Source organism: Nomascus leucogenys, chromosome 22a, assembly GCF_006542625.1.
Source record: "Nomascus leucogenys isolate Asia chromosome 22a, Asia_NLE_v1, whole genome shotgun sequence".
In the NCBI taxonomy this organism is placed as follows: Eukaryota; Metazoa; Chordata; class Mammalia; order Primates; family Hylobatidae; genus Nomascus; species Nomascus leucogenys.
Window position 1 is genome coordinate 4,853,152 of NC_044402.1, and position 141,557 is coordinate 4,994,708.

General features: G+C 40.8%; 1 protein-coding gene, 4 long non-coding RNA genes, 42 other non-coding genes and 4 pseudogenes across 50 annotated transcripts; 1 reads left to right on the forward strand and 50 right to left on the reverse strand.

Moving 5' to 3' along the window:
- Positions 1 to 4,988: 4,988 nt before the first annotated feature.
- LOC115832536 lies at positions 4,989 to 20,243 on the reverse strand. Its single transcript, XR_004028066.1, has 9 exons — positions 19,969 to 20,243; positions 18,641 to 18,701; positions 17,676 to 17,763; positions 16,747 to 16,833; positions 15,580 to 15,661; positions 14,588 to 14,674; positions 12,767 to 12,842; positions 10,403 to 10,475; positions 4,989 to 6,811 (listed from the first exon to the last, which is right to left on the reverse strand). It is a non-coding gene; the product is annotated as an uncharacterized LOC115832536 (long non-coding RNA).
- On the reverse strand, positions 5,758 to 5,831 carry LOC115832649. Its single transcript, XR_004028169.1, has one exon. It is a non-coding gene; the product is annotated as a small nucleolar RNA SNORD113/SNORD114 family (small nucleolar RNA).
- On the reverse strand, positions 9,982 to 10,055 carry LOC115832648. The gene has a single exon (XR_004028168.1). It is a non-coding gene; the product is annotated as a small nucleolar RNA SNORD113/SNORD114 family (small nucleolar RNA).
- Positions 11,001 to 11,075, reverse strand: LOC115832617. The gene has a single exon (XR_004028140.1). It is a non-coding gene; the product is annotated as a small nucleolar RNA SNORD113/SNORD114 family (small nucleolar RNA).
- On the reverse strand, positions 12,342 to 12,413 carry LOC115832645. Its single transcript, XR_004028165.1, has one exon. It is a non-coding gene; the product is annotated as a small nucleolar RNA SNORD113/SNORD114 family (small nucleolar RNA).
- LOC115832618 lies at positions 14,204 to 14,275 on the reverse strand. The gene has a single exon (XR_004028141.1). It is a non-coding gene; the product is annotated as a small nucleolar RNA SNORD113/SNORD114 family (small nucleolar RNA).
- Positions 15,168 to 15,239, reverse strand: LOC115832614. Its single transcript, XR_004028137.1, has one exon. It is a non-coding gene; the product is annotated as a small nucleolar RNA SNORD113/SNORD114 family (small nucleolar RNA).
- Positions 16,144 to 16,213, reverse strand: LOC115832643 (annotated as a pseudogene).
- On the reverse strand, positions 17,265 to 17,336 carry LOC115832611. Its single transcript, XR_004028134.1, has one exon. It is a non-coding gene; the product is annotated as a small nucleolar RNA SNORD113/SNORD114 family (small nucleolar RNA).
- LOC115832632 lies at positions 18,252 to 18,323 on the reverse strand. The gene has a single exon (XR_004028154.1). It is a non-coding gene; the product is annotated as a small nucleolar RNA SNORD113/SNORD114 family (small nucleolar RNA).
- On the reverse strand, positions 19,554 to 19,625 carry LOC115832620. The gene has a single exon (XR_004028143.1). It is a non-coding gene; the product is annotated as a small nucleolar RNA SNORD113/SNORD114 family (small nucleolar RNA).
- A 51-nt stretch (positions 20,244 to 20,294) lies between the features above and the next one.
- On the reverse strand, positions 20,295 to 33,532 carry LOC105737987. Of its 3 annotated transcripts, none has more exons than XR_004028065.1 (7): positions 32,277 to 33,532; positions 30,421 to 31,991; positions 29,146 to 29,231; positions 28,510 to 28,596; positions 23,737 to 23,823; positions 22,746 to 22,832; positions 20,295 to 20,933 (listed from the first exon to the last, which is right to left on the reverse strand). It is a non-coding gene; the product is annotated as an uncharacterized LOC105737987 (long non-coding RNA). The 3 variants fall into 3 exon arrangements; XR_004028064.1 differs by having other exon boundaries at positions 30,421 to 30,500; positions 31,439 to 33,532; XR_004028063.1 differs by having other exon boundaries at positions 30,421 to 33,532.
- On the reverse strand, positions 20,447 to 20,518 carry LOC115832607. Its single transcript, XR_004028130.1, has one exon. It is a non-coding gene; the product is annotated as a small nucleolar RNA SNORD113/SNORD114 family (small nucleolar RNA).
- Positions 21,381 to 21,452, reverse strand: LOC115832606. Its single transcript, XR_004028129.1, has one exon. It is a non-coding gene; the product is annotated as a small nucleolar RNA SNORD113/SNORD114 family (small nucleolar RNA).
- On the reverse strand, positions 22,333 to 22,404 carry LOC115832612. The gene has a single exon (XR_004028135.1). It is a non-coding gene; the product is annotated as a small nucleolar RNA SNORD113/SNORD114 family (small nucleolar RNA).
- Positions 23,324 to 23,395, reverse strand: LOC115832622. Its single transcript, XR_004028145.1, has one exon. It is a non-coding gene; the product is annotated as a small nucleolar RNA SNORD113/SNORD114 family (small nucleolar RNA).
- On the reverse strand, positions 25,303 to 25,391 carry LOC115832634 (annotated as a pseudogene).
- On the reverse strand, positions 27,008 to 27,073 carry LOC115832650 (annotated as a pseudogene).
- On the reverse strand, positions 28,115 to 28,189 carry LOC115832627. The gene has a single exon (XR_004028150.1). It is a non-coding gene; the product is annotated as a small nucleolar RNA SNORD113/SNORD114 family (small nucleolar RNA).
- Positions 28,744 to 28,815, reverse strand: LOC115832608. The gene has a single exon (XR_004028131.1). It is a non-coding gene; the product is annotated as a small nucleolar RNA SNORD113/SNORD114 family (small nucleolar RNA).
- LOC115832615 lies at positions 29,745 to 29,819 on the reverse strand. Its single transcript, XR_004028138.1, has one exon. It is a non-coding gene; the product is annotated as a small nucleolar RNA SNORD113/SNORD114 family (small nucleolar RNA).
- Positions 30,962 to 31,031, reverse strand: LOC115832628 (annotated as a pseudogene).
- On the reverse strand, positions 31,882 to 31,953 carry LOC115832610. The gene has a single exon (XR_004028133.1). It is a non-coding gene; the product is annotated as a small nucleolar RNA SNORD113/SNORD114 family (small nucleolar RNA).
- LOC115832625 lies at positions 32,446 to 32,520 on the reverse strand. Its single transcript, XR_004028148.1, has one exon. It is a non-coding gene; the product is annotated as a small nucleolar RNA SNORD113/SNORD114 family (small nucleolar RNA).
- Positions 33,533 to 33,547: 15 nt separating the features above from the next.
- LOC115832537 lies at positions 33,548 to 40,957 on the reverse strand. The gene is made up of 7 exons (XR_004028069.1): positions 40,546 to 40,957; positions 40,113 to 40,190; positions 37,848 to 37,934; positions 36,796 to 36,943; positions 35,865 to 35,941; positions 35,051 to 35,137; positions 33,548 to 33,888 (listed from the first exon to the last, which is right to left on the reverse strand). It is a non-coding gene; the product is annotated as an uncharacterized LOC115832537 (long non-coding RNA).
- On the reverse strand, positions 34,646 to 34,719 carry LOC115832631. The gene has a single exon (XR_004028153.1). It is a non-coding gene; the product is annotated as a small nucleolar RNA SNORD113/SNORD114 family (small nucleolar RNA).
- Positions 35,571 to 35,645, reverse strand: LOC115832613. Its single transcript, XR_004028136.1, has one exon. It is a non-coding gene; the product is annotated as a small nucleolar RNA SNORD113/SNORD114 family (small nucleolar RNA).
- On the reverse strand, positions 36,398 to 36,472 carry LOC115832623. Its single transcript, XR_004028146.1, has one exon. It is a non-coding gene; the product is annotated as a small nucleolar RNA SNORD113/SNORD114 family (small nucleolar RNA).
- Positions 37,445 to 37,516, reverse strand: LOC115832619. The gene has a single exon (XR_004028142.1). It is a non-coding gene; the product is annotated as a small nucleolar RNA SNORD113/SNORD114 family (small nucleolar RNA).
- On the reverse strand, positions 38,473 to 38,544 carry LOC115832616. Its single transcript, XR_004028139.1, has one exon. It is a non-coding gene; the product is annotated as a small nucleolar RNA SNORD113/SNORD114 family (small nucleolar RNA).
- Positions 39,703 to 39,779, reverse strand: LOC115832630. Its single transcript, XR_004028152.1, has one exon. It is a non-coding gene; the product is annotated as a small nucleolar RNA SNORD113/SNORD114 family (small nucleolar RNA).
- A 2,368-nt stretch (positions 40,958 to 43,325) lies between the features above and the next one.
- On the reverse strand, positions 43,326 to 120,162 carry LOC105737983. 2 transcript variants are annotated; one of them, XR_004028067.1, is made up of 22 exons: positions 118,111 to 120,162; positions 113,086 to 113,157; positions 112,819 to 112,984; positions 108,832 to 111,088; positions 101,832 to 101,897; positions 100,867 to 101,063; positions 97,728 to 97,799; positions 93,046 to 94,567; positions 66,623 to 68,320; positions 65,180 to 65,256; positions 63,685 to 63,770; positions 61,314 to 61,378; positions 59,218 to 59,335; positions 57,016 to 57,098; positions 55,090 to 55,151; positions 54,532 to 54,613; positions 53,653 to 53,739; positions 52,584 to 52,646; positions 49,173 to 50,213; positions 48,220 to 48,284; positions 45,185 to 46,467; positions 43,326 to 44,893 (listed from the first exon to the last, which is right to left on the reverse strand). It is a non-coding gene; the product is annotated as an uncharacterized LOC105737983 (long non-coding RNA). The 2 variants fall into 2 exon arrangements; XR_004028068.1 differs by having other exon boundaries at positions 43,326 to 46,467; positions 59,272 to 59,335.
- LOC115832644 lies at positions 44,760 to 44,833 on the reverse strand. The gene has a single exon (XR_004028164.1). It is a non-coding gene; the product is annotated as a small nucleolar RNA SNORD113/SNORD114 family (small nucleolar RNA).
- Positions 46,927 to 46,998, reverse strand: LOC115832621. Its single transcript, XR_004028144.1, has one exon. It is a non-coding gene; the product is annotated as a small nucleolar RNA SNORD113/SNORD114 family (small nucleolar RNA).
- On the reverse strand, positions 47,857 to 47,929 carry LOC115832647. Its single transcript, XR_004028167.1, has one exon. It is a non-coding gene; the product is annotated as a small nucleolar RNA SNORD113/SNORD114 family (small nucleolar RNA).
- On the reverse strand, positions 48,738 to 48,809 carry LOC115832629. The gene has a single exon (XR_004028151.1). It is a non-coding gene; the product is annotated as a small nucleolar RNA SNORD113/SNORD114 family (small nucleolar RNA).
- On the reverse strand, positions 49,730 to 49,804 carry LOC115832626. The gene has a single exon (XR_004028149.1). It is a non-coding gene; the product is annotated as a small nucleolar RNA SNORD113/SNORD114 family (small nucleolar RNA).
- Positions 50,668 to 50,742, reverse strand: LOC115832605. Its single transcript, XR_004028128.1, has one exon. It is a non-coding gene; the product is annotated as a small nucleolar RNA SNORD113/SNORD114 family (small nucleolar RNA).
- Positions 52,147 to 52,224, reverse strand: LOC115832637. Its single transcript, XR_004028158.1, has one exon. It is a non-coding gene; the product is annotated as a small nucleolar RNA SNORD113/SNORD114 family (small nucleolar RNA).
- Positions 53,254 to 53,329, reverse strand: LOC115832651. The gene has a single exon (XR_004028170.1). It is a non-coding gene; the product is annotated as a small nucleolar RNA SNORD113/SNORD114 family (small nucleolar RNA).
- Positions 54,220 to 54,291, reverse strand: LOC115832609. The gene has a single exon (XR_004028132.1). It is a non-coding gene; the product is annotated as a small nucleolar RNA SNORD113/SNORD114 family (small nucleolar RNA).
- On the reverse strand, positions 58,416 to 58,487 carry LOC115832638. The gene has a single exon (XR_004028159.1). It is a non-coding gene; the product is annotated as a small nucleolar RNA SNORD113/SNORD114 family (small nucleolar RNA).
- Positions 60,614 to 60,687, reverse strand: LOC115832636. The gene has a single exon (XR_004028157.1). It is a non-coding gene; the product is annotated as a small nucleolar RNA SNORD113/SNORD114 family (small nucleolar RNA).
- LOC115832633 lies at positions 62,933 to 63,009 on the reverse strand. Its single transcript, XR_004028155.1, has one exon. It is a non-coding gene; the product is annotated as a small nucleolar RNA SNORD113/SNORD114 family (small nucleolar RNA).
- Positions 64,506 to 64,580, reverse strand: LOC115832641. The gene has a single exon (XR_004028162.1). It is a non-coding gene; the product is annotated as a small nucleolar RNA SNORD113/SNORD114 family (small nucleolar RNA).
- Positions 65,872 to 65,949, reverse strand: LOC115832640. Its single transcript, XR_004028161.1, has one exon. It is a non-coding gene; the product is annotated as a small nucleolar RNA SNORD113/SNORD114 family (small nucleolar RNA).
- LOC115832642 lies at positions 67,525 to 67,599 on the reverse strand. The gene has a single exon (XR_004028163.1). It is a non-coding gene; the product is annotated as a small nucleolar RNA SNORD113/SNORD114 family (small nucleolar RNA).
- Positions 74,075 to 74,146, reverse strand: LOC115832639. The gene has a single exon (XR_004028160.1). It is a non-coding gene; the product is annotated as a small nucleolar RNA SNORD113/SNORD114 family (small nucleolar RNA).
- On the reverse strand, positions 83,921 to 83,992 carry LOC115832652. The gene has a single exon (XR_004028171.1). It is a non-coding gene; the product is annotated as a small nucleolar RNA SNORD113/SNORD114 family (small nucleolar RNA).
- LOC115832694 lies at positions 109,910 to 109,986 on the reverse strand. The gene has a single exon (XR_004028206.1). It is a non-coding gene; the product is annotated as a small nucleolar RNA SNORD112 (small nucleolar RNA).
- Positions 120,163 to 123,035: 2,873 nt separating the features above from the next.
- Positions 123,036 to 127,658, forward strand: RTL1 (retrotransposon Gag like 1). The gene has a single exon (XM_003276158.3). The coding sequence runs from the start codon at positions 123,089 to 123,091 to the stop codon at positions 127,166 to 127,168; it is 4,080 nt and encodes a 1,359-aa protein (XP_003276206.1). The 5' UTR covers positions 123,036 to 123,088; the 3' UTR covers positions 127,169 to 127,658.
- The last annotated feature ends 13,899 nt before the right edge of the window (positions 127,659 to 141,557 follow it).

Here is a 141,557-nt window from a genome sequence, read left to right on the forward strand (position 1 = left end):
GTGGAGGTGGGAGCAGAAAGACCAGCCCAAGATGAGGGAAGCCTGGGTGGCATGGTGGTGCGGATGGGAAAAGGGACCTGCGGGCTCACTGGAGGTGCTACAGAGGAGGGATGGGTGCTTTGGTGGAGACTGAACAGCAAAGGCAGAAGGAGGAGGCAACTGGGATGATGCCTGGAACAGCACATGCCCAGTGGCCCGGCTGCCTGCAGGATATCACTGTTTCTCAGGCAACCACTTTAAGAAACTCAGAATGAAATGCAGTGGAAGAAAAAGAAAAAGTCAACTCATATTCCAGTCTACCTTTAGTTTGTCATTTGGCAAAATATCTGAAATACTTGGAAGTTGACCAGGGAAGACCAAACCCTGACACTCAGCAGAGACTTTGTTAACAGGTGAGATGCTTCAGTGAAGGAAAGGGCTCGACGGCTCACAACCGCCCAGGTCATTATCAAGCAGAACTCAAGTAACAGCCAAGCACAAACCCCCAGGTCCAGTCATTCCTCTTTCCTCCTAGATGTCCAAACACTCCATGGACCTGAGCCCAGGGGGCCAAAGCCACTGGCCATCTCTGACCATGGCTAGAGTCCTAGTCCTCCTCTCAGGCTGTCCTCAAAGCCAAGGAGAGAAGCAAGGGGAACTTCCTGTGAGCATCAGGACCAACCCAGCTGGCCAAGCAAATGACAGTCCCTAGAGCCATGGCTTCATAGCACTTATCACGAGTGTAATTATATTCTTTTGCCAGAAACATTTGCTTAAAATCTCTCACCCAAGACTTGGAGCTGTGTAAGAGCAGAGGTGGTATCTCTCCTACTTCCTATAAGATAGATGACTTACTTCTACCACCCAGCCTGTAGCACACAGAAAGGGCCCGATACCTTTTGCATAAATGAATGACTGGATGAACACCTAATTCACCTAACATTTCCTGATGTCTAGACCTTCTGTGGGCTATAATGACATAAAAAAACACCTGTCCTCAAGAAGCTCATAGCCCTTTGGGATAAACTGGCAGCTCATAGCAGACAATGTGATGTGGGTTCTGGCATGAGTATGGAGGAGTGAGAAAGGGCAGGTGTGAACAGAGGACAGTGGGAAGGAAGCTAGGGGAGAGGGCACGGGGCTGTGAAGATAGGAGAGGGGGTGACATTTGTGTCAGGCCCAGCACAGGTGAGTAACCAGTGGGAGGGATGGGAAAACTAAATTAATTGTAAGTTGCTGAATGCTCTGAGGTTGTTTTGCCTCATTATCCAAGGAATTCTGTGGACAAGAGGGCAGTGACAACCTAACTCCTCTCTCCTAGATCAGCTTCCAGTCACTAAGCAAACCTCAGAGTCTAGCCCGAAGCCTTCCGTGCTGACACTGCTGCCCAACCTCAGCATTCAGAGGTCTCCCTGCCACCAACACAGCGTAAGCTCTTCTAAGAGGCTGGAGCTCGCCCAGATGGAAAACGGCCGATCTGGAAGAGTCGGAATAGGGGTCCCAATACCCCGAACTAAGAAGGGGGAGTCTACCTGATGTGCTCTGAAGTAGGAAGCCCAAATCAAGTCCTCACGAAGGTGAGGGCAGTATCCACACCAGATGACCAAGAACCAATCGCCAAGTTCAAACGAAGGACGTAAGAACAGCAGTGAGAGATGAAATCCAGGGTCGGGAGCCAGCCAAGACAAGAGAAGACAAGAAATGGTCAGTGTGAGGCATGCAGTGGGCCCTGAATACCTATGTGTTTAATGAAGGAAGGGAGGGAAGGGTAGAGAGGTGAAGGGTGGGTCTTGTGTATGTGTCCTACACAGAGCATGGGTATTGCCAATTCATTTTACTGGTTGTCTGTTCCCTGGTAGAAGGGCGTGCCATGCCATCTTGAAGGTCTGGACTGGCCCAGAATACCATCCAGACTGGCGTTCTTCCTAGAGCTCAGTTGAACTCTCCAGTCTTCTGGAAGAGGGGAATTTGGGTATCACATCCATTTGAGAGCTTTTAAATTAATGCATTTGAAATCATCAAATATAGCTACGTTGGGTGGGGATGAAGAAAATTGGCATGTAACATTTCTGAGACATCTGTTTCCTCCCAGGTACCATGCTATGTGCGTAACGTGTATTAAATAATCTCCTGTAAAGCAGCACATCCACCCAGGCAGGCAGGGATTGTTATTCTCATCTACCAGATAAAGGTCAAGGGGTGCTTCAACCCAATGTCCCACAACTACAGCAAGGAGGAATGTGGTTTGCTTGGAAAGGCATGGAGTGGGCCCACTCACTGGAGGCATAAAAACAAGACCGGATTATTTCTGATGTCCTGTCTTGGAAGAGGCAACGACAGCTTTCAGGAAGACCTAGGGCTTCCATTTCACCATGCCAAGCCAGCATTGCCCAAGGATGGGGCAATGTCCAGGGCAGTCCGAACTGCCAGTATCCTGTCTCACTGTCTGGCACTGGACACAGGAAGCTGGACTCAAGGCAGAATCTGGACTTGCGTAGGAGGATATGCCACAAACCATCTGACACACAGCACACCTCCCCAAAGAACAGCTCCCAGGCCATTCTCAGACGGGCCATCCTGGTTCCAAAAAAGCACATGTATTTTTAGCTATCGTTCATTCATTCGGCAACAATTTACTGCACTCTTCCGAGGCTCAGAGCTGGGCAGGCACCAGAGATACAGAGAATAATTTGACCCAGTTCCTGGCCCCGCGGCACATCACTTTAGTGATGACATGTAAACAAACGCCCACGATAGCGTAGGGTGGATGCTGATTGAGTTATTTATGCTGTGGTGTGAGGCTGGGGCATGACTACTCTCTGTGGAACAGTCAGGGAAAGAGTCCCAGTGTGAGTTCATTCACTCACTGCCTTATGCTTCAATAAGTGACTAATTCACCAATTTATTGACTCATTCACTTATTCACTTACTCATTCCCAGAGCTAATTTATTCCTTGATTACATACTCATTCACTGACTCATTGGCTCACTCACTAATTCACTCTTTTATTCACTAGCTGTAATATATCCATCAATTATCCATCCCTTTGTCTATCTATTCACTCATAATTTGTTTCATTCGCTGACTTATTTACCCAGTTAATTTATTCGGTTGTTTCCTCTCTCTTTGACTTATTCATTTGTAAACTCACTAATTCCTAGATTAATTCATTCATTTGGTTCTTCATTGAGTCATTAACTCATTGATTGATTCATACATAGACTCATCTATTCATTTATTTTCTCATTACTCATTGACTTTCATTTATCCGTTAATTCATAAATTCATTCAAGAATTCGTGGACCCACTGATTCACTCATCCATTTACATGTTCGTCTTTCATTTCTTGACTACTTGACCTATTAATCTTCCATTCATTCACTCAATGACTTAGTCTTTCATCATCCACTCATTCACTTTGTGACATTTTTACTTACACATGAACTCACCCACTCATTAACTCGCCATGCATTTATCCACTTATCACTGATTCAGTCACTCATGGACCTATCATTGATCCATTCACTCATTCATGTACTCCTTCCCATTTTCATTACTTCATTTATTAATTCCTTTGTCTACTCAAAGACTCATTTGTTCATATACTGCTTCACTCCTCCATTCTTTTATTCACCATGTATTCACCTATTCATTCAACAGATGCTTATTGCATGTGCTGTCCATGTAAGGCACAAGGGGCAGAGCAGTGAAGGAGAGGAGTGTGGTCCCCAGCTTTGCGGAGCTATGGACTAGTGAGTCTGTCACTGGCTCAGGAGTCATCTCTTCCACAACTCACCTGACACTAAGATTGAGCTGAAGGCATACCTCCTGTGCTTCTAGAAAGCCCATCTACCTGTTCTATTTTATCAAATTGCTGCATGTATAAGTGGGTCTCCCTCTAGTCTCACAGAGAGCCCATCTACCTACCCTATTCTATTGAATTGCTGCATTTGTAAGTGGGTCTCCATCTAATCTCACAGAGCTACTTGATGAGTGGAACTAGACTAAATTCATATATAAATGCCACTCCTGACATGGAGTCTGACAAGAATTAGCAACAATACTTGTTGAGCTGAAATTAATACCTTAATATTAGTTATTTTAGTACTCTCTTAGATATCAGCTGCCAGAAAAATTTAAAATATGGGGTATAGGGGTTTCCTACCACCACCTCCAAATAAATCAATTCCCTAGAATTTATAACTCAGATAGTGAAAAAAACTTAATGTAAATAGCATGCAAAAATGTCTAAAATATATCCATAGTATATGCAGAATGGTACTATGTACTATTAAAATAAAGATACAAAAGATTAAGGTTTCATTTCATAAAAGTCCACTGTGCAGAACTGAAATACTTATAATCTTTGTTTCAAAACACATTTTAACCACTGGTTCATGATTTGCCCTCTTCCAATTTAGTTTTTCATATACTTATTTCCTTAATCATAATAATCAACTCCATGAACTCACCAAAATACAAAAACAAGAACACTGAATATTTTAACACCTGTTTCTGACCTCATTATACACAGAGAAAACAGATTGACTCTTTTCTGTTAAATGGATTTCAGAGAAGCAGAATTGTGTTGATCATAATTCTTGCTTCATGAAATGTTATCATTTGAATATTCTTGTCCATTCCAGTGTTTTTGTTGTTCATTAATTTAGTCAGTCACTCATTTGCAAAAACAAAGTCAACAACAAAGAATCTACTCCCAAGAAAGAGGGGAGAAATTGACTATCATTTAAATCTTTCCATGACCTCCTCAAACAGTGGTAAAACAGTTAACCCAAGTTAAACAAATCCTTGTTTCATGATACAATCTCCAAATTGGTCATGAGTGGCCATTGTAATTTTACTAGCATACATGCTTTGTACTTGTTTAACTATTTATTATTTTTAATAAAATAAGAAAACCCAAGAGAACCACAACTAACCCAAGAACAAGATCTTTGACTAAGGCTAGAATCTGCCTATAATCTCCTTAATCTAAGAGGTAGCAAGCCAAACCTCTTTTTAAATGGATCTCGTTTTGCACAATGAATTAACCATGACACCTGGCAGGATTCATTCTTGTCATTGGTTCAGGCATGGTCTTCTTGGATTTTATGACTGCATAAAGTCATTTCTCCTTTTTAAATAATAACTAATCATCATCTCTAACAAAAGCCTAAACCAAGAATAAAAACTTAATCTGACTCACCCTGTTCTACACTCTCCTTGGTCACATGGGTAACAGTCAAGATCTTCATCCTTTAAATAATTATTAAAACAGCCAAGTTACCTCTGTTCTGTGGGGTTACAAAGAAGATATAGAAAATAATGAAGTACCCTTATCATTGGTTCATACTTGGCACCCATTTATTTAGTTATACACGTATTTGTTTGTTTAATTTTAATTTTTTTGTCTTAATGAATCAAACATCTGGGAACCCACAGCAAACTAAGAGCAGAATATTGACTATTAAGTACTTCTATCGAGATGCTTCTTACCCAAAGTGGTGACAAATTTAATCTGTTTTTTATTTCTTGATGGACCAAGGTATTTCAGAACTGAATTAATTATATTCCTTGCTTACAACACGCCCTCAGAATTGGTCCATGTCTTAACCTCTTTTTCTTTACTCATGAATATACTTGTGTGTTGATTCACACAAGTGCATCTGCTAATCGTATAAAATCAGTATCTGTGAACCCTCTCAAGCTCCAGAACTAGATTCCCAAACTTTCCTGACATTATTCCCACAAATGTTTAGATATTAGTTCTTTTCGCAGTGGACCTCAGTTGTTCAAAAACTGATTGATCATAATTTTTATTCAGATGCATTCCATTCACATCATTGGTCCAGACATGGCCCCTCTACATTTAATTTGAACAATTTTTAGATATCAAATGAAAAACTTGAACCACCATCCTACTCAACAACTAGAATACTGACTCCATAAATGAGTAACAGCCTTTATCAAGAGAAGAGTCTTTAAATAATCAATGAGACAAACATACAATGTGACATTTAACTACTGAAAATGAATGGAAAAGCTAAGTTTTTTTCTTATACTTCATTTGTGCTAAATTGGATTAATTTCGGTCCATAACACATTCTCATCATAAGCCTATGTATGACCTTTTAAAATTTAATTGTCTTTTTAAATGACAATAGAAATCATGAACTAACAACCCAACTCAAGAACTTTATTACTTACATTACATGATATTCTCCTTACTCTGAGGGATAAGGTAAAGTTCCTCATCATGGGAGAATAATTGAATCAGCTCTGGTCTGCCCATCCTGTAGATGATATTACCAAATGAAAGAAGATATTACCAAATGAAAACACCTAGATTTAGGTTTCGACTTAGTGAATGTGAAGTAACCATCGTAGAAATTGATCACAAACAATGATTTATGCCACATTTTTATCTCTGGTTTGTGAATGGAGCTCCATCTTATTAACCAACATATTATCCATTTTAACAATACCAGGAACACCCTTAAAGGAACCACCCAACATAAGAGCTATGAGAGTTATGTACATCTGACTCCAGATTCCATACCGACAGACCTAAACATGTAGAGCTCTTCTTTTAAAAAGGGCTTCTGTTGTGCAAAACAGTAGTCATCATGAACCCTGATTTATAATGCAATCTTATCATTGGTCCTTATGTAGCCTTCATTGATTATATTATGTATTATTTTATCATACACTAAATACCCTAAATGGACCATCCCAACAATGACAAGAACTTGGATCATTACTCACATGGACCCATAAAGGTCTTCATCATTACAGAATCATTGTAGTGATGAGTGTGTTCATTCTATGGAACTGAAAGCAGATGGTGAAAAAAAGGAAAAATAAATATGTATTCTTTTATACCTTTAAAAATGTATACACAAAATATGCAGGAATATCCCTTACAAAAAGGGAGTGAAAATATCAAAAATTATTTCAATTGATCCATGTTTCCCCCCTTAATTTGCTTAGCTATTTATAATTAGGTATTGATAAATTTGTGAAATTATTTATTTGTTTCTCTTAACAAGACAAACTTGAACTCACCATTCTCCCCGAGCAAAAACGTTGACTATTACTATTCTTTGTCTATATGATCCTTACCAAAAGAAGGAACATTCCTGATTTATTAATTTATTCATACAACTCAGTGTTCTGGGATATTAAAAATATATAATTCCAAAGATGTTCTGATTGGACTCATTCTAATTATTGGTGTGTAACACACTCTCATCCCTGTTCTTTTTTAATTCTGTATATAGATGTAGTCACTTATGCATTATTTTATAATACATTGAATACCCCTGAGTAAACACCCCACCCAAGAACAAGAAGTTTGGGCGTTATTTGTATAGGTCTACAGCCTTCTTTCCCAGAGACTTACCAGCCAAAATCTTCACCAATGATAATCCATTCTGGAGGGTAGAATGCAAATGGTAAAAGGAATGAAACATTCTAAATTTTGACTGTGCTCTAATATTCTAATCAAAAGTGAGCAAGTTTAGATTAATTTTTATAATCGGGTCATGCTCTTTTTACAATTGGCCAGAAATCCCCTCTTTTTTGTCACATTAATTCAATTATTAATTTTGCATTTAAAATGGATGCCTTTGCAATTGCAACAAAAGCAAATTTGACATGTGGAATCTAATTAAACTAATGAGTTTCTGCACAGCAAAAGAAACTATCATCAGAGTGAAGAGACAACCTACAGAATGGGAGAAAATTTTTGCAATCTACCCATCTGACAAAGGTCTAATATCCAGAATCTACAAGGAACTTAAGCAAATTCACAAGAAAAAAAACAAACAACCCCATTAAAAAGTGGGCAAAGAACACGAACAGACACTTCTCAAAAGAAGACATACATGCAGCCAACAAACAAGAAAAAAGGCTCAACATCACTGATCATCAGAGAGATACAAATCAAAACCACAGTGAGATACCATCTCATACCAGTCAGAATGGCGATCATTAAAAAGTCAAGAAAAAACGGATGCTGATGAAGTTAAAGAGAAATAAGAATGCTTTTACACTGTTGGTGGGAATGTAAATTAGTTCAACCATTATGGAAGACAGTGTGGTGATTCCTCAAAGATTTAGAAGCAGAAATACCATTTGACCCAGCAATTCCATTACTGGGTATATATCCAAAGGAACAGAAATCATTCTATTATAAAGATACATGCACACGTATGTTCACTACAGCACTATTCGCAAGAGCAAAGACATGGAATCAACCCAAATGGCCATCAATGATAGACTGGATAAGGAAAATGTGATACATATACACTATGGAATACTATGCAGCCATTAAAGGGATGAGAGCATGTGCTTTGCAGGGACATGGATGAAGCTGGAAGCCATTATCCTCAGCAAACTAATGCAGGAACAGAAAACCAAACACTGCATGTTCTCACTTATAAGCGGGAGCTGAACAATGAGAACACATGAACACAGGAGGGGAACAACACACACTGGCGCCTGTCAGGGGAGGGTGGGGAGAGCATCAGGAAAAATTGCTAATGCATGCCGGGCTTAATACCTAGGTGATGGGTTTATAGGTGCAGCAAACCACCATGACACACGTTTACCGATGTAACAAACATGCACATCCTGCACATGTATCCCAGAACTTAAATAAAATAAATGGATGCCTTTGAATCCAGCACCTGATTCAAGAATGAGAGTTCTCTCCAAAACATGTCAGCTTCAGTGCCTCCACCCATGCACTCAACAACCTAAATCTTTGGGCCTCCTATATGCACAATTAGATTCATCTAAATCCTTGTTTCAGAGCAATTTCATACCATTGAACAATGCTTGATATCACTTCATTCATTCAATCACAAACCAATTTGGCCAATTATTCATTCTTTGTAAAGAAACAGAACAATACGTAAACCCTCAGAAACCCAGAACGTGTCTGATACTGTGCATCTATGTATAGCCTAATTATGCAAACACTTGTAAGAGCCAAAATATTTGCCTTAAGAAGAACACAATCTCCGGACCCAGTTACATCACAACCATTATTTTCAGACATGTTTGCTACTGGCCCTTGCTTTATCCTTTTTAGCTAATTGATTATTATTAACTTATGTATTTGTTCATTATTAAGATAAAATCAGTATCCTTACACATGATCTAGACTATAGCACAGATCATCGTAGCACATGCGTAGTTGATCATTACCAAAGTAATTACAGATGATGTCACTTTGTAATGGAATTTAGTGAGCACAATAGCTCTTGTTATAGAACAAATTCTTGTCACTGGCCCTCTTTAAAAATAGCTTTTTATTTATATAAACAACATCCCCAGTTAGGGATAAGACAACCAGGAAACCAAAGACAACTCAATATAAACATGGACAACTCATGCATTTGTTTACATGTTTCTCATTCTGACAGATTAAAAATCTGACACAATTCCCACTCCCTCAGCAATAGATCAGTACTGTGACTTGCTTCATTACACATGTTATAGTTGGTCGAGGTGTGGCCATGTTTTTATTCACTTATTTTTTCTACCTGAGTTCTTCATGCATTAATTCACTTGTAATAATATAATCATTTTCCGTGAATTACAAAAGCACAAGAATAGAGTAACTGACTTTTTTTTTTTTTTTGAGACAGGGTCTCACTCTGTTGCCCAGGCTGGAGTTCAGTGGTGTGATCTCGGCTCACTGCAACCTCCACCTCCTGGGTTTAAGCAATTCTCTTGCCTCAGCCTCCCAAGTAGCTGGGATTACAGGCACTCGCCACCACACCTGGCTAATTTTTATATTTCTAGTAGAGGCGGGGTTTCACCGTGTTGGTCAGGCTAGTCTCGAACTCCTAACCTTGTGATCTGCCCGCCTCGGCCTCCCAAAGTGCTGGGATTATAGCTGTGAGCCACCACACCCAGCCTATAACTGAATATTTTTAACTACTGTCTACAGGATCATTTCCAACTGATCAATAGGCTAGATTTCTTTTACATTGGAGCTTAAACTTCCTGACTCCTATTACTCATCATCCTTGACTCATACCCACGAGTCATCATCTCTGGACCAGGCCACAGACCATCAATATTTTTCTTCATTTAGACTTTGTCTATTTCATTTATTTATTAATTTACTACTTTATAATAAAGAAATAGACATGAATCAGAAAAAATAGGACAAGATCTGTGATAACCCTGTTGTCTATCTGTAGATCAGTTCCTACAGAAATTAGACGTGTTTCTTGAACTGACCTCATTGTTTCAAACATGCATTACTCAACATAATGTTTCACATCAACTCCACGTTCATTTTGGGACCATGGTTAGTCTTCTTTAATTATATTTTCTACTTATTAATAATGCACTGACCACTCTTAAATGGCCCAAACCAAGACAAGAACTTTGACGATTACTCACATTTTTCTGTAGGTTCCTTAAAACAACCATAGAGCAAGTGGTCATGGCAGAATCAGTTCAGGGAGTGACTGTTCTGAGGATTACAAGGAAGAGCAGAAGACAAAATCTGAGACTGTCTATCCATTAGTTTTTCATTCTACCTTCCATTTACTCTGTCAGTTGGTATTTATTGATTTAAGTTTATATTTGCTTATTTCCCTCTTAATAAAATAAATATTGAACTTACAATCGACCCAATTGACCTGAGAATTGACCTAAAAATCACATAGCCATTGATAACTAATAATCAGTGTTACTGCTCTATCATGGCTGTATGATTCTTAGCCAGAGAGTTAAAAACCACTGGCCCATTTATTATCCATTCCAAATTAATTAATAGTATTTCTTTCCTTGCCACATATGTTAATAGTTAGAATATGCCTCTCTCTCTCTCCATGTTTAATCATTCAAATCTTTGTTTGATTCTTTCATTAATTCATTTATATTAACACAATCACAATCCATGAACTGTAAAATTGGAAGCAAACAGCCCTTGATATCACTAACATCTATCTAAAGGATTTTTTTCAACAGAGGAATAGATTAGATTTCTATTATATTGAACCTCAGAGTTCCAGGCACTTAGTATTCATCATCCATGACTCACACGCCACCAGCTGTCATCACTGGCTCGAGCTTGGGCTCCTTTTCTTAATTCGTGTCTACGTGTTTTTATTGATTAATTTAACAGTTCACTAACAATAAAATAATTACCTAAGAGCCACAAAACCTGGAGAGTAAAATCCTTAAATAGCTCTTATATCTGTCTATGTCAATATTACTCACAGCAATACACCTCTTTCATTAATTAAATTCAATGTTTTCATTAATTAAATTCAATGTTTTCATTAATTAAATTCAATGTTTTATATATATGCATTAATCAACATAATGCTTTATATTAATCCTATTTTTACGAATGGGCCAAAGTTTACCTTCAATGATTGTATTTAACACTTCTTAATAATACTACGAGTATCTTTTTTAAAAAACACTGAAACCAAGAACGTTGACTATCACTCACATTGGTCTCCACACACCATATAATACGTAGATGCAACCATGGATCTTACCATTAAAAAAGAATGATAAAATCAGCCAGAGTGTGTTTATTCTAAGGAGTACAGAGTACAAGAGATGATCAGAAAAGATTAAGACATTATCTGCATTACTCTTTGCATTCTGTCTTCCACTGATTCAGTCATATAGGTTATTTGAGATAACATATATTTTATGTACTCTACATAGCCAGGCAGTATCAGTCACACCACAGACACAAAACATAAACATTCATTATTATTTACCACTGTCTATAACATCCCTAACTAAAGAAATAACAACATCATACCACTTATTTCCTAATGGTATTGGTGTTTTCAATATGTATCACAGATTTTCTTCTCACTCTATTGCCCAGGTTGAAGTGCAGTGGTGTGATCTTGGCTCACCGCCACCTCCGTCTCCCGAGTTCATGTGATTCTCCTGCCTCAGCCTCCCAAGTAGCTGGGATCACAGGCATATGCCACCATGCCCAGCTAATTTTGTATTTTTAGTAGAGATGGGGTTTTACCATGTTGCCCAGGCTGGTCTCGAACTCCTGACTTCAGGTGATCCACCTGCCTTGGCCTCCCAAAGTACTGGGATTACAGGTGTGAGCCACCATACCTGGCCATATCATAGCTGTTCATGCCTCACAAATTATTTTTATAGTTGGACAATGCTTAGTCCCATCCAACATAATTTATTTGTATATTTGTTTAGTGGTTCCTTCATTGATCGAATTATAATAATAGGTTGAAAACTCGTGCTCACAAAGAGCAAAAACCAGACCCTTGCATATTCCTGATGTCTGTCTATAGGATCACTTCCAAAAGAGGGAAAAAACTATATTTCTTTTCTGATGGCCCTCAGGGTTCCAGATAGGCATTCACTAACGAAGACCCATCCAATACCAGTAGTCACGATTGATCCAGGATTAGCTCTGGTGCTCTTCATTCATTGTTACATTATTTATTACTTCATTAATTCACCATTAATAACTTCTAAACACTATCACTCACAAAACCCCAAGAGGAGCCTTGAGATCTCTAATCTGTATATACACTCATCCTCACAATACCATATCCCCTCATTATTACCTTTCCTAATAGCAGAGGACATGCTTTTCATACAAGCATCCTTCAGTGTAACATTCCACATCCATTCCATATTTACCCCTGGGCTACTCATGGCCTTATTGGATTATATTTCATATTTTTTGTTAACGCACTATAAACCTTTAAACAAAACACCCAAGATGAGACAAGAACTTTGACTATTACTCACATTGGTTTCCAGCTTCTAGCACAGAGATGGACCATACAGCTCTTAACTAGTGAAAACCAGCTTCTGTGCTTCTATTCTGAGTACAGAGCAGAAGAGATGACAACAAAAATGAGACCTTCTCTCCATTGATCCTTGCTTTTCAAATATACCTCAAATTAATGAATGTGTAAACATTTATACTTGCTTATATGTTCATTAATTTGAGGTATATTTCATTTTTTTTATGAATAACTGGCCAGATGTGGTGGCTCATACCTGTAATCCCAGCATGTTGGGAGGCAGAGGCAGGTGGATCACTTGAGGTCAAGAGTTCAAGACCAGCCTGGGAAACATGGAGAAACCCCATCTCTACTAAAAATACAAAAACTAGCCAGGTATGGTGGCACATGTCTGCAATCCCAGCTATTAGGGAGGCTGAGGCACAAGAATTGCTTGAACCCATGAGGCGGAGGTTGCAGTGGCTGAGATCATGCCATTGTACTCTACCCTGAGTGACAGAGTGAGACTCCATCTCAAAAGAAAAAGAAAGAAAGAAAGAAAGAAAGAAAGAAAGAAAGAAAGAAAGAAAGAAAGAAAGAAAGAGAGAGAAAGAGAAAGAAAGAAAGAGAGAGAAAGAGAAAGAAGAAAAAGAAAGAAAGAAAGAAGAAAGAAGAAAGAAGAAAGAAAGAAGAAAGAAAGAAAGAAAGAAAGAAAAGAAAGAAAGAAAGAAAGAAAGAAAGAAAGAAAGAAAGAAAGAAAGAAAGAAAGAAAGAAAGAAAGAAAAGAAAGAAAATAAATAACTTTGGACTTGTCCCTGACCCAGAACTTGAATATCGTCAAAATTTATACTGTCCGTCTCATTCAAAGAGGTAACAGGTATGAAGATTTCTCTTTAGTTGTTACCAATTTCAGTATGTATTAATTGTGCTTTTTGTCTTTCCACATTTTTTATAGCTGGACAATGCTTAATCTTCTCCTTTTTTTTTCTTTTTTTTTGACACAGAATCTTGCTCTGTTGCCCAAGCTGCAGTGACGTGATCTCGGCTCACTGCAACCTCCCAGGTTCAAGCAGATTTTTGAATCCTAGGTTCAAGCAATCCATGTGCCTCAGCCACCCAAGTGCTCGGATTAGAGGCACATGCCACCACACCTGGCTAATTTTTGTATTTTTAGTAGAGATGGGGTTTCGCCACGTTGGCCAGGTAGGTCTCAATCTCCTGTCCTCAAGTGATCTACCCGTGTTGACCTCCCAAAGTGCTGAGATTACACGTGTGGGCCACCATGCCCAGCCCTTATTCATCTTTATTTGTATATTTATTAATTAATTCTCTCATTGATCTAATCATAAATGTAAAATAAAAATTCATAAACATGAAAAACAAACACATATACATTCTATTTTTTGCCATCTGTCTGTAGGATCATTTGAAACAGGGAATAGACTAGATATCTTTTGAGACGGACCTCAGAGTTTCAGATACATATTCATTGTATATGAATCATACACCACCAGTAGTCATCATCGATCCAGGATTGGCCCTTCTTTTCTCTGTTATTTTCTACACTGTCTGTTGATTAATTCATTAATTTACTAATAATAACTTTAAACCTTATGACTCACAAAACCCAAAAAGATATCCCTAATCATTCCGACATTAATATGTTTCATGAATTATCCTGTTTTTCATATGTGAATTATCAATATAATACTTCTTTTGACTCCAATATCCCTCACTAGATAAAATTCACCATCTTTGATTATATGACATGTTTTTTCACAGTACATTGAGTCCTCTTAAATAAACCACCCAAAGAAATGCAAGAAATCCGACTGTCACTCACACTGGTACACATGCTCCTTCCTGAGCATGGTGCAAACAGAACACGTGACCATGAAGAAGTCCTCAAATCAGAACAAGTACATCCATTCTAAGTACAGAGCAAAGAAGATAACAACAAAAGAGAGGCATTTTAACTATCAATCCTTGCTTTTCACCTATCATTAGTTAGTCATCTAAGCTATCATTATTTGGAGTAAACTTATTTCATTTCCTCTTTAAAAAAATGAACAATTTCAAACTTCCAATTAACCAAGAATTTGAACATTGTCTATAATTATCCTGTCTATATCACCACAGCCAAAGAGGTGACAGGCATGTACATGTACTTCTCTTCAGACTTCACTATTTTCAATACATATTAATAGTGTTTCTTGCCTCACCAAATTTTTTTTACAACTGGACAATGATTAACCTTACTCATCTTTATTTATACATTTGTTTACTGGTTTTTATATTGGCCAATTACAAAAATAGAATTAAAACATGTAAACACAAAGACCAAAACCAAACTTATCTAATATTCCTGATGCCTGTCTAAAGGATTATATCAAACACAGAAAATGAGCTAGATTTCTTCTGTGATGGACCTCAGAGTTCTAGACACGTATTCATCGCATATGACTCATACGCCACCAGCAGTCATCATCGATCCAGGATTGTTCGTCTCTTTCTCTATTCATTTCTACCCTGTCTATTGATTGATTCGTTAATTCACTAATAGCAATTTTAAGTCTTTATGGTTCAAAAAAATCCTGAGAATAACTTTAATATTCCTAATTTGTATACTGAATCATTCCAACATTGATATACCTCTGAATTAACTATCCTCAGGTTTTTATATATGCATTATCAATACAATGCTTCATATCATTTCCATATCTTTCACGGGGATGCAGGTAGGGACATCTTTGATAATGTCATTCACTTTTATAATACAATGAATCCTCTTAAAAAGGCACCAGAAGGAAGTAAAAAATGTTAACTATTACTCACATTAGTCTTCCTGAGCCTAATCATGACGCAGATGCCTCAGGTGACCATGGAAGAACTTTTCAAGGTGTGTAATTCATCCATTCTGCAGAGCACAAAGCACAGAGGAGTTCAGAGCATACAATGGGACAGTCTCGCTCATGATTCACCTTCATCTAATGAGTCATTTAGGCAATCATTATTTGAAGTATATATCATTTTCTCTTAAGAAAGTTACCGATTTCGAACTTGCCACTGACCCATACCTTAAACATTATCTATAGTTTATACTGTCTACACTATCACTCGCCAGAGAGGCCACAGGCATGCATCATTCACTTTTCCTTGGCTATCACCATTTCAGTACATATTAATAGTGCTTGCTGCCTCATCAAATATTTTTATAGTGGGACAACGCTTAACCTTATTCATCTTTATTTATTCAAATACTTGCTTATTGATTCTCTCACTGGTCCAATTATAAAATAAAATATAAATGCATAACACACAAAGACCTAAAACAAACTGAGTCTGTATTCCTGACATCTACCTATAGAATCGTGTGAAACAGAGGAAACTGACTTTGTGATGGACCTCAGAGTTCCAGACACGTATTCTTTCTATGATTCACATGACATCGGTAGTCACCACTGAACCAGGATTCTTCTTATTTTTCTCTATGCATTTTTACTTTGTCTAATAATTAACTCATTAATTCATTGATAAGTTTAAAATCTTTGGTTTTAAAAATCCAAGAGCTTTGATATTCCTAATCCCTACCTAGAATCATTATAATGTTGATATATATTTTCATTCATTATCTCCATTTTTCATATATGCATTTTCAATATAGTACTTCATATCACTCCTCTAACTGGGAAAGAGTTGGCCATCTTTGATTTCATTCCTATAATATATTGGAATATATTATATACAGATTATATTCCTATAATATATATTTTATATATAAGATATTCCTATAATATATTGTATTCCTATAATGTATTATATCTTTTATAATGTATTATGTCTTCCTATAATGTATTTTATACTACATTATATTATAGAAATATATATAATATATTCCTACAATATATTACATTTTTATAATGTATTATACGTTTTTATAATACACTGAATCCTCTTAAACAAACCACTCAAACCAAGACAAGAGCTTTGACCATTACTTACATTGGTCTGTACGCTCCTTCGTAAGCATGGTGCAAACAGAGCACGTGACCTTGGAGGCATCTTTAAATCATCACAAGTACGTCCATTCTGATGAGTGCAGAGCAGAGAAAATAATAACAAAAATGTGATTTTTCTCATTGCTGATCTTTCCTTTTTACCTATCTTTAATTAAACATTTAGGCAATCATTATTTGAAGTATGAACAACTTTGAACTTGCCACTAACCCAGAACATGAAAATGGCGTATAATTTATACTATCTCTTCATTATTGGCCAAAAAGATTAGATATGTTAGACTTATTTTTGGCTTTCATCAATTTAAATAAGTATTAAATACTCCTCATCACACATTTTTATCATTGGACAATGCTTAACTTATTTATTTTATTTATTCATATATGTTTTATTCTTTCATTGAACCAATTATAAAATAAAAACTCATAAACAAAAAAAGTTCATTCTATATTCTTGCCATCTGTCTACAGGGTTACTTGAAACAGAGGAAACTGACTTCTGTGATGGACCTCAGAGTTCCAGACATGTATTCATCGTATGTGACTCATACTCCACCAGTGCTCATCATCGATCCAGGGTTGACCCTCTTTTTCTGCATTCATTTCTATGTTGTCTTTGAATTCATTCATTAATTCACTGGCAATAATTTTACACTCTGTGATTCACAAAACACTAAGAACAGACTTGATATTCCCTATCTTTATACAGAATCATTCTAACACAGATATATCTGTTTCATTAATTCTTCTCCATTTTTCATATATTCATTATCAATAAATATTTCAGATCCCTCTCACAAATATCACTGGGACATAGTTGACCATCGTTGACTATATAATACACCATTTCATGATACATTGAGTCCTCTTTAGCAAGCCACACAAACCGACGCAGGAATTTTGACTATTACTAACATTGGTCTGCATGCACCTTCCCAAGCATGGTGTACAAACGGGGCGCGTGATCATGGAGGAATCCTTAACATAGCACAGGATGTTCATTCTGAGGAATACAGACCAGAGAAGATAATGACAAAATTGAGACATTTTCAATATTGATATTTGCTTTTCAACTATCATTAGTTAGTCATTCATGCAATCATTATTTGGAGTATATTTAATTCATTTACTGAAAATAAAATGAATAATTTTGAAACTGTCACTGACCCAGAAGTTGAACATTACCTATACTTTATTCTGTCTATAACATCATTAGCCAAAGAAGCCACAGGAATGTGCCATTTATTTCTCTGTGGATGTCACTGTTTCATATACATTAATTGTGTTTCTTGTCCCTTAGTTTTATAATTGGACAATGCTCGAATTTATTCATCTTTATTTGCATTTGTTTACTAATTCTCATATGGATCAATTATAAAAATAGAATCAAAACATGTAAACATGAATACCAAAAACATATACATTCTATACTCCTGACAGCTGTCTGTAAAATAATTTCAAACATACAGAATAGGCTAGATTTTGTTTGTGATGGACCTCAGAGTTCTAGACACGCATTCATCGCAAAAGACTCATACGCCACCAGTAGTCATCATCAAAACAGGACAGATCTTCTATTTTTCTATTCATTTCCACCTTGTCTATTGACTAATTTGTTAATTCACTAACCATAATTTTAAGCCCTATGATTTACAAAACCACAAGAATAGCCATGATATTCCTTAACATATAGGAATATTTATTTTATTAATTATCCTCAGTTTCTCATGTATACATCTTCAGTATAATCCTCACATCATGCCCATGTTTATTTAAGTACAATTGCTCATCTTTGATTATAATATACACCTTTTTATAATACATTGAACCCTCTTGAACAAACCACCCAAAGCAAGGGGAGGACTTCTGCTATTACTTACATAGGTCTCCAGGCTCCATCCTAAAAATGGTGCAAATGGAGCACATGGACTTGAAGGAATCCTTCAATCAGCAAAGTGCAATCATTCTAGGGAATACAGAGCAGAGAAGAGGATAACAAAAGTGAGATATTGTCACTACTGACCCTTTCTTGTCACCTATCAATCATTAGTCATTTCGACAACAATTATTTCATTTCGACAACAATTATTTGCAGTATATTCATTTTATCTAAAGAAATGCATAATTCTGAAATTGCCATTGACCCAGAAATTGAATGTTGTCTATAATTTGTGCTGTCTATACCATCAGTAGCCACAGAGGTCACCAGAAGATACCATTTATATCTCTGTGGACTTCGCTGTGTCAAAAGATATTAGGAGTGCTTCTGGCTGGATGCTGTGGCTCACGCTTGTAATCCCAACACTTTGGAAGGCTGAGGTAGGCGGATCACTTGAGGTCAGGAGTTCGAGACCAGCCTGGCCAACATGGTGAAACCCTATCTCTACTAAAAATACAAAAAATTGGCAGGTGTGGTGACAGGTGCCTGTAATCCCAGCTACTCGGGAGGCTGGGGCAGGAAAATCACTTGAACCCAGGAGGTGGAGGTTGCAGTGAGCCAAGATCATGCCACTGCACTCCAGCCTGGGAGACAGAGCAAGACTCCATCTCAAAAAAAAAAAAAAAAAAAAACCAGTGCTTCTTGCCTTATCATATATTGCTATACTTGGCCAATGCTTCAACTTTTTCAGCTGTATCTATTTATGTATGTGTTTACTGAGCCTTGCATTGACCAGCTATAAAAATAGAATGAAAATACATCAACACAAATGCCAAAAAAATTATGTTCTATATTTCTGAACTCTGTCTACAGGATCATTTGAAACTGATGCAATAGGCCAGATCTCTTCTGTGACAGACCTCAGAGTTCCAGATACGTATTCATCATATGTGACTCATATGCCACCAGTAGTCACCATCAATCCAGGATGGATCATCTGTTTTTCAATTTAATTCTGCCTCATTAGTTGATTAATTCATTAATTCACTACTAATAATTGTAAATCCTATGATTTACAAAACCCTCTGGAGAGCTGTATACATATAAATAATATGTATACAGAATCATTCTAACACGAATATACCTGTTTTATTAATTATCCTCAGCTTTTCATACATGCATTATCAATATAATACTTCATATCACCACCAAATCTATTATTGGGATAGAGTTGGCCATCTTTAATTATATTTTACACCTTTTTATAATTCATAGAATCCTCTTAAACAAAATGCACAAAGCAAGATAAAGACTTTGAATATAACTCACACAGATCTGCACACTCCTTTCTAAGCATGGTGCAAACTTAGCTCCCGACCTCAGAGGAATCCTCAAATCAGCAAAGGCATGTCCCTTCTGAGGTGTACGGAGCAGAGAAGATGATAACAATATGAGACATTCCTACTACTGATCCTGGCTTTTCACCCTGCCTCTGACCCAGAACACACATATTGTCTATAATTTATAATGTCTATACCGTAATTAGCCAAATAGATGACAAATAAAACCATTATTTATCTTTTGACTTCACTGTTTTTTATATTAATAGAATATCCTGCATCACCAGATATTTTTATTATTAAACTATGTGCCATTTTATTTATATGTTATTGATTACTTTCATTGATCCAATTATAAAAATAGAACAAAAATACACAACCACCGAGAAAAATAAGTACATTCTATATTTCTGAAATCTGTCTATAACATCATTTTAAGCAGAAGGAATGTATACATTTCCACTGTGATGGACCTCAGAGTTCCAGACACGTATTCATTGTCTATGACTCATACGCCACCAGTAGTCATCATCGATCCAGGATTGGTCTTCCTTTTCTCCATTCATGCCTATATTTTTGTGATTAATTTACCAATTCACTAATAACAACATTAAGGAGTCTGATTCAAAGAGCTCCAAGAAGAGCCTTGATATTCCCAATCTGTACATGGAATCATTCTAACATCAATATATCTGTTTCATTACCCTCAATTTTTCATATATGCATTATCAATATAATGCTTCATATCACTCCAATATCTATCACTTAAATACAGTTGACCATTCTGTTTATATTATAGGCTTTTTGATAATACCCTGAGTCCTCTTAAACAAACCATTTGGGCCAAGATGCGAATGTTGATTACTACTCACATTGGTCTGCAGGCTCCCAACCATGATAAAAACAGAGCACGTGACCATGGAGGAATTCGCAAATCATAAAAAGTGCATCATTCTGAAAGGACAGAAAGCAGAGAAGATAAAATTGAGACATTCTCAATTGATTTTCACCTGTTATCAGTCATTTTGGCAATCATTATTTGGAGTATATTTCTTTTATTTATTTTCTCTTAATAAAATGAATAACTTCAAAATTACCACTGACTCAGAATATGAACATTGTCTATAATTTATACTATCTATATCATATACCATTTATTTCTTTCTAGATTTCATGATTTTAATATGTTAATAGCATTTCTTGCCTTACCACAAATTTTTATAATTGAGCAGTGTTTCAATCATTTTCTATTTATTACATATGTTTCCTGATTCTCACATTGATTCAATTATAAAAATAGAAGAAAAATTCATAATCACACAGAAAAAACAAACATTCTATATTTTTTAAATCTGTCTATAACACCATTCGAAATAGAGAATAAGCCAGATTTTATCTGTGATGGACCTCAGAGTTCCAGACATGTATTCATCATGTATGACTCATACGCCACCGGTAGTCATCATCGATCCAGAGTGTGTCCTATTTTTCTCTGTGCACTTTTACCTTGTCTAATGATTAATTCATTAATTCGCTAATAGTAATTTTAAAACCTTTGGTTCACAAACGCCTCAGAACAGCATTAATATTAATATTCTTTATCTGCATATAGAATCATTCTCACACTGATAAACGTTTCATTAATTATCCTCAGTGTTTCAAATATGTATTGTTAATATAACGCTTCATATCACTCTCATTTCTATCACTGGGCTGCAGCTGGCCATTTTTGATTACAGTGCAGACTTTTTAATAATACATCAAGTCCTCCTAACTCAACCACCCAAACTAAGACCAGAACTTGATTACGCACGTTGGTCTGCATGCTCCCAATCAAGAGGCAGACACAGCATGTCACCAGGGAGGAATCCTTGCATCAGCACAAGCCATCTATTCTGAGGAATACAGAGCAGAGACGGTAACAAAACTGAAACATTCTCACTAATGATCCTTGCTTTTCACCTTGCCTTTAGCCTGTCCTTTAGGCATTTATTAGGTGGGCTAATATTTATTTCACTTTTTCCTAAGAAAAAGAACAATTTGATCTTGCAAGTGAATAAGAATTTGAACATTATCTGTAATTTATTCTGTCTATATTACTATAAGCCAAAGAGGTAACAGGTATGTACAATATCTCTTTGGACTTCACCGATTTCAATATACATTAATAGTATTTCTTGCCTCAACACATATTTTTATAGTTGTACACTGCTCACGCATTTTTTCTTTATTTATATGTTTATTGATTCTGGCATTAGAATGAAAATGAAACCAAAACAACTTCATTCTATATTCCTGACATCAGTCCATAGATTCATGTAAAACAGAGGGAATGGACTAGATATCTTTTGTGGAGGACCTCAGAGTTCCAGACACGTATTCATCACATATGACTCATACGCCACCGGTGGTCATCATTGATCCAGGATTGGCCCTCCTTTTTTCTATTCAGTTTTACATTGTCTGTTGGTTGCCTCATTAATTCACTAATAATAATTTCAAAGCCTATGATTCGAAAAACTCCAAGAACAGCCTTGATATTTTTGATCTGTATCCAGAATCATCCTAACATTGATATTATCTGTTTCATTAATTATCCTCAGTTTTTCATACATCCATTATCAATATAATACTTCATGTCACTGCCATGTCTACCATCGGGATAACATTGACCATCTTTGACTATATTTCACACTTTTTAATAATACATTGACTGCTCTTAAACAAACCACCGAAACCACAATAAGGACTTTGACCATTACTCACGTTGGTCTCCGTGCTCCTTCCTAAGCATGGTGCAAACAGAGCATGTGACCCTAGAGGAATTCTCAAGACAGAACAAGGATGTCCATTCTGAGGAGTACAGCGCAAAGAAGATAACAAATTTGAGACATTATCACCATTGATCCTTGCTTTTCACATTTCTTTAGTCATTTAGGCTACCATTATTTAGAGTACAGTATATTTATTTCACTTTCTCTTAAAAAGATGAACAATTCTGAATTTGCCACTGACCCAGAATATAAACAGTATAATTATCCTCTCTATATCATCATTAGCCAAAGAGGTGACAGACATGTACCACTTATTTCTCCTTGAACTTCACTATTTCCAATACATGTTAATAGTATTTCTTGTCTCACCACCTAGTTTTATAATTGAGCAACACTTTACCCAATATATCTTTATTTTTATATTTGTTTATTGATTCTCACATTAATCCAATAATAAAAATAGAATGAAAATATATGAGCACAAAGACCAAAAACAAACCCACTCTATGTTCATGACACCCATCTAAAGGATTGTATCAAACATAGAAAACGAGCTAGATTTCTTTTGTGACAGACCTCAGAGTTCCAGAGACGTATTCATCGTAGATGACTCCTACACCACCAGCAGTCATCATCGATCCACAGTACAGGTGCTCTTTCTCTCCACTCACTTCTAATTGTTTATTAATGATTTATTAATCCACTGACCATAAATTTTAAAATCATGGTTCATGAAATCCCAATAAGAGCCTAGAGATTCCTAATCCCTACAGTGAACCATTCTAATATGGATACAGCTGTTTCATTCACTATCCTCAGTTTTTCATAGATGCATTATCAATACAATGCTTCACATGAGTCCCATATTTATTGCTAGAATACTACTCATCATCTTTGATTATAGTATGCACTTTTTTTAGTAAGTCATTGAGTATTTTGAAATAACCACTCAAACCAAGAGAAGAATTTTAATGATTACTCACATTGGTCTCTATGCTACTAACAAATAGATGCAATCATAGAACAAAGATGCAAGGAGGAATGTTTCAATCGGCTCAAGTGCACCCATTCTGAGGAAAACAAAGCAGAGTCGATATATTAAAAAACAGATGACTCATCCTTTATAATTCTTGCTTTCTGCTTTTCATTTACTTAATCATTCAGGTACTTCATAATTTTCCATGAAGTATATGTTTTTTCTCTTAACAAAAGGGACAACCTCAAACTTAGAGGAACTGGTTCAGAACAAAAATTGATTCTTACTATTAGTGTCTATATGATCTTAAGCCAAAGAAAGAGGGAACATCTTTGATCCAATATTTTCTTAATGGATGCCAGTTTTCTCTACTTGTATTAATAATCTTGATTGCCTCACTATATACTTTTATAGATGAACAATGCTGCACTCTCTTCGATTTTATCTATTTACTTATATTTGTTCAATGGTCCTATCATGAATTCCCTAATATTAATAAATCTAAATCTATGAATCTAAAATAAGTACATGGTCTTTATATATCCCAAACATCTGTCTATAGGATTATTCCAAACAGAAGGAATAGACTAAATACATTTTGTGTTGATGCTCAGTTAATAGTGTTTCTTGTCTCACACATATTACTCAAAGTTTATGACTCCTGCACCACTATTTGTAATCGTTGTTCTATGCGTACTCATTGGCCAGCTTTTTCTTCATTCAATCTTACATTGGCAGAGACTGAATCACTAATTCACTGAAAATCAGTGAGTCAGAAAAATGCAAAAATAAAATCTAGAATAGTGCTAACAGCTATCAATACAACCATTTCCCATACACATTCCATCTTTTTCATTTAATGATGTCAACATTAGGGATTAATCAACATCATATTTCACATTATACTTGTTATTGGGCCATAAATAACCATTGATTAATACCTTTTAATAATACCATGAATACTGTCAAACAAATAACTGAAACCAAGACAAGAACATAGGCTATATTCACATTGCTCTCTTTTTGAACGGAGTTAACATGAGAAACTTGATCATGCAGAGTGCTCAAATCAGCTAATTGCATCTGTGCTGAAGGGTGCTAGGTGGAGATAATGATAAAAAGATTGAGATATTCTGTCTGTTGATCTATAATTTCTTTCTTTCATTCACCTAGTCATTTGGGTATTTACTAATTTATGGTAATATTATTTATTTTTCTTCTTATAAACTTCAAACTTGTAATTGACTTGGGGCAATAACTGGCTATTACTTATCAGTAATTATTACTATTGTCTCTATCATCTTTAGTCAGAAATATTATACACGTGGTCCATTTATTATCCATTCCAATGTACATTAGCAATCTATTCCTTACTGTATATTTCAGCAATGAACAATGCTTTGTCCTCTTCATTTTTATTTGTTTTATTTCATTTGTACATTATTCTGCCATTGCTACTTTACAATATTTTTAAACCTCATACACACAAGACTAATCACAAACTCCTTGTATATTTCCAGTATCTGTCTATTATATCACTTTAAACATGGGAATGAACTAGATTCTATTTGTGTTGGACCTCAAAGTTTCAGATATATAATACTCTTCATATACAACCAGCATATACAACCACATAAGCCACCAGTTGTCATCAAGGGTCCAGGATTGGCCTTCTTTCTCTTCATTCTTACCTACACTTGTTTATTGAGTAATTCATTCATAAAGACAAACACATAAACCACAAAAAAATAAGCTCTTCAATATCACTCACATTCATCTATACTATCACAAAGAGCCTAAATCCCTTTCTTTAAATGAATTCAGTTTTTCACATAGCATTAATCAACATAATACTGCATATCAATCTGAAATAAAACATCAGCATGATTGACCGTCTTTGAATCACTCAAACGAAGATAATTTTTACCATTGCTGATGCTGGTCTCTATGCTCCTAACACATAGATATAAACACAGAGTTCGTGAGCATGGAAGAATATGCAAATCAGAGTACAGGAGATGATTACATATTCTCTTCACTGAGCCACAGATTCCTCCATCCTTTTATATAGTCATTCAGGCATTTATAAATTTACATCAGTATTTATTTCTTTTTCTCTTAGTAAATCAAACATGAAATACACAAGTGAATCAGATCAAAAACCATTACTTCTCACTTCCTGTTATCACCGTTAGTCTAAGACAAAATACACTTGTTCCAATTTATATTAATACTATTTTTCCCTCCTGTATATTTTAACAATGAGCACGCTTTACCACCTTGATGTTTATTCATTATGTATTTGTTTATCTACTCTATCAGTGATTCCTTATAATTTTTAAGAATCCATGAACACAGCCAGGCATAGTGGCTTATGCCTGTAATCGCAGCACTTTGGGAGGTCAAGGTGGGTGGATCACAAGGTCAGGAGTTCAAGACCAGCCTGGGCAACATGGTGAAACCCCATCTGTATTGAAAATACAAAAATTAGCCAGGCGTGGTGGCATACACCTGTAATCCCAGCTACTCAGGAGGCTGAGGCAGGAGAATTGCTTGAACCTGGGAGGCAGAGGTTGCAGTGAGCCGAGATCACACCACTGCACTCCAGCCCGAGCAACAGAGAGAGACTCTATCTCAAAAAAAAAACAAAAAAAAAAAAAGCATGAACACAAAGATTCTTGTATATCACTGACACCAACTTACTGGACCTCGTAAAGAGAGGAAATGAATGCATACTCCCAATGGTTTGGGTGCTCCTAGCACACAGAACCAACCATGGCGCGCATGCCATGGCAGAGTGCTTATATCAGCTGGAATGGGGCCATTCTGAGGAGTATAAACAGAACAGATGATTTAAAAATTCAGACATTCCTCAGGCCGGGCGCGGTGGCTCACGCTTGTAATCCCAGCACTTTGGGAGGCCGAGGCGGGTGGATCACGAGGTCAGGAGACCGAGACCACGGTGAAACCCCGTCTCTACTAAAAATACAAAAAAAAATTAGCCGGGCGTGGTGGCGGGCGCCTGTAGTCCCAGCTACTCGGAGAGGCTGAGGCAGGAGAATGCGTGAACCCGGGAGGCGGAGCTCTCGGTGAGCCGAGATCGCACCACTGCACTCCAACCTGGGTGACAGATCGCTCCGTCTCAAAAAAAAAAAAAAAAAATTCAGACATTCCTCCAATGATCCTTGCCTTTCACCTTTCGTTTAGTCACTTAAATCATCATTATTTGGAATATATTTATTTCATATTCTCTTAAAACAAACGACTCTGAATTTGCCACTAACAAAGACACTTACTATTCATCACCTTTGACTCGTACACCACCAGTCAACATCATTGGTCCAGAAATGGCCCATCTTTTCTTCATTTGTTTCTACATTGTTTATTGATTAATTCAGCAATTCACTAATAATATGTTTAAAGTGCTATAATGCACAAAACCTGAAAAAAAGCCTTGATGTCCCTAGTACGTGTATAGAATCATTCTCAGGTCAATGTACCTCCTTTACTAAATATCTTACCCTAACCCTCAGTTTTCTTAAAAGAATTAATTAAATGAATTAATCAATATACTACTTCATATCAATTTCATGTTTGTCACTGGGCTGCAGTTGGCCTTCTTTAATATATTGTATAATTTTTAATACTGTAGTAACTATCCTTAAAAAAAGCACAGAAGCCAAGAACATTGACTATTACTTACGGTGGCCTCCAAGCTCCTAACACACAGATGCAACTGTACAGCCCGAGGGCATGAAGGGGTGCTTGAGCCAACTCAAGTGAGCCCATTCTGAGGTGTAAAAAATAGGACTGTTGATAAAAAATTAGAGACCTTAGCCGGGCGAGGTGGCGGGCGCCTGTAGTCCCAGCTACGCGGGAGGCTGAGGCAGGAGAATGGCGTGAACCCCCCGGGGGCGGAGCCTGCAGTGAGCCGAGATCGCGCCACTGCACTCCAGCCTGGGTGAAAGAGTGAGACTCCGTCTCAAAAAAAAAAAAAACTGGAGACCTTATGGCCATGGTTCCCTGCTTTGTGTCTAGCATTTAGCCAGTAATTAAGGCAAACATGCATTGGGAGGATATTACATTTTCTCTAAAAACGAACAACTTCAAATTTGCCACAGACTCAGAGCATGAACACTGTCTATAATTTAAACTGTGTATCATTAGCCAAAGAGGTAAAAGTCACATACCATTAATTTCTCACTGAATTTCATGTTTTCAACATACAGTAATAGTACTTCTTGCCTTGCCACATATTTCTATATCTGGACAATGCCTCATCTATTTTATCTCGATTTACTTATATTTTTGTTCATTGATTCTTTTATTGATCCAATTATAATAACAGAATGAAAGTGCATGAAAAAAATCACTTTTCTTTTGTGTCGGACCTCAGAGTTCCACACACATATCATCCATTATCCAAGACTCATATGCCAGCAAGTTTTATCATTGATCCAGGAGGGCCCACTTTTCCTCAATTCATTTCTAAGTTTTTATTGATTAATAATTATAATTTTTAAACTCTGTGATTCACAAAAATTCAAGAGATTTATATCCCTAACATGTACTTAAAATCATTCTCACTTCAATACCTCTTATGTTAATAATTGTAGCATTTCATGTATACACTAAAAAATATAATACCTCATATTAATCCCATGCTTATTACTAAGCTACAGCTCACCTTCTTTCATTATATTTCACACTTTTTAATAATACAGTGACTGCCCATAAGCAAACTATGCAAAACAAGATAAGAACTTTAGCTATTACTCACATTGTTCTCTAGGCTCCTAATGCAGACATGCAATCAAAAAGCTTGTGACCAAGGAGGAATTCTGAAGTCAGCTTGAGTGGGTCCGTTCTGAGAAACATAAATCAGACAAAATGGCAAAAAAAAAAGACATTCTCTGCATGGAACGAAAAGACCAAAACCAAGATCCTTGTATATTCCCGACAACTGGCTACAGGGTCACTTAAACCAGAGTAAATGAATTACATCTCTTTCACATTGGACCTCAGAGTTCCAGACACATATTCATCGTATATGACTCATACGCCACCAGTAGTCATCATTGATCTAGGATTGGCCCTTTTGCTCTATTGTCACCTACATTTGTTTATTTATTAATTCATTAAATCATAAAATTATAATATTATTATTCACAAAAACTCAAGAAGAGTCCTTATATCCCTAATTTCTATATAGAATTATTCTTACATCAACATAACAGTTTCATTAGCTATCCTATTTTTTATATATGCATTAATTGATATAATGTTTCATACATCTCATATTTATTACTGGGTTATAATTGCATTCATTATATTTCATGCTTTTTAATAATATAGTGAATAATCTTAAGATAAAAGAAATACTGAAACCAAGAAAAGAATGTCAGCCATTACTCACTTTAATCTCTGTGCTCTTAATATACAGAGGCAACCACAGAGCTCATGGCCATGGAAGACTGCTTAAATCACCTGAGCGTATCCATTCTAAGGGTATGAAGCAGAGCAAATGATAATAAAATTAAGACCTAATCTCCATTGATTCTTGATTCCTGCTTTCTGTATTTCATTTACTAGGTCATTTAGGTATTTATTATTTGTTCACTCTGTGTGTGTGTGTGTGTGTGTGTGTATATTTATCTTATGCAAAGGAACATTTCTATCATGAGACTAACCCAGAACAATAAAGTCAACTCTTACTTATCAATTTATATATGATTCTTACCAAAAGTAGTAATATCTTTTATCCATTTATTTGTAAATGAATGTCAGTGCTTTAAATTTTGATTAGTAATATTTCTTGCCTCCACACATACGGACCATGCTTGACCTTCTTGTTTTTTATACATTAATTTATATTAGTTTAATGAATCTATCATTGATCCAATGGTAATAATAAATATCAATTTATGGAATCAATACATAGATATTATTTATATATTCCTGACATTTCTCTGTAAGTCAATTTCAACAGAGAGAATAGACTAATTATGTGTTGTGTTGGACCTCAGAGTTTCAGACACATATCATTCATCGTCCATAACTCCAATGCCACCATTTGTCATCACTGGTCCATGATTGGGTCTCCTCTCCTTCATGTGTTCCTACATTTTTATCAATTAAATGATCATATTATTGACATTAATAAAAACAAATACATGGTTCAAACAAAGCCAACAAGTATTTGAATATCTATAACATCTACAGAGTCACCTTCAACATAGACTAGATCTCTTTCATTTATTGACCTCAATGTTGCACATGATAAATTAAACAACATACTGTTTCAATCATATTCATCACTGAGCCATGGTTAACTGTGTATTAACTTAATACTTTTAAATTTTTTGATTGACAGATAAAATTGCTTGTATTTATCATGCACAACATGATGTTCTGAAGTATATATACATTGTGGAATAACTAAATCTATCTAACTGACATATGTATTAAATCTCAGAGTTATCATTTTGCGGTGAGAACACTTAACATCTACTCTCTAGCATTTTTCAAGAATATGATTTATAAAATTAACTAGAGTCACTATGTTGTATAATATTTCTCTTGAACTTATTTCTCCTCTCTAACTGAGTAATTTAATACATTGTATAGTAATACCAAGAATATCTTCAAACAAATTACTGAAACCAAGATAAGAACTTTGACCATAACTCACCTTGGTCTCTTTCCAAACACAGAGGTGACACAACAATCTTGATCCCAACCGAAAGGTTGAAACAGCTCGCTGCATTCATTCTGAAGAGTAGAAAGCACAGAAAAACATTGAGATGTTCTCTCCATTGATCCACGTTGTCTACCATTTGTTAACACTGCCTTTTAGGCTTTTATTAATTTATGCTAATATTTATATATTTTGCAAGTAATAAACTTCAAAACTTGCAACTGAATGAGAGCAAGAACTGTTACCTATTACACTCTATGTCATCCTTAGTCCAAGACATAATATCCTTGATCAATTTATTACCCATTCCATTTCTATTAATATTCATTTTCCTTACTATGAAGCTTAGTAATAAACAGTGCTTCACCCTCTTCATCTCTATTAATTTACAAATTTGTTTATTCTGCCCTTGATTCATTTACAATAATATTTTTAAAATTCATGAACACAAATATCAACAACAAGGTCCTCATATATTCTGACATCAGTGCATAAGATCCCTTCGAAATGGGGAATGGATTACACCCCATTTGTGTTGGAACTCAGAGTTCCAGACACATGGTGTTCATTATGCATGACTCATACCAGTAGTCATCATCAGTCCAGGATCTCTTTGATTTCACACTAATACAAATTTATCCATTGATTAATTTATTAATAAGAAATACACATCGGTCAGTAAATACAAGAATAATATTCATAAAGATTCCTAACATTCATCTACAGATTCATTTCCACAGACTAAATCTCTTCATTACCATCTTCTGTGGTAATGATCTTCTTTGGTCCATATATTGACCAATCAGTACAATATGTCTATCAATCTGATAGTAAAATTGGCATGTTTGGGTCTCTGGTTATATTTAAGACATTTTAATAATATAGGAAATATCTTTTTTAAAAAGCTACACCAGTAAAGACAAGAACATTGACTATTACTCACATTGGCCTTCATATTCTAACACGAGATACAGCCAACGTGCTGGTGAGCAGGGATGAGAGATTGACTCACCTCTAAAGCATCCATTCTGAGGAGTGCAGAGCAAAACAGCTGACTAAAAAATGAGAAAATCCTCCATTGATCCTTGCTTATCATCTTCCATTTAATCATTAATTCAGGCAATCATTACTTGGAGGATATTTATTTCGTTTTTTCTTAAAATGAACAATTTTGAACTTGCTACTGACCCAGAACAAACACATTATCTAATTAATACTGTCCATATCATCCTTTGCCAAAATAAACCATTATGTACCATTTACTTCTCTTTGGATTTTAGTGTTTTCTATATATATTAACAAAATTCCTTGCATCACTACAAATTTTTATAATTAGACAATGTTTCCCCCATTTTACCTTGATTCATTTATAAATTTGTTTACTGATTCTTTCATTGACCCAATCATAATAATCACATAAGAATGCATGAACAAAAAGACCTGATTTCTTTTGTGAAGGACCTCAGAGTTCCAGACCCATATTCATCATGTATGACTCATACGCCACCAGTGGTCATCATCGATCCAGGATTGGGCCTCCTTTTCTCCATTCATTTCTATATTGTCTGTTGATTTAATCATTAGTTCACTAACAATAAATTAAAACCCTATGATTCACAAAACCCCAAGAACAGTCTTGATATTCTTAATCAGTACATACTATCATCTCATCTCCATGTATCTCCTGCTTTAATTATCCTCAGCTTTTCACACATGTATTAATCAATATAATGCTTCATATTTGTCTTTTGTAACAGCGGGCGTTATGTGATTATATTTCACACTTTTTAGTAATGCAGTGAATACCTTAAACCACCTAAACCACACCAAGAACTTTGACTATTACTCACATTGATCTCTAGGCTCTAACGCAGAGATGCAACCATAAGGCTGGTGGCCATGGAAGAATGCATAAATCACCTCGAGATTATCACTCTGAGGAGTGCAAAAAAGAGAAGATGATTTTTTTAAAACTAGATATTCCTCCACTGATCCTTGCTTATTGAGGTGTTTTGTATGCTGCACCTCAGAGTTCTAGACACGTGTTATTCATCACCCAACACTCATACGCCGGCAGTTGTCATCATTGGTCCAGGAAGGCCCGCTTTCTCTTCATTCTCCACTACATTGTTTATTGATTAATTCATAAATTCACTGATAATATTTTTTAAAGCCTACGATTCACAAACCTCCAACAAAAGCAAACCAATTTGTTAGGTATCCATCATTATTCACATATCAGTATTTAAATTTTATAATGTATCCTCTGTTTTTCATATATGCATTAATCGGTATAATGATTCATGTTAATCCCAAATTATGATGTTTACATTAGGCCTTTTGTGATTATATTTCACACTTTTTAATAATATAGTGAACATCCTTAAACAAACCACTGAAGCCATGACAAAAATTTTGACTCTTACTCACATTGGTCTTAATAGAGATTCAGTCATACAGTCATAACCATGTGAGAATTCTTAAATCAGCTCAGATGAGTCCAGTGTGAGAAATACAGGACAGAACAGATGATTTTAAAACGAAGAAGGAGAATAGACATCTGAGACGTTCTCTCCATTGATCCTTGCTTTTCACCTTTAGTCAGTCATTTCAGTAATCACACATTTAGAGTATTTTTTTCTCTTAAGAGAATGAATAAATTCAAAATCGCCATCTATCCAGAACATGAACAGTGTCTGTAACTTATACCATCTACGCCATCCTGAGCTAAGGAGGTAAGAGTCATGTAAAATGTATTTCAAATTAGAATTTAGTGTTTTCATAATATATTAGTAGTGTATTTTTGCTCACTACATATTTTTAATTTGAACAATACTCCATTAATTTATTTACTTATTGATTGGTTATTTCATTGATCCAATTATAATACTAGAATGAAAATATATGAACACAAAGATCAAGCCCAAGATCCTTGGATATTCCCAACATGGGCCTAGCGGACGCCTTATATCAAGAATACGGAATATACGTCTTTTGTGTTGGACATCAAAGTCCAGACATGTTTTACTCATTGTATATGGCTCACGCCATCATTAGTCTCAATTTTCATTCATTTCTACCTTTGTTTTGAATAAATCATTAATCAATTTATAAGAGTAAAATAAGAACATGATTCACAAAAACCTATGAACACGATGCCAGACATACCAAGCATCTGTCTACAGAATCCTTTTCCACATTAGACAATGTCACTTGCATTCATTCACCTCTACGTGGCACATTATTGATTCATAAACATACTCTTCTATATTATGTTAATCATTGGGCCATGGTTAATTATAATAATTTAAAATTTTTAATAATACTGTGAATACCTTTAGACAAGTACCCAAAGGAAGACAAAAATTTTGGCTATTACTCACATTAGTTTCTTTCCAAACACAACAGCAATACAGGTTTCCATCAAGCAGAAGCCCACTTGATGCATCCATTCTGATCCATCTTCATATAAAGCAGAGAAGATGATAAAAAATTGAGAATTTCTCTCCACTGACTGATATATTCCACTATTCGTTTGTATCATCTTTTTGGTGCAGTGGCTCACGCCTGTAATCCCAGCACTTTGGGAGGCTGAGGTGGGTGGATCACCTGAGGTCAGGAGTTCGAGACCAGCCCGGCCAACACGGTGAAACCCCATCTCTACTAAAAATACAAAGATTAGCCAGGCGTGGTGGCGGGTGCCTGTAATCTTAGCTACTTGGGAGGCTGAGACAGGGCAATCACTTGAACCCAGGAGGCGGAGGGTGCAGTGAGCCAAGATTGTGCCACTGCACTCCAACCTGGGCAACAAGAGTGAAACTCCGTCTCAAAGTAATAATAATAATAATAATTTATAGAAATATTATTTTTCTCTCAATAAAATGAACCTCAAACGTGTAACTGACTGACAGTAATAACTATTATCCATCACAGTTGATGTCATCTTTAATCCAAGACATAATAAACTCGACCCATATATTATCCATTCTAACTTATACTAATAATCCATTTTCTTTATTACATATTTTAGCAATAAAAAATGCTTCGCTCTCTTCATTTCTGTTCGTTTATACATGCATTTATTTATCCTGCCCTTGATTATTTTACAATAATATTTTTTAAATACTAACACAAAAATCCCAAAAAAGATCCTTACATATCCTGATATCTGTCCATTGGATCCCTTCACAAAGGAGGAATGGACTAGATCCCATTTGTGTTGGACCTCCGAGTTCTAGAAACATGGTATTCATGTGCGTGACTCATATGCCACCAGTGGTCATCACTGGTCTGGGATCAGCCCTCTTTCTCTATTCCCATCTAAATTTGTTTATTGATTAATGTATTAACAAAGAAATATACAAAAATCTCAAAAGAAAAATAAGAATTATATTCTGAATATCCCTAACATCCATCTATATAATCCTTTCCACAGAGACCAAATTTCTTTTATCAACTGAGCTTTTGCATAGATGCATTACTCAGTATAAATGCTTCATATCAATGTGATATTTAACATGGGCAGACTTCCTTTATTTGATTATATTTAAAAGTCTAAAATAACGCAGCAAATACCATTCTAAAAACTACTGGATTTGGTATAAGAACACTGATTACTACTCACATTGGTCTGCATACTCCTAACACACAGATGCAACCACAGAGCTCATGACCATGGAAGCGTGCTTGAATCAACTCAAGTGCGTTCATTCTGAGGATCACAGAGCAGAGCAAATGATTTTAAAAGGTTGTAACATTCTTTCCACTGGTCCTTCAATTCCTCTTTCCAGTTAGTCAGTCATACATAATTAGTAATTTGTAATAATGCTTATTTTTCTCCTATGTAGGCTAACAATGTCAATCTTGCCATTGACCCAGAAAATGAACACAGATATTTACCTATTACTGTCTACATCATACTTAGCCAAAGATTTAACAATCATGTACCATTTATTTCTCTTTGGACTTCAGAGTTTCCAGTACATATTATTTCTTGCCACACCATCTATTTTTATAATTGGACAATGCTTCACATGGTCATCTTTATTTAGTTATATATTTGTTCATTGATTCTTTTATTGATCCAATTATAATAATAGAATGAAAATACATGAGCAGAAAGAACTGGCTTTCTTTTGTGTTGGATGGACCTCAGAGTTCCAGACACGTATTATTCATCATCCAAGACTCATACGCCGGTATTTGTCATCATTGGTCCAGGAAGGGCCCGCTTTCTCTTCATGCAATTCGACATTATTTGTTGATTAATTCAGTAATTCATGTGTAATAATTATAAAAATTTTATGGCTCACAATTCAAGTCTATCATTGATATTCATTATATATATACACATTATTTGACTTTTTTTATTTTCAATAACATGGTAAATATCCTTAAACAAACCACCCAAACAACACTAGAACTTGGCTGTTACTCACACTGGAATCTTTCATATCATGACAGCAACACAAGTCTTGATCAGGGCTAAATTCATAATCAGCTCAGTGCATCCATTCTGAAGAGTGCAAAGCAGAGAAGATGATAAAAATATTGAGACATTCTTTCCATCAATCCATACATTTCACCATTCATTTACATTGTCACTTTGGCTTTTATTAATTAATGGTAATATTTATTAATAGACTTCAAGGTTGCAACTAATTGAAAGTAATAACTATAACCTATCACAATCTATGTTATTTTTGGTCCAAGACATAATACCTTTCATCCATGCCTATATTATCCATTCCAATTTAAATTAAAATCCATTTTTCTTAATACATATTTTAGTAATAAACAACGCTTCACCTCCTTATCTTCTTCATTTATACATTGATTTATTCATCCTGCCCTTGATTCTTTTCCAATAATATTTTTTAAATTCATGAGCACGAAGGTCATGAAGAAGATCCTTCTATATCCTGTCTCCTGACATCTGTTTATAAGGGGGAATGGACCAGATCCCATTGTACTGGACCTCAGAGTTCCAGACACATGATATTGACTGTGCATGACTCACATACCACCAGTCGCCATCACTGGTCCAGGATCAGCCCTCTTTCTCTATTACCATCTGAATTTGTTTGTTGATGAATTCACTAACAAGGAAATACACCTAAGTCTTCAAAAAAAGAATAATATTCTTGAATACCCCTAACATTCATCCATATAATCATTTCCACAAAGACCATATTTCTTTCATTAACTGAGCTCAATGTTTCACATATGCATTAATTAACCTAAAGTTTTTAATCCAGTTTTAAATACTGCATATTTCACCTTCTTTTATTGTGTTTAATACTTTTTAATAATATAGCAAATAACATTTTTAAATGGTCAAAACAGGAAGGAGCATTGACTGTTACTCACATTGGTCTTCATGCTCCTACCACATAGATGCAGCTGTAGAGCTTGTAACCACGGAATCGGCTGGCAAACATCCATCTTGAGGCTCACAGAGCAGAGCAGATCAGAGACAGATGAAACAGTCCTCCTTGATCTGTGTTTATCATCTTCCCTTTAGGAAAATATTTGAGAAATCATTATCTGAAGGATAATTATTTCATTTTCTCTTAAGAAAATGAACACTTTGTGCAACTTTCCTTGACCCAGAGGTTGACCATTATCTATAAATACCATCTGTATCATCCTTAGTTAAAGACGTTACAGTGGTGTAACATTTATTTCTCTTAGGACTTCAATGCCTTAACATAATATTTTAATATATTATTATATTTAATATATATTAAATATTGCATTAATTACATATTAATTAATATTATTTTTATTTAATATATTAAAGCTTTAATATAATAATGATACATCTTGCCTCACCACTTATTTTATAATTGGACAATACTTCATCCCCTTCATATACGTACATGTATATGTATAAATTATTTCATTGATCCAATTATAATAATACAATGAAGTGAACAAACCCAAAGATCAAAAGCAAACACATTGTATATTCATAGGATCATCTGAATCAGAAGGAATGGGCCAGATTTCTTTTGTGATGGACCTCAGAGTTCCAGACATGTATTCATCATGTGTAACTCATACACTGCCAGTAGTCATCATTGATTCAGGGTTGATCTTCTTTTCTTTTGCTATTCATTTCTACCTTGTCTATTGATTAAGTCATTTATTCATTAATAATACCTTCAAGGCCCGTGATTCACAAAACCCAGTAACACTCTTGATATTCCATATCGGTATACCAAATCACTCAAACATTGGGTGTTTCATTAACTATCCTGTTTTATATATATGCATCATCAATATAATACTTCATGTCATTCCCATATCACTGGAATAACATTGGCCATCTTTGACTGTATTTCACACTTTTAAATAATACGTTGATTACTCTTAAACAAACCACCCAAACCAAGGTAAGGACTTTGACTATTACTCACCTTGGTCTTCATGCTCCTTCCTAAGCATGGTGCAAATAGAGTATGTGACCTTGGAGGCATCCTCAAATCAGAACAAGGACATCCATTCTGATGAGTACAGAGAAGTGAAGATGATAACAAATTTGAGACATTGTCACCATTGTTTCTTGCTTTTCACCTATAATTATTTATGCAATCGTTATTTGGACTTCATATTAATTTCATTTTCTGTTAAGAAAATTTCATTTCATTAATCATAGTAATTTCATTTTCTGTTAAGAAAATGAACAATTTCAATCTTGCTACTGGCCCAGAATCTGAACACTCTCTATAATTATACTGGCTATATCATCATTGGTGACAAAGAGGTGACAGGCATGTCCCATTTATTTCTCTTTGGACTTCATGTTTTCAATACACACGAAATGTTTCTTGCCTCACTACAGATTTTAATAATTGGGCAACGATTAACATTATTCATCTTTTTATATAATATATATAAATTATATATATAGGTTCTCACATTCAGCAACTATAAAAATGCAATGAAAATAAGTAAAAACAAAGAACATAAACAAATTCTGTATCTCTGACATCTATACACACAGGATCATTTCAAACATACAGAAGGAGCTCTATTTCTGTGATGGACCTCAGAGTTCCAGACACGTATTCACCATGTAAGACTCATACGCCACCAGCAGTCATCATTGATTCAAGATTGATCACCTTTTTCCACTCATTTCTATCTTGTCTACTGACTGACTTGTTAACTCACTAATAAGTCCCTATGGTTCAAAAAAAACCCCAAGAATAACCTGGATGTTCCATATCTGTATCTAGAATCATTCTAACATTGATATATCTGTTTTATTGTCTTCAGTTTTTCATCTATGCATTATCAATATAATACTTTATATAACTCTCATATCTATCATTGGGATAACATTGGCCATCTCTGTATTATAAATTTTTTTTTTTTTTTTGAGACAGAGACTCACTCTGTCACCCAGGCTGGAGTGCAATGATGCAATCTTGGCTCACTGCAACTTCCGCCTCCCGGGTTCAAGTGATTCTCCTCCCTCAGCCTCCTGAGTAGCTGGAATTACAGGCACCCACCACCATACCCAGCTGATTTTTGTATTTTTAGTAGAGGCAGATTTTCACCATGTTGGCCAAGCTGATCTCAAACTCCTGACCACAGGTGATTCATCCCCCTCGGCCTCCCAAAGTGCTTGGATTACAGGCATGAGCCACTGCACCCAGCCTATTACAAACCTTTTTATAATACCTGACATACTCTTCAACAAACCACCAAGACACGAACTTTGATCATTAATCACATGGGTCTGCATGCTCCTTCCTAAGCATGGTGCAAACAGAGAACCTTGGAAGAATTCTTAGTACAACTACGTCCATTCTGAGGAGTACAGAGCAGAGATGATGATAACAGATTTCAGATATTATCACCATTGATCTTTGCCTTTCACCTTTCATTTAGTTGGTCATTTAGGCAGTAATTTTCTGGAGTATATTTATTTCATTTTCTCTTAAGAAAATGAACAATTTTGAACTTGCGACTAACCAAAAAATTGAACATTGTCTATAATTATACTAACTATGTCATCATTGGCCAAAGAGGTGACAGGCATGTACCATTTATTTCTCTTTGGACTCCACTGTTTTCAATACATATTAATAATATATCCTGCCATACCTGAACAATGCTTCATCCACTTTATTTACATATTTGTTTATTGATTCTCACATTGATCCAATTATAAAAATAAAATGAAATTATCACAAATAAAAACATTTCTGAAATATTTCTGTAGCGTCAGTTGAAACAGAGAGAATGGGCCATGTATCTTCTCCAACAGATCTCAGAGTTTCAAACACGTATTCACTGTCTAAGACTCATAAGCCACCAGTGGTCATCACATCATTGATCCAGGATTGGTTCTCTTTTTCTCCACTCACTTCCACATTATCCATTGATTAGTTAATTCGTTCACTAATAATTTTAAAGCCCAATATTCACAAAACTCAAGGAGAGCCTTGATATTTCTAGTCTGTATATAAAGTCATCTTATGTCAACATCTCTCCTTTATTATCTTCAGTTCTTCATATATCCATTAATTTACATAGTGCTTTATATCAATTTTGTCGCTGCACAACAGTTGGTCTTCTTTGATTATAATTCGCTCTTTTCAATAATATAGTCAGTGAATAATACCTTTAAGCAAGCAACCCACATCAAGATGCAAACTTTGATGATTACTCACATTGGTCTCCATGCCCCGTGGCAACCATAAGGCTTGTGACCATGGAAGTGTGCTTAAAGCAGTTTAAGAGCATCCATTCTAGGATTACAAAGCAGAACATGTGATGAAAAAAATTAAGACCTTATCTCTGTTTATCCCTCCTTTCCAAATTTCATTGACTTATTTATTAATTTTTCATTATATATGTGTATTCTTTCTCTCTGTCTCAACAACAGGAACAACGTCAAACTTGCAACCAGCCCAGAAAATAAAACTTGATTGATACAGAAAGCCTCAATGTTTTGTATATATCAAAGAACATAATTTACATCAATCCCAACTTCATTACTGGGGTGCATTTGGCCCTGTTTGATTATATTTCATACGGCATTATATAATGAATACCCTTAGATAAACCACGCAAACCGAGACATAAAATGTGATTGTTACTTACGTTGGTCTCCATGATCCTACTGAAGACAGCCTCCACCTTGAGGAATATAAAGGAGAACCAGTGATTAAAAAATTGAGACGTTCTCTCCATTGACAATGGCTTTCCAACTTTCATTTATTTATTCATGTAAATGTTTACTAATTGATGTTATTATTTGTCTCTTCTAAAAATAGGACAGGATGGTACTTGCCATTGATGCAGAACAATAACATTGACTGTTACTTATCACTGTCTATACCAATGATCCCCAACGTTTTTGGCACCCAGGATGGGTTTTGTAGAAGACAATCATCCCACGCACCAGGGCAGGGAGGGGTGGTTTCCAGATGAAACTGTTCTACCTCAGATCATCAGGCATTAGATTCTCATAAGTAGCATGTGACCTAGATCCCTGGCATGCACCGTTCACAACAGGCTCTGCTCCTATGAGAATCTAATGCCACTACTGATCTGACAAGAGGCAGAGCTCAGGTGGTAATGCTTGCTCACCCGCTGCTCACCTCCTGCTGTGTGGCCTGGTTCCTAACACACCAGGCACTGATACTGGTCCGCAGCCCTGAGGTTAGGGACCCCGGGTCTGTATGATACTGTACCAAAGAGGTGACACCCTTGATCCACTTATTTACTTATGGACCTTAGGACTTTCAAATTATATTAATAGTATTTCAGACCTCACCTCATATTTCATAATTGGACAATGTTTCACCCTCTTCATCTTCATACAATTGTATAAATTTTGTCATTGATTGTTTTGTAACAATACAATCAAAATTCATGAACTACAAAAATCCAAGAACATCACCTTTGTGTATAACTAATCATTCTACAGGACTACATCCATCAAAAATAACAGACTAGATGTATTTATTCATCATCTATGACTAAATATGCCACCAGCCATCACCACTAGTTCAGGATTTGACATCTTTTTCCTCATCCATTTCTATATTTGTTGATTTATTAGTTCTTCAATAGATTAATTACAATAAAATAAATGTACATGAATCACAAATTCCACAGAACAATATTCTTAAGTATCCATAACTGTCTACAGCGTAAATTCACTCAGCAACTATAACCTTCATTAATTAATTTGTGTTGTACATATCCAGTAATGAACATACATTTCATATCAATGCCAGAGTACACCGTACTCAACTTCTTTCACTAAACATTTTGTAAACAGTACAGTGAATATTTTTAAACAAGCCACTCATATTAAGACAAGTGCTTTGACTCTTACATTGGTTTCTATGCTCCTAACACATAAGAGTTCATGGCCACAGTAGAATGCTTAAATCAGATAGAAGCTTTCATTCTGAGGAATATAAGCACTGCAAATAACAGAAAGCTGAGATATTCTTTCCACTGATACACGCCTTCCCCATTTCATTTGCTCAGTCATTTAGGTATTTATTATTTTATGGCATAATTTATTTTTTTCCCTCTGCAGTAACTGGCCACTTGAACTCATCATTGACTCAAAGCAAGAACATATATCACAATCTTGCCTACTTATCCTTACCCCAAAATGTAACCCCTTTGATGCATTAAGGCATTACATTTTGCGGTAAAGATAGCATTACTTAGTGAACTCCAGTGGTTCTATGTTATATTAACAATAATTCTTGCCTCATCCCATATTTTCATAGTTAGATACACTTCATTCTATTCATTTTTATACACTGACATATTTGTTTATTCTTTCATTTATTGAATAACAACAAAATCAAAATCCATGAAGCACCAAAGACTGAGAACCTGATTCCTGAATATCACTGAAATCTATCTGTAGGCATTCCTACAGATGTAAACACTTAAATCCCTCTTTGTAGTGGACCGCAGTAGTTCACAGATATTTTTATCATAAAACACATTTCAGAATGTATTCCACTCGCATCATTGGTCCTTCCTTGGCCTTTTTTCACATAATTTGTATACTCTTTCTACATAAACACCAATTTCCATAGATTTAATATACCAAATCTCCCTTTTAAATAAATTGCAGGGGTGCAGAAATGAATTTAATCATAAAACTGATCAATCAATCCATTCATATCACTGATTGGTGCTTGGCCTTTTCTTCATTTAACATGTACATATCTTTAAGATGGAACAACGAACAACCATCAATTCATCACCCCATTCAACATCTAAAACCCTGATAATAACTTATAAAAACACAACTACCTAAAATGTAAGCCTTGGATCTAACCCATAGATCGTTATCCATCAAGGAATGTTGCATAAACAGGAGTAAAACCCAAAATGGAATAATATATAGCTATGAAAAGAGAACGGAAAACACTGATCTCTTTTTAAATGGTGCTCCATTGTACTAAAGTGGATTAAGTTATAATCCCTGCTTCAAAACACATCCTCATAAATAGTCCATGCTTAGCTTCCTCTCACTTCCTTACCTATGTTTTGATTTATGTATTTACATAATGTTTTCAATTTACTAAAAGAGGAAACAAAAACAAGTATAAACTAAAAAGCTCCAGAAATAAAGACAATGAGTATTCACCTATGCGTATATGCAGGTTACTGACTTGGGTCCCAAGATTGATCTATTTTTATTAATGGATCATAACATTTAAGACAGGTCATAATAATTCTTGTTCTAGTAAATATACTCAAAATGAGACCACACTTAGACATATTTACCTATATTAATCTACAAGATGTTTATGCACACTTATCCACTGATAATACAATTAGTATGTGTTAACAATCCACCAAAGCCCCTAAACAAGTTTCTTGAATGGTCTTAATATCTGTCATTGGGTTCATTTCCAAGAGAGGTAATAAACAAGGTAATAGGCTAGGTCTTTTTTTGTAACGAACTACAAAAATGTTGTGAAATATAATAATAATCATGTTTGTCTAGAATTGATTTTGGTTATGTCATTGGTCCATGCTTGAACCATTTTGTTTAAATTATATAGTCTATGAAGACGTAACAATAGACCAGAAGAATATTCCACTTGATCCTACTATGATAATGACAAGTATTTACTTCACATGTGCTCCTTCCTCAGGGAGTTAACAGACTAGGCTATCTAGCAATATAGCAATGTTTGTGTAAACTATGAAAAATGCTAAAATGGAATATTAAAAATGTCCCATTTTTAGTTTATCTATAAAATGACTAAAATGACATCAATCTTTATCTTTTCAAAATTGTCCACAGTTGTACTGAATTAGATTAATTATAATCCTTAGTTTATAACAGATTCTCACCTTTTGTCTCCTTTGATTTTCTTTAGGTATGTGGCCATTTATCTACCTTCTATAGTACTATAAACATCAATGAACAGTCAAACTACCCAATCAAAAACAAGAATGTCAACTATGACTTATGCAAGAACACACTCCTTGTCCTCTGGGGAACAGTCAATACCACCGACGCTACAGGAGGATCAATCACCCGTGAACATCAACCCTGCAAAGTACAAAGTAGATGTTACAGGTAAGAAACAAAAAGATTCAGGCTGTTTCTGAATAAATATGAAATGATCAGGGTTAGGTTCATCTCAAACATTGGTTCACGACACTCCCCATCCTTAGATTAGATTCACTCTCCTTTTATTTACTGAATTATTTCAGTTATGAATTTTACATCAATAGTGAACATTCTTGAATCCATCACCTGCATTAAGCAAAACATCTGACTATGGGACATATTGGCCCCAGTGCCGCCACTCAAACATGTAATCGTCTTGGTATTCTCTGCAAGTTAGTTTTGCCTTACAGAATCAGCTTCTTCTCATTCCTGGCTTTATAACACATTCTCATGAGTGGTCACTTCTTGACCTTTTTATCTATTAACTCATTCATTATTAGTCTAAATGAGTTTATAATTCAGGAACAAATGAATTAATTTTTCCAACCATCTATTCCTTTTCAAGAAAATGAGTAATATTTTCATTTTCAGAAATCTAGAACAGAAATGCCTATCCGACCCTAGTAAAATCCTAGTAAAATCCTATAATTTGTTTCTAAATAAGAGCAACTTTATAGAGGACATACTTAGTCCATACTTGGTTCCATTTTTCTTCGTGTATTCATACATTTCTTTGTTTATTTGTGCACTAATCAACTTATGAAGATATAATCGATAGCTATGAAACACAATCAGATCTTTGCTATTTCTAATATATATATATATATATATGATCAATTACATCATAGGGAGTAAACTAGTTTTCATGTTGGACCTCAAAGTTCCAAACACAGGTATTTATTGTTCATAATTCCTACATCACCAAACTTCGTCTTTGGTCCAGACTTGGAGCTTTTTCTTCATTCATGTCTTCATTTATTGATAGATTAATTCATCAACTCACTAATAAGCATAAGTAAATACTAATAAGAATAAGTAAATACCAAAGAGTCAGAAAAACTCAAGAGCAAGACTCTTGAATATCTAATATCTGTCTACAAAATTATTTCCCATAGACACTAGATACATTTAATTAATTTAATGCAGTGTTTCACATATAGATTAATCAACATAATGCATTACATCAATCCCATTCTTAAGACATTAACTAATTATATGCCAAAGTGTATAACAACACAGTGATACCTCTTAAAAAACACTCAAACCAAGACAAGAATATTGACTCATACTCACATTGGTTTCCAGGAACCTACACAGAGGCAACCATACATCTTGTGACTATGAGAGAATTCTTAAATCAGCTCCAGTGCATCCCTTCTAAGAAATACAAAGCAAAGCAGCTGATTTTAAAAACTAAGACCTTTTTGTTGATCTTTGCTTTCCCAGTAATTTAGGTATTTATTAATTTTTCATAACATATATGTTCATTCTGAACAAAACAATCTCAAAAGGACTGCTCCAAGCAATAAAATTCCTACTACCCAGCATCTATGTGATCACTAACCAAAAAGAGGTAACACCCTTGGGTCCATTTCTTTTTTTTTTTTTTTTAGACAGAGTTTTGCTCTTGTTGCCCAGGCGGGAGTGCAATGGTGCAATCTTGGCTCACTGCAACCTCCACCTGCCAAGTTCAAGTGATTCTCCTGTCTCAGCCTCCCGAGTAGCTGGGATTACAGGCGTGCACCACCACGTCCATATAATTTTTTGTATTTTTAATAGAGACAGGGTTTCACCATGTTGGGAGCTAGTGTTTCGTTTTATGTTGATATTATATCTTGAATCATCACATGGTTGAAGTCCATCTCTCTATCTTCATATTTGTCGAATTATATGTTTGTTTAATACTTTCATCATGGATCAATTTTAAATAATAACAATATGTAAATCCATGAATCCAAAATAAGTAGATTCTTACACATTATTAACATCAATCTATCATTTCAAACATTGTCATTTGCAAATGACCCTAGGAAATAGATCAGAGTTTGTTTTCTGCAAAACTTTAGGTTCCAGACACATATTATTCATCACCCATGACTCCTAAACCATCAATCATTGGTTCAGGTTTACATGTCTTTTTCTTCATACTACTGTATATTTGCTAATTAATTAATTCTCAATTCATCAAACATAATAAAATAATTATCTGTGAATCACAAAATCTCACAGAAAAGAAACTCTTATATCCCTAATATCTATCTATGAAATCACATCATTCATTTAGTGACATATGTGTATGTCACTGAATATACCTCTTTCATTAATCATTCCCATTGTTACAAAAATTGATCAATCAACATAATATTTCATGTCAAAACCATATTTATCATTGGGCCACAGTTGGCCTTCTTTGGTTATATTTAATACTTTTTTTAAAAGTATTCAGCGAGTATCCTAAATAAGCCACCAAAACCAAGGCAAGAACAGTGACTATAACTCAAATCGGTCTCCACGCTCCAAACACCGGGACAGCCATGGAGCTTGCAAATGCGTAGGTCAATTCAGGTGCGTCCATTCTGAGGAATACAAAGTAGTACAGACAAAAACAAAATCGAGAAATTCTTTCCATTCATCCTTGTAGTTCAAGGTATATACTGATTTGGGGTAATAATGTGACACTTTAAGAAAAACAACATCAAACTTTCCATTAGCCCAGAATACAGGCTATTATTTATGTTATCTGCATGATTTTTAACCAGGTGTAACAGCCTGAACCATTGGTTTTTTAATGGAATTCAGTGTCTTCAGTGTATATACATGTGGATTCTCTTGCCACCACGTCTTTCCATAATTTGATGATGCTTCACCCTATTTACCTTTATGCATTTGTATCCATACATTGATCCTTTTATTGATCAATTTATTATGATAGAGTATAAAAACTCATTTAAAAAGGCCAAATAAGGTCCTTATATATTCTTAAATAATCTATAGGATTATTTCTAAAAGAGGCAATAACCTATATTCCTTCCTTCTTGGACCTCAGAGTTCCAGACATATATTCATCACACATGACTTATATGCCACCAGTGGACATCCTTGATCCAGGCTTGGCTCTCATTTTCTTCATTCATATCACTGAATAATACATCAATAATCTAATAGTACTAAAATAAATACCAAGAATCACAAAAACTAGAAGACAAGATTCTTGAATATTTCTAACATCTGCCTATGGAATAAGCAGAAATATAATAATATTTCTAATATCTGCCTATGGATCAACTGACCTCGAGGCTTCATATATAATAATTACATTTTTTACATTTGGGTGATGGTTGGCAGTCACTGATTACATTTTGCACTTACTGAATACCCTTCAGAAGAACGCTGAAACTGAGACAAGAAGTTTGACTATTACGTCAGTCTCCATGTTCCTAACACGTGGAGGCAACCACTGATCTCATAGCCACAGAACATCAAAATCAGCTCGGGTCTGTCCATTCTGAGGAGCACAGAGCAGACTAAAAACATTGAGACCTAATCTCTGTTGATCCTGCCTTTCTGCATTGCATTTATTCAGTGATTTGGGTATTTACTAATTTTTCATATTATAGGTGTCTTTCTCTCTTAACAGAAGAAACAATCTCTGACCAAGAAAATAAAACCGACTCTTACTTGTTAGATTCTATATAATCCTTAGTCAAAGAGGAAACACTGTGGTCCATTTCTTTGATAAGAGGAATCAGTATCTCCTATTTTTAGTAATAATTTATCTCATCTCCTACATTCATAGCTGGACACTGTAGCTTAAATCTCTACTTGTATTTTTATCTGTTTGTATTTGTTTAATGGTTCTATCATTCATATGTTAGTAATAATAAACCTAAATCTATGACCCCAAGATAAGAAAATGATCTTTGTATGTTTCCGACATTGTCTACAGGATCATTTCCAACAGAAGCAAAAACCTAGATTCTTTTCTTCTCATATTCATCATCCGTGACTTATACGCCACCAGTGGTCACCACTGATTCATAGTTGGGTCTCTCTTTCATCATTCATTTCTAAATATTTATTGAATAAATCATTTCTTCTTTGACAATAAAATGAATACATGATTTTGAAAACCCAAGAACAAGATATCTGAAGAATCCTGACATTTGTCCATATGATCATTTCCCACAGAGACTACATCTCTTTGATTCATTAACCTCAATGTTGCACATTATCATTGAGCCAGTTAACTTTTTATTATATTAAATCATTTTTAATAATATCAGGAATGCTACTAAACAACCTAAACCAAGACAAGAAGCATTACTCACATTGGCCTAACACAGAGGCAACAGAGCCTTGATCACAGCAAAATGCTCTGCTCATTTCATCCATCCTGAAAAGTGCAAAGCAGAGAAGATGATTACAAAATTGAATATTCTTTACATAATCTATATTTTTCACCATTCATTTACATAGTCATTTGAGTGTTTATTAATTTTTTCTTAATACAACTAATGTGAAACTTGCAACTAACTCAGAGCACTAACCATTCCTTATTGCTATCTATATGATCCTTAGTCAAAGATGTATTATACTTGGTCCATTAATTACCCAACCATTTCAATTTATATTAGTATTATTTCTCTCTACTACACATTTCAACAATAAACGATACTTCACCCTCATCTATATTCATTTATACATGTTTATTTTTCATTGCTATTTTAATAATATAATATTTTTAAAATTCATAAACATAAAGAAAAAGAACAAGGTTCTTGTATTTCCCTGACATCTGTCTGCAGGAGTTTTTCAGACAGAGGGACTAGGCTACATACTGCTTGTGATGGACCTCAGAGTTCTAGAGACACGTATTCATTGTACGACTTATAGGCCACCAGTGGTCATCATCAATCCAGCCAGTATTGGCCCTCTTTTTCTCCTTTTATTTATAAGTTATTTCCTAATGATTCATTAATTCACTGACAATAACATAAATACCTCTGGATCACCAAGTTTTAAGGACAAGATCCTTAAGTATTCCTAGTATCTGTCTATATAATCATTTGCTTCAATTAGTATATTAATACTTCCTTCATTAATCATGTTCATTGTTTAAAATATCTATTAATCTACACAATATTTCATGTCAAGTCCATATGTATCCTTGGGACATGGCTGGCCTTCCTTGATTATATTAATATATAATACTTTTTAAATATTACACTGAATATCCTAAACAAATAAGCAAAAGCAAAAAATAATTTCACTGTTAACTCACATTGGCCCATGTGCACCTCTACAGAGGGGCAGACATGGGGCTCCAGATCAAGGCCAGATGTTCTGCCAGCCCAGGTGTGTCCATTCTCGGAAGTGCAAAGCAGAGAAGATAACAGGATTTCCAATATTTTTCACGGATTCATTCATTTGACCCTTCTCTTAGTCATTCAGGTATCTATTAATTGTGGTAATATTTATCAATTTTCTTTTAAAAAAAATTAACAACAGCACACTTGTTCTGATGCAAAATAAGAAACTTCACTATACTGCCTATGTCATCCGTAGTCAAAGATTACACTTGACTTGTCCGTTTTTTTAATGGTATTCATATTTTCAATACATTTTAATGATTTCAGTTGTCTCACCATTTACATTGAGTGGACATGCTTCACACTCCTCATCTTTACTTTTTTACGTGTGTACATTGATTATTACATCAATGAACTTATTTTAAAGAAACAAAATTCACAAAAACAATCCAAGAAGAAGGTCCTTTTGTATTTCCAAAACCTAAGTATAAGATCACTTCAAAAGCAATAGACTATATTTCCTCCTCTATTGAACCTCAGAGTTCTAGACACACATTATTCAGTATCCTTGACTTCTATGCCACCAGTTTTCATCATTGGCTCAGGCTTAGGACTCTTTAGCTTAATTCTCATTTACATGTATTTATGCATTAATTCATAAATATTAATATTATAACCCATGTAAATATAATACCCAAAGAGTAAGAGCATAGAATATTCTAGAACTTTCTATATAATCTGTCAGTTTGATATATCTTTCATGAATTATCCTCAGTGTGTCATAAATGAGCTAGTAAATATACTGTTTCAACCAATCTCATATTTATCATTGGCTGAGGTTGGCCTTTTGGATGATTTTTCACACTTTCATGATATTATGAATACCCTTTAAAAAGTCTCTTAGAGAAAGACATGAGTTTTATTACTCACACTGATCTCTATGCTCCTAACCAACAGTGGCAACCACAAATCTCATGACCATGAATGCTTAGGTCGGCTCAAGTGCATCCATTCTGCAGAATACAAAGAGCAGGTAACTCTTTTAAAAAAAAAATACAAACCTTATCTCCATTGATCCTTTCCACATTTCCGTTATTCAGTTGTTTTGATATTGATTAATTTTTCAGAATGGAAATGTTTTCTCTCATAACAAAAGGAATAATCTTAAATGAGACTTAACCAGAAAATGAAACTGACTCTTACTTATTAGAGTCTAGATGAACATTAGCCAAAGAGGTGATACTCATGATCCATTTCTTTAAGGGGCATCAGTGTTTAAAATTTTTAGTGGTAATATTTCTTACATCATCATGTATCTTCATAATTGAACAATGATTCACCTTCTATTTATTTATTCTTGTTTAATTGTTCTATCATTTATCCATTGATGATAAACCTAAATCTATTAATCCAAAATAAGAATATGATCTTTACATATTTCTGATATCTATCCAATTATGTTTTGTGTTGGACCTCAGAGTTTCAGACACGTAGTATTCATCGTCCATGACTCAAACGCCACCAGTGGTCATCATTGGTCCATGTTTAGTAGAGGTGGAGTTTCACCATGTTGGCCAGGCTGGTCTCGAACTCCTGACCTCAGGTGATCCACCCACCTCGGCCTCCCAAAGTGCTGGGATTACAGGCGTGAGCCACCACACCCAGCCAGGGAGACAGTTCTAATAACTACTTCAATGTCGTTTTCTGCTAATGCTCACATCCGTATAAGTTCTGGGTTGGTTTTGATTAATTCATTAGTATCTTAATTGTGGGTTGTGTATTTTTTGCCCCTTTGAATGCCTGGTAAATTTGCAGATGTTGTGAATTTTACCCTGCTTGTGTGCTGGATATATGTGCATTTCTAAAAATGTCCTTGAGCTTTGTTCTGGGACGCAGTTAATTTACCTGGAAAGAGTTTGATCCTTTTGGATCTTGTTTTTACCATTCATTAGGTCTGAAGCAGCATTTAATCTGGGCTTAATTATTTCCCCCATGGAGGCACTCGCTTCTTGAGAAACCTCTCCAATGCCCTATGAGGAAGAGCATTTCCAGGCTGCTTGGTGGAAAAGGACACTAGTCCCTGCTCTACATGAACATTGGGCACTAGTCTCCTAATTTTTTGGACAGTTTAAGATTTTTTTCTTTTTTCTTTTTATTGATAATAATTAAATAACCATGAAACACAAAAGCCTAGATCATGAATGAGCCTGAAGTCCTACATCTCTATATAGAATCACTTTATCTCTTTTATTAATCATCCTCAAAGATGATTAATCAATATAATGCTTCATATCAATTCCATATTTATCACTGGGCCATGGCTGGCTTTCTTTGATTATATTTCATACTTTTGAAATAGTGTATGTCCACAAAAACTCATATTTTTTTCCATGTGCCAAACATACAAAGGCAACTATACATCTTGTGACCACCAAAGAATGCTTAAATCAGCTCCAGTGCATCCATTCTAAGGAGTACAAAGCAGAGCATTTGATTAAAAGAAAATTAAGACTTTATCTTAATTGAATCTTACTCCCCACATTTAATTTACTCATTCACTTAGGTGTTTATTAACTTTTTGTAGTTTATATATTTTCTAGACAAAACATACAACCTCCACTTGGTTTGAACCAGAGTAATAAAGTTGACTATTATTTATCAGTGTCTATGTGATCATTAAGGATAACACTTTGATCCACTTATTTCTTAACGGGAATAGTGTTTTCAACATTTATTATTAATATTTCTTGCCTGACCACATATATTGATATTGAATAAAGCTTTGCTATCTATAGTATAATAAATCATACTTATTGATTTATATATTAATTTAATGCTTCCATCATTGATTTACTTATAAGAATGCTATCAAATACATATTAGGAATATACAAAGATTTTGCCCTTTTATTTCCATCAGAGTAATTAGACTAAATTTTTTATTGTGTTGGATCTCAGATTTCCAGATACAAACTGTTATTCAACCTCACTGACTCATATCCCAACAGTCATTATCATTGGTCCAGGCTTGGGCCTCTTTTATCTCATTCATCTCTACATTTCTTTACCGGTTAATTTATCAGTAAACTAATCATATTAAAGTAAATATCTACATATCTAAAACGCTTATGAAAAAATCCCAAAACCCTTGAGAACAAGATGGCTTAAGTAGCCCTAACACCAGTCTATAAAGTCATTTACCATGTTTTTTTCATTAATCATCCACAGTGTTATAAATATTGATTAATCAACATGTTTCATGTCCACCACATACTTTCCACTGGGTCTTGGGGGGCTTTCTTGGTTATTTTAAAAATTTATAGTGAATCTTTTAAAATCTACCCTAAACAAATACAAAAATATGAGAAAAAGATTGACTCTTACTTCCATTAGTGTCCAGGCTCCTACCCAGAGGCAACTATGGAGAACGCAATCACAGCAGAAGGCCTGTAAGTACAAAGCAGTGCAGATAAAGAAAATAAAAATGGAGACATTATTTTCCTCGATCTATGCATGTCACCTTTCATTTAGCCAATCATTTAGACATTTAAAATTTTCAGTTAATATTTATTAATTTTTTTAAGAAAACCAACAACATTGATCTTGACACTGACACAAATCCAGAGCGTTTCTTTGTATATTGACTATTTCATAACAGATTCCATTGTTTTCAATATATATGAATAGTTTCTTTTATCTACTCATACAATCTTTGTAATTGGACGGTACTTCACTTATTCAGATTTATTTATATTTGTTTATTAATTATTTTATCTATCTATATTATTTATATCCTCTATAGCATCCTTAGCTAGAGGTAACACATTTGAACCATTTATTTCTTAACAGAATTTTTTCCATATATATAAAAATGGCTTCTCCTGTTTCCCTACATAGTTTCATAATTATACGATGATTTCATTATTCACGTGTGTTTATATTGCTTTATTGATTCTTTCATTGATCTATTTATAATAGAATCAAAATCCATTAATGCAAAAACCAAGAACACGAACCTTGTGTATTCTTAAATCTATCTATAGGGTATGGTATTTTCAACAGAGGCAGAGTTGCAGACATGGTATTCGTTACCCATGGCTGATTCGCCACCAGTCATCATCATTGACTGAAGACTGGCCCTCCTCTTCTCCATTACTTCTATGTTTGTTTATTGATTAATACATCTCTTCACTAATAGTAATTAAATAATGTTACAAAAACTTAAGAAGAAGAAATACTGTATAGCTCTCCATAGGATCATCTGTCACAGTGATTTTATCATTAATCATTTTTAATTTTGTAAATATTAGATAATCAACATAATGTTTCATGGCAATGCCATATTTACCACTGGACCATGGTTAACCTTTTGGATCATCTGTAATGTTCTTAATAAAACAATCAATACCCCTTAAAAACCCAGAACCAAGACAAGAACTTTGACTATACTCACATTGGTCTCCAAGCTTCTAACACACAGAGGCAACCAGAAACCTCGTGACCATGGAAGAGTGCTTAAGTCAACTCGAGGGTGTTCATTCTGAGAGTACAAAGCAAAAAAGATAAAAAGATGGAAATATTCTGTCCATTTATCCATACATTTCTCCTTTCATTCTATTAGTCACGTAAGTATGTGTGAAACTACTTTTTCTTGAGAAAACAAACAACCACGAACATGATCCTGACCCAAATGACCTGACAGAGGCTATTATTTTTATTGTATATGCCATCCTGCAGCAAGCAAGTAATATCTTTGAGTCATTTATTTCTTAATAGAAAGAAGACCTCAGTGTTTTTAATACATGTGAATTGTATTCCTTATTTCACCATATATTTCCATAATTGGACAATGCCTCACTATTTTTATCTTTATGCAGTTAAAATATATTTGCTTATTGATTCATTGATCGAATTATAAAAATAGAGGGAAAATGCATGAACTTGAAGACCAAGAACAACATCCTCAAATATTCCTAATGTCTATCCTTAGGATCAGAAGGTGAAGACTAGATTTTTTATATTGGACCTCAGACTTCCAGACCTGTATTCATCGTCAATGACTCATACGCCACCAGTCATCATCATTGGTCCAAGATTGACTCTATATTTCTTCATTCATGTCCATCTACATTCGTTTTTTGATTAATTAATCAATTCATTAATAGTGCTGTAATAATAAAATAAATAGCTATTAATAGGGAACTCTTAAGAATAAATTTGTATTTAAGTAGTGAATAATAAAAATGCTTGACCTTATTTGATTATACTTTAGACTTCTTAGGAATACAGAGAATACCCTTAAAACAAAACAAGAATTTTGACTACTACTCACAAGAGTCTTCCTGTGACACACGGAGGTAACCGTACAGTTCACGGTCATTGCACAGTGCTCAAATCAGATAGGGCTGTTCATTCTGAGGAGGACAAAACAGACCAGATGATAAACATTGATATCTTGTCTTCATCCACCTTTGTATTACACTTTCATTTTCACAATAGTTTAGGTATTTATTAATCTGTGATAATATTTATATATTTTAGTTTTAATAAAATTAACAACCTTGAACTTGAACTGATCCAGAACAATAACATTGACTATTTCTTATATGCAGTGTCTTAAGACCTTTAGACAAAGTAGCATGCTTGATACATATATTTCTTGAGACTTCAGTGTTTTCCATTTATATTAGTAGTTTTTCTTGCCTTATCACATTTATCCATAGTTGAACAATGCTTCAGTCTCCTTTTTTACTTCTTTATATGCTTGTTTACTGGTTCTGTCATTAATCCCTTTATAATAATAAAATCAAAATTTACTAACAAAATCCTTGATATTAGACTTAAGAACTTAAGAAAATTACTAACAGCAGCCTATGTCCTCCCTACTCACATAGGTAGCCATCAAAACCTTCATCAGTGGAATATGATTGGATCAGCCATCACGCCTCCATTCTGTAAAGTACAAAACAGATGTTAGAAAGAATGAAACCACTGTGATTTTTCTTTCTGTTTATGGATGTCATGTGTTACTGGATTAATTGAAATTCTTGATAGGTAACAGAGTTTTATCATTAGCTTATGATTGGCCTATGACTAGCTCAAAGTTAAGTTTTAATAAACTAATAAGTACAATAAAGCTCATTCCTAAATACAAGAAAAAGAACTATATAATGAATAGTTGTCTCTACGCCCCTCTCGCATAGATAACAATAATTTAGGTTTACCTTTAAATGAATTGCATTTAAATGAAATTAATCTAAATGATTGTTTCACGGCACAGTTTCATCAATGGTCTACAGTATCGCTTGTTTATGTCTACAGCAGTTTGCATATGTCTGTATCTATGTATTTGTGTCTGTACTTCCTTATGGATTAATTAATCATCATTCACATTTCTAAAGAAAATGAACAGGTTAAGAAAACCAACAACTAAGAGTTAAAATACAATGTTTGCATCTGTCTACATATAAAATACCCTAAGTGGACAGAGCCTTGAAATTCTTTGTATTTCTGAACAGCAGTTAAATAAAAAGGAACCCAGGCTTCTTAACGGTCAATGTTTGGCCCTCTTTAGTTTAGTTAGTAAGTTAATCTTTTACTTATTTATTTAACAGCTTTTTTCTTTTAATAAAATGAAAAACTATGAATTCACTCTATAACCTGAACAAGAACACTGACTATTACAAAAATTGCCTATATTCTCCTCATCCAAAGGGATAACATGCTTCATCAAGTCCTAGTGAAAGTCAGTGTTGCAGAAATATTTTTTGGAATAGCAAATTCACGCCGGGCTTAATACCTAGGTGATGGGTTGACAGGTGCAGCAAACCACCATGACACACATTTACCTAGGTAACAAACCTGCACATCCTGCACATATACCCCAGAACTTAAAATAAAATTAAGATGTAAAAAAGAAACAAAAAATTATTGTTTCATTCTATATGCCCGTAGTAGATTCTTTTCTTCTTTCATTCTACATTAGTGCATTGATTCAATCATCGATACATTTATAATAATATAATCAATACCCATCAAATCCTTAAAACTTAAAGACCATGAGGACTGCCACATTGTCTGTGGGCTCATTTCCCACAAGAGGAATGGACTATCCCTCTTGGGAATGGACATTACTACTGCATATTTGAGCTAATCTTAATCCTTGGTTCATACCCAACAAAAACCCACCATTGGTCCATATTTAGTATTCTTTATCATCATTCATTTACACATTATCTCATGTTTCATTGATTTACTAACAGTATAATCAATTCCTATGAATCCCAAAAACCCCATAACAAGAAATCAGACAACCCCGACATCTCTTCATAGGTCATTTCTCACAGAGGAAGGAGAGTGATAGATTCAGTTTTTCAGATTAGCAGATTAATGACCATATCTGCTTCATATTAATCCTATACTCTTAACTGGTCAAGGCTTGATCATCTCTCATTGACCTTGTCCATAGTTTAAGGATGTGACAATAAAGAACTACGAACCTACCATTTTACTCCACACTGACAATATCCTCCATCTTGGAATGTGACTAAGCTGTCTTTCTAGAGGGAGGTTAAAATCAACTGTGACTCAAATAAAATTGAATAATTAATTTTTACATTAATTAATTAACTCAATAATTAACTATTAAAATGAATAAGAAGGTCTTGCTTTTTTCTCCTTAACTGACCATAGATGTGCAAATGATTCACATATAACTTCATTCATTTTATTTGTATACGTAGTCATTTATTCCTTTCCAGTAAGAGTTAACTCTCCTAACAACCACTAAAGCAAAAGCAATCACTTTGTTACTTACGTAGGTTTCTACACTCATTACTCAAACAGACAACAACCATGATCTTCCCTGCTGGAGAATAATTGAATCATTGCGCATCCATTCTGTGGAGTACAAGGTGAATATAAAAATAGGTAGATGAGAGACAGAAAGAGAGAGAGAGAGAAACGGATCAGCCTAGAGTTAGGTTTTTTTTTTAATTCCGTTCAAGTCAACAATTATTGATTAGAAATAAACCCTGGTACTTGTCATATATTTAAAAGATGAATGACATACCCATTGATTCATTGATTAATTGACTCAAGTATGAAATTTAACTACCATAAGTGACACCAGGCAAAATAATAATAACTGTGACTATTAAACATGTCTGTCTGTTTATCTGCCTTCTACTCAACCAGGAAAGAGTTAAATCTCCTTTCTACATGAATCTTGCTATAAAGAATTAAACTAATCTGAATCATGGATTCGAGTACATTCTCAACAATTGTGTATGCATGCATACATACATACATACAAAGTTAAATAGTTACACATGGAGGCATTTGTCTATTCCGTGTTTTAAGGAAATTGCCCCAACAAGACTGAAAGGGAAATACTATCCAAATATATAAACATATTCACCATTCCAAAAATGCAAGAGCCTACCTCAACTGTGTTTATGGAAATAATGACAACACTGGAGAGCCATTGTACGGAACTGGATTAATCACTCTTTTTGTTCCATAATACCTGGCCCTCATTGGTCCATGATTTGGCCTTATTTTAAATAATTGATTGAGACATTAATTTGTTCCTTTTTACATTTATAATAAAATCATTATGTCTGTGACTTCACAGAAACTGGACAATATCAATGCCTGTCCAAATGCTCATTAGACAGAAAATTCAGGTCATTTTCCTTGTTTTCATAAATTAAACTGAGGAACTGAATTTAAATAGTGAAGATTATTAGAATTCATTATAACTGGTCATTTGACATATTCTCAAGATAGATCCATGTGTAAACCCTCTCTCAATTAGGTAGTAATTTAAGCAATAATTAAAGTAAATATTTTGCCCTTTTCTTTAAAAAAAAAAAAAATGAACACCCTAAAGCAGAACAACAACATGGACTCTCACATCCATTTATCTAAATGCTCCTTACCCAAAGGGTCAGCTTTGATTAATTTATTTTACTGGGACTTAGTGCTTCAGAAATGTATAACTAATGATTCCTATTATTTTATATACTCTCATATTTGGAGCAGGAATAACCATTTTTTTTTATTTATACAGCACTTTTCTTGATTTATCCATGTACTTATTTACTAAAAATAATACAGTCAATACTCAGAAGCCCAAGAACTAAATCCTGATTATTGTTAGCTTCTGGAATAAGCTCATTTCCCATAGACATAATGAAAAGTACTCTTTTTGTAATGGACCTCAGAGTTATAGGGTTTAATCAAAATCCAAGATTCAGACACCCCAGGGTACTCATCATTGATCCAGGAAAAGCAATCTTTTCCTTCATTTATACCTTTGTTTATTGATCCATTCATTGATTCAGTAGCAGTAATAAAATCAATACCCATTGTTATTTTAGCATCCAAGAACAATATCCTTGAATATAACCAAGATCTGTTTACAGGCTGTTTTCGCATAGACTAGCCCTTTTCTCAATAGACTAGATCTCCTTTTGTAGTGGCCCACAGTGAAGCAAGTATAGATCAATGAACATCCTTGCTTCCTAGCCATCTCATTCCACTTATCTTCCACCTTTCCATGCATTCCTCCCTCATTAAAGAGCTAACAGGACTTTGCATATAATGTAAATGTACTGTAACTGCATTCTCCAATACAGTCACCAATAGCAACATACAGCTACTGAGCACTAGAAATGTGGCTAATGCAACCAAGAAATTACATTTAAAAGTGCATGTACCTTTAATTATTTTAAATATAAATAGCCACATGTGGATAGAGGAAATGACATTGAACAGTGCAGCCATAGATTTTATTAGTGATTAGTAATTTTAAATCTTAAATTAAATGCAGTACAAAAATAAGATGAATTATTAATCAGATGTAAAAAAGGAATAAAATGTCTTTCATCTTATTTTTAACCAAAATTGTGCTTAATTGGACTAACCATAATCTAAGTTTCGTAACACATTCATATTCTTGATCTACATATGCCTTAACTTTAAATAATTCAGTGAACATTAATGAAAAATTTACCCTAATTGACAAGTTTTTTTGACTGTTATTTACTTAAGTCTTTAGCTTCCTTACACACAAAGGTAACAGCCAAGATCTTCATCAGCAGAGACTGATTAAATCAACCATGGTCTTCATTCTGTGGAGTTGAATACAAATTTTCAAAAGAAGGAACAGTACAGATTTAGATTGACTTAAAAGACATCAGTTGTGTGATACTAAATTAATCATAAAGTTGATTCAAATCCCATTTTTATCACTGACCCAAGAACTGCACTTATTTTTATTTCCTGATTTAACTATTAACTTTAAATAATACAATAAACACTTAAATTCATCACCCAAAACAAAAACTATGACTATGGCACACATCTGTCTATAGACACCTACGCACACAGGCAACCGCTTAGATCATCTTTTTTATTTAATGGACTTAACGTGTGTAGAAATGGATGAATTTAAATTCATGATTCATGGCATATTTTCACCAATGGTAAATGCTTTACCCTACTTATATATTAATTCATTTATTGTTTTGATTTGTTCATTTATGTTATGACGCATGGAATATTTTATTATACATTCACAAATACTAACACACACACACACACACACACAGCAGTAAACTCATGAAGAACCCACAACAGAAATGCTTTTCATGTTCAATGTCTATATTCCCACACCTAAGCAGGAAGACAGCATCAGTAGTATAGACAAAGATTAACTTTCATTTTCATTTCTCACTCAGTTGTGTTACGCCCTCTTTAAAAAAATTAATTGTGACAAGGACATATTCTATTCACATATAACAATTCAATATACAGGAATTTACTTACATTATAGAAGAAGCTTGAATAATACTATGTCTCCATATGTCCATTATGCTATCCACAAGATTTAGAAACTAGATGCTTTTTTTAGTTTTTAATAAAACTCAGTACAGAGTTGGATTTATAATAACTTTTCATAAGGAATATTCTCAAGTTGAAACATGCTGATTTATTTCCAATTAAATAACTTTCATCTATTATTTATTTATGCAATTTTCCCTTATCTAAATAAAACCAATCAGTAAACAACCATCAACATCAAACAATTATTTTGTGTCTTGCATACAACTGTCCACATACTCCTTCCAAAACAAGGCAACAGCCTCTATCAATATATATCACTGGAATTCAGTGCTATCGAAGCATATAATAATAATAATCCATTCGTCATTACATACTCTCATAATTGGCCAATGCCAAGCTCTCCCTATATTTACCCATTTATGCAAAATTTATGCATTGATTTACTTATAAAATGCAATCTATACCAAAAAACTATGAACACCCATGATCAAGATACCTGAATATTCTGAACTTGTGTTATAAGCTCATTTCCCTAGAGGGAAAAATGGGGGCCTCTTTTTAAAATGGACCTCAGAGTTACAGATGGCTTTAATCAAAATTTTTGATTCAGACACCCTCCAATCTCATCATTGGTCCAGGCTTGGCACTCTTTTTCTTCATTCATGTATACCTTCATTTTCCCATGAATCACAAATTCTAAGAAAAAGATCCTGGATATCACGACAATATATCTCTAGGCTCAATTCCCACAAAGCTGTCAGACTAGATCTCAGTGCCACACACGGAATAATCAACAAATCTTGCTTCAGATCAGTACTATCAACATGAATGGCCGATGACTGGGCTATGGTCATTTAATTTGCCTAATTTTTAAGGTGGTATAATGAACAATGAAAATCCACAATGGCATCCCCCATTAGAACACAAACAGCATGTTTCACCTTACAAGAGCTTCCCCCGAACAGTTAACAGCCTGAATCTCTTCCAATATGGAAATGCTTAAATCAAGTATGGCGCAGAAATACTACAAAATATGAAACATTTCTGAAAATTAAATTCCTTCCACCTTTTTAAAAAATAAGTCTCTATTGTGCTGAAATGGGTCAGTCCTACTCCTTGGCCTACAACACATTCCTATTATTGGTTGTTACTTGATGTTTTTATTTTTGTGTATATGGCCTTTTGTTCCTTCCTTCAACAATCACACATGAACCAATCGCATAACCCACCAATAGAAACTCCATTACTAACATTGCTCCTTACCACAGAAGAAATCGCCGTGCTCTTCACCTTGGGGAAATGACCAAATCCAATCTCGTCTATTCTTTCTGGAGGAAAAGGCAGATTTTTATAAGAATAAAAAGTATACATTTTAAAATCCATTTTTAAGTAGAAGTTAGTTCTCCATTACCAGATGGATCATAAACATTGGTTTGTGTCAAATTTTAATCATCAACCCAACAGTAGTTCTTTTTCATGTATTGACATAATTCTTAGCATGAAATAATATCATGAACATTTTCGAATCTACCACCCAACACTAGAAGAGCAATTTTCAATATCTGCCTAGGTATTCCTAGCATAAAGGGAAGACACATTTTTAATGAGGAAAACTTTTGCACTATAAGATGAATTTAAATTGTTGTTTTATAACACAATGTGACCAGTGGGCCACAGTTATTTTCATTCAAACTATTTACTGATTCGTTTATTTACTCATCTATTTAATAACTCAAAAAATAATTTAATTATCTACTCTCTTTTCTAAAGAAAACTCAAAATGGTGAAGTCACCTGCTACCTAAAATTAAATACTATTACCTGCAACTGTTCGTATTAGCCCTGTATGCGCTGTTGGAACGTTCCTCGGTGATACGAATGTTCTCTATTGGCAATTCTGAAATGGTGGTCACTTGCGACATGTGGCTTGGGGTGTGGCTAGTGCGACTGAGGAACTGAATTTTTATTTTTAATTAATTTCCATTTAAATGTTAATATCAAAATATGTCTAGAGAGTGGGTCTTTACAACCCTTCCAAAGGATGGAGGGTCCTGGACTTTTTTTGTTTAAGTAGACTCCAAGAGGATAGACAAGATTAATCACACCCCTTCATACATTTCATATGCTTCTCACTAGTCCATGATTTGCCCTCTTTTAAATAACAGATGGAGATAGAAAATGATTCTTTTACTCATAATAATAGTGCCACTATTCATGAATTCAAAGGACAGTGGACAAAAACCCTTCATGACACTAGCATCTATTTATTCACTTATTACTCATAAAAGTCATAAAAATGCATTTGCATTTTTCTTTTTAAATAAAAATGAGCAAACATAAGAGGATTTTTAGTTATTACATTCAAATTTTCAATGTTCATCCTTAGACTTTCTCCACATTTCACAACCTAATCATTAGTATTTTAATGTTTATTATTAATTGTATTAAATTGTTGTTTATTATACAAATTTATGTGAATGTATTTAGCATGATTTGTAATATTGTTATTATTGAACATGAATATTAATTTTATTGCCTAATATTTATTATATTAAGTATTATTAAACTAAATACATTATTTAAGTATATGTTTTATCCCTTTCTAAATCAAACAAGACATGCAACTAGAAACTTGACACTAACTCAGAACATTGAGTGCATATCTATCTATATGCTCTCAAACGAGAAGACTTATTTAAACTCAAAACATCATTAGCTCCTTTCATAATTGAACGAAATGAAGCCTTGTCTTTATTTGTATTTTTCTTTATTCATTCATTGATTTACTTATAATACAATCTATACCCATTAACCAAAAAGGACCCAGAACATATTCCTTTAATATGTCTAACTTTCTCTCCAAGCACATTTCCCATAGATGCAGTGGACCTCAGAGATACAGACAGGGTATAATCAGAATATTTGATTCAGATGCCCCACGCATACTCATCATTGATCCAGACTTGGTATTCTGTGCTTTAATTCAATTATACTGTTCTTGATTTAGGCATTGATTCACTAATAGTAAAATCACTATCCATGAATTAGAGGGCAAAAAGATCCTTGAAGAAGTAACTATGTCTGTAAGATTCATATTCCACAGAACTAGAGGACTGGCTATCTCTGTAATGAGCCTCAGTATTGCAAAGGTGAATTAATTCATTCCACAAATTGCACCACGTCAATTCCATATTAGCCATTAGTGCATGGTTGGGCTTTTTTCATTTAACATCCATATTTTTAAGAAGTTACTATGGTTATATCATGGTATAACCACCAAGTTATACCACAACTATAGGCAAGATTTTCCATTTTCTTATGTTCTTCCCTCAATTAGTTAACAGTCAATAACAATCACAATGGGGAAGTGTTTAAATCCACTATGGTACAAAAACAGTATATTTAGGCATTCTGAAAATGACAGAAATACCTTTCAACTTTTTGTCCTAATGAATTTGGTTGTGCTGAAATGGATTAATCATAATTCTTAATTCATAACACATTTCTACCATTGGTCCATGCATAACCACCTTTGACTCATTTATGTATGTAGCCTTTTATTCCTTTGAAATAATTCAATGAATAAACTTGATCAAATTTCCCAAGCAAGAACATAAAGTTTGATTTTTACTTACATCGATCTCTTCTCTCCTGATTCACAGAGATAACAGCAAGATCTTCACCAGAAGACTATAATTAAATCAGGTACAGTGCGTTCATTCTGCAGCATAAAATGCAAATTTTAAAAAGAATCAAATACTATACGTTTTGCTCTTTAAAATGAATCATAGCTGTGTAGTAAACAATCATAAACCTTGTTTTGTACCCTATGCTGAACACTTGAGAAGAAAGAGCACTTCTTTCCGTTTATTAACTTACATAAATTGTTTTTGTCAAGATGAAATACTTCTCACCATGAAATTTTTTGTTTTAGATAATAAGAAACACTGTGAATCTAGTACCAAACTTGTTTGTTTGCTTAAGTAAAATTCCATAAAAGATTGAATTAATCATGAGTGCGGTTGTATATAGATCTCATCATCGTTCCTCTCCCTCTCTCAATTACAGTTACTCAGTCAACTATTTATTTATGTAAATGTATTTCCTTTTCCTTAATAAAATGATCAACCAGCAACCTGCCTCAACACAGAACAAAAACATTCAGTCTAGTGCACAGATGACCATATGCTCCTTACCAAAATGATAAGAGCCTTAACTACTAATTTATTGGAACTAAGAATCTCAAAATTGTTTCAATAATAATCCATGTTGCATTACATGCCTTAATAGGTAACTGCATGCATACCTTTCTTATTCTTCATTCATTGATAAAATTGCATATTCATGGACTAAGTTTATTATAATAATGTAATTCATACCCTCAAACCACAAAAGGCCCATGAACAAGGTTCTATAGACTCATTTCCCACCAAGAATAAAGAGGTGTCTCTTTGTAATGGACCTCAGAGTTGCAGATGGGTTTAATCAAAATTGTTGTTTCAGAAACCCCATGACATTCATCACTGGTCCATGATGTGCATTTTTTTTCATCTATTCATTAACCTATTGACTCACAAATAATGATACAATCAAAAATCCCCAAAACAAGATCATTAAATTTTAGGCTCTTGGCCCATAGAGCTACAGACTACATTTCTTAGGCCATGACACGTAAAGGTGCACATGTGAATTGGTCAACACCCCTGCATGCTCTCAATTCACATTCAGCATTCGTTCTGATATAGCCCACTTCTATTTAATTCATATATGTCAAAGATGGTCTGATAAAAAACAACGAAATCACCTATTTCCATATTCTTATGCGCTGCCCCAAAACAATGTCAGCCAGGATTTCTACCCATAAGGGAATGTGTAAAATAACCATGGCATGAAATAAAGAATAATGTTGAGCTGCTCTGAGAATAAGTTAACTTTTGTCTTCTTTTACAGTCACCTCAGTTGTGACGATTTAGATTAAACATAATTCATGGTTCATTACACATTCGCATCATTGGTCCATTTGGGGTGTTTTATTTATTTCATGTATGTAGACATTGATTCCTTTGAAATCCTTTAGCTAACACCCAAAAGCAAACGATTCAAAGAAAGAACTTGAAATAAGGAACTTACTTATATTTGTCTCTATGCTCCTTACTCAGGATAACAGTTCTTTCTTAAATTATTAAATCAGCTGGCCTATGTCCATTCTGGAGAGAAAAAGGCAGATTTAGAATAGATATAGGGTTTTCTCGATGGATGTTAGTCAAGCAGAACTAGATAACGATAAACCTTGGCTCAAAAATGCAATTTGTTCAGGCCAGTATTGAACTTTTAGTTTTAAATAGTATAATAGACACTATTGAATGCACCACCTAGCCCAAGAATAAGATCTATAATGATTATGAATATTTGTCTATATAAAAATCTGTTAAGTAGATATTACTTAATGGATTTCTGGCTGATGCAAACACTTTCCCCTTTCTTAATTAAAAAACAGCAAACTATAAAAACCAAAAAATTGTCTCAACTGCAGATACAATACGTTCCGTATAATAGGATTTTACCTCAGATTAATAATTATACTTGTTTTATTGCCAGTGTTAATATTTATAATACTTTTTCATTGTACTCAAATAGTTCCATAAGTAGGCCTGTTAATCTTCTCTCATGTATACACATTTCTCTAGTTATGCATTGAATTCACTTAAAATAATACATTCCATATCTTTGAACTACAAAAGCTCAGGAACAAGTTTTATTGAATTTTCCTAACTTCTATTAGGTAATTTCTACAGAGAATGTTGGCTGGTTCTCATTCAATAACAGATCTCAGAGTTACACAGAGGGCTTAATCAAAAGTGTTGATTCAGACACCTCCACCAATACTCATCATTGATCCAGGCTAGGCATTCTATTTCTTCATTCATTTATACCTTGTTGAACTGACTCAGTCATTCATGGTTTCAGGAATAATAATTATATGATCAATATCCCTTAATGACACAAAGCTGAGAACAAAAGGCTTTAACAGAACCAAGATCTGTTCATTACTCCCTCTCACGCAGAACAAACAGACTAAATCATATTTCGTGATGAACCTCAAGTTTACACATAGAGATTAATCAGTGACTCTCATACTTACGACTGGTGTCTCTTCCACTTGATTTGTCTACTCATTAATGTGATTGCAAACCATGGACCTACCATGTGAGCCCACAATTGAGCAAATTAATATATAATATCTCCCAAGGTACCTCTACCTCAAAAAGCCAACAACTTAAATGTCTGTCAGTGAAGGAATATGTTAAACAACTATAGCAAAAACATTAAATGGGAATTTAAATTACTGTGACAATATATGAAATGCTCTTCATTTATTTAACAATGGTCTTCAGTTGGGTTGGGTTGAATTAATCATAAAATTTTGTTGATGACACATTACAATCATAGGTCCATGACTGGCATTCCTTAATTTCACGTGTTATTTAACCATTTATTTTATCCAAATAATGTAGTGGGTTCCCATGAATGAATACCATCCAAGCCCAAAACATCAATTTGATGTTTACTTACATCAGTCTTTCTGCTTGTTAGTCCACAAATAACAATAATGGTCTTCGTGATTAGAGAATAATAAAACCAGCTACATGGTTTTCATTCTATAGAGAAAAATAAAGTCTTGTTTTAAAAACATTTTAAAAGGCTCTTTTTAAAAGCCTCTTTTTAAAAACATTTTTCTAAGAAACTACTTGGAAAGGACCATGTATGTATCCCAAAAACAATGAAAGAGCCTAGAGTTTTTCTTAGAATGTCTATCATGAAAAAAAAACAAGAATCAGCATTCTCATAACATTTGTTCCTAATTGGTCCATGGTTTGCTGACTCTAAAATATAAACTGAGACATAAAAGTGCACCTTCCTTCTCATATACAAAAGACATCAGTATCTGTGCTCTCACAGCACTGGACAAGAACACTGAAGAATATTTACATCTGTCTAGAGTCATTGCCCTCAGAAAGAATAGACTATGTTTCTTTTTTATTTGTTTAATAAAAATCCATTAAAAATAGGTTAATACACTCATCATTGGTCTCTGCTTGGTCTCAATTAAGTGGTTATTTAACCACTTAAGATGCTTAATTTTCTTAATGAAATAGTCAGCAACCCACCACCAACACAGAACAAAAACTTTGACTCTTGGATACAAATGACCATATGCTCCTTACCAGAATGGTAGAAGCCTTGGGTATTAATTTATTGGGAGTCTCAGATAAGTTTTAATAATAATTCATGTTTCATTACATTCACTGATAATAAGTACATGACTTATGCTTTTTGTTTTACTCATTGATAAATTTTTAATTCATGGGCTGATTTTATAACAAAAATGCAATCCATCCCCAAGAACCACAAAGTCCAAGGAAAAGGTACCATAGGCTCACTTCCCAAAAAGGAATAATACGTGTCTCTTTGTAATGGACCTCAGAATTGCATATGGGTTTAATCAAAAATCCTGTTTCAGATACCCCATGGTACTCATCATTGGTCCAAGCACGTTTTTCTTCCTTTAGATCATTCATTTATTATTCATTGGTTCATGAATAATAATATAACCACAAAATTATAGGAATAAGATATCCCCATTAGTGGCTCTCTCCCTAAAGACTAGGTCTCCTTTTACAATGGACCTCAGAGAACATGTGTGATTAATTAACATCCATGCTTCATACCAAATTCACAATCACCATTATTTCTTCTGTAGTCTTCTTTTAGCCAATTTGCCCATGTTTTAAAGATAGTGCAATGAAAAGTGATAAAACCACCATCTTCCAACACTGACAATGTCTTCCATATTCTCTCAGGCTGCCACACAAAGAGTTATCGGCCAGGACCATACCAATATGGAAAAGATTAAATAATTTGAGGTAGAAAATAAGATACAATGTTAAATAATTGTGAATATAAATGGTCTAGCTACTATATTTTTATCACTTCAGTTGTGCCAAATTATATTAAACATATTTTCAGAACACATTTCCATCACTGGTCCATTCCTGGTTATTTTAATTTCTGTTATAGATATTGATTCCTTTGAAATACCACTAAACACTCCCGAACAAAGCATCCAAACCAAGGACATGAACTTGAGGTGTTAACTTACATTAGTATCTATATTCTTTACCCCACGGATCTAACTGCCAAGATTTTGTTTCTTAGAAAATGAATGTCATATATCCTGTGGTTGTTACGTGGAAGAAAAGTAGACTTATCCTAGAAGAACAAGAAGAAATAAAAGGCATCTTTATAGGAAAAGAAGAGGTGAGATTGTCTCTATTTGCTGATGACATGATTTTATATACAGAAAATCCAAACTACCTCACAAAAGAAAACAGTTAGAACTGATAAATGACTTCAGTAAAATTGCAGGATAGAAAATTATCAAAAAAATTCAGTAGTGACTCTATGCCAATAGGCAATTAACTTAAAAGGAAATGAAGAAAATAAGCCCATTTACAATAGCACCAAAAATATTGTCTAAATTTAACCAAGATGTTGAAAGACCTGTATGCTGAAAACTATAAAACGCTAGTGAAAGACATTGAAGAAAACACAAATAAATGGAAATATACCCTGTGTTCAAGGGTTGAAAGAACTAAGACTGTTAAAATGTATGCTACCTAAACCCATCTACAGGTTCAATTCCATTCCTATTAAAATTCCAATGTCATTTTTCATAGAAATAGGGGGAAAAAATCCTTAAATCCATATAGAACCACAAAAGACACTGAATAGCCACATACAAAAAATCTTGAGCAAAAAGAACAAAGCTGGAGGCATTACAATCCCTGACTTCAAAATATATTATAAAGTGATTATAATCAAAACAGCATAATACTGGCATAAAAACAGACACATCAGCCAATGGAGCAGAATTAAATGTTCATAAATAAACTCACACATTTACAATCAATTGATTTTGGACAAAGGTGCCAAGAGAACACAATGGGAGAAAGACAGTATCTTCAATAAATGGTTTTGGGAAAACCGGTTATCAACTTGCAAAATGAAATTAGATCCTTATCTCACCCAATATACAAAAATCAACTCAAAATGGATTAAAAACTTCAACATAAAATCTGAAACTATAAAACTACTAGAGGAAAAGCTCTACAACATTGGTCTAGACAATAATTTTTTAATAAGACCCCAAAAACACAAACAAAAGTAGAAATAGACAAGTAGAATGTCATCAAATTAAAAACCTTATGCCCAGCAAAGGAAACAATTAACAAAATGAAGAGACAACTTCCAGGTCAGGAAAACAAATCTGCAAACCATACATCTCATAGGGGTTAATATGCAAAATATATAAGGAACATAAACAATTCAATAGAAAGAAAACCCAATTTAAAAATAGACACAGGATTTGGACAGATATCTTCCCAAAGAAGACATACTAATGGCCAACAGATATATAAAAAAATTATCAGTCACTGTAATCACTAGGGAAACACAAAATCACAATGAGATATCATCTCTTATCTTTTAGAATGGCTTTCATCAAAAAAATGAAAGGTAACGAATGATGGCAAGGATGCAGAGAAAAGGGAACTCTTCTATATTGTTGGTAGGAATGTAATTTAATACAGCCATTGTGGAAAAAGTTATGGAGGTTATGGATAGGAAAGCCCAATATTGTCAAGATGTCAGTTCTTCCCAGCTTGATTCAATGCAATCCCAATAAAAACCCCAGCAAGTTATTTTGTGGATGTTGACAAAACTATCCTAAAGTTTATATGGAGAGGCAAAAGACCCAGAATCGCCAACACAACACTGAAGAGAAGAACAAAGTTGGAAGACTGGCAATACCCATATTCAAAACTTACTGCAAAGCTACAGTAAGACAGTGTAGTATTGGCAAAAGAACAGACAAATAGATCAATGGAACAGAATAGAAAGCCCAGAAATAGACTCACATAAATATCATCAACTGATCTTTGAACTTTCAAAATTTCTGCTCCATAAAGAAACTGTCAAGAAAATGAAAAGACAAGCAACAAATTAGGAGAAGATATTTGCAAAAGAAATATTGGATAAAGCACTATTAAACAAAATGCTCTTAAAACTCAACAATAGGCTGGGCATGGTGGCTCCCAGCCCTTTGGGACGCCAAGGTGGGCAGATCACTAGGTCAAGAGATCGAGACCATCCTGGCCAACATGGTGAAACCCCGTCTCTACTAAAAATACAAAAATTAGCTGGGCATGGTGACGGGCACTTGTAGTCTCAGCTACTTGGGAGGCTGAGGGAGGAGAATCGCTTGAACCCGGGAAGTGGTGGTTGCAGTGAGCCGAGATTAACCTGGCGACAGAGTGAGACTCCGTCTCAGAAACAAACAAACAAACAAAAACACTCAACAATAAGAAAGTGATCAGATTTTAAAATGGGCCAAAGACCTTAACAGACACCTCACCAACAAAGATATACAGGTGGCAAATAATCACATGAAAAGGTGCTCCACATCATATATTATTGGGAAAATGCAAATTAAAACGAGATACGACCACACACCTATTAAAATGACCAAAATTCAGAACACTAACAACACCAAATGATGGCAAAAATGTGGAGTCACAGGAACTCTCATTCATTGCTGGTAGGAATGCAAAATCAACACAATTACAATGGAAGACAGTTTGGCAGTTTCTTCTACAACTAAACATAGTTTTACCATACAATCCAGCAATCATGCACCTTGGTATTTACCCATAGTTGAAAAATAATATCCACACAAAACCCTGCACACACACGTTTGTACCAGCTTTTTTCATAATTGCCAAAACTTGGAAGAAACCAAGATATCCTTCAGTAGGTGAATGGATAAATCAACTGTGGTAAACCTAGAAAATGGAATATTATTCAGCACTAAAAAAAAAGAGTGATCAAGCTATGCATCAACATGGAAGAACCTTAAATGCAGAGTACTTGTGAAAGAAGCCAATCTGAAAAGGCCACATTTTGTATGATTCCAACTGTATGACATTCTGGAAAAGGTTAAACTACAGAGACAATAAAAGATCAGTTGTTGCCAGGGGTTGGTAGGGGAGGGAGGGATGACTAGGCAGAGCACAGAGGATGTTTAGAGCATTGCAGTATTTTGTATGATACTATAAAGGTGGATATATGTCATTATAAATTTGTCCAAACTCACATAATGTACAACAAGAGTGCACCCTATTGTAAACTATGGACTTCGGGTGATTATGATATGCCAATGTAAGTTATAACAAAAGCACTACTCTAATGGGGTGGATGTTGATAATGGGGGAGGCTATACATGCAGAAGGACAAAGGGCATATGGGAAATACTCTCTGTACCTTCTGCTCAATTTTGCTGTGAACCGAAAACTATAGGCACGGTGGCTCACCCCTGTAATTCCAACACTTTGGGAGGCCCAGGCGGACAGATTATCTGAGCTCAGGAGTTCAAGACGGTGAAACCTTGTCTCTACTAAAATACAAAAAATTAGCCAGGCGTGGCAGCGTGTGCCTGTAGTCCCAGCTACTCAGGAGGCTGAGGCAGGAGAACCGCTTGAACCCAGGAGGCGGAGGTTGCAGTGAGCTGAGATCGCACCACTGCACTCCAGCCTGGGCAACCCGACCTCGGGTGATCTGCATGCCTCAGCCTCCCAAAATGCTGATATTACAGGTGTGAGCCATAGTGCCCGGCCTAATTTGTCCGTATTTTAAATGTGGCACAATAAATGACCACGAGCACACCATCTTACCGCACAATAGGAACACTGACAATATAAACCATTGTCTATGTGCTGCCCTTAAACATTCAACAGATTGGCCGGGCGCAGTGGCTCACGCCTGTATCTCAGCACTTTGGGAGGCCAAGGCAGGCGTATCACGAGGTCAAGAGATCGAGACCATCCTGGCCAACATGGTGAAACCTTGTCTCCACTAAAAATACAAAAATTAGCTGGGCATGGTGGTGCATGTCTGTAGTCCCAGCTACTCGGGAGGCTGAGGCAGGAGAATTGCTTGAACCCAAGAGGCGGAGATTGCAGTGAGCCGAGATCGCACCACTGCACTCCAGCCTGGTGGCAGAGAGAGACTCTGTCTCAAAAGAAAAAATAAATAAATAAATATATATATATATATATATATACACATATATATGTTCAACAGATTAGGTCACTTGAGGAAATATAAGTTAGCTGTGGTGCAAAAATAAAACGGAATAATCCTCAACTCTAAAAGTCATTTAAAAGCCCTCTAACTCATTTTCTTTAATGTTCTCAGTTGTATCGAATGGAAATAGAATTTTGTTATTGTTTACAATCATTTCTATCACTGGGCAATGCACAGAACATTTTTTTTTTTTTTTTTTTTTTTGAGACGGAGCCTCACTCTGTTGCCGAGGCTGGAGTACAGTGGCGCGATCTCAGCACAGAGCTTTTTTACTTTATTTAAATATGTGCCCATTTATTTCTCTAAAATAATAAAAAGCATGAACAACCCTACACAAATCAAGAATATAAAAATCAACTTAAATCCATTCCTACACTTTTTACCCACAGAAGTAAGAGCCATAATTTTCACCACTGAAAAATAATTAAATCAGGTATGGTGCATCTATTGTGTAAAGTAAGAGCAGATTTAAGAAAGAACAGCCTACATGCATTTAAATCTTTCAAGGGACATTTGTAGGACTGTACTGCATTAATTATAAACTCTTATTCACACCACATTTTAATCAGTGGCCCAAGAATGGCCTGGAATATTATTGGTGTAATATGATTTATCTGGCACCCAACACAAGAATAAAAGCTATTACAAGTATCCATCTATGTGTTTTCTATCCAGATGGTAAAAATCTAGAATTTTATTTCCAATAATGGATCTCATTTATACAGTACAGAATTAGGCAAATTTAACCACTTTTTTATGGTAAATTTTCACCAAAATAGTCCATGCTAGACTCTCCTTTATGTATTTCTTTATTCATTTGTTGCTTCACTTATTCATTTAGTAAGTATTCATAACAATTATTTGTTTTTTCAGGGAAAACACAGTATGATCAGCCCATCAACAACCCAGAATTGTAATTATACACATATAATTATGCAACTATACACATGAACCTGACCCTGTGTAGGAAGAGCCTAGTTTTAGGTCTTTTGCTTTTTCTTTATCTGAACATCAGTAAGATACTACAGGATAAATAATTCACACTTTTTTAACACATGCTTCTCTTCAGTCCATGTTGTACCTCAGTGGTTCTCAACTGGGGATAATGTTGCTCCCCACAGATGAAATTTGCCAAAGTCTGAAGAAATGTTTGATTGTCACACTGGGAGGAGGGTCAACATTGGCATCTACTGAGTAGAAGCCAATGAAGTTACTACATATCCTACAATATACAAGACAATCCTGCATCATAGAGAATTACACAAAATGTCAATAGAGCCAAAGTCAAGAAACACTGCTTTACCTTCCTCAAATAACTGAATACATTCACTCCTGTGTATACATTCACTCATGATATCATCAATACCTGTGAACATACAGACTGCATCAGAAATATGAATGGCATTAACACCTGTCATTTGCTCCTTACTCCCAGACTAGATCATATTTTCTTGTGTTCATTAAGAAACAGCACCATCTAAATAATGCAGGACAAACAATACTGATTTCTAGGTACTTATCTCTCTATATATATATTCCTTACCCAAATAGGTATCAGATTTAATCAATTTATGTTGAAACTGGGTGCTTCAGAAGTGTGTTAATAATAATAAATACATTATACATTCTCATAATTAGGCAACATATGGCTCTACTTGTCTTCCTTTACTTACATATTTGTTTCATTTTTCATTTACTAAATCTTTTCTAGTAATACAATCCACACCTATGAACTTCAACCGCCTAAGAACAAAATCCCAAATAATTTTAACTTCTACTATAATATAATTTACCATATAGGTGTTAACTAGGTCTCCTCTTGTAATGGACCTCAGAGTTACAGGGTTTAATCAAAATCATTGATTCAGACACCCCAGAATACTCATCATTGGTCTAGGCCTAGCATTCCTTTTTTACTCATTCATTCATACCTTTGTTTATTGTTTCACTCATTGAGTCACTAACAACAAAGCCAATAGACACAAATCAAAAAAATCTAAGAACAAGATCCTTGAATATTACTGAGATCTATAAGCTTATTTTCCATAGAGGTGATATTGCATTCTTTTAGAATGGATCTAAGCATTATACAAATAATTAACTACACTTCCTTGCTTTATACCAATCTCACATTAATATTTCATCCAGACTTTCTTTTCTTTAATTTGTCCATATTTTAAAGATAGTACATGAGGTAGCCAGCCTCCAAATGGCTCCCAAGGCCCATGTCTCCTGGTATCCATAGCCTTGTATAGCTTCTTTCCATATTAAATCATGACTGCCTGTATTACCAATAGAATACTGTGGAAATGATGGTGTATGACTTCTGGAGCTAGATTATAAAATACATTGAGGGTTCCACCTTTCTCTGTCTTAGATTGATTGCTCTAGGGCACATCAACTGCCATGTTGTGAGGATACTCAAGCAGTCCTGAGGAAAAGTCTATTTGTGAAGAAACTGGGCTTTTAAATAATACAATGAATATCAACATGAGAATAAGAGCCATATCTATCATAAATATCTGTCTACATACTCCCTATCCATAAATTTAACAGATAGGTGATCACTTTTACTGGATCTCACTTGTGCAAAACTAGATAAATGTAAACCTTTGTTTTATGGCATATTCTCATCAATGACGCAGAATCATTCTGATTTACATGTCTAGTGATTCGCTTATTTACTCATATATACAATTATGCATGGAATAAATTACATATCTGTTTTTCTAAAGAATTACTCCATGGAAATTTCAATGTGTGCTTCACCCAAACCAGGGGCAACCTGGAGCTCTATTTATCTGGACAACATTAGAGTATAACCAGAGTAATCATTACTTTGGTTCATAACACATGTTCCTTATTGGAAACTGTGGCTTCCCACAATCAGCACCAACTTTCCAGCCATGTAAGTGAAGCAGACTGTCTAGCACAATCAAGCTTTCAGATGACTGCAACTCCACCTGACATCTTGCCTACAACTTCACAAGAAACCCTAAGCCAAAACTGCCCCCAGTAAGCCTCTCCTGGATTCCTGCCATGTAGAAACCATGAGAAATAACAAATGTTTATTGTTGTTTTAATCCATTAAATTGTTCGGTAATTCATTACACAGCAAAAGATAATAATACAATAGAATGAACAACTGTGAACCACCATCTTAACTCACGATGAGGACACTGACACTATCTGCCTTTTCCTATCTGCTTCTCCCTAGAGGAGTGAATAGCCTTGATCTTTAACTTTAAAGAAATGTGTGTAAATCAACCATGGCACAAAATAAAATACAATATTAAAAACCTCTGAAAATTAATCAAAGCCCTCCATCATTTGTAATGGACCTAAGTTGGGCTGAATTAGACTAATCATAAACCTTGGTTGACTTCCATTATTGCTTCTTGTATGGTATGCTTTTTATATATGTATATATTTAGCCGTTTATTCTTCTAACATAATTTAGTGATGAACAAGCCACTTAAACCCAGGACATGAACTTTAACTATTATCTACAACAGTCTCTGAGCTCCTTAACCACAGAGGCAAAACACCAATATCTTTATTCTTATTGAATAATTAGCTGTGGCATGTTCATTGTGTGAAGGAAAATACACATTTTAGAAAGAATGAAACAGCAAAGACTTAACTACTTTTAGAAATTATTTTAGATTAATCATAAACCTTGGTTCCTAACACATTCTCATTATTGACTCATGAATAACCATACCTTTTATGTATGAATTTACCTACTGTTTAATTCTTAATATAATGAACCCTTAAATCCACCCAACGCAAGAATAATAAATGTAACCATTAACAACTATCTATCTGTATACTCCCTAACCACATCAACACCCAAACCTCATTAATCTTTTTTAAGGCACCATATTTGAGCATTTCTGAGAGTGTGCCATGAAGCAATTATCCAAGATTTACCTTAATTTAAGTGTTTACTGACTCGCTTGTGTTCTTTCTTTCACTTAATTACCCCCAAAATAATTTGATCATTTATTCTTTTTTTTAAAAAAAGAATAAAACCAAACAATAATCCAGAAGTGAAATACTATTTCATGCAACTGTTGACATTTGCACTTTGTCCAAAGTGGGATCCATGTAGATTTCTTTTATTTCTTTTATTTTTCATCTTTAAAAATGGGTTAATTGTTATTTTTGTTTGACGACACTTTGGCCAATCGTCCATATTCTTTTAAATAATTGAAACGCAAACTCATTTATTCATTCACTTTTTACAATACATCAAAATGAATAAAAGCCAAGACACTGGACAAGAACACTGACTAATATCTGTTTGTATGCTCACTGCCCAAAAATACAAATGGCTAGATCATTTTTGTTTTTTTAAATAATGTTCAGTGAACAGAATTGGATTAATAATACCTACGATCATATTCTCAATATTAGTCCACACCTGGCCTTCTTTCAATTAGGCGATTATTGGAACTACTACCTTTAATGTAAATGATTTGTTTCTTTTCTAAATAAAACCAACAACCCAACATCAATCCAAAATTACAACAGGGACTCTCGTGAAATTAGATATGTCTTTTGTGGAAAATAGTAAGGGACACTTAATCTACTTATGTTATGAAACTCAGTGCTTCAGAAAATAACAATAATTAGTAATAGTCCTCGTTTCATTACAGACTTGCATAATTAGCCATCAGTAATTTCTACATCTTTATTCTTGCATTGGTTCACTTCTCATCCAGTTCACAGGCATGAAGAATTGAGAATCAGATCTTTGGCTATTCCTAACATTTGCCGTAAGCCCCTTTCCCACAGAAGAAATAACTAGTTTCTTTTTTCTAATAAACCTCTGAGTTACAGAATCTAATCAAAATCTTTGATTCCTACAGCTCAGAATACTAATGATTGGCTATACTTGACATACTTTATGCATTGTTTATTCCTTTATTCATTGATTCATTAATAATAGTATAATCAATTCTTATGAATCAAAAAGCTCAAGAACAACATCTGTGAATACTAATGATTGTATATATGTCCATTGACCAAAGAGCTAATAGATGGAAGTCACTTTTTGCAACATATATGTGTGTGTGTTTGTATACATACATATACATATATGCACTTTTTGCACTTATAAATTAATCAACTTCCTTGTTTCATGTCAGCTCCACGCTACTCACTGGTCCACAGTTGGCCCTTTTTCAAGTGCCAAATATGATATAATAAATCACCAAGGAATCATAATCTTACTGCACAACTGGAACACTGACAATATTGTCCATCTTCCTATGTGCTCCTCCCTCAAGGAATTAATAGCCTAAATCTTTATCAATGGAGAGGTACTTAACTGAATCACAATGTAAAAATAAAACAATTTGAATCATCTATGAAAATGAATGAAACACCCTGTATCTTTTTTATTGAATTTTACTAGTACCAAATCAGATTAATCGTAAATCCCAATTCTGAACATATTCTCATCACTGGTCCATATTGGTGTTACCTAGTTTTATTTATTAATATTTCCAGTTATTATTTTAATAAATTCAGGCAACACCCATGAACCAACCTCCCAATCCAAGAACAGTAAACACGAATTGTTACTTACATAAATCTCTTCTCTCCTTACCCACAGAAGTAAAAGGCAAGATCTTTAGAATTAGAGAATGACTAAATCAGTTCTTCACCATAATGTGCTCATTTGATGAAGTAAAATACATACTTTCAAGAGAAAGAAAGACCCTACAGTTAGACTTTTTAATGGAAATCTGTTTGGCAGTATTAGATTAATCATAATCTTGGGTCATCTCATTATTGCCCAAAAATGGCACTCTTTATTTATTGACTTGTGTAGTTTGGGCTTTTAAATAATACAATGAATATCAACATGAGAATAAGAGCCATATCTGTCGTAAATGTCTGTCTACATACTCCCTATCCATAAATTTAACAGACAGGTGATCACTTTTAGTGGATCTCACTTGTGCAAAACTAGATAAATGTAAACCTTTGTTTTATGGCATATTCTCATCAATGACGCAGAATCTTTCTGATTTACATGTCTAGTGATTCGCTTATTTACTCATATATACAATTATGCATGGAATAAATTACATATCTGTTTTTCTAAAGAATTACTCCATGGAAATTTCAATGTGTGCTTCACCCAAAGCAGGGGCAACCTGGACCTCTATTTATCTGGACAACATTAGAGTATAACTGGAGTAATCATTACTTTGGTTCATAACACATGTTCCTTATTGGCCCATGATTGGCCTTCTCTTAAATAATTGATCTAGATATGAATAACCTCCTTTATTCCCTTAGAACAACATGCCAATAACAATGGACTCCAAGACAAAGGATAAGAACTGTCAATATCTGTCTACATATTCATAGCCCATAGCTACAGCCAAAAAAAATCCTCTTTTAATTTTCTTAAAAATAAAACTCACTAAATAATGTTGGATTAATTATAACCCTGGTCATATGACACATTCTGAATATTGGTTCATGTTTGGCCCTCTCGCAATAAAATACAGTAAACCCACCAGCAGCCCAGAACTGAAATATTCTATGATCTCTATGAACTTAACCCAAGTTAACCCAAGTTAGAAGCGCCTAGATCCCACCTTCTCTATATGGACATCAGTAGGGTAGAACGGGATTAGTCATAAGCTTTATTCCACATCACATGCTCCACACTGTCTAGAGTTGGCCCTTGAGATATAATTATATTCATTCAACTTAAAAAACAATATATAATGACCAGAGATCCTAGACTCTATACTTGAACTTGAACACAAAACAACCCATAGAAATAACTGACTCTATCCATTGCCATTTTTTGTTTTTTTATAAAATTCAGTGGATACAATTAGATCGATCATAACTGGTGTCATGTAACACATCCTCAAATTGGCACATATTTGCTCCTTTTCTATTACAGTCATGTAATCTTTTGTTTATGTAAATATTTTTCCTTCTTAATAAGCTGACAGCTAGCAACCTCTTACCAATCCAGAATGCCAACATAGACACTTAGATGCATCTGTCTATGTACTTCTGTGTGTCTGGAGCTCCTATGTACTCCAAGTGACAGCTTTTGTCTATGTATTATATTCAAATTCAGTATTTTACAAATATATTACTAGTAATACTTATTTCATGACATGCTGTCATAAGTGGTCCATATATGACAGTCTTTATCTTCACTTACACATTTCTTTGTTAATGCATTCATTGATTCACTTACAATCCCTACATAGGAAGCACTAAAGCCCAAGAAACTGAACTTTTACTCTGAACTCCACTCCCTTACAGAGAAGAGCAAGGTCTCTTTCTAATGGACTTCAGAGTTTAGGGTTTAATCAAAATGAATGATTTATATGCCCAGAACTATTCGTCACTCACTTTTTCCTCGTGTATTTACTTATGCACTGTTTATTGATTATGCATATTATTTCATTCATGGTTTCACCCACAAAATAATTTAATATCCATGAATCACAAAAACCCAAGAACAAGACCTCCGACTGCTGCAGAATGCTATTTCCAGGCTCATTTCCCACAGAGCTGGTAGACGAGATCTCTTTTTGATTGGGCTTCAGACTGTGCCTATAATTAATCAATAACCTTGCTTCCTACCCATCCCGTGTGCCACTGCTCTTTGCTCAATCGTCTTTCACTTAATTTACTTATAACTTAACAGCGGTACAATGAACAGCCTGTCATCTCATTCCACAACTGGAACACTGGCAATTCATTCCATATTTGTAGGTGCTCCCTCCCCAGCAATGTAAAAGCCTAGATCTTTATCAATAGAGAAATCTTCTAAAAATATGGTACGCAATAGAGTAGAATATTACGCAACTGTGAAAATGAATCAACCCCCTCCAATTATGTTTGTAAGGGATTTCAGTTGTACCAAAATAAATTCGTCTTTGTAAGGGACTTCAGCTGTACTAAGATGAATTCATCTTAACCTATGGTTCATTACATATTCCCAATATTTGTCCATGCATGGCATTGTTTAATTGGTTTTGATTTTATTATTTTATTTTTAATTGACAGATAAAATTATGTGTATTTATCGTGTATGACATAATGTTTTGAAGTATATATACAATGTCGGATGACTAACTCGAGCTAATTAATATAACCATTACTTCTCATAGTTGTCATTTTTGTGGTGAGAACACTTCACATCCACTCTCTCAGCATTTTTTAATTCTATTTATGTTTGTGGCAGCCATTCATTCCTTTGAATTAATTCCATGGACAACATGAATAGCCCCCTTCAAAGCAAGAACAAGAACTCTGTTACTTGATGTGCCTCTCTGCTTCTTATCCACATAAGTGACAGCCATGATCTCCATCACTGGATAACAAATAAGTCAGATCTGGCATACGGAATGTGGAGTAAAAACTAGATTTTCGAAAATTCAAGAAGCAGCACATATTTAGATTTTTTAAGGGACCTAAGTCCTGTTGTACCAAATTTATTAAAAACAAAAAAAACTCCAGTTTTTGTCAAATTCCCATCATTAGCCCAAGAATGGCCCTGACTTTATTTATTGACTTCTTTAATTACTAATTTAGGCAATATAGTGAAAACTCCTGAACCTACACCCTAAGAAAATAATAAAAACTGTGCATGTTCCAAATTCTATCACTTAAGCCCCACCCACATAGGTAAGAACCAAGGTGATCTTTTTTATAGGTCTTCCTTGATTTGAATTGTTAAGTTTATGTTCCAATTTCTTAACACATTTTCACCAATGGTCCGTGTTTGATCCTAATTTATGAATCTATTCATTTATTTGTTTATTTTTTATTCACTCATGGAATAATTTGTTGGTATTTTTATTTTCTTCAAGGAAAATGCAAAATGGCCTAAAATATTATTACAAATAACTGACTCTATGTTCTTTATCCACAGTGTGCAGAACTCCATTCCCCTTTTATTTATATGAACATTTTTAATGATACATTAACCTTATTCATCTATGTTTGTCCTCTGTTAAATAATCCCTTTCATGCAATCTGTTGGACTGCTATACTCCAACAACGACCAAGCTAAGAATCAAATCAAAAACTCAATCCCTTTTACAGCAACTGCAACAAGAACAAAGAAGTGCTTAGGAATATACCTAACCAAAGAGGTGAAAGATCTCTACAAGGAAAACTACAAAACACTGCTGAAAGAAATCATAGATGATACAAACAAATGAAAATACATCCCAAGTTCATGCATGGATAGAATCAATATTGTGAAAATGGCCATACTGCCAAAAGGAATCTACAGATTCAATGCAATTACCATCCAAATACCATCGTCATTCTTCACAGAACTAGAAAAAATAATCCTAAAATTCATATGGAACTGAAAAAGAGCACACATAGCCAAAGCAATACTAAGCATAATGAACAAATCTGGAGGCATTATATTGCCCAACTTCAAACTATACTACGAAGCTATAGTCACCAAAACAGCGTGATACTCGTATAAAAATAGGCACATAGACCAGTGGAAAAGGGGAGAGAACCCAGAAATAAAACCAAATACAGCCAGCTGATCTTCAACAAAGCAAACAAAAACATAAAGTGGGAAAAGGACACCCTATTCAACAAATGCTGCTGGGATAACTGGCAAGCCACATGTAGAAGAATAAAACTGGATCATCATCTCTCACACCTTAAACAAAAGCCAACTCAAAATGGATCAAAGACTTAAAATCTAAGACCTGAAATCATAAAAACTCTGCAATATAACATCGGAAAAACTCTTCTGGTTATTGGCCTAGGCAAAGAGTTTACCATCAAGAATGTAAAAACAAATGCAACAAAAACAAAAATAGATGGGACCTAGTAAAACTAAAAAGTTTCTGCACAGCAAAAGAAATTATTAGCAGAGTAAACAGACACCCCTCAGAGTGGAAGAAAATATTTGCAAACTATGATCTGACAAAGGACTAATATTCAGAATCTACAAGGAACCCAAACAAATCAGCAAAAAAAAAACCAAAAAAATCTATCAAAAAGTGGGCAAAGGACATGAATAGAAGATATACAAATGCCCAAAAAACATATGAAAAAATGCTCAACATCACTAATTACCAGGGAAATGTAAATTAAAACCACAGTGGGATGCCACCTTAGTCTTGCAAGAATGGCCATAATTAAACTATCAAAAGTTAATCAGTGTTGGCATGGATGTAGTGAAAAGGGAACACTTTTACACTGCTGGTGGGAATAGAAACTAGTACAACCAGTATGGAAAAAAGTATGGCGATTCCTTAAGGAATTAAAAGCAGAACTACCATTTAACCCACCAATCCCACTACTGGGTATCTATCCAGAGGAAAAGAAGTCATTATATGAAAAAGACACTTGCACACACATGTTTATAGCAACACAATTCACAATTTCAAAAATATGAAATCAGCCTACATGCCCAACACCTGCAAGTGGATAAGGAAAACCTGCAAGTGGATAAGGATATACACAAACTGTGTGTATATATATATGTATATATATATATATATATGGATATACACAAACTATGTGGATATATATGTGTATATATACACATATATATACACACAAACTGTGGAATACTACTCAGCCATGAAAAGGAACAAAATTATGGCATTCGCAGCAACCTGGATGGAGTTGAAGACCATTATTCTCAGTGAATTAACTTAGGAATAAAACCAAACATTGTATGTTCTTACTTATAAGTGGGAGCTAAGCTGTGAGGATGCAAAGGCATAATAATGACATAATAAACTTTGGGGACTCAGGGGGAAGGCTGGTAGGGGATGAGGAATTAAAGACTACACATTGGGTACAGTGTACACTGCTCAGGTGACAGGTGCACCATCATCTCCGAAATCACCACTAAAGAACTTACCCATGTAAAGCAAAAACCACCTGTTCCCCCAAAACTATTGAAATAAAAATAGAAAATTTTTAAAAAATTGTACAGTGATTAATACATAGTAAACAATTGTTAGCTATATTGCTAACATTTTTATTATTTTTTATTATTTTATTATTATAGTTTTATTGTGTCATTGCTATGAGGGAAGTATTGTTCTTGATGCTATAGATAATAAAAAAGTATTCTGTCAGTAAAAAATAAATAAGCAAATAAATAAATAATCCCTTCCTTCATTTACTTAGAATAATACCATCAAAATTTGTAAACCTACATACCCTGAACAAGAGCTCTAAATAACACTAACATCTGCCCACAAGCTCAACAGTTGGTCCCTGCTTGATCTTTCAATTAGGTAGTTCTGTAAGCAATTATTTGTTTCCTTTTTTTCCCTTTTCATATTAAAATACAGGACAAAATTAACAGCTGGCAGCCCAGAAACATACATCTGCCCATATGTTCCTAAACAATATGGTAACAGCCTTGAACTACTTACTTACTAGAACTCAGCTTCTCAGAAATATTTAATAATTTATATCTCATTAGATACATATTGGTGCATATCCAGCCCTCTTTGGCTGAATTCATTGGTACGTGTCTTTATTTACTCATGCACTGATTTACTACTGATAATAGGATTCATATCAGATCTGCAAAATCCCCAGCACAAGAGCTTATATTCCTCACTGCAGCTACAAGCTCGTGTCCCACTGAGGCAGTAAATTAGGTTTGTTTTTATAATGGACCTCAGAGTCATATAGCTTAATCAAAATCCTTGATTCAAGCACCCCAGGGTACTTATCATTGGTTTAGTTTTGAGACTTTTTTATTTATTTATACAGTTGCTTATTGATTTAATTCATTAATTGGCAAAAATTACTTTATTAATATTCATGAATCACAACAAAGCAAGAATAAGATATATGAATATTATAACTGATAGATGTAGGCTAATTTTTCCAACACCTAATCCACCAAATCTCCTTCTACAGTGGGTCTCACTGTTACACATATGGACCAACCAAAATCCTTACGCAGTCCCACACTCAGTGTGGTCCAGGCAGGGCCCTCTGTCTCTAGCCTTTCCTCAACGTTTTCAAATTTTAAATATTTAACAAAGAACATAAAGGAGCCACTTGTTTTACTTCACTGACAACATTTTTTTCCTTCCTTGTGTTTTCTCTGTCAATAGCTTAGAAACCTAAATCTTTATCAATGGCAGGATGTGTAAATTAAGAGTGGTGAAAAAATGACATTAAACAATTGTCAACTTAATGAAGTTATTTTCTTCCATCTGTTTTTTAGTGGAACCCACTTGTTCAGAATTATATTGATCTTAAATTTTGTTTCAGGGTACATTTTCACCAATGCTCATTCTTTTTTTAAGTTTTATTTTATTCTTCAAATAAAATAAAATTTTCTTTAATTGACAAATCCTTCTTGACCCTCTTTATGTATTCATCCATTTGCTTATTTACTATTTAATTTGAAATAGGTTAATTTAATCTTATATCTATCTTTTGAAAGAAAATTCACAAGGATAAATCTACCAGCATCCAAAACTGACTATAACAAGAACACATCTGTGAACATCAAGCATTTAGGAGTCCAGACATTCTATCCTTTACATGGACATCAGCAGTATAGAAATGACTTTCTCCTAATACTTGCGTCATAATTTATGACCATCACTGGTCCGTCATCTGTCCTCTTTTAACTTATTGTGACATAAACTTATTCATTCATTCCCTTATAATCCATAGCTGAGAATCCAAAGAAACTGTTCAAAAACTCTGAATAAAAATAGCATCTGTCAATCTGCCCATTACCCACAGAGATAATAAACTAGATCTTCATCCTCATTGTTGTTCAATGAACTCATTGACTAGAACTGGATTAATATTAATTCTTATCACCTGACACATTCTCAACACTGGTGCTCTTCCATTTTCTTATTTATGTAAAAATCTTTCCCTTAGAAGTAAGAGCAACCACCCAGCCCTGTGCTTGTGTGTATTTTATTGACTTCAATGCTTCAAAAACATAATAATAATCCATTGGTTCATGCTTGGCTTTCTTTTTTTATTCATTGACACACTTGTTTAATAAGTTCCCCTGTAATCCCAGCACTTTGGGAGGCCTAGGTGGGCAGATCATTTGAGGTCAGGAGTTTGAGAGCAGCTTGACCTACATAATGAAACCCCGTCTCTACTAAAATACAAAAATTAGCTGGGGATGGTGGCGGACGCCTGTAATCCCAGCTACTCAGAAGGCTGAGGCAGGAGAATCGCTCGAACACTGGAGGCAGAGTTTGCAGTGAGCCGAGATCGCGCCATTGCACTCCAGCCTGGGCAACAGAGTGAGACTCCCTTTCCAAAAAAAAAAAAAAAAAGTTTGTTTATACATTTGTTCAATTTGTTTAATGATTTACTCATCAATTCCCTTACACTATACTAATGTAATCAATATCATGAGGCATAAAAGGGTTAAGATCAAGACGCTGCTACAGGCCTATCTATGAAGGTAAGAGACTGGGTATCTCTTACAGTGGATTTCAGTGGTGCCTACATGGATTAATCCTGCCCTCACTCAGCAGTTGCCATGCTTAATCCTCTTCCATTTAGTCAGCTACTTAATCAGGTGTTTGTTAATGTCAGTAATTTTCTTTGAAACAAAAAACTGAAGACCAGCAAGACACCACCAACAAAATAGAACAGCATCGATTATTACATGATCTTTTCATATCTTCCTTACCTAAATAAACTAACCATCCTTACCTAAAAGAATTAACCATTAAACCACAGCCATTATTTTTACAGATTTTGGTGCTTAATAAAAACTACTTGGCCAGGCGCGGTGGCTCAAGCCTGTAATCCCAGCGCTTTGGGAGGCCGAGGCAGGCGGATCACGAGGTCAGGAGATCGAGACCATCCTGGCTAACACGGTGAAACCCCGCCTCTACTAAAAATACAAAAAATTAGCCGGACATGTTGACGGGCGCCTGTAGTCCCAGCTACTCGGGAGGCTGAGGCAGGAGAATGGCGTGAACCCGGGAGGCAGAGCTTGCAGTGAACCAAGATCGCGCCACTGCACTCCAGCCTGGGGGACAGAGCAAGGCTCCGTCTCAAAAAAAAATAAAATAAAATAAAATAAAAACTACTTATAATAGGCCAGACAGTGGCTCATGCATTTTGGGAGGCCAAGGCGGGTGGATCACTTGAGCCCAGGAATTTGAGACCAGCCTTGGCAACATGGCGAAACCTCATCTCTACAAAAAATACCAAAAAATTAGCCAGGTGTGGTGACCTGAGCCTGTGGTCCCAGCTACTAGGGAAGTTGAGGCAGGAGGATTGCTTAAGCCTAGAGGTTGAGGCTGTGGTGAGTTGTGACTGCGCCACTGCACTCCAGCCTGGGTGACAGAGTGAGACTGTCTCAAAAAAAAAAAAAAAAGGAAAATAATCCTTGTTTCAGCAGTATACACTTTAATGTTTAGCGTGTGCTGTTTCCATTTTTTTCTCATTCATTTATTCACTTATCATTGATTCATCACTGATTAGCCAATAATAATACAATTAGTACCCATGGATTAGAAAAACATAAAATTGAATATTCCTCTCATTGGATTATAGCAGTGCTGAGCAATAAAAAATATAATGCCACCTACACGAATACTTGTACATTTTCTAGAAGCTACAATATTTAAAAAGTAAAAAGAAAAAGATGAAATCAACTGTAATCGTGTATTTTATTTAGCCCAATATCTAAAATACTATCATTTAATCAATATAAATAATTCTAGAAATATTTTACCTTTTTCATATTGAGGCTTCTAAACTCGGTGTGTATTTTTCCACGTAGATCACATGTCGATTAGACTAGTCACATTCCAAGTGCACAGTAGCTCCCGTGGCTAGCACTGATGATACTAGACAGTGCATGTCTATAATCTAATTTCCTACAGAGATAATACACTAGATCTCTTCCTATAATGCATCTCAGTATGACACACATGGATCAATGGATCAATCAACATTCTTCATACGTAGCAATGCCACAATTATCACTGGCCCATCCGTAGCCCTCTTTCTTTTAATTTGTCTATATTTCAAAGATGACGCAATAAGCTGCTATAAATCCATCTTCTTGCCCAGTAGAATACTGATAATTACTTTCAATCTTCCTATGTGATACCCTCTTAAGCAGTTAATGGCATAGGTGTACATCAATGGAGGACTGTTTGAATCAACAGTGACGTAAAATGTATATGAATATTAAACTGCCAGCAGCACAAATAAAATAGCCTGACTGTACTCTTAATAGAAGTGGTGTTGAATTGGATTAATCATGAACATTGATTCATATAACATTCTCATCATTGGTCCACGCATGTTCTGCGATATTTTAATATGTAGAGCTATTTATTTCTTTTAAATAATATAGTCAACATCCATGAGCAAATCATCCAAACCAAGAACAAGGACCCTGACTGTCCTGTCATCAGCCTCCATGCTCCTTGCCCACAGAGAAAGCAGCCCGGCCCTCATCATTTCAGAATAGCTGATCACCTGCGGTGCACTCACTCTGTAGAAGAGAAAGCAGGTGTGAAAAGGTGTGAAAAAGACTAGATTTAAACTTTTTAAAGAAATATTAAAATTGTAAAATACTGGATTAACCATAATCCTTGGCTTGTGCCACATTCTCAACATTGGTCCATGGCTGGCCCTCTTTCTCACCACTGACCCACAATTAACACTTCGTTCTTAATCGACTTAATAAATTATTTTAATTATTAACTTAATGAACACCATTGAGTGAATCACCTAAAATAAAAATGAGAATTATGACCATTACAAACCCCTCTCTATGTGTCCCCTCTTATATGAGTGACAGGCCCAGGTAGGGAGAGCCCACGTCATCTGCCCAGCAGGACTGCGAGTTGCCATGGGGTGGCACTGCTCAGTGCCTCCTATTCTTTTTGTAAGTGGGAGTGGTCCTTGTGGCCTTCGTGTCTATAGAATATTTACCATATAGAAGACAGATAACCTATTTATTTAAAGTCTTTGAATTTTAAAAATCTATTCACTTATTGGTTTTTATAATATAATCAAGTAAAACACCACGAATCTACCATCAAAACCAAGAAAAACAGTAGTATATTATAGAGATAGATAGTATATATAGATATATATAGTATATATATAGATAGATAGTATAGAGATAGATAGATAGTATATATAGAGATAGAGATAGCTAGTATATATAGAGATAGAGATAGGTAGATAGGTAGATGATAGATAGATAGATAGATAGATAGATAGATAGATAGATAGATAGATGATAGATAGATAGAGATAGATAAATAGATAGATAGATAGATGATAGATAATCTTTTCATCCTTAACCGTAACTGGAGAAACAGAAACCTTTATATAATGGACTTCATCTGTTGAGAAATGTATGGATATAATATTTGGTTCATGACACACTCTCATCACTGGTCCATGCTTAGGCTTCTTTATGTATAATCGACAATGAGTTGCATCTGTCTACATGTTCCTCACTAACAAATGTAACACAAGAGATCTTTTATTTATGGACTATACTTGTAGTGACTTAAATTAATCACAAGCTCTGGTCTATGTCACATTATGATCCTTGCCACATGCAATGGAATCTCTAGTGTTTATTAGTCATTTTTGAAGTAAATAATTTCATATGATGAATATCCACAAAGCCACTATTCAACACACTATGACTTAGACAATAACTTTTTGATGCTTTACCACCAAGATACATAGACCTTCAACATTAGAGAAATGTTCACAGAAACTATGGGGTACACATTCATGTACTGCTCAATAGTCATAAAATAAATGAATAAGCCTATATGGTTTTTTCAAGAATGAAAGACATTTTTTGCCAGTGAGTCTCAATTGTACAGAACTGGATTAATCATGTTTGTTTCAAGGAACACTCCCATCACTGGCTGATATGGTTTTGCTATGTGTCTCCACCCAAATCTCATCTTGAATTGTACTCCCACAATTCCCACATGTTGTGGGAGGGACCTGGTAGGAGATAATTTGGATCATGGGGGCAGTTCCCCCATACTGCTCTCATGGTAATGAATAAGTCATACGAGATCTGATGGCTTCTTCAGGGGTTTCTACTCGTGCATCTTCCTCATTTTCTTTTGCTGTCACCATGTAAGAAGTGCCTCCCGCCATGATTCTGAGGCCTCCCCAGCCATGTGGAACTGCAAGTCCAATTAAACCTCTTTTTCTTCCCAGTCTCGGTTATGTCTTTATCAGCAGCATGAAAACAGACTAATACAGTAAACTGGTACCAGGAGTGGGGTTTGTTGCTGAAAAGATACCCAAAGATGTGTGAGTGACTTTGGAACTGCATACCAGTTCCAAAAGGCAGAAGTTGGAACAGTTTGGAGGGCTCAGAAGAAGACTGGAAAATGTAGGAAAGTTTGGAACCTCCTAGAGACTTGTTGAATGGCTCTGACAAAAATGCTGATAGTGACATGAACAATAAGGTCCAGGCTGAGGTGGTCTCAGATGGAGATGAGGAACTATCTCCTAATATGCCAGTCTAATGCCTAATTATCCTTTTGCAAACTGGAGCAAAGGTGATTCTTGTTATGTTTTAGCAAAGAGACTGGCAGCATTTTTGGAACTTTGAACTTGAGAGAGATCATTTATGGTATCTGGTGGAAGAAATTTCTAAGCAGCAAAGCATTCAAAAGGGGGCTTGGGTGCTATTAAAAGCATTCCGTTTTAAAAGGGAAACAGCATAAAAGTTCAGAAAATTTGCAGCCTGACTATGCAGTAGAAAAGAAAAACCCTTTTTCTGAGGAGAAATTCAATCTGGCTGTAGATATTTGCATAAGTAACAAGGAGCTCAACGTTAATCCCCAAGACAATGGGGAAAATATCTCCAGGGCACGTCACAGGTCTTCATGACAGCCCCTCCCATCACAGACCTGGAAGCCTAGGAGGAAAAAAATGGCTTTGTGGGCTGGGCCCACAGTCCCCATGCTGTATGCAGCCTACGGACTTGGTATCCTGCATCCCAGCCACTCCAGCCATTGCTAAAAGGGGCCAAAGTAAAACTCCACCCATGGTTTCAGAGGGTGCAAGCCCTAAACCTTGGTAGCTTCCACATGGTGTTGAGCCTGAGGGTGCACAGAAGTCAAGAATTGAGGTTTGGGAACCTCTGCCTAGATTTCAGATGTATGGAAACACCTGGATGCCCAGGCAGAAGTTTGCTGCAGGGGTGGGGCCCTCATGGAGAACCTCTGCTAGGGCAGCACAGAAGGGAAACGTGGGGTTGATGGCCCCACACAGAGTCTCTACTGGAGCACCACCTAGTGGAGCTGTGAGAAGGGGGCCACCGTCCTCCAGACCCCAAAATGGTAGATCCACCAGCTTGCACCATGTGCTTGGAAAAGCCGCAGACACTTAATGCCAGCCTGTGAAAGCAGCCAGTAGGGAGGCTATACCCTGCAAAGCCACAGTAGGGGAGCTGCCCAAGACCATGGAAACCCACTTCGTGCATCAGTGTGACCTGTGTGAGACCTGGAATCAAGGGATATCATTTTGGAGCTTTAAAATTTGACTGCCCCACTGGATTTTGGACTTGCATGGGCCCTGTAACCACTTTGTTTTGGCCAATTTCTCCCATTTGGAATGGCTGTATTTACCCAGTATCTGTACCCCAGTTGTATCTAGGAAGTAAATAGTTTGCTTTTGATTTTACAGACTCATAGTCGGAAGGGACTTGCCTTGTCTCAGGTGAGACTTTGGACTGTGGACTTTTGGATGCTGAAATGAGTTGAGACTTTGGGGGACTGTTGGGGAGGCATGATTGGTTTTGAAATGTGAGATGAGATTGGAGGGACGAGGGGCAGAATGATATGGTTTGGCTCTGTGTCCCCACTCAAATCTCATCTTGATTGTACTCCCGTAATTCCCACATGTTGCGGGAGGGACCTAGTGGGAGATAATTTGAATCATGGGTGTGGTTTCCCCCATACTGTTCTCATGGTAGTGAAAAAGTCTCACAAGATCTGATGGTTTTATCAGGGGTATCCGCTTTTTCATCTTCCTCATTTTCTCCTGCCTCCACCATGTAAGAAGTGCCTTTCACCTCCCGCCATGATTCTGAGGCCTCCTAGCCATGTGGAACTGTAAGTCGAATTAAACTTCTTTTTCTTCCCGGTCTTGGGTATGTCTTTAACAGCAGCATGAAAACAGACTAATACACCAGCCCATAACTAACTTTTATTTAACTTTTGTATTTATGTATTCATATTTAATATTCAAAAAACTGCCATGAACCAACCACCTAACACAACTGACCAATGTAGTAGCTTTAAAATTTGACTGCCCCACTGGATATCAGACTTGCATGGGCCAGTGGCCACATGCGACTATTTAAATTTAAATTAATAAAAATTAAGTAATATTAAAAATTCAGTTACTCATGAACACCAGCCACATTTCAAGGACTCAATAATCACATGGACTAGTAGCTACCATACTGTACAGAACAGATTACAGAACATTTCCATCACTGCAGAAAGTTCTACTGGGGACGGGTATGGTGGCTTGCACCTGTAACCAGCTCTTTGGGAGCCAAGGCCGGTGAACTGCTTGAGCCTAGGAGTGCAAGACCAGCCTGGGCAACACGGGGAACCTGTCTCTACAAAAAATACAAAAATTAGCTGGGTATGGTGGTGCACACCTGTAGTCCTAGCTACTCAGGAGGCTGAGGTGGGAGGATCACCTGAGCACAGGGAGGTCCAGCCTGGGCAACAGAGTGAGACCTGTCTCAACGCAAAAAAAAAAAAAAAAAGAAAGAAAGTTCCATTGGACAATACAAGAAAATACTCTTAGGTTATATTCTAGAACTTTTTCTAATGAACCTAATTGGATTAATCATGATCTCTGCTTCATGAAACATCATCATTGGTTTATGCTGACACTCTTTTATTTGATTTGATCATTTCTACAGAAGTTGTAATGAGCAATCATAAATCCAATCTCTTACTCCACTAATAGAACACTGACATCATCTTTCATCTCTTTGTGTGCTCCTTGGTCAGAGTAAATAGCCCAGATTTCTATTTATGGGCAAACGTGTAAACAAACTATGTACATGTACAAAATGAAATACAAAACAGCTGGTAAAGGAAGTGAAACAGGGTAGGTTATTTGTATGGCAGTCAGAATTTAATTAACTATAATCCTTTTATTCTTGGACCATTCTCATCACCAGTCCATGTTTTGGCCTTTTGTTTATTTTACACACTTAGGTAATTATTTATTTATTTTTAGTACTAAAATCAACATCCAACATGCCACCTTGCAAAAACAAGCATATTAACTGACTCTTTAACCAATGCATTTTTAAAGGGGCCTTGGATGAACTGAATTGGAATAATCATAATTCTAGGATGATGAGTGTTGCACTTTCCTCTAACATGGTCTTGAGGTCTGTCTCAAGAGAGTGAATATAAATTCTAGCTCTGCCTGATGGGGATGCAGGACAGGTGGTCATGGGTGTTTACAGTGTGTCTTTTATGGGATATGTCTTTATCCCAGCAGACAGTCTAATGCCTAAGTATCCTATCCGTTACCAGGTGTCCCTCTCACAGGAAACTCATTTACACTGGCAGTCCCCCTGTGGTTCTTGTCTGACCTATGTCTAGTCTATTCCTATGAAGATAGCCATTCTCTAGGAGATCCCTGACCAGGAAAGAAGTTCAATTCAAGTGTGTTGGTCAGGTGAGACACAGAGGAAGCAACTCAACAAAACACATGAAATGAAACAACAGAAGCAGTTTATTACTTACAGATCCTGCATGCCTCACAGGGCCAGCGGGAAGGGGAAAGCCTGTATTGCAGACTACGGCATTTCCCAAGCAGGTTTCCTGCAGAGAGTTCTCACTGGCGCGTTTAGAGCAAGCCAGTATATCTGTGTGGTCCACATAGGCTGTGGGGTCAGTGTATCTAGCTGATCCTTAGGGAGGCAGTATCCTGGAGGTGGCTGTACAAGGCAGTTATCTGGATCTATCATATTAAGAACTGGGAGGAGGTGGATAACTGCAAACTGTGTCAAGGGTGACTAAGCCTGCTTCTGGAATGAGAAAGTTAAACTTAGGTTCAAAATGGATACTGAAGCTACATACAATAAAAAGAATTTACAACAATGAGATATGATCACCTTTGTCCCATGTTTGCCCTCTCTTGTTTTATTCATGTGTTTGTTCATTCATTCACTTATTTATGAACACCCTTAAACAACTCTCCAGCAAAGATTTAACAACATCAACTATTAATTACATTTTCTTTAAGTACCTTATCTACCCAAGTAAGAGTCAAAATTCTCATAAATGTTGCATGACTACATAAGCTATGATTTGTCCATTCTGTGCAACAAACAGCAACTATTAGAAAAATAAACACCTGTATCATTTTTAATGGCCTTTACTTGTGTATAATTTAATTAATAAGCCTCACTTTACATGAAATATTATCCTCATTATCTATGCTTGGCCCTTTTAAGTTTTATTTATCGCTTTAAACAAAAATCATGAAAGAACAATCATGAATCCTATTCAACAAACAGAAAACGACCAATACCTTACTTCCCTATGTGACTCTCTGCCACCGACTTAACATCCCAAACTTCTTCAATAGGAAAGTGTTCATGCAAAAGTGTAGTGCATAAATTAATGGTGGAATGCTACTGAAATGAATGAAACAGCATAAATATTTGTGTTTTAATGTCTCTCCAATTTGCAGAACTGTGCAATCGTAAATCTTAGATCATGATACATTGTCTTCATTAGTCCATGCTTGACTCTCTTTGATCTTGTTTATACATGTATCCATTTATGTTTAATTACCCCATAAACATATATAAACCCACCCCAGCATGAAAATATGAAAGATAAACATAACACATATTACGTGTGTGATATATATATAGGATACATGTATAAACATAACACATGATACATGTTATATATATGTAGGATACGTATGTGTGTGTGTGTGTTCCTTTTTTTCTTTCCTCATTTGCTACAGAGAACAGCCCAGTAATACTGTTTTTTAATTTGGTGACAGTTATGCTGTATGAAATTAATCACCCTTGGTTCATGACATTCTCATCATGCCCGTCATCTTTGACCTTATTTATGTATTGATTCATGTTTAATAATGTAATAAACAACCATCAACCAACGACCCAACTTCAAAACAACAACACTAAACATTACTCACATTGGTTGGTTCATGGCTCATTTTCCCCAGAGGTCACAATCAAGATCTTCATCGACAAAGTGTCATTAATTTCACTCTGGAGCCTCCATTCTGTGGAACACAAGGCTGATATTAAGAAGGATGAAATAACCTAGATTTTTTTAATGGCCATCAGGTGAGAAGCACAGTATTAATCATAATCTTTGGTTCATGACAGTCTCACCACTGGCCCAAGCATAGCTCTCTGCAATTATTCATTTATTAATTTGTATTATTACAAATGAGTATGTATTAATTCACCACTCCAATCAAAAACAAGAATCATGACTATCACAAACATATGTCCCTACGCATCTTACCCAAGAAGGAACCAACCCAGATATTCTTCCTAATGGATGCAGATGATGCAGACTTGGAGTGACAATCATATTTGATTCCTACTAACCCTTTTCAATGTTTTCACTTATTTTTTTAAATACAATAAACACAGATGAACCCACCACTGATCCAGAACAAAAATATTGATTAGTACATCCAAATACTTCTTATCCACTGAGGTAAAATTCTTGTTTTATTTTAAATAGTCCACGATTGTACATAAATGGATGAATCTTAATCTTTAGGTCATAAAACATTGTCTTTGTGGTCCATTCTTGACATTCTTTCATTTCATCACTTTTGTACTCATCTAATTCATTTTTAACTACGCAGCCGCTACACTTGAAGTCACCATTTAGCCCAAGACCAATGACTATTCTGTATACCTGTTGATACACTTCCTACCCTCAGCCTCAACAGCCTAGAACCTGGCTTTTGTTTTGGAATAACCTCACAGAAGCAGAGACTAGAAAGGTGGTTACTAGGGGTCAGGAGTGAGAGGAATCTGGAGATCTTAGTGAGAGGACGCAAACTTTCAGTTAGGAGTAAGTTCTGGTGACCTAATGCAGAGTACGGTGACTATAGTTAACAATAATGTATTGCATGCCTGAAATTTGCTAAAAGAGTAGACCTTAAGTATTCTCACTGCACACACGGAAAAAGGGAACTACATGAGGTGATGGGTATGTTAATTCGCTTGATTATGGTAATCATTTCACAATATATATGTATATGAAAATGTCACACTGTACAACTTAAATACAATACAAATACATACAATATTGACTCATCAATTATATATTTATAAAGCTGGGGAGTGAGGAACACACTGCCATCATTGGTACATGCTTGGCTGTCTCTAGTTTTATTTACACATTGATTCATTTTTAACTGTTCAATCAACACCCACGAAGCCAGCTTTTATTTGTCTGCACTCACCTTCTCTGGGAGAGAAACCCCAGTGTGCCCATTCTATGGAACATAAAGCCGGTTAAAAAAAGAAAAATAGCCTACGAGGCCTTTTTTGTTTGTTAATATCAGGTTACCAGACCTGGATTAGTCATAACCCTTTGCCCAGAACACGCTCTCAGAATTGTTCCATTCAAGGCCTTTATTACCTTATTTCTTTATTCCTTGATTATTTTTAATAACAAAATTAATAGCCACGAACCACTCTGATCTCTTTTTTTAATGCCCCTCAGTTGTGAAGAATTAATCACCATCCCTGGTTTACAACCCACTCCCGTCCTTGCTGCTGGCATGCCTCTCTCTTATTGTATTGATTGTTAAAACCACCCATGACAATTACCACTGGTGGTCCCCACCTCCATCCCTCCCCCTCTCATGCCCCTGCCTCCCTCTACCTTAAACAATCATTCCCAAATCTCCTGGATACAATCCCTTTCCAGATATATATATATTTTTATATTTATATATATATTTATATATATATTTATATATATATATAAATTTACAACATATATGTAATATATGTATTCTTAAATATTTTCCATGGGTTAGTGGCTTGCAGGAGTTTTCAGTGAAGGCTAAAGAGAAGGGTCAAGGGAGAGTGTGAAATATACAAGCTTGAGTCCAGAGCACACCCACCGCTGGGGGATTGGTAAAAGCCCTCAAACCCAGATCGCTGAGCCATCTGCACCTGTGCTCACACCATGAGCCAGTGGGCCCAGTGGTTGCACCACATATGCTCACACCTCAGTACCCGCCTCCCAAATCCAGCCTCAACGCCAGACTAGCTGGGTGACATCAGGAAAGCAAACTAACGTCTCTGTGCCTGTTTCCCCATCAGCAAGATAGTTGCAGCACTAGTCCCCAAGCAAAGTTATGTTATTATTTTCACGCCAATGGCAACCAGGTTAAAAAAAAAAATACAAAAAAAACCCTCCACCCCACCTCTGAGCCCCTCCCTCACCCAAATCTTGGCTCCCTCTGTAGCAGCGCCCGAGCTCTGGTGTTAGACAGACAGACAGACCAGGTTCCACCCCAGCAGGCACTCATGAGCTGTGTAACTGCAGAGACGTGACCTGGCTTCTCTGTCTTGTGCCCCGACTTGTACGATTTGTAGAATGAGGAATGCAGCGCCCTCGTGGGTCCAACCGGAGGGTGACCTGAACTATCGCCCATCCCTCAAGTAGCCCGCCTTGCACACCTGCGCACACCCCGCCCTTTCCCCGTCCCATGACGCCCACCCCACTGGTCAAACAGTCCCCAGTTTGATCAAAGAAATGAATTAGCTCAATGCTCAGATCAAGCCAAGGGTTTGGGACTCGGGCAGGGAATCGTTGGGGCCTGTTCTTTTTTGGACATGGCATCAGAGCTTAAACAAATACCCTGAAAAACAGAAACCCAACTAAGGGATGCGCTTTGGAAAACGAAAATTCATTTTGTGAAGTGGGACTGCCCTTGGGGAAGTCTATGCCGTGAGATTCTTGATGTTCAACTTGATTCCAAGAAACCAAAAGAGGCTTCACTATGGGCCTTACCAAAGAAACGCAGCCAGTTTCCTTCTTACCCTCCCCACAGCCTGTCCGGGGTGTGTACCACCTGCCACAACTGGCCTCAGAGCAACTCAGGGACCTGAACATAATTCTATATATTATACAGAGTTATGATGTAGGTGTATAATGCCATTTACACATCAATCTGTCCATTGGGGGACTTTCACGAGGGAGTCGTGGGAAGATCACCAGTGTGGGGACCTGCCCCTGCCTTCTTCACACTGTGGGGCCTTGGGGAAGGCCTGTCCCCTCCCTCAGCCTCAGGTGGTGATCATCCCACCAGCCTTTCCTCCCTCCCAAGTGGTGTGAAAATGAAAAGCATAACATTTTAAGTGCAAGCTCCCTCCAAGCAGCAGGGATCATTAATATTGTACCTCCTGTACCCAGCACGCAGTGTTCACAGCATGCCTCAGCATACATTATCTCGTTTGATTCTCACAACAGTCCTGTGAATTAGACATAATAATCATAATTAGCCAATATTTATTGAATGCATACTCTGTACCAGGCACCACACTGCCTACTTTGCATACATTGACACTCCTCTGGGGTGGATACAATTCAATAGTATCTCATAAATTTTTCCCCCAAAATTTTTGAGCATGGACTTTGTACCGTTGCTGGGTCTAAGTGCCAGGGATACAGTAGTGAGCAAAACGGACAGATCCCCATCCTATGAGAATTAACATCCCTGTGGGTGGAGATAGGAACAGAAAATCATCAGAAAAGGTAAGCCTAATGCATGGGATAAAAGATGGTGATAAGAACTAGGGAGGAAAATAAAGCAGGAAGCGGGTAGGGAGTGACACAAGGGAGGAAGCCTCACGGAGATGATGATATTTGAGCAAAGCGTTACTAGTCCTATTTTATACCTAAGGAAACTGAGACTCAGAGAAGTTAGGTGACTTATAAGTGGTCACACAGAAAGGAGATGCTGAGCCGGGAGGCAAACCCGGGCAGTGTCGCTCCGGAGTCGGCCTTACCACTTCTTCCCGAAGCCTCGTTTTGGCAGCAATGTCCCACTGCCAGCCCACAATATAAGTGTGAGAATAAATCACGTGGCGGGGGCTGGGGGGGAGGTGCGAAGGTTTCTCTGACCTCCCACACAGGCAGCCCCAGAAACAGAGGGAATCCCCAGGATGTACCATTGGACCTGGATGAATAAACAAACTGTCCATCTTGGAGGAGCTGCAGGGGTAGCAGTTCTTACAGGACTGGCACAGAATCTGAAGTCAGGCAATGCTAGGATCACAGCTTAACCTCAACACAGCCCAGCAAGTCGCGCCAATGCTAAACCCATCTCCTCCCACCTGGCGGTTAGGGCATCCGATTGCACCCCGCAAGAGGTGCCCCATGTGATGTGCAGCCACATGCCACCTAGGCTCAAGTTACAGAGGTGCTGCCCCAGGAACAGGAGGAGGCTTCCCAGTCCTCATGCCCCCCATGGTAAGAGACTCAGAATTTTTCCAACTGGCCACTTCCAAAAGAGCAAGTCAAGAAACATTTCTAAAGTGACTATTTCTCCCCCAAAAAAACACGTAGGGAAAGAAGTTTCATGAAATCATATCTGAGAACTGGGGAACCTTGCCCACTACTGCTAGAAACCATGAAGTTTAATAAATTTCAACCTCAGAAACTTGGATTCAGAGGACTGTAATTATTTACCTTAGCTTCTTCCCAGCTCCCATGCAACCCCTGTGTAAGCCCCTATACTGCAAGGAAATTCCTTCACAGGAGTCTCACCTCTCTTAGGGCTTCATCTTTCCTTAGATGGATCATACCCATTTGCTGCGCAGAACTCTTACTTCTATCACTAGAACTTCTAGTTTTAAATTAGTATTTCTGTTTCTATTTCACTGATTCATTCTCCAAAGACAAGCACACAGGCCTCTCCGAGCACCTGTTCTGTTACTGGTAAAATGTGGATAATGATTCTTACCTGCCAACGATATCAAATGACACCTCAATAACAATACTTATAACAACTGTAATTGTCACTGTAAGTAAATATTTATTGAATGCTCGTCATCTGGAAAGCATTCTTTTTTTGTTTTTTGTTTTTTTTTTGGAGACAGGGTTTCCCTCTGTCACCCAGGCTAAAGTGCAGTGGCACAATCACGGCTCACTGCAGCCTTGACCTCCCAGGCCCAAGCAATCTTCCCAGCTCAGTCTCCCGGGTAACTAGGACCACACACAGATGTGCACCACTACACCCAGATAATTTTTAAATATTTTGTAGAGATTGGGGTCTCCCTATGTTTCTCAGGCTGGTCTCGAACTCCTGGGCTCAATGGATCCTCCCACCTCAGCCTCCCAAAGTGCTGGGATTACAGGCATAAGCCACCATGCCCAGCCTGGAATGCTCTCTTTTAAGGAATTTATATGTTTGCCTCACTTAATCCTCAAGTACTCATTAGTAAGGTACTATAGGTACAACTGAAGAAAATGGGGCACAGAAATTAAATACCTGTCCAAACTCACAAAAGTAGTCAATGGCAAAGCTGAGATTGAAACCTTAGCACCTAGAATGTGTGAAGTAGGGCCTAGCCCATGAGCAGGTTCTCAAAACCTATCTGCTAATGTTAACCCAGGTCTGCAGCAAGGCTTACTGATTTGCCATTCAGCCCTACATCCAGTCCCCTCCCTCCTTGCCTTGCAATGGAGTCATTTTTACATCTGCTACCATTAGCATTCAGTCAGAATATGAGATGCCAGGAATCTAATTTGACTGATTAATTGTACTGTAGGATGCCAGTGATATGTGTGGCCCTTGCCTGTGTGATCATTACAAATAGAATACACTAGAGATATTACTTGGGAAATAAGCTTGGATTTGATTGGATGAGAAGTTCAGCTCACTGACAGACCAAGAGAGTGAGTCCAACATGAGACAACCCCAAGGCAGATTTCTTCAGACATGGTCATAGAGAAAAGGAAATAAACAGGTTGAGGGGATGAGTTTGGAAGGAAAGAAGACTCGAGTTCAAATCCTGGGTCTGCATTTCCTCCCTGTATGATTTTGGGTAAGTCACTTACCACTCCTAAACTTCGCTTTCATTTTCACTTAATTGAGAATGGAAATTGCTATCATGGAGGGTGGCTGTGATGATTTAGAGGAGATAAAATTATGCCAAGTGCCAGCGAAGGGCTGAGTATGCGGTTGGGGCTTAGGGCTTAGTCATCCAGGAGAGCCAGTGGAAAGGCGGATGCCTGCTATTCCTCAGCGCTGCGTGAAAGCAGCAGAGACGGAGAGTTGCCACTGAGCAGCTCCAGCACCACAGCTGGGACTTGGTCCCTGTAAGCTGGCATCCCACCTGTTGTCCCAGAGCCACCTGAGCCAGTCAGTGCACTCAGAAGCAGAACAGAAGGCAGGAGCTTCACCAGCAAGCTCCATTCAGAGGAAACCTCTCTTCAAAGATCAAGTAAGCCTTTGATCTTGGTGAGAAATGGACTATTCTCTCTCATTCCTCTCTCCTTCCACCACCTGTGCTTCAATTCACTCATCCATCTTACCAGCATTCATCAGGTAGCCAGCCATCTCTCCATCTATGCATGCATCTTGATGTAGGCATCCATCCATCCATCAGACCTGACATCCATCCTTCCACCTCTCAATTTTGCAGAGGAATCACACAGACCTGAGTTGGAATCCTGGGTCTTGCTTCCTAGCCGACCTTGGGCAAGTCACTAACCTCTCAAAGTCCTCTAATCTGTAAAATGAAATCAGATGTCGCTGGGGTGAGGATTTAAAGACAGCGTAGATATACCAGTGTCTGGCCTCAGCAAAGTCATTAAATGTTCATTCCCTCTGCTTCTGCAGTCTGTTTGGGATTTATGCAAGGAAAAAAACCACTGCATCTTTTGCATGACATGTTGAGAAGTGCTTTTTAGAAATTATCTGCGATATTTTAGTGGTGTGCATCCTCCGGTGGCACCCAGGGCTGGGCAGCGGCCAAAGCGGTTTGGGGTGGTGGTCCCCCCTGGACTCACAGTAGAGAGTGCCATCTAGTGGATAGGCACCTGCCGGGGTCCCCTGTTAGTCCCAGGTCACAACAGCTGAGGTCAGGCAGCTAAATGGCGAGCCAGGAGGTCCAGGCGCACCCAGCCCCCAGACTGTAGGCTGCCCTTTTTGGGATGTGCTGCATGTGCTGTTTTAACCACTCAGGGGACCCGGACTGCCAGCAGCCTTTTGTTTTATGGACAATAGCCAGCTATGTTTTGCCTACCCCTGCCCAACTCCCCTTTAAAAGTTTCTGGGAAAAAGAATCATTCTCGCAGCTACTGTTTGCTGAGTGTCTCTGACATATTAGACATGCGGCTGGGGGCTTCAGGGGTTAATGCTCTAACCCTCTCAATGACCCAAGGAGAGACCCAGAACTTGCCCCATTTTCAGTGAGAACACTGAGGTTTGCTGAGGTTGAGTTTCTCATTTAAGGTCCAGGCAGATATTCAACCCCTAAATTTGTAGCCATACTTACCTTCTAGGGCCCCAGATCCCCTTGAAAGAGCAGGAAATAGTTTGAACACTGACTTGACCAAGCCAACTGTAAAAGAAATTTATGAGTCAATCAAGAATATTTGAATGCTACATAGATGTTGGATGATATTAAGGAAATGCTATTAATTTTTTAACTTGTGATAATGGTATTGTGGTTTTAAGAAAGAAAAGCTTCTTATTTAGAGATACAAACTAAAAAATGCTCAGAGGAAACAGGATGGTGTCTGAAATTTGCTTCGAAATAGTCCAGGGGTAGGGGTTGGGGAGTAGGAGTAGAGGCACAGTTTGGGGTTTAGATGAAACAAGAGGGGCCGGGGTTTGATGGCAACCATTTCCGGGTGATGACAATATGAAAATTGAGTAAACTGTACAAATATGTACTATTTTCTCTACTTTCGTGTTGTTTGCAATTTCCCATAATAAAGGGAATTTTAAATCAACAAGTGAAAATACAGTGCAGAAGATGAAGGGCTGGGGGTGAAGGGTGCCATTTAAAAGAACGGAGGGGCCTGGGGTATGAGAGAAATTTTTCGGAGTAGCAGGGAACTGATTCACAGGGGGCAAATGCCTCAAAGTGAAAAGGGAACTAGAGGGGCTGGATCCAGAGGGAAGAAAATCATTCCACGTTGAGTGGACGGAGGACGATGTACCAGGGTGCAGAGTGTTGCGGAACGAGACACCCGCCAGCTGCCCAGAGACCCTCCTGCACCCCCCATCGCTCCTCTCCCCACTCTCCCTCCCAGTCCCTGCCTCCCTGAGCCCTCCAGCTCTCTCCCTGACCCCTAGGCCCTTCCCTGGCTGGAAAAGGGCCTGAGGGTACCACTCTTCAAGGCAGAGCCGCCACCTGATGAGCCCTTCCCTGGGACTCTGGTCCCAATTTGGTTACTGGGACAACGCTGTCTCCCATTAGACACGCTCTGAAGGAAGACCCTGGAGTGACCGGCTCAGTCATGCCGGGAAGGATTCAACTGTCTAGCTTTCAAATGCCTTTTTTTTTTTTTGGCTTTTTTATTTCTTTTGGAAAGATAAGAGTTGATGCTTTTACCCTAAAACTGTGTGCCAAGCTGCTCTGGCTATCCTCAGCCCCACTCTTCCCCGTATCTCTGTAGCCCTCCTTTCCGTCCTTCATAGGCTGCAAGCTGACTGGCGCCCGACCCCAGGTCCACACCCACCTCCCTCTACCCCCTGGTCCATCCACCACTCCCGGCCTCCTCCCCCACTCTTCTCTTTCTGGCCCCGCTGTAGAGTCTCGGGCCCCTCGGCTTCCTGGGCGCCTGGCCACCACGCAGCGCCTGGAAGCGCTCCCTCCCTCATCTCTCATTCCCCACTTTGGAAAGCCGGCCACCGGACAGGACAGGACAGCTCCCAGGACAGCTCCCGCAGCCTGCTGCATTGCAGCGCAGCCGTCTGTGAGGGAGGGGCGCAACCTGCAGCCCCCGCCCCCCCGCCCCGACCACCCCCGCCCAGCAGCCCCCAGCCCTGGCACGGCCGGCTCCCCCGCCGCACCGCACGCATCTGTCGCAGTTAGAAGCGCCGCTGCCAGAGCAAAAGCGCTGGTCCCTCTTGACTGTCCCCCTCCTCACTTTTCGGGCTCAAAAATGTGGCCCAGGCAGCCCCCTTGTGGCACGTGGGGGCGCCACAGACTCTTGGCTGGTGTCTGAAGAATTCAGACTGATTCCACCGCACCGTGAGTTGGCACAAATCTTCGGTGGCCCAACTCCTACCCGATGCAGAACTCTGCTCAGCGGCCTGAGTGGGGGGCACCTCTCCTCTCCCCTCTCCCCGTCCACACCTCTCCCTTCTTCCTCCAGGAAGGAACCGAAGGAACTCTCCTGTTGAATATTGCTCTGACAAGCAGACAGGTGTCTGGCAACCGTGATTGTGGTGGTGGGGGGGGGGGGGCAGGAAGGTGGTGGGAATGGGGCTTTTCTCGAAAAGACGTTTGGTTTCCATCTCTTATCTCACAGATGGGAAACCGAGGTGCGGGGAGGGCCATAGTCCCTGTCTGTGTCAGAGTCAAGACTGGAGATCCTCCTCTGAGTCCAGCCTGGGGCATTTCCCTGAGGTGCTGGGGCACCCTTGAGATGTGCCCCCTCTTCCCCCTCCCACTTGTCCAGCCCCAACCCCTCCAGATCTGGTTCTCCCCGTCCGGAAGCCCTGGAGGGCCCCTGGATGTTCTCCGTCCTCTCTAACTCACTGTCCACACAAACAAGCCCAGCCCCCTCTGTCTCTATCTGCAATCTACTTGCAGACAGGCAGGGCCCTCTCCACATCAGGTTAATAATGCCATTTTCATAAGCCTCTGCCCATAGGTGCTACCACCTAATTTTGAATCTGCCCTTCAAACGGATTGGGCCACAGAGGAGCTGGGATCTCAAGCACCGCTGGGAGGTGCTTATAACTAATCAATCCGTCCCCTGCCCACCCACACCCCCCCCCAGCACTCGGCACAGCCTCGCTGAGCAGCCTTCAGCAGCAGGGTGTGGTGGGGAGCCTCGGAGAGTCTGGGGTTCCATCCTGGCCCAGCCTCACACCAGCTGAGAGACGGTGAGTATAGGACTTTGCCTTTCTGTGCCTCAGTTTCCTCATCAATCTAATGGGGCTCATGAGACCAGTGTGCAGGATTACTGCCCGGGTGAGTTCTTTGCGGACAGCCCAGTTCAGGACTTGGCTCCAAGATGGGGCTCCATAAATCTCCATGCCTGCACCCCCTCTTGATCACCTCGATTTCCAGTGACTTATTCCCTGTTTGTTTCCCCCACCAGACCAACTGCACTTTGAGGACAGGAAGCCACCGGCAACACTTCATCCCCAGACTCACGCTTGGGACTGGGCCCGGGGAAGGTAGGTACACTGCGGTGGCTTGGAGAATGAGTGCATGGATGGATGTCTGTCCCATAGTCTACGGGATGCCTGGACCCCGCTGAGTTTCCCCTCCCTGTCTAAGCTGGCCCTTCAAGGAAGCCGCCGGGAAAAATGTTCCTTTATGCCTTCATGCTTTACCCCTCGTGCTGTTATATACAATGCAAATTCTCGGTCTATTAAATGCAGATGTGGGCTCTGCATGTTATTTCTGCTGCCTGCTGCATCTACTGTGAGTTCCACAGGCCAGGGGCTGCCTCCGGCTGACTTGATTTGTGCGATTAAGCCAGCAGAGGGGACTCTGCCAGGAGAGGTTCCCGTTTGTATTGGGAGCAGGGTCTTGAAAGGCCAGGCTGTTTTCTCTCTTGCGACACTTGTTACATACCTCTCTCCCTCCCTGGGTCCCACCGTCTACTCCACAAGCATTTATGAAGTGTCTGATGTGTGCAGGCCTACACTTATCTCATTTAGTCCTCACTTCAAGCCAGTGACGGAGAAACTCTCATCTCCATTTCACAGGGGAAAAGCTGAGAGTCTGAAAAGTAAAGGGAATTGTCTTGCAGCTAGAGAGCAGGGAGTCAAGCCGGTCTGCCTGGCTCGGGAGCCCCCAGCCCTGCCGTGGCTGCCTGCTGCTGCTGCTACTGCAGGGTTGACCAGGGCTGGCCGGGAGGCCAGCAGCTCCTGCAGAAAAGACAGGGGGCTGCATAGAAAGCGTTCTCCCTGGCAACTGGAAAAGGGGCCATAGAAAACCCAAGAAGGCTTAGAAGACACGGAGCAGCTGGCCCAAGGAGGGGAGCACCACGCCCTCCCCTGGGCTTTTAGCAGAACAGCAGGGCAAAGGGCTCTGTCCCAGGTCTAAAAGAGCAGAGCCAGAGGTGTTAGGACAGGCGTAGAGGTGCCCAAACCTGTTCCCACCATTGGTGGGGGTATTGCCATTCAGCACAGAAAGGAGAGGACTGAAAAGAGAGGGAGCCCGCAGCCTGCAGAGATCAGAGGGCAGAGGGAGCAAGGGGGCTGCCGCACAGCCGAGGAGGCAGATGCAAAAAGCAGGGGAGGGCTCAGCAAAGCAGCTCTGTGTGCAAGCCTTGAGCAGGCTGCTTGGGGAGAGAGGGACCTCCCTGTTACAGGAGGCATCCGAGGGGAGAGAGGCAGGCCAGTGCTTGGCTGAGAAGGCTGCAGCACAGTTTCCTGCCCAGGCTGGCAGCCCACATGTTTAGGCCTTTGAGAAGCTCCCCCAGCACCAAACTCCTGAGCAGGCGAGTGGGCAAGTGAGCAAGGTGGCCAGAGGGCACCAGGCAGGGATCAGTATGAGGCCATTTGGCCTCTCCCAAGTAGCTTGCCCTGGGCTAAATGGCAAAGGCACAGAGATGGTTGGCAGGGTGCCTCTGTCCCAATAAGGCAATGAGGGAGAGGAGCAGAGAATGGGGTTGAGTGCCCAGGGCTGGTGGGGGGAGGTGGGGACTGTCCTGCTGCCAACTCCCCTCTTGAGGGCCAGAACACCTAGAGTGGCCAAGCACCTGTCCTGGCTCCTGAGCCCACAGAGGCTGGCCTGTGTCCTCTCTGGGGCAACAGGCTGGCAGAGTGAGTGGAAGGAGCGAGGAGGTCTGGCAGGTTGAGGGGCCCTTTTCTGGAGGCTGAGCAGCAACCACAGATGCAGCCGGCTGCCAGACTGTGACTTAGATGTTCTGTGGACTCATGAAAGCTCCTCACACAGTGACAGGGCTGGGGGGCCTGCCTGCTGATGAATGCAGCCCATACTGGAGTTGGGAGCTGCCTCTCCTGGCCCATTCACAGGGGTTCAGTTCCCAGGAACTGTGAGTGGACAGAGCCTTTTTCAGGGGACCTCTGCTAGACAAGCCTCTGTTCTGCAGTTTCTAAAGGAGTTTTCTGCCTTTTGTTCCCAGTGCAGGCACTCAGCATGTGTGTGCACGCGTGTCTGTGCGTGTGCGTGTGTGCATATGGGGGATGGCTGCGAGGCCCGCAAGGGCTCCTTGTCCGTGAAATGCCCAAGGTCCTCAGGGGCAGAGATGCACCTACACGGGGCAGAAAAATTTCAAGGAGGGCAGAGTCATGCAAAGATTGAGCCCATCCTCACTGCCGCCTCATTGTCCTGCTCCTGACAACCCAATCTGTCAGCCCTGGGGTCGCCACAGCTGCTCCGACCCGCCGTGGGGGGGCAGCATCGTGTTGCAGGTGGAGCGCGCAGGCTGGTTTGCCTTCCTGGCTAACAGACAGACAGACTGCCCTGGCAGCTCAGTTAGGCACTGCAAGCCCTTCGGGAAAAACTGTTTGTTTCTCGGCGCCTCTGTTTTTGTTGGTTTTTTTTTTTTTTTTTTTTTGGTGCTGTTGTTTTAACCTATTAAAAGGTTGATTTGAAGCTGCAGGTGTGAAAATGTTTGGGAGAGTGACATTTACATGTGTCATTTACATAAACGGGGGAGGGGGCACAATGCAGGGTGCAGAACAAGAGGCACTCACATGGGAAATTCTGTGAACAGGGATTTCTGGTTCAGGATAGCTGGTGGTGCAGAAAGGGTTCTGAAGGGCTTTGGTGTGATGTGAAAAGTCACCGATCCAAATCCCTATTTAGAGGCAGAGGCCACAGGGCAGCAAGCCCTTTAGCCCCTGCCAGACACGGAGGGGACACTCCCCCTACACTCCTTTTTGCTCTGGCTCCCTTGCCTCGTGCTTGAGGAAGTTAGGAAACGGGATTCTGGCATGAAGCGCAGGGTTACATTGCAGAGACCTGGGCAGCTCTACATACGGCCGCAGAGAAATAGCCCCAGTGTCAGACACTCCCGAGTAAACAAATCAAAACTTTCGGAGAGTGGAGCCTTTGTTCACAGCGGCCAAGGAGGTTCCCTTTTGTGTAAAGGGCAACGTGCAAGTCATACTTCCACTAGGTAAGGCTGTACTAACACACAAAAAGCTCATTTAGCCTGAGCCCAGCCCAGGGAGAATTTTCTGTGAAATTTAGGAGAAGTCAGGTTTGGCCAGAAGTTTTTCCAGGAATTATGAACCTCTGGAGACTGTAACCACTGTTCCTTCCAAGCGACCCTTGCCAAAGTCTGTAAAATATGAGCCTCAAAAAATCTGCCCGAGGAGAAGTCTGACTTTTTATATGTTATTTACATAAAAATAAACTCTCACCAAACTTTTCGGGAAAGCCCGATTAAAAGTGGTAAGGCAGCCCCTTCCCCGGCCCCCATGTGTTCAAGAAAGCACACCTTTCCCTGGGAAGATGTCTGGGAGGGGGGGCGAGCGTCAGCTTTTATTGCCCCTCACGCTCTCTGTGGCGTTTGTGTTTTCCTCTGTTGGGTCTCCCGTCTCAGGGAGGGGGTTAAGCATTTCATGACGGGGTAAGATGGGGAGAGCTACCAAGTTTTGCTGGGTACTGCGTGTTGGCTACTGTGCTGGATGATTTATTTGCGTTATTTCCTCATTGAGATCTCAATAGCCCTGTGTGAGAGAGATTATGAGTCTTTTTTTTTTTTTTTAATATCAGGAAACCAAGGCACAGAAACACTTGGGGATTTGCCAAGGACACGCAGAGTCTGTTCTGTAGCTGGGTCTGTGCTCAGGGTGGCTGGCTTCCTGCAATGCCTCCTTCTCCCCTCCCCTGGGAGAGAAAAAAAGGGACCAAAAGCCCAGAACACTGCCAGTGGCTCCTGTTACTCCTGACAAGCTCCCAGGGGGATGCTGCCTTGGCCTCACGGCCCCTCTCCCCCAAAGCCTGTGGTCTTTCTAGAATATGACTCCGTCCCAAAGGTCCCAGCGCTTGCTCTCAGCCCTGTCCTTCCCCAGAGCCCCTCATCGTTACTCCAGTCACCACATGTCCTCCTGTTCTGGGACCAGAACCGTTTACCTCTGGCAAGGAGGAGCCATAATGGCAATCAGCCATTTCCAAGCTGTAATCATACCCCAAGCCTCATCCCCAGAACTCACAACACTGAGATGCTACTCCTGCGCTGTGGACCCCATGACCCTGGGTTCTGGGGCCCTGCACAAGGCAGGCATCAGGGGAACTTGGTATAGCACAGGCTGGGGCAGTGGGGGGGGTGCCAGCCTGAGCCCCACCCAGAAGGGTGTTTGCCAGCTTTACAACACTGCAGACTTACCCAGCGCCACAGGACAGATGACACGATCCTCTGACACTATCTGCCCATCGGTGCAAGAAAGAACTCGAGGCGGTTTTCACTGAGGCAAAGTCAGATCCAGGCAACACTGGGGGAGCCCAGGGCTCCTAGAAAGGGACAAAGGAAGGAGGGTGATTAACAGTTGGCCAGTTTCATCAATTCTAGAAAAATGCAAAACATTTCCCTTAACTGGGAAAAAATTGTCAGTGAGGCATCCCACTTCCAGGGTCAAGGCTTCGGGGGGCTTCTGAACACAGTGTTTTTTGGGGCACATCTAACTTTGGGCTCCCCAACAGCGATATTTCAAGCCTGCTCTTTAAGGAGGGGGAGAAGCTGGCTGAAAAGGCATGGCCACGCGAAGCGTAAGAAGCAGGGAGCCCGCTGAGAGGAACAGGTAGCCCCGTGGGGGTGAGGTGCGCCTAGCAGGGAAACACCAGTGGGGAGGGGCTGAGGCTGGCAAGTTCCACGACAGACCCTAAAGGGTCTTCCATGCCAGGGTAAGGCCTTATTTTTTGGACCCCGTCCCGGAAGCTCCAGGAAGTCAGATGGAGGCTTTAAAGCAAGACAGTAATAAGGTCAAAATGCCATTTTAGAAAGATCACTCAATGAAAATAAACTTTTGCAAACAATTTAACCCACCACCCCATCTCTAAGAAGCTGGGGAAAAGGAACAGTCGAGGATGTGTTTACAGATTTAGCTGCAAGAATGCTCACTGCAGTGTCATTGGTAACAGCAACAAAAAACGGAAACAGCTTAGATCTTTTTTATCGGGCATTAGTTGAGCAGAATCGTATTAATTAAAACCTGGATTTGTGACACGCTTCCTCGCTGATCTGCATTAAGCACCATTTTTATGTATTCTTTTTTAAAAAAATAATTTAATGAACACCTATGAATCTGTGACCCACCCTGATGGCTAGGACTGTGACCAAAGCTTCTCCTCCCCCAGAGCACCTTCAGCTGGGATTTTCAACAGTAGAAAAGAGTGTAATCAACAATGGTGCATACATACCGTAGAATATTAAATAGCTCTTAAAAGGAATGAAACAGCCAAGGTCTAATGGACCTCAGTATTTTGTGCAGAACTGGATTAATCATGATCTTTTGTTCATAAACACTGTCTCATCATTGATCCAGAAAAGCCCCCTTTTATTTTGCTAATTTATGCACTCATATATTCATTTATAATAATGTCATAAACACTCATGAGCCCACTCCCCAAACCCAAATCTCAGCAATTACTTACACCTGCTGCCACAATTCACCCCCACCAGGGTAAAGGACCCGAGGCTTTCATGCCAGCAGCAAGGTGATTAAATAAACTCTGGCGTGTACAGCTCGCAGGATACTGAGGTGTCATTATAAGGAATAGTGTTGATCTTTATTATCTCTAAGCAGACTCTTGAAGGAAGAAACACAAGCTGCTGCGAAAGGAAATGTACACTATGATATAGTTTATGTAAGAAATAAACAAAGTCGTAGATTTTAGAGGTATATTTATCTACATATGCAAATGCACAGAAAAAAATATCTGGAACCAGACGCCCGAAACTGAGAAGAGCAGTTAATTTGCTGGGGGGTGGTTGGGAGGGATTGAGGGAGGCATTAAAAATGGCTTTATCTGCCATGTTTGATTTTTACTAATGCGTGTATTAATTATCAATCCATTTCTTGCATAATTAGAATAAACATTTTGTGTGGGGGGGATTTAATTTGTTTGTTCGCTTGTGGGTTGTTTTTGTTTTTGTTTCTGTTTTTACAAATACAAAGCAAAGGGCATGTTTCTTGATGGATTGGGAGTGGGTACATGCCCAGAGCAAGTTCTGCAGACACGGGGGATTTATTTTGTCGCAAATATATTTTTAAAACAATATTTATATGCTCTCACTGGAGCCCCAAGCCTCCGAGCAGCCTGTCAGTGACATGGGGCCGGCAGGTGTGTGCCCAGGGCTGTGATTTCACCAGCCACAGCCCCAAATCCTTCCCAAGCTGTCCAGCACCCACGGGGGAGCGCTTTACTTTTTGGTCTTTAAGAGGACCCGAAAGCCAATGCCCCGGCCGGTGTTCTTGGAGATTAGCCGAGTGGAATGAGACCTCGGGGGAATGTGACATGAGATGGGGCCAGGCGGTGGGGACACGGACCTCTAGAGAGCTGCAGCCCGGCGGCTCGCGTTCGCAGCTGAGCAGGCTTGCTGGTAAGGAGCTGGGGCCTCACTGCGCCCCCTGACAGCTTGATTCCTGTACAAAACACACAACTGCCATGTTTCTTCCCGACTCTAACCCAGAAGGACTGTGGCTAAACAGCACTGGCATTTCTAACTGTCAGCTGCAAGAGAACGGGAAGCAACCTTTGCCCACCCTAGCCCACCCCCACATCCAGGGGAGGCACCCCGACTCCCGTCAGAAGCCCCTCTGTCCCCAGCTCCTGCTTGCACACTAAGCTTCAGGGCCCCCTGCAGCCGTCACAGGCTCTCAGAATCCTCAAACAGGCACAGGGTTACTCGTGTGACAAGGGTGTGACAGGCATCCTTCCATCTACATAGAAAGGCACTGAGGCTCCCAGACACCAAGAAGACAAAACTAAGCCCACTTTACACCCAGTCAGGTGGCACCCTCGTCCTGCTCAGTCTCCATCCGCACAGATCACTAATTGGTTAATTGGTTAAATGTCGCCCCTCTCACCAAGCTAATGCAGACAGAGGCCTTCGAGAACTTCTTTCCCCTCTGCCAGGCAGAGACCTATTTTCAAACATGACTTTGTACGGAAGAAATCTGAGACAGGTTAAGCAGCCCTCGGCCTGCGTGCCTCGCTCTTAATCGCCTTTCCGCACGTGAGCCTCCACTATTTATTACACAGCATTTTAGCCTGGACTGAGTTGGATCCTGTGAAAACCTTGAGGTAATTGCCATAGTTTCGCAATTTTTATTTCTTTTGAGATGGAGTCTTGCTCTGTCACCCAGGCTGGAGTGCAAGGGCGCAATCTCGGCTCACTGCAACTTCTGCCTCCCAGGTTCAAGCCATTCTCATGCCTCAGTCTCCTGAGTAGCTGGAACTACAGGCATGCGCCACCACGCCCAGCTAATTTTTTGCATTTTTGTAGAGACGGGGTTTCACCATGTTGGCCAGGCTGGTCTCAAACTCCTGACCTCAAGTGATCCACCCGCCTCGGCCTCCCAAAGTGCTGGGATTATAAGCGTGAGCCACCACACCCAGCAAATATGAAATATTTTTATGGTAAATATATGCAGGTAACCCAGACTGAGGTTACCTGCATCCAACCTGCAGGCTAGGGTAGCCCCACTTGGAGACGCTCCACTCCTCTCAAAGTCCGCAAAAACCCAGCCAGTACCAATGAAAGATATGCCATTGCCTCAAGAAAATGCCCTCTGCAACCTCACGTCGCCCTTTCCCCTCCACCCCAACCCTGCTCCCCACATCTCCCCTTTAGATTCCAAAAAATGAGAAAGGCTTGCAAAAGGGCCATTTGGGGGCAGATCCACCTAAAATAAGTGCCTTTTCTACATGTGTTGAGCATCTACTATGTGCCAAGCATTTTATGTTTTATTTCCTTTAAGGTATCAATCAAGGCAACTCTTGAAAGTTGCATCCCCATCCTATGTAAGACGGGGAGGATGATTTATAGCCACATGTCCACAGTCATCCATCTCCCCTAAGCAGACCCTGCCCTGTCTGACCCCCACAGTCATCCATCTCCCCTAAGCAGATCCTGCCCTCTCTGACCCCCAGGTAGACCCCTGAGCCCCATCCCAGATGTCCCCACGCACATCTGTGTATCATGGTGATAAACTTTAACACCGCCCTTGGTTTCACATAGCAGACAGACAAGAGTAACAGGGTTAGTGGATTTTTGGATAATATACTGTGTTAAGGTTATATGACCCTGACTCCTCTCAGACCCCGTCTCTCAAAAGGAGCTGTTGGGTGGAAGAGAGAAGAGCACACATACCTGTCAGGGCACCAAGCGAGTGTGGAAGGCTGGTCTTCTTCAAGTCAGACTAACAGGGCCCCTCACCCCTCCAAGCCAGGTGCCATCTTGGGAGCAGCAGGGCTGGGCCATGCCCTGGCCTCAGAAACCCCTGGTCCCACTGCCCACTGGGGGCAGTGAGCCTCAGCTGCAGAATGAAGAGCTTGAGTTAGTTCCATTCTAAAGAATCTACAAATTTGCAAATTGTCAAAATTTACACATTAGGACAAAGAATATCATTTTTCAGACCTTTTGATTTGGTCCTGGGCCAGGCATCTGCTCCCTTCCCAGGAGAAAGCAGCCATCTCCCCTTCACGACACCTGGGAGAGCAAGAAGAGAAACTGCTCACTCGGTGGCATAGCCAAATGGCATCTTGCCTTTCTGAGCCCTTGCCCCAGGTCTCACCTGCTGCCAGCAGCCCTACTGTGTGCCGAGGGAAGATGGGACAAAGGAGTCACCAGTGCAGGTTAATATGAAGGAGCAGGACAAAAACCCCATGGGGTCGCTGTGTATGGGGACCCAGGGTGGAAGGGATGAGCAGCCTGGGGCGCAGCCACTTAGAATGGCACGTGCAGGTGGCGGAGTCAGGAGGAAGGAGTTGCAGCTCAGGGTGCTAACTTAAGATTTACTCAGAGTCCAACAGAGGCCGGGGCCCAGACTCAAATACACATTTTTTTCTTTTCTTTTTTTTTTTTTTTTGAGACGGAGTTTCACTCTGTCGCCCAGGTTGGAGTGCAGTGGCATGATCTCGGCTCACTGCAGCCTCCATCTCTCAGATTCAAGTAATTCTCCTACCTCAGCCTCCCAAGTAGCTGGGATTACAGGCGCACGCCACCACACCCAGCTAATTTTTGTATTTTTAGTAGAGACAAGGTTTCATCGTGTCAGCCAGGCTGGTCTCGAACTCCTGACCTCAAATGCTCTGCCTGCCTCAGCCACCCAACGAGCTGCATTACAGGTGTGAGCCACCCCGCCCAGCCAGACTCACATAAACTTTTCTATCCATTTGCTAGAGAGCAAAATGGGTGTCCACCAAGGGCAGGAGGCTTCCAGGAGCTGAAGAGCAAGGCTGCAGGGCCATGGCCAGTGAGGACGCCAGCGAGGCTGACGCTCTGGCTGGACTTAGTCCTTGCCCAGCCCGGGTTATTAAAGTGAGCGTGGGCCCGGGTGGGTGGGTGGATGTATGTCCCAGGGCCTCGGATTCCTCTTCTGAAAAATGGGGATAATAAAAGGAAGGCCCTCGCAGCTTCTTAGAGGATTGAAAGAGTGAAAACCTGTAAAATGCTGAAAGCAGCGCTTGGCACATAGTAAGCACTCAGGAAGCATCATGGAGGTCCCTAACGTAGCCACATGGAAGAAAGAAGCTCACAACAGAAAGGCACACAAGCAGAGCAGGCTGGAAGACCGTGGGTGTGCACTGTGGTCGCTACTGTAGAAAATGTATGCGTGTCAAAAAGACTGGACTTTCATAATGAAAGAAACAAATGTATTCAATAACTTTTTAGCAAGCAGCGAGGATCGAGTGGCACAGGACGGGAGGAGATCCACTGGAACGCTTGAAGCCAAGGTAAGATGTGCGGCAGAGGACCCATGTCGACCTCCCCCAGGGATCGGGTGGGCGGGTAGGGGAGGTGGGGCAGTGAATGGGATGGGCTGGCACTCAGGACAAGGATTCAAGGGTTCATTTGTCTGTAAGAAAAAGCCATGACATGGTGGTGGGTACTCAAGGCCTCTATTCAAATACTTGAGCAGCTATAATTAGCAGGTTCTGGGCCAGCTGTCCTGTCCCTCCTCCAACACCAAATAAGCTAGAATGAGTTGGGAATGACAGCAAGCACCTTTAGGGGAGATGGAGGCAGACACTGAGACCCCCACTCTTGTGGTTTGGATGCCCCTCAGGCCACGAGGCTGGCAGTATCAACACCATGGAATGAAGATGGCATCTCTTGCCCTGAAGGTCCTGACAGGTCCCCAAATGGCAACTGCCAACCCCACTCTGGGCATCTGCTCCTGCCCTCACCGTCTACCAGGGGAGACAGGAGAAACCTGGCTTTAAACCCTGCCTCTGTCTCTCAGGGGCCTTGTGCCAGCACCTCGCCCTCTGAATCCCAGTTTAACTTTGTGAGACGGCAGCACATCCCCCAACTCGTTAGGAGCAAAGTCAGTTTCAGGGGTGAGTGGCTAGAATCGCACCTGACACAGAGCAGGTACTCAGAGACTCATTAGAATGTATTTAATGAATACATTCTAATCGTCCCTTTCTGGGTCACATTCCATCTTCCGCACGTACCCCTCACCAACTCCAGTCATCAGCCTGCCCCTCCCGGGGAAGGTCCTGTGCCCTGGGTCTGTGCACCGTTGTCGCTGATAATTATGGCTCCACAGCCACTTCACCCCTCTGGACTCTAGTTTACTCACTCTCCAAGCAGGGCGTCATCCCCTTGTGGGGTTAATGGGAAAATTAAAGTTGACACCATGCATGAAATGCTGTCCAAATCTTAACCGTTACAATTACAGTGGGTGTTCTGGAAGTAATAATCCTAAGAATCCTAATGACAGGAGCTATCCCTGACTTGTCCATAGCCTTTACAGTTTACAAAGGGCTTCACACACCCATCTTCCCTGGGAAGGAGGTGCTCCTACCTTTCTAATCGTCCCTTTAGAAACTGAGGTTCTGCAAGGTTAGCCAGCCTCTCGTCTGCCTCCTGCCCTCATTCTAGTTCCACCAGGCCCTGAGGTGGGGCCCTCCTTGTTTGCCTCAAAGTCTTCACCTTCCTACTCTAAGAACAGCTCCACTCCTAGGCCTGCAGCCACCTGGGCTTGTCCACACAGCCCACTGGGTGAGAGTAGAGAGCCCACCAGAGATGAGCAGGTTCCACTCTTACACCCCCCCCAAGTAAGGTTGGAAAATGAAGACAAGCCGTTAGAAGAGACCACATAGTCTGTGCTTTCAACCATTGCTCAGATCTGGCATCCTCTGTTTAAAGGAAACAATATGATGACCCCAATTTATAGGAGCAGCTGGTGGAACTAAGGCAGCAATGGGTGTCCCTGAGCTCCACCTGTTGGGCCAGCCACCTCCTCTCATTACTGTTTCCCAGGGCCCCCCGCAGGCACCTCTCAGGAACCCCAGAGCTACAGGACACAGTGAGAAGACCACCGCCCAAACCCTCCCTGCAGACATGGGGAAACTGAGGACCTGGGAGAAGAAGGTCATGTTGACAGTCAGTGCCCGTCTAGGCTAGGAGGCTGGTGCAGGCCTGTCCCTGTCCACTTGCCTTGAAAGGCAAGATCAGCCTCAGGAGCAGCTGATTGGCCCCGCTGATTTGGGCAAGACAAGAAGGACAAGCTCACCCGTGACCCCTCACACAGCCCCTCCCGCAGGCGGCTCACGCCCCTTCCCAGGGTTATTCTGGGCAGAGTGATCCAGCTGCCCCCTGGAGCTGCCAGTCAAGCATGGAGGGGGCAGGGACACAGCAGCAGGAGCGCTGCTGGACCCAGGCACTCCCTGTCACCTCAGTGGCTTAGCAAGGTGAGGGGCTGGGGGTCCCTCTACAGAAGACCCCCACCCTGCTGGGTGGTTTGGGATTTAGACACGCCCTGGGGACAGCCTAGTTCTACTGTAACTCCCTGTTCCTCCTTCCAAAGACTCAGTTTCCCCATCACTACGATGAAGTCCCAGGCCCATGGGGCCTGGCATTCAAGGACCTCAGTCCCGACCATAGGGGAAGAGAGGGAATATCCGAGACTGGGCTGCCCTGGGCCGAGATGCCAACGGCCTCCCACCCTGTAAGGCTCAAGTCGTCTTTAGCCACAAGTCAGGGGTGTGCAAGATTGAAGGGTCCCGGGGGGAGGGACTCCAACATAAGCTATGCCAGCCCAGCAGCCCCTGCAGACTCCACAGTCCACTGGGATCCCCGGGACCCAAAGCGAGCTCCTCATGAGGCCCTCAGGAAGCCCCCAGGAATCTCACCAGCCTCCTCACCCACTCCCACCGAGTGAGCCATCCTTGACACTTGTTCATACCAGGGAAACCAGGAAGGCTTCCAAGCCTTAAGCTGCCACGGACACATCTTAACCTTGACATGAGTTCAACAAAATAAATAATAATAATAATCAATAAATAATAACAAACCCTCCCAGGGTCCTTGCATGCCCACCCTCACTATGACGCTACGCCTTCCATCCACAGGAGGCCAGAGCAGGCCAGGCAGCAGAGGGAGCTGCTGGGGGTATTCATTTTGAGGCCACTTCACCCCTAAGACCCAGTAGCTATGTCCCTCAAACCCAAGGAGCTCTGAGCACCACCTACAAGGAGGCCAAGATGGGCAGGGATCTTCACCTGACACCCATCCTGACAGCCCAGAGAGCCAGGGGCCCCAGGTGTGACTGGGCTAGTTTCTGGAGGCCAGGAGAGGGGGCACGGCCAGCATTCCAGAGAACCCACCTCTCCCTTACTCCCCTTTCCATCCTCACAGCCTCCCCGCTCCTCACCAGCTTCACCTTCCTCCTCAGCCACCCAGCCTCCCACCCTCCTCCCCTGTCCTCACCTCTCCCCTAATTCCTCCACCCCGGCCCCCCGCCCCAGGCTCAACTCTGCTCCTAAATATCCTCTCATCTCCTCTTCCAAGCTCTATTTTTAAAATCAGATTTCCTTTACTGTACAGGCGAGCTGACAGAGAGAGGTATTTGCTGAGGGATTTGTCCCCCCCCCATGGCCCCCCCACACCCAACCCTTCATAGACACACGTTGGCAGCCCTGACCCAATGGGCCACTGGCTCAGAGGCAAGCAAGGAGCTGACCCGACCGAGGCTCTGGGCACTGAAGGTGGTGAGGCTGGGGCGTCTGTCTCTGAGTGTTGGGGGGAAGAGGGTCCCACTCGAAGACCTCAAAGGCAGCTCTGACCCCAATCCAGGTGCATTAAATTCTGGGCTTCTTTTTGTTGTTGTTGTTTAAATAAGGTAGGAATTTTCAAATCAGTAGATATTTCTTAAAGAAACTGTCATGAGATTTGAGAACAACATGTATTGAGCCACATTTGAAGGACTGAGAACATGATTTCTGCAAAGCGCAGAGAAGAGGCAGGGCCCAGGCTTTGGCAGGCCGGCTGGTAGACAGGTGAAGCCAGATGGGAATCCCAGAGCGCCCATCTAAAGCCAGAATTTAGAGGCCCGACAGGCCCCAACAGTGCCCAAAGCCCTCCCAGAGAGGCAGATGCTCAGCAGGTGTGGAGGGAACCCCCTCGGCCCTGCTTCCAAGGCCCCTCACTCACCTCCAGTGGGGTATTCGTCTCCAGGACGTGAGTCTCATCTCCTTCCTGGTGATGACCTGCAAGGTGGGTCTGTCTCCATTTCCCTCCATCGGGGATCGAGCACCGTGCCTGGCCCAGAAAAAGAATCAGGACATGCTGCTATATGAATTAATGAACTATGGGCAGAGGGACTTGGTGAAACAAAAAAAAAAAAAAAAAAAAAAAGAAACATTTGGGGACAATAAAATCGAAATGCATTTGGAGGCTGGAGAATGGGAAACTCAGTCTTTTCAGAGAGAAGCACGAGGAACAGGAAATGGAAGCTGGAAACTGTAGATGGTGAAAAGCTCTGGTTTCATGCGAAAAGAACTTCAGGTTTATAGTTTAAGTAGAGAAGAGCAATCTAAAGATTTTCAATGTAAGAAATAATTGGTCCAATTTTCATTTCATGCTCAGGCATTTAGATTTTATGTTGAGGACATGAAATTTGACAGGTTTGAAGCTGGGAGTGCCATGATTAAAAGTGGGTGCCTTGCTAAGATGGTGAGGCTTTTTGTAGTGATGAAAACACGTTGAGATTTTAAGCAAGAGCTTCATAATTTGAGTTTCCTGGGAAGAAATCTGGACTTTGTTTTGAGGGATGGCAGGATCAAAGTTTTATATCATGCTAAGGAGTCTAGATTTTTGCCAAAGGGTTTTAAGAAATGTGATGATGAGATTCTTGCTTGTGGGAGATAAGTATGCAGAGAAACATGATAAAATATATTTTATGGGTAACAGCTTTGGGATTCACATTACAAGCAACAAGGAAACACTGGAAATTGTAAAAGAAAAGTAATGGCCACCAATTTAACAATCATGCGCAAACATTTTGACTTTCTATCTTGGGGGAGTGCCAATTTCAACCTGCAGAGCTTGCCTAGGAGGTGTGATTAATGCTGACACCAAAGTTGAAAGAATTTTATCAGAGGAGTTAAATGATCGATATTGCGAATATGAAAAGAAATTTGGAATTTATTTTGAGGCTCCAACATGATTAGACTTTTGCATACACCTAGGAATTTGATTTAGCCAATAAAACTTTCTAACAGTGGCCTGGTGGGTTTTTTGCGTATGATAAATAGTATGCAGTGAATTACAAAATAAAATTCACATTTTATGCTAAGAATTTTGACTTTTCTTCCATTTACAATTAAGAGACACTGTAAGATTTTAAAGAGGAGTTATAAGGTCAAATTTTATATATTGTCCTAGGAAGTGTGAATTTTCCTTTAAGGGATGACATGATCAAATTTTTATATCATGTTAATAACTTTGGATTCAAGCCAATAAAGGGCTTAAAGCAAGAACAGGATGCGATTTGGGGTTTTTTAATAGATCATCGTGAGAGAAATTACATGGTAAAATGTTGCATTTTGTGTCAAGTAGTTGGGACTTTATGTTACAGGCAATGAAGAAACTTCGAGAAGTTTTAAGTTGAGAAGTTACATGCTCAAACAAGTGCATTTTGGCAAAGCTAAAAGACAGGATCTCTATGATAAAGATGATATGATCAAATTTTGCTCACATGCTAAGGAGATGTGATTTTACGTGAGAGTTGAAGGCATTCAAGTGCTGTGTTTGGAAGGGGTGGGGGATGAGCTCATTGAGCTCATTGTTGAAATCTTATGCAGAGGCGTTCGGATGTCAGCCAGTAAAGAGTTTTAAGGAGTAAATTGATGAGAGTTTTGTCTCCAGAGAAATTGGATTGTAAACATATTTTAAGTTAAGGTGTCTGGATTTGCTGAACCAGATAATGAATAAGCATCAGACCACTTCTGAGGAGAGGCATCCCCTGGGCACAAGGGCACCCAGGCGGGGCTCCATGCTGAGGAGACGGGTCATTTATAAGCAGAGCATGTTTTTATAAAAAGAAGTTATATGATTAAATTTACATAGCATGCTAAGAAGTTTGGACACTATTTTGAGGGACGACAGGATTACATTTTTATGCCATGCTAAGGAATTTGGACTTCAGCCATTAAGAGTTTTTTTTTTTTGGTTTTTTTTTTTTTGAGAGGGAATCTCCCTCTGTTGCCCAGGCTGGAGTGCAGCGGCGCAATCTCGGCTCACTGCAACCTCCCAGGTTCAAGCGATTCCCCTGCCTCAGCCTCCAAGTAGCTAGGATTACAGGCGTGAACCACTACTCCCGGCTAATTTTTGCATTTTTAGTAGAGACAGGATTTCACCATGTTGTCCAGGCTGACCTCGAACCCTTGACCTCAAGGGATCCACCTGCCTTGGCCTCCCAAAGTGCTGGGATTACAGCTGTGAGCCACCATGCCTGGCCCATTAAGAGATTTTTAAGGCAGTAACATGGCAGAAATTTTGTCTTGGGTAGAGTAGTCAGAGAAATTTTACAGTAAAATGCATTGTTCTATGCTAAAAAATAATTAGACCTTATCTCATAGGTAATTAAGACATCGAATAAAGCTTCAAGCAGAAGTTATAAGAGCAAATTCGTGTATCTTGCAAGGGAGTGTGACCTTTTTATTTTGAGGAATGACATGGTCAGAATTTTGTATCATGCGAAGAGGTTTGGAATTAAGCCAATAAAGGGTTTTAGGAGTGACCTGATGAGATTTGGGGGTTCGTATTAATCAGCTGGCAAGTAAATTACATGGTGAAAATTTTTATTTTATGCTAAGTGGTTGAAACTTTACAGGCAATAAAAATGAATTTTTATATGTGTTAAATAGAGAAATTATGAGATGACCTTTATTCATCTTGCTAACAGTTTAAACTTTGATGTTAAGAAGTATTAAGATTTTTCTAACATGCCAAGGATATTAGATTTTGAGCTGAAGGCAGGAACACTGAAGGATTTAATCATTCACATGGTCGAATTTGTAAATATGTTAAGGAGTGTAGACTTTATATTAAGAGGGTACATAATCTAGTTTTTAAATCATCTTGCTAAGAAATTTAAATTTTCACCTATAAAGAGTTTTAAGTGAGAGACATGCTGAGATTTTTATTCCTGATAGATAAGTCTGCAGATGAATTACTTAGTTAAATTTTGTATTTCAATTAGAATTTTATATTAGAGGTTTGGAATTTTACAGTAATAATGCATATCTCAGAGGACTTTTATGGAGAGGAAATGAGTTAATTTATGCAGTGTGCTGTGTAGATGATGATGATGACGATTCTTATAATTCTTATACCATGCTAATTTGTATACTGTGCTTTAAAAAAATGTGATCTCTACCTTGAGGAATGACAAAATAAGAATTTTATATTATATTAAGGCCCTTACATTTTAGCCAGAGAATAGTTTTGGTGAGTTAACATGTCAGATATGTTTATGCTAGAAGGTTTGGATTTAATATTGCAGACAGTAAATAAACAGTGGAAGGCTTTAATCAGAGAGACTGCATGATCAAATTTAAATGTCATGCTAACAAGGGTGTACTTAATTTTGAGAAACAGCAGATCTGAATTTTGTATCCTGTTGGAAAGCTTGGATTTTAGCCAATGAGTTTCATGTAAGGGGGAACGCATTTTTTTTTTTTTTTTTTTTTTTTACAGATGGGTCCAGTGGCTTAGAAGAAAACTGAGAAGTAACAAAAGGTGTTAAATTTATAAAGAGCAGTAACTTTACAGCTAATCTATCAGATAATCAAAGCTCAATCTGCTCTGCCCCAGCAGAGAAGAAATGTGCAAATAACCCCAACCAAGACATTCTCTTTCAATTCTGTCTCAGCCCACTAAAACCACCCAACACTAGATTTCCAAAAATCCACTCTGGGACTGTCAGATTCCAAAGATGTCACATGCTCCCCCCCACCCCCATGCTCAGTGTCCCAACTCTGCCAGATACACGTCTGTTGGGAGGGCTCAACCAGCAACAGAGAGAAAAAGATATTTGCTAGAATGAAGAGACCAGACCCACTGGAGTAAAGAAGGGGACCTGGGAGGATAAGATTGGAGAGGCGTGCAGACATGCTTGCATTGGTGAAATTGAGGCCAGATGTGTGAAGTTCCAGAAGCCTCACAAAGAGGGCAGTCCTGGGAGAGTGGAGATTGTAGGAAGAGAAGGAGATTATTTGAAGATCTCCTCAACAGCTCAGAGCTTGGGAGAACATAGCATTGAAAGGAGACCAAATCGAGAAAGAGCAATTGGCCAAAAGTCAGAGTTGGAATCAAGTAACAAATATGCAATTATCCAGCACATAGTAGGTATGTTATAAACTTTATGGGAAAAAAAATTAAGAACCCAGACCTGTATACACCCCCTGAAATTTCTATTTTGAACATGGGGAAGGAAATAAGAGCTATTTTGGGCTGCTGACCCAACTGACGGGACAGTGGCCAAGTGCCCGTTTTCTCCTCTTCCACTGCACTGCTCAAACAGTAAGCATCATTGCTAGAGAGTCCCGCTCCACAACCAAGGCGGCTGGGCTTGCTGCAGAGCCCTGAGCCTGCCAGGGGTGGCTTTGGATGGTGCTGAGATGTGACCTCTGTGATTCTCAGGTGACCAAAGCAGGAAAAGAGGATTGACCACGTGCATGTGCCAGGGGGAAATGGAGCAGCCTGTGCACCCTGCCAGGTGCCCGCCTACCACGGTGGCTGCTCCCAGCCGGTCACTCCACAGAATTTATGGGCTGTCAATTTCTCACATCTATGGAGGAAATGGACAGGACAGGCAGACTGAATAAGCCTGGGAGGCAGGTCAGGGGTTGACAGATCTTCCCTCCCTGGGGGCACCCCAAGTGACCAGCCAAGGAGGCTGGCTGGATACAAGAAGGCTTTCCCCCATTTCTCTCTGCTCTGATTAGCTGGGCATCTGATTTGTCCTTGAGACCCTGATACTGCCACTTCACAAGATCCTAAACTACTGCCTTTACCCCCCACTCCCCCTCCACCACCAGGTTCTGATCTCCACAGTCCCAGCTACTGACTGGACGCCATCACAACCTTACCAATCTTCAGAATACACTCCTTTCCATCCGACGAAATGATAGAACCCTCTGAAGACTCATTTGAGACGATGATGGAGCATAAAAATCCATCATCAAAACAAATGGAGTCCTCCGAGGGCTCATCCAACACCACCGAGGCGACATCAGGCAGTGGAGTGTGGGGAGAGGCAGGGCCAGCCAGCAGACCAGCCCAGGAAAAGAAGGAGCCACCCAGTGGCCCACTCCAGGAAATGGAAGAGCTGCCCACTGATCTACTCCAAGACATGGAGGAGCCATCCAGTGGCCCACGTAAGGAAATAGAGGATCCACCCAATGACCTACTCCAAGACATGGAGGAGTCATGCAACGGTTCACACCAGGCAAGGGGGGATCCACTCAGTGGAGCATCTGATAGGATGAAAGAAGCATCAGTCAACCCATTGGGAGCCCGAGAAGAGCAAGAGGCTCACACTGACCTGAAGGAATCGGGAAGGGAGGAGACTCCTCAAGAAGAGCAAAACCAGACCGAGCACTCAACTGCTGAACTTATGGCCATGACGAGGTCCATCATCTCGCTGTACTTCCGAATGCAAGACCTCAAAGAGCAACAGAGAGTAGCAGAAGAGATTTTGATCAAAGGGATCAATGCAGGCCAACTGCCCGCCCCAAAGCACTTCTCTGGCGATCGCAGAGAATTCCACGAGTTCATCGTACTCTGCCAACTGACCTTACAGAGCTACCCAAGAATGTTCTATAACGACCGTCTGCGAGTTGGCTATGTCATCAATCACCTGTCCGGCTTGGCATTAGAATGGGCCAAAGCTCTACTGCAGGAAAACAGCCCCCTGATCGGAGACTTCCCAGCCTTCCTGGAGGCCATGTCAGAGGTGTTTGAGTACCGCCAGGCACTGCGTGTGGCAGAAGAGGCCATGTTCACCATCAGGCAGGGCGGCCGCTCTGCCACTGAATACATCGATGAGTTCCAGAGCCTGGTACCCATCTTGGGCTGGCCAGATGAAGTCCTGCAGGCCCACCTGTGCCAGGGGCTCAACGAGGAGATCAGGCACTATCTATTCCGGGTCCCTCAGCCGGATTCCCTGGACAGTCTGATTGTGCTCATCCTGCAAATAGAGGAGAAGCTGGCAGAGAGAAGAGCCATGCTCAGGCTGCCCCCCGAGGCCCGCCCCCGGAACCTGACCTGGATCGACTCACCTGCTCCAGAGAGGTGGATGGTCAGCAGCTGGCTGCCCAGCGAAGTCCATCCGGACATCAATCGCGCCCACCTCTTCCTGCTGCTCATGGTGAGAGTGAACCCCTACCACAGCGTCGCGGTCCAGGCCCTGGTGGACTCGGGAGCTGACGGCAACTTCATGGATGAGAAGTTCGCCCAAGAGCACTACGTCGAGCTCTACGAGAAGCCGTACCCACAGCCGGTCCAATCCGTGGACGGCTCGCTGATTGGCAACGAGCCTGTCTGGCTCTACACGGAGCCCCTGGTGTGTATCCACCAGAACCACCAGGAGTCCATCGAATTTGACATCGTACCTTCACCGAACTTCTCCGTGGTCCTAGGCATCCGCTGGCTCCGAGTCCACGCCCCGGAAGTCGACTGGATCAAAGGCCGCTGCACCTTCCACTCTCCCTACTGCCTGAAGAACTGCTTCCGCCCGCCCCCGCCATGCATCGCCCTGGAGAGGCACGGCATGAGCCTGCTACCCGGACTGCCACACCCATACTCAGACCTGGCCGACGTGTTTAACCCGAAGGAAGCAGATGATGAGACTTCCGACCAGCCAAGCTCAGACGGATCCGATGATCTTTCTGAATCAGAGCCCTCTGAGCTTCAGCAGGCTGGAGACAGTGATCACAGCGAGACCTTTTACGAGTGTCCCTCCACCGCGCCTTGGGAACCTGTGGGTGCCAGGATGCAAGAAAGAGCCAGGCTACGGGAGGAATACTGGGACCTGCAGGACATGCTGACCAACAGACAGGACTACATACAGATGATTCCGGAACTGTTTGACCAGTTACACGGAGCCGAGTGGTTCACAAAACTGGAGCTGCGTGGGACCATTGTGGAGGAAAGCGAGAATGGGCACCGCACCGAAGATGTGTGGAAAGCGGCGTTTGGTTTGGAGCTTGAAGAGATGAAGAGCTACCAGCCGTTCGCGCTCTCCCCAGACCCTATCATACCTCAGAACGTGATTCACTTCATCCTAAAGGACATGCTAGGGTTCTTTGTGCTTTCTTATGGCCAGGAAGTCCTGATCTACTCAATGAGTCAGGAGGAGCACCTCCATCACGTCCGCCAAGTCCTGGTCCGCTTCCGCCATCACAACGTCTACTGCTCCCTGGACAAGAGCCAGTTCCACCGCCAAACCGTGGAATTCCTGGGCTTCGTCGTCACCCCCAAAGGGGTGAAACTGAACAAGAACGTCATGACCATCGTAACAGGGTACCCTACCCCTGGCTCCAAGCTATCTCTGCGAAACTTCATCGAATTCGTCTTCCCCTATCGCCACTTCGTGGAGCGCTTCAGCATCATTGCAGAGCCCCTGGTGCGGCAGCTGCTCAGCTCCTACCAGTTCTACTGGGGAGTCGAGGAGCAGGAGGCCTTCGAGTGCCTGAAGAGGGCTTTCCGCAAGGCGCCCCTCCTCCACCACCCCAAGCCCCAGAACCCCTTCTACTTGGAAACCGGCGTCACCAGCACGGCCCTGCACGCCTCCCTGATCCAAATTGACGACCAAACCGGCAAGAGAGCCTGCTGTGCTTTCTACTCCCGCAACATCTCCCCTATCGAGGTTGAGTACTCTCAAGTGGAGATGAAGATTCTTCCAATACGGGCTGCCTTCATGGTGTGGTGCCGCTACCTGGAGAACACCGAGGAGCCCATCATGATCCTTCTCAACACAGAGGATCTAGCCTCTCTGAATAATGACAGGCTCACCGTACTTCTCCCCGGGCATTGGGTCTTCTTCTTCTCCCACTTCAACTTTGACGTCATGGAGCTGCCAGAACAAGATGGCGGCCGAGCTCTGCCACCTGTGAGAAACCTCCGGTGGAGGAGAGCCTTCCAGAGGAACACTGCCGCCAGGCAAACCCCGCTGCTGGCCTCAAGGGGATTCCCCAGGGATCCAGCGATGGAATCCGGGGAAGAAGAGAACGAAGAACAGGATGAGTCCAATGAACAGACCCTAAGGCAAGAGCTGCTGGCCCTGATACCCATCGATCAGATCCTCAACAGCTTCCTCGCCCACTTCAGCGTGGCCCAGATCAGGGCCGTCATTCTGCATTTCTTCCGAGGCCTCCTGTACTGGAAGAACACCCTAGCCCTGGCAGCCATCCTTGTGCTACTGCGGGTGAGGCAGTGCCTCTCGCTGCGGCCGGCACCCGCCATGCAGGTGGCTCGGCCCCAGCCCCAGCGCTCCCTACGACTCATCCTGGATTCGTCCCTCATCGCAGGCAGCAGCATCACGACAGCCATCACCCAGCTGCTCACCCAGATGCCCGCTCTCGTAGGCGCAAACACCATCCCAGCCCAGGAGCTAGCTGAGCTGTTCCTGGGCCCTGGCCGCTGGCAGCGAAACGCTCTACACTCCCAGGCCCACCGAGGCCTGCAGTTCACCCCTGGGTTCTGGCTGACGCTGTGTGAGTTCTTCGGTGTCAGAGTCACCCCCCAGGAGGGCCACCTCCCTGCCCTGCGTCAGAACCGCTACCTGGAGCTGCACGTCGTTGGTGATGAGGATGTCGTCTTGCGAGAAGCCCTGCAAGACGACCTGCAACGTTACCGTCAGTGTGGCCTGCATGACGGCCTGCAAGACACCTCGCAGGACAAGCAGGACAACGACGTGCAGGAGGCCTCGCCCAGCCACACAGCAGCCGCCCACCCACCCCGCCCACGCCACCTGATGGATCCCCAGGTCCTGGAATTCCTTGGTAGCCGCCTGCTCCACATCCGCAGTGCGGATGGCCAGCTGCACCTGCTCAGCCGGGAGCAGGCGGCCACGGCCCTGAGCCGGTTCCTGACCCTGATCTACAGGCGGGCCCTGCCCATCCCCGCCTGGGAGAGCCAGCCCAGAGAGCAGGCGAGGCTGGAAGAGCTGCCTGATGAGGACGAAGATGCTGACCTCGACTGAAGACGCCTCCCCGTCTCTAGCAAAGAGTCCCCTCTATTTCTCGCCCCAACACCTCCCGACGTCCCCTGGCCTCCCCGTGCCTCAGCCTGCTTCGCTTCCCTTCCTGCCACTCCTGACCCGAGAGGAACCCACTTGTGAAGGGCAACAACTTCTTCAACTCATCAACCAGCAATGCCACCTGTGCTAACGGACTATCCAGTCCTCAGAGACCCAGCGCCAGCCCTGGGCTGCGAGTTCTCAGTTCTCCAGGTCCCAAGCCCGTGCCCGGGAGTGACATCCACGAGGGAGAAAGCAGTGGCGAGCAGGAAGTGACCCCATGACGCACGGTCAGATGAAGAAGCAGGCACAGCAGGCGCAGCCAAGCAAGCAGGTGCCGGGGCCCCCCACCCGGCCTGGCGACGGCCACCCTGTGCCGCCCTGGGACACTGACCTCGGGTGCTCCACTGACTTCTTCTACCTCCACTGCCGGTGCTCCTGCTCCCCTGAGCTCCCGCCCCCACCCCCCAACCCCCACCCCCCAGCCTCCCGACATCTGATGATGTGGTGCCTCCCTCACCCCCATCCCACCCTGCAAGCAAGCCCACCCCCACACCCCCACCACATCTGCTTCAGCTTTTTTGACCCCACCTTCCTCTGGCCCTGAGCTCTGGACTTACCTGGACAAAGCCGCTCTTTGGGGCATCCGGACGTACCAGTGCCACTTACCAGACTTGTACAGCAAAGAGGGCCCCTTCATGCCTTGGGGTGCCTTTCCCTCCCAACACTGAACACTAGACAATGCAAGAGTGCAGGGGCCCCTCGTAAAGGGATGGTGTCCCAGAAGGCACACAGACACCCAGGGGACCATGCAGAGTCGCAGAGAGGCTCTGGCCACACCACCACTTTGCACGGGGAGTAGACCTTTCCCCACCCCCTGAGCTTTCTCACCCCCTAATCTTTTTGCACTCCTCAAATAAAGCAAAATAAAAAACTGTCTGACTTTGGGGTTTGTTCTAAAAGCGGAGGTGGTGGGAGGATAGGCAGGGGAGGAGACACGCATGGGAGGAGGGAGGGAGTAGGTGGGGTGGTGGGGGGGGCAAGTGGACTGGGCAGGAAAGGTGGGGGCAGGAAACACTCTGCCCTGAAACAGCCCCTGGGGGCCTGGCACATGGGCAGCAGGCCTCCCCCAACCTTCCTGAAGGTGTCCCCACCAAGACTCTGGGCACTTCTTTCTGCCCTGAGAAGGTACCCACCCTCACTGAGACCCCCAGGGATGTGCACCCCCCACAGGCTCATGTCAAAGAGAGGAGAGGACAGAAGAGGTGCCTCAGCGCAGTGGGAGGCGGGGGAGTGGGGGCTGCCTCTCCTAAGGGTTCCAGAAAAGGGAGCCCCGAAACCCAAATCCCACCTCTGGCCTTGGCCTCCTCGCCATGTGAGAAACGAGGTGCGGCCTGAGCCCCACACTGCAGGGTCCACAAGCCCTGGTCTCAAGCAGTCCCTAACACCCACCCCGAGAGGAAAAGGCCTGGGTCCCATTTCAGAGGGTCATGCTGTCCCCAAAGTGGCAAACTGGCTGTTGTGAGGGTGAGAGTGCACTGCCCTGGGTAGGGGGGCTGCCGGGGGTCCCACAGGAGTTGGGGAGGTAGGGCAGGTGGCACTCACCCACTCTGAGTTCCCCCTCCACAATCCAGGACACGCTGACCCCTCTTCCTGGCCATGGGTCACACCTATCCAGGAGTGGCCTCCAACCTCCCAGAGCACCCCCGCCCCACTGCACCCCTCCACAGGTGAGAGCTCTGTGAGGACACAGAGGGGAAGGAGCCGTGGGCCTCTCTCAGCACGACCTTGAACTCCATCTAGGAGGGCAAAAACACCGGAGCTCCGTGCACATGGCCCCCTGTGCCAGGACACACCAGCTCTGCCCTCTCTGCCCTGCTGAGGAACCTGCTCCTGAAGACACAGTGTGAGAGCACCCAACAGATCTCAGGCTCAAACGCAGGGGCCCCGCCGGGGCCTGACCAGCCTGAGTTGGAGCAGCCCCATCCCCTGGGAAAGCCATTTCCACCTGGCCCCAGAGTTCTCAGCTCCCACAAGGAAGAGACCCCACTCTGTCCTCGAGGGGAGGCACGGGAGCATGACAGCCCCCAGACAGTGTGGCTCTGCCTCCTGCCTCTACCCATCATGGACCAGGACCACTGGGCACACAGTGGGGAGCCTCTGCCCAAGGACACACCCCACAGGAGCCCAAGGCTGGCACTGCAAGCTCAGCCTCCTTCCTTCCCTGCACTGCCCAGCCCCACACAGGGCTCACGATGCCCTCACAAGTCCCCGGGGCGCCTGGTCTTCAGCCACCGTCCACCTGTCTGAAGAATCTACCCCTGATAGCAGCACCAGGAGATCATGGTCAGGATCCCCAGGTTCCAAGGCAGGGGCTACACCTCTGGGCTTCTCTCTCCCTCCACTGACTGGCTGCAGGAAGGCCTCTCCCAGCCTCAGTTTCCTCATCTGTCACTCCAACCCACCAAGGCTGCTGTGAGGATTCAGAGTTCAGAATCAACTGCTGGGCACAGCTGGCACTGAGGGCTCCCAGCCCCATCCACAGGCTTCTTATGTCAATTTCCCAAGGTAAACTTAGGGAAATCAAGGCCCAGAACCGGCTGCAGAGGAGCTGAGAACAGAGCCAGGATGGAGGCCCCTTCCTGGTGGCTGATCTTTGTCCTCTCACCTGGGCCACTTCACCCACTCCACCTCCAGTCACAAGGCCCAGCAATGACCCCCACAACAGCCAACACCACAGCAGCTCCAGGATCTCAAGGGCTCCATGTCTGTCTGTCCATTCACCTAGCACTCTGCCTCTGATGGCAGCCCAAGACAGGCTGCCATGGGTTAAGGCCAGGGGCTCAGCTGCAAGAGGTGCAGATCCCCTTTAGTGACCTGGCCCCAGAAGGCCCCAACTCTGACTTGCTGGGTGACCTCAGGTAGTGGCTGTCCATCTTCCAGCCTGTTTTCCCATCATCAAATGGGGGATGTAGTGAGAGGGAGGGTCGTTTCCAGAATAACCAGACCCAGTCTCCAAGGGCCGCTGGTTCCTAAAACCCCCTCTATTCCCAGACGACATTCTTCTTGAGGCTCCCAAGTCCCTTGAAGTAAACTACCTTGGGATAGAGCCTGGGGTCAAAATGGAGGGTCCCTAGATCAGGTCTCCTGGAGGCCACCCCTGGGGGGTCCCAGAGGCTGGACTTTAATGGCAAACCTCTGTCCTTGCTTGGTAAGGGCTCCCTGGGTAAATGTGGGGTGGATTGGCAGTCCCCGTGTCCCTGCAGCCAGGACCGTCGAGGACCGCCATCCTTTCCTTATGGCCATCAAAGGAGGAGGGGCAAGGCCGGGTGCAGTGGCTCAAGCCTGTAATCCCAACATTTTGAGAGGCCGAGGCGGATGGATCACCTGAGATCAGGAGCTCGAGACCAGCCTGACCAACACGGAGAAACCCCGTCTCTACTAAATAACAAAAAATTAGCTGGGTGTGGTGGCGCATGCCTATAATCCCAGCTACTCGGGAGACTGAGGCAGGAGAATCGTCTGAACCCGGGAGGCGGAGGTTGCGATGAGCCGAGATCGCGCCACTGCACTCCAGCCTGTGCAACAAGAGTGAAACTCCATCTCAAAAAAAAAAAAAAAAAAAAAAAAGGTGGAGGGATGAACAGGACTACCTTGCAGGGTAAGGCCAAACAGAATTTACCAGCAATAATCACCCATGCCCTACAGTGGGGGAATCCAGACACACACTAAGGTGAGTGTATTTATCCACAGTTCATATGCGCGTGCGCACACACACACACATATATTGACTACGGGGCTCCCAGTGCTAGAGTGGCCATGGCCCCCCACACCAGCAGACAGCGATGACCTCGCCTCATTGGCTCTCCTGCCCCATCCAGCCAGAGCAGATTTAGTTTACAGAGAAGAGCGGCAGCCCCCAGGCCCAGAGGAGAACTACTGATAAAGTGATGCAATGGACTCTGGGGACTCCGGGGAAAGGGTGGGAGGGGGTGAGGGATAAAAGTACAAATTGGGTTCAGTGTGTACTGCTCAGGTGATGGTTGCAGGAAAGTCTCACAAATCACCACTAAGGAACTTACTCATGGAACCAAACACCATCTGTTCCCCAAAACCTATGGAAATAAAAAATTTAGAAGAAAAATAATACAAACCTTTTTTTCTCCTGGGGAAAGAAAAAGGAAGGTTAATGTTAAATGTCATGCTGGGTTATGACATCATGGCCACCACAAAAAAAGGTGAAAACTCCTCTGAACAGCAGACCGCCCAGCCTGGCACGTACACTGGCACACAGGCCCACGGGACCTGGTGGGCCACAACCAAATGCACCCATTTTCCACCTTCTCTGTCCACCCCCAGGTCACTGATGTCAGTGGATGGAGGGAGCCCTGAGCTCCACCCCTGCTGAGTCTTGTCCATCAACCTCCCTTCCCGGCCCAGCCCACGCCCATGAGATGCCCAACGTGGCAGCCTCCAACCCTGGTGCACACAGGACCAATTTCTGGAACACTCAACAGCACACCACCCAGGCAGCTGAGGGCTACTACTCACCGCTCGGGTCCGGACTCGTTCATCCCTCCTGCGGGTGGGCCCAAGTCCAGTTAGGGCCTTGGACTAAGGCCCCTGTGCCAGGAGCTTGACCAGCTCTTAACAATCTGCCCAGGGTAGAGACGTTAAGGTCCCCTCCTGCCCACCTGGTGACCCCGGTTGCTCCCAAAGTGAAAAAGAGAACGACAACAGATAGAAGCCATCACTCCCACTCCCAAGCTCCACCCACCCACCCAGAGCCCTGCTGCGGGGCCGACAAGACCCTTGTCACGCCCCAAGCCCATGAGCACTGACCTCAGACCCAAACAGTAAGCCTCGTCCAGACCCCTGACCCCCTGTCTGAGATCAACAAAGACAAGCATACCCATCCTGACACCACAGAAGCTGAGGGGTAGACCAGGAAGGGAGGGGGTGCATGGGGGAAGGGGGGTGAGGAAGGGGAGACGGGAGGTGGGAGGGAAGGGCAGGGGAGAGGGTGCTCCCTCCTGCAGGAAGGGAGGGGGTGCATTGGGGAGGAGGGGTGAGGAAGGGAAGATGGGAGGTGAGTGGGAATGGCAGAGGTGAGGGTGCTCCCTCTTATAGGAAGGAAGGGGTGCATGGGGAAGGAGGGGTGAGGAAGGGGAGATGAGAGGTGAGTGGGAAGGGCAGGGGAGAGGGTGCTCCCTCCTGCACCCTCCTGTCCTCTCTAATGGCCTCAGCTACTGCAAGGCCTCTCTCCCCACACTCGCTGCCCTGCTGCCCTGATGCTCATGCCTGGGCTGGCTGCCATGGCTTGTTAATGGGGTTAATGATGCCAGTATCACAGGGTTTGGTGCGGGTCACCTCTGCCATGCACAGGACCTGAGTTAGTCGGAGAGGCAGAAGACAGAGGTCCAAGAACCAGGGGCCACCGCCGTGCCCCCTGCTCATGTTGCCGTTGGCCAGCCTGGGCAGGGTGGGCACAGGGGAAGAAGGGGGCCCAGCTGACAGCTTCTGGGGACCCAGAGTTGGGAATCCTTGGGGAGAGGGGAAATGTCTCCAGAACAGGTTTAAGGAGAGAGTAAGAAGCCGCCTGTGAGGGGCCTCAGCCTCCTGGTCATGAAAGAGTCCTGGGTAGAGGCGGAGACCCCTCGAGGAGACCCTCCTCTTGGGGCACAGAAAGGGCCAGCCCTGCTCTGCCAAAGCCCCACCCCCTCAGCCCTGGGCACAAAGGGGCACCATCTCTCCAACGTCTGTCCATCCATCCTGTGGGCCGGGTCCCTTCGGAGGGCTCTGTGTGGGGGCACAGCCCCAGCCCCTCAGTGGGAGAAGCCCCAGGGCTACCCAACTCCCCCTCCGGCCTATCTGCCCTTGGCTGTGGAGTCAGCCCAGGGGGTGTCCCACCAGGGGCATAGTTCCCTGCCAAGGAGGGGCCTCAGAGATGGCCCAGCCCCAGGCCCTCCCCTCCAGGAACTCAGAGAGCTGCAGAAGAGAGAGAGAAGAGCCCAAGGAGCATGCCGGGAAGAGGCTGGCAGGGCAGCAGCAGACTTGAGGACGCGTCCCCGTGCAGCCAAGGGTGCAGAGGAGGGTCCGGGGGCTGCGCGTGGTTGAAGGGGATGAAGAAAGGCATCATATAGGAGCTGGATAACTGTGCATCAACTCCTGTATGAAGCCGTTCCCACCCCCCAACTACTGACTACGGGCCGCAACCCTCCTCCCGGAAGCGCAGTGCAAGCGCTCGGATGGCAGAGGGGACGCCTGCCGCTAGTGGTTAGAGCAGTGACAGCAAGAAACAGCCAGCCCAGGCAGTGACACCCACGGCTGGTCACCTGCAGCACTGGGGTACCTGTCCACCCTACCCAGCCTTGCCCTACCTGCCTCCTATGGCCAGGGCCTGGGCCTCCCTTGGCCCCACAGAGCCCCCAGGTGACTGTGGAGCCAGGCCAGGGGACAGAGGTTGGGGAGGTGAAGGGGGAGGCAGGCCTGATTCTGGCCCAGGTCTGTTAGTGGACATCGGGGGCTCGACCCCACCCATCCACTGCTTTGACTCCCTGGTACTTCTCCAGCCTTGCCTTCTACATCTGTGAAATGGGTTGCAACAGGCACCTCTGGGGACCCAGTGAGGACTCATGAAGTCCAGAGGCACTTCAAGAATTTCCCAGAGACAGAAAGTAGATTTTTGGTTGCTGAGGGCTGGGGAGTGTGCATGTAGGGTGAAGGTGACAGCTGAAGGCTCTGGAGTTCTTTTGGGGGTGATGAAAATGATCTTAAATTGATCATGGTGATAGTTGCAGATACCTGTGAATAACTAAAACACACTTCGCTGTGAGCTTTAAAGGGTAGATTGTGTGTATGTGGATTACATCTCAATAAAGTTGTACCCCAAAACATCTTCCTTTGTTCTTTGACATCTTTCTCAACCACCATACTGCCTGCCTCGTCCTACACTCCCCAGCCATGCACACCACCAACACACATGCACAGGGACACACAGCCAGGCAGTGGTAGGTGGTCAAAAAATATCTGTGAATAAATGACCTGATAATATAAAATTCTCTGAAAGAGCCCATGGAGGGAAACCTTTAGGGAATGGGGTTAAAGATTAAGAAGTAGGGGTGGGGGGAGAGTATGGAGGTGGGAAAGAGGCTCAGAGTGACACATGAGTGGAAAAGGGGCTCAGATTGACAGACACATGGAGGGAGGAGGGGCTCCCTGTAACACATGGGTGGAGGAGGGAGTTGATGTGACACATGGGTGGAGGAGGGGGCTGGTGTCACACATGGGTGGAGGAGGGGGCTGGTGTGACACATGGGTGGGGGAGAGGGTTGGTGTGACACATGGGTGGGGGAGAGGGTTGGTGTGACACATGGGTGGGGGAGAGGGTTAGTGTGACACATGGGTGGGGGAGGGGGCTAGTGTGACACATGGGTGGAGGAGGGGGTTGGTGTGACACATGGGTGGAGGAGGGGGCTAGTGTGACACATGGGTGGGGGAGGGGGTTGGTGTGATCGATGAGTAGAGGAGGGGGTTGGTGTGACACATGGGTGGAGGAGGGGGTTGGTGTGACACATAGGTGGGGGAGAGGGTTGGTGTGACCCATGGGTGGGGGAAAGGGTTAGTGTGACCCATGGGTGGAGGGGGGGGCTAGTGTGACACATGGGTGGGGGAGGGGGTTGGTGTGACCCATGAATGGAGGAGGGGGTTGGTGTGACCCATGGGTGGAGGAGGGGGTTAGTGTGACCCATGAGTAGAGGGCAGGGTTGGTGGGACACATGGGTGGAGGAGAGGGTTGGTGTGACACATGGGTGGAGGAGAGGGTTGGTGTGACACATGGGTGGGGGAGAGGGTTGGTGTGACACATGGGTGGAGGAGGGGGTTGGTGTGACACATGGGTGGAGGAGAGGGTTGGTGGGACACATGGGTGGAGGAGAGGGTTGGTGGGACACATGGGTGGAGGAGAGGGTTAGTGTGACACATGGGTGGAAGAGGGGGCTAATGTGACACATGAGTGGAGGAGAGGGTTGGTGTGATACATGAGTGGAGGAGGGGGTTGGTGTGACACATGGGTGGAGGAGGGGGTTGGTGTGGCACATGGGTGGGGGAGGGGGCTGGTGTGACACATGAGTAGGGGAAGAGCTCCATGTGACACATGGGTGGAGGGGGTTGGTGTGACAGATTAGTGGAGAGAGGGTTGGTGTGACACATGGGTGGAGGAGGGGGTTGGTATGACACATGGGTGTGGAGAGGGGCTCCATGTCACATAAGTAAGGGAGGGGCTCAGGGCAATGCATGGGTGGGGGGAAGATCTCTGGGTGATGCATGGGAAGGGGGGGACTTCAAGTGACGTGAGAGAAGCTCAGGTGACACATTAGTAGGGAAAAGGCTCCTCATGACACCGGAGTGAAGGGGAGGTGGAATGTGAAACAGAAAAGGGGCTCGGTGTGACACGTGTGTGGGAAAAGAGTCTCTGTGTGACATACAGGGGGAAGGGACTTGGAGTAACACAAGAAAGGGGACTTGGTGTGACACGTGGGTGGGAAGAGAGTCTCTGTGTGACATATGGGGGAAGAGACTTGGATTAACACAAGAAAGGGGACTTGGTGTGACACGTGGGTGGGCAGAGAGTCTCTGTGTGACATATGGGGGCAGAGACTTGGAGTAACATAAGAAAGGGGACTCGGTGTGACACGCGGGTGGGGGAGGATCTCGTGAGACACATGGTTGGGGAGAGATGCCCAGTGAGACACAAGGGTGAAGGGAGGGGCTCCGTGTGACAACAGTCAGAATGAGTCCATGCAACACATCAGTGGAGGAGGAGCTCAGTACAACACGGGGATGGGAGAGTGGCTCAGTGTTATACGTGCATGGGGTGAGGGGCTCCATTCGACAAATGGGCAGGGGGTTCTGTGTGCCTTGTGAGTAGAGGAGGAGCTTCATGTGACATATGAGCAGGAAAGAACTCGGTGTAACACATGGATAGGGACAGGGGCTCCAGGTGACACATGAGTCAGGGAAGGGCTCTGAGTAACACATGTTGAAGAGAGACTCAGTGTGATGCATGGATGGGGAGAGGCACTCTGCATGACTTCTGAGTGTGGGGAGAGACTCCATGTGTGACACATGATTAGAAGAGGGACTTAGAGCGCGGCTGAATGGGTGGGGCTCCTAGTGACACACAGGCAGAGGACAGGCTCAGAGTGACACCTAAGTGGTGGAAGGAGCTCCACCATCCTGTGACACATTAGTGGGGCTTGCTGTGACTCCCTTAAGAAAGATAGGACGTTCAGTGTGATACAAGTAGATGAGAAATTATGTGTGTCACATGGGTGGAGGCTCCATGTGACATATGAGTGGCGGAGGTGTTGAAGATGACACAAGGATGGAGGAGGAGGGGCTCCATGGGACACCTGGGAAGGAGGAGGAGCCGAGGATGACACATGGAAGGAGAAATGGCTCCATGGAACACAAGGTGGAAGGAGGTGCTGAGTATGACACATAGTAAGAGGAGGGGCTCCACGGGACACTCTGGAGGAAGGAGGTGCTGAAAATGACACATGGGAAGAGGAGGGGCTCCATGGGACACACGGAAGGGAGAAGAAGCTGAGGATGACACATGGGAAGAGGTGGGGGCTCCATGGGACACAAGGATGGAGAAGGCACTCATATGACACATGAGATAAGAAGGGGGTTCCCTGGGGCACACAGGTGAAGGAGTGTCTGAGGATGACACACGGGGGGAGGAGGAGCCCCATGGGCCGCTCACGAGGGAGGAGGAGCCTGAGGATGACACATGGGGGGAGGAGGAGCTCAGGATGAACCCCCCCGTGGAGGAAGAGAGCTCCCTGGGACACACGGGTGGATGAGGTGCTGAGGAGGATCCCTGGGGGAAAGAGGGTTCCATGGGACAAAGCGGAGAAAGGAGGTTCTCAGGATGACTCAAGGGAGGCGATAGGACCTCTCTGTGACACATGATGTAGGAGTGACTCAGCGTGACACATGAGGGTGGAACTGTGTGACATGAGTGCAGCTGGAACTCAGTGGCACACAGAGATTTGGTGTGTCCCATGGATTGGGGACGGTTCAAGTGGTACATTGGGGAGGGACAAAAGGCTCCAAGTGACACTGAGTAGTCAGGGCTGGAAGTGACACACGGGGGTGTCTCATGTGACACATGACTCGAGGAGGAGCCTAGTGTGACACGTCTGTGTGGGGAGGGGTCAGAGTGATGAGGGAGGAGGCGCTCCTGGCCATGTATGTGTAAGAGGCTCCCCGTGAAACTTGAGGCTGGGACACTTTCCAGCCTTGTGAACATCTAATGAAGCAGGCCCCTCCCAGGCGAATGATGCGTGTCCTGAGCTGAAGGTGGAAACCCAGGAGGCCTCCCTCATCTCGGTAGGCCCAGAGGCATATCTACACGCCACCAATTCTAATTCTGAACGAAATAAAACATGCAGGTAAACAATCCTAAACATTTTTCAGAAGTTCATCCAGAAAAGTAACATTTCCTTAGCAAGCATAGGACATCTTTAAAGACCACAGAGGCCCCCGAATACTGAGTGTGCTCTAGTCCTTAAAGGGAGGTGACCCTGAGGACCTCAGAGTCCACTGTTTTGTCCCTGGGAGTCCACATCCCTTCACCCCAGGGCATCACAGCGTCTTCCTAGACACCAGAGGGCCCCAGATTCTGGCTTTCCAACACCTAAAAACTTCCAAAATAGATATTTCACAACAAACGCTTCACACACAAAAAAGAAAACATTAAAATCAACAGACAAAATAATTCCCATCTTCAGTCACCATCATTTTAGAGCAAAACGTACATCGTTAACAGTCCAATGACACCCACCAACGCGGGCAGCACAGAGGCTGACCAGCAGACTAGGTGGCAGAGTTCAGGTGTCCAAAGGCTCCTGGGGTGCAGGAATCTTGTCAAGGACTTGGGAGTGAGGACCTTGGGAGCAATCTAGGGACCCCTGAACTCTGGCAGCCATTACTGAGATGACCCATGGGGAATAGAGAGGGGACATGCAATCTCTCTCTCCAGGCTCCACACAGCAGGACCTCAGCTGAGCCCGCACCTCCACCCCCTGCCCACCACCCCAGCTGATCCCACCCCTCTGGAAACCAGCTCACCCCTCCTCTGCGCCCATGCCCACACCCAGGCCCCCACCCCAAGCCCTGGCCCAGGCTCTCCTGCCATCCACCGGCTGGCGTGCGTCTCCCCGAGGCGTGCACTCACAAGGGCAACGTCCATCTACACGATGCCTGGCACAGGGCCTGGCACACAGTAGACCTTCACCGAATGTGCAAACGAATGAATGAAAGCCTACCATGTACAAAGCCCTGGAGGCCAGAATGAGCCCCGAAGCGAGGATGATGGAGGTGAGGCGGGTGATGGAGGCTGGGATGGCCAGAGATGAGATGCTGTGCCCAGGATGACAGAGGCCAGATGGAGGTGATGGGAGCCATGATGATGGAGTCCATGGTAACAGACATGCATGAGATGGACCCCGCAAAGACGAGAGGGAGAGGAGGAAGCCAGGGCCCAAGGGCTGGGCCTGGAAACCTCTGAGGGTCAAGGTGGGACATGAAGCAGGAGCCTTTCCCGTCCAGACCAGCGTTCAGCTCGACGCCCCTGCCACCCACCCCACGCACTGGCATTCACAGAAAATCGACCCTGTGTGATGCTCAGAGAACAATCAGTGAGCCCGAGATCCCTGCCAGTGAGGAGTGGGACGTGCCCTGGAACAGGGGGCAGCAGACGTTTCTGCTTGCAGACCCCATGAAGGGATTTTGGAAAGCCACGAATCTCCCCCTCCCATAGCCCATTTTTAAATGGGCCATAAGAGTTAATAGGAAGTTTACAAAGTTGCAATGAGGTGGCCTCTGGCATATACTATAGCATGTAGATGTGACAAATGCTAGGTATGGAGCACTGGTCAAAACCTCAGAGGTGTGGAATCAGCTCATTTTGATTTGTCCACTCTGAACCTCGCTGGCAAACCAATCGGGCAAAACAGACTTTTTCAGAAAAAGCCTGATGTCATTTTGGGCACCCTTCAATTCAAATCAGTGCGTAAATACACAGTGCAAAGGCAAACGTTTCCCCTCTGGATTCAGAACCTCAGGTAGATGCATCACCTGGATGCTGAGGAGGGTAGGGCACCGTGGGCACGACGAGAACTCACCTGGAGGCTGGGTGGAGGGTGCAGCATCCGGCCAGAGGGCATGGCGGGCACAGGCGTCGTCCAGGCCCAAGGCCCTGTCCAGAGCATGATGCAGCAGCCAAGGCCTGGAAGGCCCCATCTGGTCCTGAGGTTCCCCAGCCAGCGCCACAGAGCAGCAGAAGCCCCATGCAGCGGCTGGGGGAGCTGAGGGGCTAGGCACAGGACCCAGCCTGCCCCTTGCTCAACCCATTGTCTTGGGAGCTGCCTTGGAAGCTGGAGACTAGGGGGTGGGGGTGGGGGGATGGCCAGAACCCCAGACAAGGGGATAGGGGTTAAGGGGTGGGCAATGGGGGTGCGTTCCACTCCAGGACACAGGAGGGAGAGCTGGTGAGAGGACGGGGTCTGCAGCTCATAGGGGCACAGTACCCCCACCCTTGGCCTCAGCCCAGGTCTCACTCCAGCTGCATTGCCAAGAAGAGGCAGTGGGGGAGATGGAGAAGGATGGAGAAGAGTAGGGGTTTGAGGGCCAAGACTCTCACTCTTCTCTCCACTGAGGCAGACCTGGCACACAGACGGACTGGTGGACAAAGCCACAGGGGGTATAGGCATGGGTGACTCCGGGAAGCAGGTCTGGGGGCAGGATGTGGATGTGGCATCGGCACCCAGGGTGCTTTAGGCTTAGGGACAGATCCACTCTGTCGCCCACTCCTAGTCGCTCTCCACCATCTGTCTCCCACGCATGCACATACACACAAGCACAGAGCTGCATACGCATGCACTCACAGGCACACGCACCCACACACGTGCACACCAGGCATGCTCACACACTCACAGGCTCACGAAGGCACACACAGGCTCACGAAGACACACACAGGCTCACGGAGGCACACACACCCACACACATGCACACAGCTACCCCCTCCCAGGCCAGGGGCCCCTGTGCTCTGAGCCCTCCGATAACAGGAGCCCAGCACATACATCTGAGCCTAACCCAGAGCTAATGGGCACAGGAGCCCATTCACCCCACACTAGAGGGTTCACACCTAGGGCTGGGGACTGTGCAGGAGCAGGGGTGAATGGAGGACACTAGCCCCACTGCCAGGAGTCCCAAGTTGCAGAAACCCTCCAGAGGCAGCACTTCTGCAGGAGCACCAGGCTGTGTGGAGGTTTTTGGCTAAGGCCTGGCCCTTAGGGGCTCACAGCCAATTCTAAATGAAGGGCAAGAGAGGCAAATCCCCACCTGGGTGACAATCCCCACCTGGGTGACTAACCCCAGGTCCCAGGAGGTCAGGTCTGGAGTTCACAGGGTCTTTCCTCCTAGCATATGGCCATGTGATTCTGGGGGAGGAGGGCTACCAGCCACAGCATCTCAGGAAGAGCCCCTCCTGGTCCCAGGAAGGGAATCCCAGTCCCCCTGTACACACTCAAGAATCCCTGGGACAGCCTCTACCCGCTCTGAGCCCAGGGTCTGTACCTCTGACATGGGGGTACTAACCAGCACCCAGGCCACAGACAGGCATCTCCAATCATTCCTTCCACCATCAGCCAACACCAGGCAAACATATAAAGTGCTTTGTAAAGTGCAGGTATATAGGTAATGTTTCAGAACACCCTACCAGCGCCCACCCCAGCCCGCCCCCTTGCAAGCCCAGCCTCTGCTTGAAAAGCAGGGGCCCCGTGCATGCCCCCATGGAGTGCTGCCTGCACCCAACCCTGTGCATCTGCCTTGCTGCTCATCTACCCCACAACAGCATCACCCCAATGAGCCAGCCAGTGCATGCTCTATAAAAGCCAGCTAAGCTGAACTAAGCTGACACCAAAAACCCACTCTCCCAGGGCAATTTGGGGTCCGAGGCGCTCTGCCCAGAAGGCCCTGGCTGCTGATAGGCAGCTGTAGGTCTGTGGGCTGCCTGGGAAGCCACAGCTATCCCATGGGGCTCATCAATGTCTCCATGGGGTGGGGCGGGGCTCCCCCTCCTTTGCTGATTAATCCAGTGACATCTGGATTGAATTTGGCAGGACTCTCTGGACCAGCTGGTCACTGTCCTGCACTCCCCTGCCCCGCCCATCCCATCCTTTCAACCCACCTCCACCCACCCAGGCCGTTCATGAGCCCGGCCTCTGCAGAGGGCATCATCTGCTGTGATTCGGACTGGCTTCATTGCCCTTGAGGGCCAGGT

What these genes read in the sequence shown, in the direction of transcription:
- RTL1 (XM_003276158.3), top strand. Translation starts at nt 123,089, where the DNA reads ATGATAGAACCCTCTGAAGACTCATTTGAGACGATGATGGAGCATAAA.